The 139,705-nt window shown below is 37.9% G+C and overlaps 18 protein-coding genes across 27 annotated transcripts in view; 10 read left to right on the top strand and 8 right to left on the bottom strand.

Moving 5' to 3' along the window:
* Positions 1-6,088, top strand: part of LOC134815617 (CCR4-NOT transcription complex subunit 6-like) — a 21,648-nt gene extending 15,560 nt beyond the window's left edge. Inside the window, exons 8-10 of the mRNA XM_063824531.1 lie at positions 4,359-4,504; positions 4,627-4,727; positions 4,908-6,088. Coding sequence (XP_063680601.1) covers positions 4,359-4,504; positions 4,627-4,727; positions 4,908-5,387 — 727 coding nt within the window. The 3' untranslated portion in view covers positions 5,388-6,088. The remainder of the gene's footprint in view (positions 1-4,358; positions 4,505-4,626; positions 4,728-4,907) is intronic.
* An 8,619-nt stretch (positions 6,089-14,707) lies between these two features.
* On the top strand, positions 14,708-20,291 carry LOC134825837 (stress-activated protein kinase JNK-like). Its single transcript, XM_063838034.1, has 10 exons — positions 14,708-14,811; positions 15,113-15,242; positions 15,408-15,506; positions 16,092-16,193; positions 16,843-16,890; positions 17,006-17,278; positions 17,855-17,963; positions 18,144-18,350; positions 18,480-18,584; positions 18,748-20,291. The coding sequence occupies exons 1-10, from the start codon at positions 14,708-14,710 to the stop codon at positions 18,924-18,926; spliced, it is 1,356 nt and encodes a 451-aa protein (XP_063694104.1). The 3' UTR covers positions 18,927-20,291.
* On the top strand, positions 20,210-32,353 carry LOC134825811 (probable histidine ammonia-lyase). Of its 2 annotated transcripts, XM_063838014.1 has the most exons (10): positions 20,210-20,291; positions 24,864-25,095; positions 28,215-28,345; positions 28,498-28,700; positions 28,908-29,094; positions 29,499-29,662; positions 29,801-30,003; positions 30,126-30,669; positions 30,816-31,078; positions 31,354-32,353. In XM_063838014.1, exons 2-10 carry the CDS (start codon positions 24,874-24,876, stop codon positions 31,507-31,509), a joined length of 2,073 nt encoding a protein of 690 aa, XP_063694084.1. In that variant the 5' UTR covers positions 20,210-20,291; positions 24,864-24,873; the 3' UTR covers positions 31,510-32,353. The 2 variants fall into 2 exon arrangements, with proteins under 2 accessions (XP_063694084.1, XP_063694089.1); XM_063838019.1 differs by lacking the exons at positions 20,210-20,291; positions 24,864-25,095 and adding an exon at positions 27,669-27,758.
* A 146-nt stretch (positions 32,354-32,499) lies between these two features.
* Positions 32,500-54,276, bottom strand: LOC134825828 (receptor-type tyrosine-protein phosphatase N2-like). Its single transcript, XM_063838026.1, has 18 exons — positions 54,181-54,276; positions 53,191-53,244; positions 52,798-52,860; positions 50,650-50,754; positions 49,999-50,035; positions 41,974-42,066; positions 40,438-40,505; positions 39,503-39,567; positions 38,212-38,360; positions 37,681-37,753; positions 36,584-36,802; positions 36,357-36,450; positions 34,789-34,853; positions 34,533-34,670; positions 34,258-34,389; positions 33,888-34,041; positions 33,588-33,724; positions 32,500-33,472 (listed from the first exon to the last, which is right to left on the bottom strand). The coding sequence occupies exons 1-18, from the start codon at positions 54,254-54,256 to the stop codon at positions 33,368-33,370; spliced, it is 1,827 nt and encodes a 608-aa protein (XP_063694096.1). The 5' UTR covers positions 54,257-54,276; the 3' UTR covers positions 32,500-33,367.
* A 4,244-nt stretch (positions 54,277-58,520) lies between these two features.
* LOC134815561 (carbohydrate sulfotransferase 5-like) lies at positions 58,521-61,581 on the bottom strand. The gene is made up of 7 exons (XM_063824104.1): positions 61,107-61,581; positions 60,832-60,949; positions 60,307-60,496; positions 59,917-60,146; positions 59,615-59,755; positions 59,344-59,474; positions 58,521-59,065 (listed from the first exon to the last, which is right to left on the bottom strand). The coding sequence occupies exons 1-7, from the start codon at positions 61,115-61,117 to the stop codon at positions 58,780-58,782; spliced, it is 1,107 nt and encodes a 368-aa protein (XP_063680174.1). The 5' UTR covers positions 61,118-61,581; the 3' UTR covers positions 58,521-58,779.
* Positions 61,493-69,973, bottom strand: LOC134815549 (uncharacterized). The gene is made up of 11 exons (XM_063824093.1): positions 68,876-69,973; positions 66,538-66,744; positions 66,237-66,390; positions 65,869-66,032; positions 63,876-64,048; positions 63,521-63,688; positions 63,217-63,417; positions 62,849-63,082; positions 62,450-62,676; positions 62,079-62,311; positions 61,493-61,912 (listed from the first exon to the last, which is right to left on the bottom strand). The coding sequence occupies exons 1-11, from the start codon at positions 69,221-69,223 to the stop codon at positions 61,799-61,801; spliced, it is 2,223 nt and encodes a 740-aa protein (XP_063680163.1). The 5' UTR covers positions 69,224-69,973; the 3' UTR covers positions 61,493-61,798.
* LOC134815595 (uncharacterized) lies at positions 69,969-79,702 on the bottom strand. Its single transcript, XM_063824150.1, has 4 exons — positions 79,453-79,702; positions 75,973-76,067; positions 75,320-75,429; positions 69,969-70,164 (listed from the first exon to the last, which is right to left on the bottom strand). The coding sequence occupies exons 2-4, from the start codon at positions 76,045-76,047 to the stop codon at positions 69,969-69,971; spliced, it is 381 nt and encodes a 126-aa protein (XP_063680220.1). The 5' UTR covers positions 76,048-76,067; positions 79,453-79,702.
* Positions 70,427-75,446, top strand: LOC134814949 (cell fusion protein aff-1-like). Its single transcript, XM_063823361.1, has 2 exons — positions 70,427-71,761; positions 75,327-75,446. The coding sequence occupies exons 1-2, from the start codon at positions 70,427-70,429 to the stop codon at positions 75,444-75,446; spliced, it is 1,455 nt and encodes a 484-aa protein (XP_063679431.1).
* Positions 78,268-79,509, top strand: LOC134815569 (hydroxysteroid 11-beta-dehydrogenase 1-like protein). Its single transcript, XM_063824111.1, has one exon. The coding sequence runs from the start codon at positions 78,286-78,288 to the stop codon at positions 79,228-79,230; it is 945 nt and encodes a 314-aa protein (XP_063680181.1). The 5' UTR covers positions 78,268-78,285; the 3' UTR covers positions 79,231-79,509.
* Positions 79,703-82,109: 2,407 nt separating the features above from the next.
* LOC134815577 (transmembrane reductase CYB561D2-like) lies at positions 82,110-93,279 on the bottom strand. Of its 3 annotated transcripts, none has more exons than XM_063824121.1 (8): positions 93,102-93,279; positions 91,355-91,523; positions 90,903-91,064; positions 85,907-88,201; positions 85,643-85,741; positions 83,830-83,994; positions 83,402-83,501; positions 82,110-82,473 (listed from the first exon to the last, which is right to left on the bottom strand). In XM_063824121.1, exons 4-8 carry the CDS (start codon positions 86,018-86,020, stop codon positions 82,328-82,330), a joined length of 624 nt encoding a protein of 207 aa, XP_063680191.1. In that variant the 5' UTR covers positions 86,021-88,201; positions 90,903-91,064; positions 91,355-91,523; positions 93,102-93,279; the 3' UTR covers positions 82,110-82,327. The 3 variants fall into 3 exon arrangements, with proteins under 3 accessions (XP_063680191.1, XP_063680210.1, XP_063680201.1); XM_063824140.1 differs by lacking the exon at positions 93,102-93,279 and adding an exon at positions 92,020-92,228; XM_063824131.1 differs by lacking the exons at positions 91,355-91,523; positions 93,102-93,279 and adding an exon at positions 92,020-92,228.
* On the bottom strand, positions 88,034-93,266 carry LOC134814883 (neo-calmodulin-like). Its single transcript, XM_063823233.1, has 3 exons — positions 93,102-93,266; positions 90,903-91,064; positions 88,034-88,201 (listed from the first exon to the last, which is right to left on the bottom strand). The coding sequence occupies exons 1-3, from the start codon at positions 93,264-93,266 to the stop codon at positions 88,034-88,036; spliced, it is 495 nt and encodes a 164-aa protein (XP_063679303.1).
* A 2,177-nt stretch (positions 93,280-95,456) lies between the features above and the next one.
* On the top strand, positions 95,457-97,892 carry LOC134813192 (procathepsin L-like). The gene is made up of 7 exons (XM_063820883.1): positions 95,457-95,574; positions 95,802-95,927; positions 96,064-96,264; positions 96,369-96,453; positions 96,782-96,888; positions 97,035-97,194; positions 97,381-97,892. Exons 1-7 carry the CDS (start codon positions 95,482-95,484, stop codon positions 97,587-97,589), a joined length of 981 nt encoding a protein of 326 aa, XP_063676953.1. The 5' UTR covers positions 95,457-95,481; the 3' UTR covers positions 97,590-97,892.
* A 704-nt stretch (positions 97,893-98,596) lies between these two features.
* On the top strand, positions 98,597-101,440 carry LOC134813183 (procathepsin L-like). Its single transcript, XM_063820872.1, has 7 exons — positions 98,597-98,719; positions 98,949-99,074; positions 99,221-99,421; positions 99,534-99,618; positions 100,517-100,623; positions 100,789-100,948; positions 101,064-101,440. The coding sequence occupies exons 1-7, from the start codon at positions 98,627-98,629 to the stop codon at positions 101,270-101,272; spliced, it is 981 nt and encodes a 326-aa protein (XP_063676942.1). The 5' UTR covers positions 98,597-98,626; the 3' UTR covers positions 101,273-101,440.
* Positions 101,441-106,820: 5,380 nt separating this feature from the next.
* LOC134820170 (solute carrier family 25 member 35-like) lies at positions 106,821-108,456 on the top strand. Its single transcript, XM_063830395.1, has one exon. The coding sequence runs from the start codon at positions 106,910-106,912 to the stop codon at positions 107,831-107,833; it is 924 nt and encodes a 307-aa protein (XP_063686465.1). The 5' UTR covers positions 106,821-106,909; the 3' UTR covers positions 107,834-108,456.
* A 193-nt stretch (positions 108,457-108,649) lies between these two features.
* Positions 108,650-123,133, top strand: LOC134826323 (uncharacterized). 6 transcript variants are annotated; one of them, XM_063838660.1, is made up of 14 exons: positions 108,650-108,774; positions 109,040-109,181; positions 109,787-109,914; positions 110,034-110,072; positions 115,415-115,572; positions 116,815-116,916; positions 117,023-117,124; positions 117,822-117,973; positions 118,200-118,344; positions 118,565-118,731; positions 119,754-119,863; positions 120,043-120,199; positions 120,318-120,509; positions 122,515-123,133. In XM_063838660.1, exons 1-14 carry the CDS (start codon positions 108,681-108,683, stop codon positions 122,627-122,629), a joined length of 1,803 nt encoding a protein of 600 aa, XP_063694730.1. In that variant the 5' UTR covers positions 108,650-108,680; the 3' UTR covers positions 122,630-123,133. The 6 variants fall into 6 exon arrangements, with proteins under 6 accessions (XP_063694730.1, XP_063694736.1, XP_063694745.1 ...); XM_063838666.1 differs by lacking the exon at positions 110,034-110,072; XM_063838675.1 differs by lacking the exon at positions 117,023-117,124.
* LOC134826369 (programmed cell death protein 5-like) lies at positions 123,121-124,135 on the bottom strand. Its single transcript, XM_063838718.1, has 3 exons — positions 124,004-124,135; positions 123,810-123,871; positions 123,121-123,443 (listed from the first exon to the last, which is right to left on the bottom strand). The coding sequence occupies exons 1-3, from the start codon at positions 124,117-124,119 to the stop codon at positions 123,238-123,240; spliced, it is 384 nt and encodes a 127-aa protein (XP_063694788.1). The 5' UTR covers positions 124,120-124,135; the 3' UTR covers positions 123,121-123,237.
* Positions 124,136-124,331: 196 nt separating this feature from the next.
* Positions 124,332-131,635, bottom strand: LOC134815160 (protein-L-isoaspartate(D-aspartate) O-methyltransferase-like). 2 transcript variants are annotated; one of them, XM_063823674.1, is made up of 5 exons: positions 131,555-131,635; positions 131,095-131,339; positions 130,675-130,881; positions 128,175-128,277; positions 124,332-127,926 (listed from the first exon to the last, which is right to left on the bottom strand). In XM_063823674.1, the coding sequence occupies exons 1-4, from the start codon at positions 131,607-131,609 to the stop codon at positions 128,188-128,190; spliced, it is 597 nt and encodes a 198-aa protein (XP_063679744.1). In that variant the 5' UTR covers positions 131,610-131,635; the 3' UTR covers positions 124,332-127,926; positions 128,175-128,187. The 2 variants fall into 2 exon arrangements, with proteins under 2 accessions (XP_063679744.1, XP_063679737.1); XM_063823667.1 differs by lacking the exons at positions 124,332-127,926; positions 128,175-128,277 and adding an exon at positions 128,548-129,112.
* A 620-nt stretch (positions 131,636-132,255) lies between these two features.
* Positions 132,256-136,063, top strand: LOC134815148 (uncharacterized). Its single transcript, XM_063823656.1, has 5 exons — positions 132,256-132,436; positions 132,579-132,708; positions 132,927-133,117; positions 133,710-133,865; positions 135,605-136,063. Exons 1-5 carry the CDS (start codon positions 132,377-132,379, stop codon positions 135,779-135,781), a joined length of 714 nt encoding a protein of 237 aa, XP_063679726.1. The 5' UTR covers positions 132,256-132,376; the 3' UTR covers positions 135,782-136,063.
* The last annotated feature ends 3,642 nt before the right edge of the window (positions 136,064-139,705 follow it).

Here is a 139,705-nt window from a genome sequence, read left to right as displayed (position 1 = left end):
AAATTATTATGTGCACAGATCCGTGTCAGATTCTGATAGGCAATAACTATAAGCATAGGGTTGCAATTTGCATAGAAATAAAAATGGTATTCATAATTAAATCAATATATTATGGAATATGATATGAGACGCCATCATAAATCGGGAAATTGAGCGGCTGTACACATACGGCTGCATTTCTTGTTTCACTCAACATTCATCGTTTTCTTCTGGCACGCCAAAAAACATCAAATTACGGCTTCTTTCTTCTTCTGCAACGACATTTTTTCCCGATCCATGACTCAAGTGACGAAGACACAAATGCAAAAGAGTCAAGGACAAGGGTTAACGAACGAGGTTTTTTTCATATATGGTAGGTAGCGACCGTCGTACAAACAAACGTACGTACGTGCCCGTGCGCACAGATGTCGCCCACGTGCCTAACTGTGCAAAGTTATTTTGCGCGATATGCTGAATTAAATTATTTTTGGCGCACAGCGCTTAACTGATCAAGTAAATCGTTAATTTCACCATGTACGTATCCCACTATACTAGGCACTAATTGATAGCATATTATTTCGAGTTAGTATTACTATTATGCACAGATCCGTGTCATATCAGGTTGCATAAACAATAAACATATGGTTACATAGAAATTTACACGATTTTCAAATTCAATTATATATGGAATTATATTAACTGGGCGACGCTCGGCCTGTCACTCCGCCATATATCTGCATGCTTATAAACAGTAAAGCCTGGAGTCCCCAGGTTGTATGGAATAAGATAAAATACGCCTTCACGGATCGGGAAATTGAGCGGCCATCCACAAAAGAAAAGCGGCCGCATTTCTTGTTACACATTACCTTACTATTTCTTGTTACACACTACCTTACTATTTCTTGTTACACACTACCTTACTATTTCTTGTTACACATTACCTTACTATTTCTTGTTACACACTACCTTACTATTTCTTGTTACACACTACCTTACTATTTCTTGTTACACACTACCTTGCTATTTCTTGTTACACACTACGTTACTATTTCTTGTTACACACTACCTTACTATTTCTTGTTACACACTACCTTACTATTTCTTGTTACACACTACCTTACTATTTCTTGTTACACACTACCTTACTATTTCTTGTTACACACTACCTTACTATTTCTTGTTACACACTACCTTACTATTTCTTGTTACACACTACCTTGCTATTTCTTGTTACACACTACGTTACTATTTCTTGTTACACACTACCTTACTATTTCTTGTTACACACTACCTTACTATTTCTTGTTACACACTACCTTACTATTTCTTGTTACACACTACCTTACTATTTCTTGTTACACACTACCTTACTATTTCTTGTTACACACTACCTTTAAACTATTTCTTGTTACACACTACCTTACTATTTCTTGTTACACACTACCTTACTATTTCTTGTTACACACTACCTTACTATTTCTTGTTACACACTACCTTACTATTTCTTGTTACACACTACCTTACTATTTCTTGTTACACACTACCTTACTATTTCTTGTTACACACTACCTTACTATTTCTTGTTACACACTACCTTACTATTTCTTGTTACACACTACCTTACTATTTCTTGTTACACACTACCTTACTGAGACTCTCACAGCGTCGTAATATCTACACTGCACAGTGCACGTGTACATGTCTCGAGATATTTGCCCGTAACTTTAAGTCTTAAGATTTTACCACTTGACGCAGAATCAACTGTTTATTGGGTTCCAGGTTACTACAGTGATATTTCACATCATCGACTGAATACATTCGCCCTACTGAGAATTCTGTTCAGCCAAGTCTCTCCATCCAAATTGTTGATAAGTTCCGTTTCTAGACCATTTCTTGCTTGAAAATGTGCACAACTTTATTGAACATTTTTTTCTGCAGAACGATTCCCAGCCATAATGTACTCGATAATATGCACTATGTCCAATATGTACACAAACCGCCACAGTGTACTGCAGTATCGAGCTTATAAGTAGCTAGTAGCTGATAAGCTATTAGAGATAACGTATTAAACTTCTTCAAAGTGTACTGAAATTAATTTTAGGTTTCAGAAATTCTTTACGATCTGTAAGTGACGATACTCTGTCTTACTGTGATAATGACATCATGCTCCGAAAGAGACCTCCCCTTATTGGTGTCCTGTAATTTAAAACCCTGTAAGATCCTGCCCCTTATTTGATATTTCGGCCAGACTTACAATTGAATTAACACGGTATTCCTCTTGGTTACATCATTTCAATTACACTCCTTTCAGACGAGTGTTTTCGGTCGCAGTGGGCCAAAAGAGTCTTCAAAAAGTGCCATATCTTCACCTCACGCGCGTATTTTAAGACGCAGCGTGGATATCATTACGCCTCGTAACCTATCGCTGAATGACTGTTAAACAATTTGTCCCGGAAATACACTCAAATTGATATGGGGTCACAATGAGTATTTAGTATGAGACCGTCTCATACTAAATACTTCTCTACTAACTCATCATTTAATTCCGGTTCTATCGAATTTTCGTCCAACATCTCACCTATAATATTTCCGAGTTCTTTGGATTACTTTGTGCCTTGACTTGTCGTAAATGAGGCGTGATAAATAATTAATCACAATATTTTGTAGGTTAATCACAAAAAACCAGTTACTGGTTACACTATTCTTTCACAATCCTAACTAGCCAATTAGACACAGTTCAATATAACTAAGTGTCAGCAAACTAAGTTTTTACAAGGCCCGCCGTTTTTAATAGCACTCTGACTTAATCTAATCGTCTATCTTTAGACACAATATAGCACAATATAGTACAAAATATCAAGTGAGTCTTGGAAATATGCCATTTCTGAGGTCGGTGCCCGGACAGAAACGCGATAAGAGTTTAATCATTACCCAAGTTGGATGCAGCTGTATGAGACGCTATAACATGGATTTAACCATTTTCAAATACGCAGCGCTAAGCTGGCTGAAAGTTTGCGTTGTGACAATGATTGATTCTCAATATTTTGTTTGAAATGGATTTACGGGCGCAATTCCTGTTTCCATTGACCTTTTGAAAAGTGAAAGGTTACGAATTGAGGGCAGCAGGAGGGGGGTGTGGGTCCTAGATTGATTTAGACGAGTTTTAGCACAACCAATTCGCATCTCATGATGCTAAAGTATTTCGGAGGTCTACATTAGTTCACATGACTAGCTGAAAACAGTAAATACAGAGTGGCCCAAAAGTAACTACCCACAAGCAACCTTTTAATAACTCACGTTATTTGTGTCCGAATTTCACAACAATTTCAGAGAATATAGATATTGGTCGAAACTTTCTGAAAGTTTCGCAAAATTTCATTGATTACAGAGGGTGTGGCACGCCACTCCCTCTTTTTCACTGTTGTCATTTGTCACCATAAAGTGATAACTCTTTGATCTAGGAACATTATAAACACATTTGGGTTCGTAATTCAAGTGATTTCCCAAAATTTCAAGTTGATTGTTTACAATTAAGCAGAGTTATGATCATTTTAAGATCTGGTGGATACTTGATCACGACGCTTAATCAGTGATTTTCTCACTCAATCAACCGTCTGATTACCCTTCGAGATTGTTGTGAACGGTGGTTTGCATAAATACATCGTCATTCTGGATACTGTTCCTGGAAAGGAGATACTAATTATAAATAGTTAATAATCATACCAACAAGATGGGTAACATAACTTGTATTTGTGAATTTATTTACACATTATTTATTTAATAAATATGCCGATTAATGTTTATGAAACACTTATGTTAATGTTCTTTATTCTATGGCAATGGATCACAAGCGGTTTCCTGGATCTTAAGCATGTATTTTGAAGTGAACTGGCAGTGGAACCTAGCATGTGATCCTCTCAATCTCAACTCAAAACTCGATTAAAAGATCTGCCAAAAAATGCGTTACTCAATAAGTTGCGTTACTCAATAAGTTGTTTGGAGTATTCTCTAAAAACCGGTTTAACACGTGCCCACAAGTATGCATCCAATGAAATAGAGGAAATCTTTCACGTGACACGCAAGAGTGATCATGCTGTAGGCAACGTGGATCGTCTCTGATTGGTCAGCGTTACGGAAGAAAATAGAAAAACGTGTTTTTTAAATTGTTAATTAAGTCCAAATTTTTTTTGTTGGTCGCAAATTGTGGCCTTGTTTATCTTGATGTGCTGTACCATAAGTAAGTTATTGGAACTTTGCCTTCGGCACTCGTTGCTCCAGCAGTTCCATAACCTACCTAATGTAGTCCTCACTCTCCTCTGATCCTAAGATACCGTCTCTTGTCGCATATTTTAGATTTTTTAACAATTTTCATTCCGCAGATTTGGACTGCACAAGGAGAAATTTATTGACTACTCTCAACTAGCTATCGCAAACGCAGAGGGAGCAGATGATATGATCAACAGAGTCCAGACTAAAGATAATATAGGCATTGTCTGTTGCTTAGATATCAAGGAACCTAGTCATGGTTAGTGCCATGGTTATAGCCATTATATTTAGTTAATTAATTAACTTATACACACATTGCTCATACATAATACAATATAGTATATTGCTTTTGATATGTTGAACTATTTTGTAACTGCTCAGGAACGAGACATAATAAGCTGGTGGTCCTCAACACCCACATTAACTGGGACCCCGAGTACTCAGACGTGAAACTCATCCAGAACATCATGTTCATGAACGAGGTTATTAGTTGGATAAATAATTAAATAGCTTATCTCATCTGGCCAGGTCAAATTACTGCGTAACTTAAGCAAATCAGGGTGAACCCCCCCCCCCTCCCCCAATCCTTGTGTGAAACTTATTTTAACTAGATTGTATAGGATACGGTTAAAGATTACTTTTTGCAAATAATATCTTCTCAGGTGGAAACGTTTGTGAAGGAGATAAAAGGTTCGTACAATATTCCTATGGTGGTAGCAGGTGATTTCAACTCGACCCCCGACTCTGCAGTCATAGAGTTTCTGATCAAGAGCCAAATCAGTACCGAACATCACGAGTTTCACGGCCTCAAGTACCACGGCTTTCTGAAGAAAGCTAATGGGGAGTGTCTGGGCAACAAGAACGGCTCCAAACACTTCAAACACGGCTTCAAGCTCAAGTCCTGTTACTCTGAGGATCTTATGGATAAGCTGAAGTACACCAACTACACCTACGATTTTAAGGGGATCCTGGATCACATCATGCACTCCAAGGACTCACTCCGTACCGTGGGCGTGCTTGGAGGTATAGACGTAGAGTGGTTAAAAGAAAACAAAATCATAGGCTGTCCCAACGTTCACTACCCTTCCGATCATTTCCCTTTAATTTCAGAGTTGGAACTCATTAACCCTAACTCGAGGTGACTTTCTTGTTCAACTTAATGTAAACTTATTTTCTTGCCTAACCAGTTTTCTTTCCTGAAACCTGGTTTCTTTTACACGATAGCTCCTGTGTGTGAGCTGTCAAGTGTGGTTTAGCCGGTTTAGGCACCATTCCGGCACCATTCCGGCACTATAGCCGGCACCATTCCGGCTATTCGATATTTATTCTGCTTTCGAGACGATCTATATTTATACAGCCTTGTGTTTGAGTAGCTGTTTTCAAGAGTTTAATCATTTTTTTCGCGCTTCAAAGGAAAACCATCCTCTTTTTAAGATTAACTTCTAGTACTAGGCATACTATTATACATTTGTACCTACTCCATTGTTCTTCTATGGGAGTAAGATGTTTTGTACAACTTTTGTAAGTAGCCTGTTTCCACGTAACACTTTTGTACGAAGTTGTGAGCTCTCTTAATTAAGTTTGCTTTATTAGTTTAAATGCTTCTCATTTTAATTTCAAAATATATTGTTCTGATCATAAAGAATCCCAAATGCGGATAAGAATTAATGTATTTGATCTATTTGTGGGGCAAGTGGCGACACCTAAATCCTTTACATTGAGCCACGTTTTATTATTTGTCACTTGAGATCATGACACCCTGACCAGATGTGTAGTAATACTATAGGAGGGGGGGGGGGGGCTCCTACACTTCGTCCTACAGGGGGGGGGGGGGCTCCTGCACTTCATCCTACAGGGGGGGGGGGGGGCTCCTGCACTTCATCCTGCAGGGGGGGGGGGGGGGGGGGGGGCTCCTACACTTCGTCCTACAGGGGAGGGGGGCTTCTACACTTCGTCCTACAGGGTGGGGGCTCCTGCACTTCATCCTGCAGGGGGGGGGGGACTTCTACACTTCGTCCTACAGGGGGGGGGGGGGGACTTCTACACTTCGTCCTACAGGGGGGGGGGGGGGGGCTCCTGCACTTCATCCTGCAGGGGGGGGGGGACTTCTACACTTCGTCCTACAGGGGGGGGGGGGCTTCTACACTTCGTCCTACAGGGGGGGGGGACTTCTACACTTCATCCTACAGGGGGGGGGGCTCCTACACTTCGTCCTACAGGGGGGGGGGGGGGGGGGGGGGGGGGGGGGCTCCTACACTACTAGAAATAGTTTGTGTACCATAAAGTCCACTTAATTGATAACGAGCTGGACAATTGCAACATGTTGAAGAGTTTCTTATATTGACTTCTTATTATTACCTGGAGGAGATCTTAGTATTTATTTATTTAGAACGATTAATAATTAGTAATATTCTACCTTTGCAGTTGCTAATCTCATTAATGTTTTCTGTAAAACGCTAATTTGGAAATAAAATTCGTTAAATGATAACAAAAATTCTAAAAATGCTTGCGATTTCAACTGCTAAAAATGTAATGTATTTAAATATTGATTATTGAACCTCGAAACACTGTGGTAAACTAATTTTAGGAAATTCAAAGTGTTCTTTGACTAATAAAAGTTATCAATTGATTTTACTACTATCGCTGCCTGATGTTCTGTAAAATAACGAACTAATATTTTCATTAAGAACAGTTCAGTATGGTCAATTTATTAACGCTCATTACGATAAAAATTTTTAGACAAAAACGTATGCGCGGTGTCCTAAAAGCGATGAAAAATGAGACAATTGACGATACTGAACTATGAACCTATAACATTTTCAAACTCTGATAGTCTCTATTGTATTACAGGCCGTCAAGCAATTGTCTTAAAAAATGCCCCAAAATATTTTATGTTACATGAAACAATATCTATTGTGTTTTTCTGCCTCAAATATTTCTCGATCAAACGCATAAATTGTGTGATCGTGTTAGAGAGTTGTCGCATAAACGAAGGAAGCTGGTAACTGTAGAGAGAAGGCTCAGTGGATTTGCTGAAGTACTGCGGAGGGGCTGGCGTCTTCATCTAAGGTTCATAGTTTTCAGAAATAATTTTAAGAGAAAATACAAAAGTTGTGATTTAGTATTCTCTGGTGTTGGGCCATCCTTTGGGTTGTGAAGCTCAGTTCTGCTTCCTACAGGTCTATATTGTGCATTAGGCTGGTTTAAAAGTTGAAACTCGAAAAGTTGCACACGTGGGGACACGCCCGAATTGATATAAAATTGCCACAATCATTGAAAATTGCTATTTTCACCATTCTCTGTCAACTTTGGAGTCCCGTTGTGATCCAAGTTCTTTTCTGTAATCGTTTGAAACTTTGCATGCTTATCAAACAATATATAAAACACTAACATGCACAAATTTACGGTGATTCAATATTGTATGCGCACGCAACGTCCGCTCAAAGTTTGCACGTGCGAAAGGTTGATAATTTTGCTCATTCGTGATTACGGACAAATTTTGATTCCCCACGACAGTTAAATGGCATTATATATGAATTTAATGCCAACTTGAATGAGTATAAAGTGACATACTCAGTCAGTGATCGACAGATATGCTTACCTAAACACAAGGAAATGTTTTCATAGGTAAAATTTCGAAATCATTGAAATTACCTCCTTATTAATGAAGTTATCAGTTTATATTTCGACTTTGTAAAGTAACCTGACATTACAAAAAAAGAGATGATATTTGACCAAAACCCATAGTTGGATAGAGTGGACTGCTGTCAGTATCTCTCTTTCCTAAGCAAAAGGAAATGATATTAATTTGAATGACCGTCCGCAAATGCAAAATTATACCCAAAATTAAATTGGTCGCTCGCTTTTCCTATTTATTTACAATTGTAATAGATTAAGAAGAACTACTCGAAGGCAGCTGTATTCGGCAATAACGATTCAATAAACACCAGCTAATCGGACACTAATTACTGCCCTTGTCCCGCAATACTAAGTATCGACCCGAAAGCAACCCAAAGAGATTTTTACAGCATGTGATTGATGCAGTTAATCGGAACTTATTACAATTGACAATTCGTAAGCCTTGTACGGTTTTTCATTTCATATTCTCGGTATCATTTTGCATTTGCGGACGGTTATTCAAATTAATGTCATTTCCTTTTGTTCTGGTTAGAGCAAAATTTTTGACAATATTTCCCCCCCCCCCCCCCCCCCCCCCCCCCTTTGTAATCAGTTTTACAAATAGCTAGCTATTGTGTCGAAATTACACTAGCATAATCATTTGGAAACCCCCGGCCCCCACGACTGATTACGTAATATGTGAACGACCCCATATTAGTATTACATGTAAAACTGACTATGGAGGGGGGGGGGGGGGTAAAATTGTCCAAAAAGTGATTACATAATATGTGAAGGACCCCTTAAAAATAAACAAAACAAAAAGAATTGTGTGTTTTTAAAAGTACAAACTTTAAAAATTAACAGGATAATCTTTGATTTTACAATTTACTAACCTTGTCAATGTGAAAGTGAGATAATTTGCTGTTGTAAGCAAATGCTCTCTTTCCATCCATATCCTTATTATTTTCTTTCTTGGTAGCTTGTACCAATGTCGCGTCGAACGTTGCACGTTGGATCTTAGGCAAATTTAGTTGTTATACTTGGTGTGGATAAATTAGTTTTGGTAAGTTGGATATTCAATATCTAAAAAAAGAAAAAAGTCTTTTCAAAAGGTTTGGGGTACGGTTGTAGCTTACCTGAGGACCCCAGGCTATTATGTTATAAAGATTCGGCGGAATGACAGGCTGAGCGCCGCCCAGTAAGGTTGTAGCGCGATATTCTCGCAACCACAGATCCGTAGATCGGCGAGATGCACCACTGGGCCTCGCCGAGCTAGGAAGGAATGACATCGTGAATCAAGTGTCAAGGGGTACGGTTAGCATCGTAAACTTTGGTTACAGGTTATATTTATGGTTAGCGTTGGAGTTTCTATAGCACCAAATCGTTAATAAGCTTTTACTGATTCACTTGCCAGCGCGTGATATTACACATTATTTGATTTTGGGTTAACTTGCTAATTTATTGCTTGTTCTCATTTTCCTCTTGACTATTGTTAATAGTCTGGCCCGGCGCGCGAGCTACTTCGTAGCACTTGCCGTCGAGAAGAAAGCGGCGCGCGCTACTTCGAAAAAATTTAGACGAGTAACATCCGTAAAATTTACCTCCCTATCACCTATGCAAGAAGCTCGAAAAGAGGGCCGCCCTGCATAAAGAAAAGCTAGCCTGCATACTTGACGGATGTTACTCGTCTAAATTTCTTCGAAGTAGCGCGCGCCGCTTTCTTCTCGGCAAGAGCTACGAAGTAGCGCGCGCCGGGCCAGATCATTAACAATGGTCAACTGCATACTGAAGCCGAAGGAAACGGTTTACCGAAACTTTGTCCATTGTTGATGGACCATATAGCCCGGCGCGCGCTACTTCGTAGCACTTGCCTCGGGCGATAACAAATTTTGAGAAAAAAGACGCGCGCCGCTACTTCGAAGAAATTTAAAAGAGTAACATCCGTCAAACAAAACTTTAACCCAAAACCTTTCCATACCTCCAAAGCTTACCACAATCCTAAACCGAAACCCAAAGAATCGAATTAGTGTTTTACTATAAAACTTCGCATGAAAACTCGCCGTTTGGTGATTTATAAGTTAAAACTTACTTGTAGCGCGATGCGTTACTGTGCCGCGCCGCGCACTTAATAAGGCTTCTCACAGCGACTGGCTAGATCAGCGAGATGCGCTACTGTGCCGCGCCGAGCTGCCATGAATTGACATCGTCAATTAAAAACTTACAGTTGGTATCAGGAAAATGTGCACCATCACTATCAACAGATGTGCAACCGTATACCGGACATATCTCCTGTACGAATAACGGTGGGGAATCGTTAAATAATATCGATTAACCGTTTATTGATTTATTATGTATTAGTTTTATATTAATATAAATATATAAACACTTGTTGTAACAGGTATCTAAATTGTAGCGCGATGCACTACTGGGTCGCGCGCGCATCAAATAATGCTTCTCGCAACCACAATCTTCGGTAGATCGGCGAGATGCACCACTGTGCCTCACCGAGCTGCGAAGGATTGACATCTTGAATCAAGTATCTAAACGGCTTTTAGTTTTAATAATTCGCTCGCCCAAAGATTATCATGAGACTTTGATTTTTATGGTTTTGCATAAACCCTAATCCCAACCCTAACCATAAACCCAAAGCTATCCATAACCTTGGAGGACTTCGCCGCTTCGACGCGCCGCACGAACTAGCATTCTTGCTTCGTCGTCGATCGTTGCTTTGCTTCGCAGAGCAACGATCTCGACGGATTGACATTGTCAATCAATTCATAACCTCAACCACAACCCTAACCCGAGCCCTAAACAATCAATGTCGTGTTTTACTAGCGTGTCCCGTGACCAAAACAGTTTTTTGCCCATAACTTTCCAGGGAAGCATTTTTACCCTACGTCATGGTGGGTGATTCGGAATCAGCGTCCAAAATACACCGAACAAGATTACATTCATACCTTTAGGGCCTTTTCACAAGAATTTTCTTAAAATTTGGGCGAGCGATTTATATTAGTAGGAGCGTATCTTAACAGTAACTATCTAAACAGTAACTAAACAGTAACTAAACAGTAACTAAACAGACTGCACAAATGTTATTTTCCAAACATTATAACTGGCTGGTCACACACATCTCAATTAAATTCCCCTAGGCTACTGTTTTCCAAGTCTTGTCCTGTGGGCTGTGAGTAAAGTATGTGTGAGAAAGTTTTAATAAAATAAATGTATATTTTTAAATTTTTAAAATTTAATCTGAGAATGAAGTATAAAGACATTTTTAATTAGCACTGTATAGTTTAAGATATTTATAGCTTATTATAACCATTGATACAAAGGCCATAATCTTTCGCCAGCTCTCTAATATCCACCTTAAAGCTGCATTTTATATCCTTGAACTACACAATATAAACTAAAGCATGTTTTAGTGTAGACTTTTTGTCATAAGAAGACTGCAACCTATAGTAACAACTATAAACAGAACCCCTAATGTCTACTAACAAATTTCTTCTAGTCCTAATATGAGCCTTGTCTCTAAAAACCTAACTGAACTAGCGTTTTGGTGTGTGCAAAAGCTTCCAGGCACGCGCATTCCTTGCCCCGTTAGTTACCTGTCCTTCCAAAACGAAACTAGCAGTCAAGGACAAAAAGTCATACACCAAATGGGCATCATATTTTATGAATTGTTTCACATCTTTTTATTCTGTAAAATGTGCTGAAATTAAATTTCTTGTTTCATTGAAAAAAAATTTCTTGTCTCATTGAGTATGATAGCACTAGCAGTCGATAGTTCAAATTGCAAGGTGTCCTGGACAACCTGATCAACCCACCTCCAAGTCGAGTACTCTCGACCCACTTAGTCCACATACCTTGCAAACTTACAGCAGGGTATTTGTAATGGTCTAAGTCCCTAATACACGCCAAAGATGGTTCCTCTATACTCAACCGTAGGAGAAGGGAATTAGGTGACTGTATTTTGTTCTAATGTTGATATTAATATAAGTATGTTCTAGTTGTTACTCCTTTTGTTTTAACGTTTTTATGGTACTCTCCTTAAATTATTTCAATGCAGTCACTCAGATGATTTTAAATCAGGACACTTAAATAAAGACACATACTCTGCCCACAATAAGGGGCCATAATTTTTAAATTATGTAACAGTACAGAATTATTATTATTAACCTGATCATATAGATTAACAGTACGTTGATGCAATGATGTGCTTTGTACCCGTTTGCAATTGACTGTGTGTTAAAACTACGTGGCTGAGTTGTCCAAAAGAGGATTGGACACCCAACAACACGATTTCACAATGATCATGCATGCGCTTATATTCAAACGTTTGAGTAGAATATAGAGCTTTATATCGAGATTAGATATTTCCAAATACCATTACTAATGACTATTTCTATTTTCAAGCAAGGGCCACCAGATAATAATTTTAGGGCGTCCACGGACGCCTTGATGCCCTCAATAGCCGCCTCTGAGATCATCTTAGTCTATCTAGTTGATTACAATGAAATTCTGAGAAAAAAATACTGGTCCTGGCATTTATGACTTGTTTCACATACAACCTATGAAAGTTCTAAACAGATGGTTCCTTCATGTTATTTATATTTCTGCAAAATAGGGGTTGTAAGATGTACAATTCCATTCACAATATGTAGGCCAGGTAGCGCAGTTGGTTAGAACGCCTGTCTTACAATCGTTAGGTTGCGAGTTCGAAACCCACTGACTGCCTGGTCGTGGGGTGAGCGTCGTCGACGTTCAGCTAAGGATCATGAGTGGTCTATGCAGCCCCCGGTCTACTCAGCCGAATACTCGAGAAATCGGGTGTGAGGGTTAAATGAGGAGCTGCACATTGCAGCAAAGTCTCGGACGAAGAAAGTATGGTACACACTACCTTAACCGTCACTGGCCAAAAAGATCCTTCGGCTTCCTGTAATTGGCTGGTTGCACTTGTGTAACATTGTGGCTGTTGGAATACACCGAAGTAAAATAAGTGTCTAGATTAAAAAAATAGCAAGCACACAAAGGAACAGGATACCACGTCTTAGCGCAAGTCACAATGAGTGGTTGTGCAATGTAAGCTACAGTGACTACACACATATTATACAGGCAGGCATTTGATTTGTCATAGGGAAAACACAAGAAACATTTGAGTGACTAAATAAAGGGAATAAATGAACATAAAGTTGCATATTCATCATCTGTTCAAAATACAATCATCTTTATTACATTTTAATGGTTGCAACTTGCAGCATCACTTCACTTATAGGTGCACATGGGGCAGATGTAATTGCTATGACCAGTTTACTGGTCAACCGGTGTTTTGGTGTCCTTAATTTTGTTTACACTGGGTCACTTGTCAAGACATGCACAGGTCATTCTGTGAATTTTCTCTGAAATAAAATGATGTATTTGAGTAACAATTTGAAAGTTTATTGATTTAAAAAAATGTAAGCAGTCATTGTAACATTCCAAGTTATTTGTTGATAATTCAAAGAGCTTATAAATACTAACACAATGCTTTCAAACGGATTGTAATTATTTATAACCAAAGTTATGAATATTTCAAGTTTGGGCTGCAATTAAAGCTGAACATGTCATAATAAGACAAAGGCATTTCGCCCAATTAATCTTTTAATTGCATGTTTGTGTTCCAGTTACTTTACAACATTGATTTTTACTTATATAATACTGTAGTCAGTGCATGCGCACTTAATACAACTCAAATGCAATTATTTTTGTGTCGATCAGAACCAATTGTGTTTGTGATGGTTGTAATTACAACCTCCATATAAGCCAGAATCTGGATGATGATTAATCACTCTACACTCGACTGTCACGTGACTTTTTCAACCCGTTCTAGCTGGTCCTGAACGACTATTCGAAACCCTAACCCTTTAATCTGATCCCAACCCTAACCCTAACCCAATCCTTAACAGAAGCATATGCTGAAACCCTAACCTTAATGAGAAATTAAACTAACTTCCTTATACGGTCATATCACGTGATCGAGGCAGTTTTTCGCCAGTATCTCGTCAGGGGAGCATTTTAACCCTATGTCATAAGGGTGATTCGGAATCAGCGTCCGAAAATACATCGATTGAAGTTGGTTTCAACTGTCGGGGGCCCTTTTAGAACAATCTCGAAGTTCGACTGTAGAGTGATTTAGCACGCTCGCCAGAATCTGGCATCGACATTTGATAGTTCAAGAAACTATTTACAGAAATGATTTATTTTGTTTTGTTTTGGAATGATCCAAAAATATTATCATGGTGGACTTTTGGATCACCCTGTTTATTGATATTTTAGGAGACATACGTTATCGTCCACATCTATAACGGATTATATACTTTATTACACTCTCAGTTGTTACTGTTATGCATTTAACCTTCATCATAAACTATAATAATGACCACGATGCATGCATGTTAAATGGAAATTGTTTTCCCAATACTATAATTTATTTTCCTCTCTTTGTGAAGTTAACAATAATAAGCCCAGTATTCCTGTTTAAATGTGCGTGACTCACATATTATTATAATGATATATTATTTACAGTATTTTTTATTAAATACTTTTAAAATTTTACAGAGTACAGCAATAAATTAATATAAAATAGAATCGTTCAAAATATTGCCCCCATCTGTAAAATATATATTACAGTATATATTAAAATATATATTACAGTATATATTACAGCATAATGAATGAGAATATACCATGCTGACCCATCGTATGAATTATTACAGTATATATTACAGTATATATTACAGTATATATTGACCAATATAATAATTATCTTGTGCGTTATTAAACATTGACTCACACTACCAATAAGGAGATGAAGTTCCGAGATCACACTTTGGGTAACGACTGTGTGTTTACTGTGCCGGAGAGATACACAAACCTACGCCCTGTGGGAAGTGGGGCTCATGGCACTGTTTGGTGAGTATAATATATATTATTATATATATAATTCTTATCTTTTTAACTTCGCGAACTGCTGTCATGAGATGAATTATGAATTATTCATAGGATTTATTTTTGGCATAAACACGTGTTATTGATCAGTATTGAAACATTAGGTGGACCCAACAACAGGGAGAAGTTAAATTCAACCTAACATTAAAGATAACGAACACGAGGGTACACACTACACATCTTCCATTGTTCTTGTAAAAATACGATACAGACAGATTAGTAACATTTGCCTGGTGTCGGTACTAACTAGTTGTTATATCTACAGTTCAGCAGATGACAATATAACGCGACAGAAAGTGGCTATAAAGAAGCTGCTATCCCCGTTTGAGTCCAACAGTTCAGCTCACAGGGTTTACAGAGAACTCTCTCTCATGAAACACTGTCATCATCCTAATGTGAGACGAGACATATTACCGCTCTTTACTTTGTCAAATTGATCTCATTTGTTCGGAATAGTGATAATCGGTATCGTTTTCTGTACTAATAGCTTACTAAATACTAATAGCGATGAACAATGAAAACTGATGATAAACGAACTATTATTACCTCTAAATTTTCAGATTATTCGCATTTTCGACGTGTTTATACCAGACGGAAATCAGGAGACTATGACCAACATATACATTGTAATGGAGTACATGGAACATTCCTTACGTGACGTGAGTACAGTGCATTCTTTAGTCCTTTACTTTCGAACATTCTTCTGTTTTATACATTATCTTACTCGGTGAAGTCCATACCAAGTTAATTTTACTGATTTCAAATTACGGATAATTTAGTGTTAATTAGTTTTAAACTAATAACCTGAATATCATGTTAAGTTTCATCTTATTTCTTGATATAGAGCAACAGTTGCTGATTAACGCTTCTCATTAAGCCCAGTCCCCAGATATAGGGTGGTATTTACTGATATCACCAGCTATTTTACATTGAGTACAAACATAATTGTACATATATATTTAGTGTGAACGATCGATCATAATATTTATTGATATATTGTTGAATATATGATAATCATAATATACGTTTATGTAATATACTATTGAGGCTCATGTCACCCCATCTCAAGTTTACTACTAAATTTACACTTGAGATATTGAGACAAATCTGAGATCACGCAAAACTACTGTCTGTGATGATCGCAATTTGGAAGGAATGCAGAGAATGCAGTGATGTATCATGTTGACAATGTTAGTAACCAACCCTGGTATGATGTTTGTAACTAAGGTACACTGTAATTACAGGTTATAACACAGTACGAATTAACGTGCGAACAGATATCCTCACTAACATATCAACTTGCGTGTGGACTCAAATTCCTTCAGTCTCTTGGAATAATGCACAGGGTAAGCGACACTTTAACTTGTTAATGATACAACTAAATGTAATTAAAATATTTGGTTACATCTTGGCAAATACGTGATGCTTTTGTTTAAAAGTGTAAAGATGATGAAATTTGAAAATGAAGGGAAACAAGAGATTGATTAATTTATTGATAAAAGTTGAACTGTCATGGGATAGGCTCTGACAACTAATAACAAGATAAGGTTATCAATAACTTGATCTACTTATCTACTGATCAGGAGGGTAATATTCTAGTTTTGTGTAGGGCAACCTCGCTACAATCAATATTTATTACTTCTAATAACTCTGACAGTATCCCGTTCCTATCTATCTGTTTGAAAACTTTTAAATAGAATTTCACCAACTTACACCATAAATTTAGTATAATTTCTTATATTTTTGTAAAAGGCCTTCAAGATTTCAGCATTTGTCTATTTAATTTGTATCTATATCGCTCACTTATCTCCTGTACAATTCTTGTAGCTCATTGTCCAAAAGAACTGGGTCGTTTCTTTCATCAACAGTACATGACGTCATCAACCGTACATGACGTAACCAGTACATGAAGTAACAGATGGACTTGTGATGATCTAGGTAGCCAGATTCCCGTAAAATTCTAAATTTTCTCTCGTATTAGTTGCTTTTCTTCAGGACCTGAAACCAGCGAATGTCGGTGTTAATAAAGATCTCACCGTCAAGGTTTGAATTTAATTTAGATTCTCCTGAATCAAACAAGAATGTTTTGGCCATTAGCCAGAAGCTATTTGACACGTGGATACTGGAGAACTGACGAAATGAACTTTGTCAATTTCAGATTCTAGATTTTGGACTGGCCCGTGCAGATTCTGTTACCTCAACCCCCCGACTAACTTACTACATAGTAACACGGTATTACCGAGCACCAGAGGTTATTCTAGGATTACAATATGACGAAAAAGTGGATATTTGGTCCCTGGGATGTATACTCGGGGAAATGTTGTTCAAAGAAGTCCTGTTCATGGGCGACGACGAGATTGACCAGTGGCACAAGATAACGAAGAAGTTGGGAACGCCACCCCCTGCGATGCTACAACGATGTTCTAGAAGGGTACGGACCTATTGTAATTTTTGTGTCACGAGTGGCAATTTTACATATTTTCTGTAAGGCGTGGAAACATAATTATGGTAAAAACTCTGTACAGTCCTTACTTCTGAACGCGCAAGTAGCGCGCGCACTTTGTTTGTATCTTGGCTTCTCGAATCCATACAAATGCTCCGAGACTTTGTTTTGACTCGTGTGACAGTTCGTTTCCAAAGAGTCTCAAATTACAGCGTCAGTAAATTGCCGACATTAGGTCAGCTATATGGTGTGACTGGACCGTGAGATCACGAGTATTTTATCTGAAAGTCCACATTTATGTGACAAGCCCAAGCGTGCCCTGCGCACACCTTCTCTGAGCATAATAAAATTACGATGAGATCATCAATCAGCGGACTAGATCTAATGTTATTACTAGTGAGTGAAAGCATGAGAAGTGACTCACATTACATTTTAACAGTAGTGGTTCAGTGCTTCATTCGTTTCTAAGAGCCACTCTTTTAAACCTACATTTTCTGACAAAGAAAATAGTTGATCCGCATTAGTCAACTTAATGTGGTTAATAATTAACTATTTATATCCCAGGTAAGAGATTTTATCGAGCAGAAAGCACAGCGACCCTCCTCAGGAATGATAGATCTGTTTCAGAAGGTCAGGGATCTGGGTCCATCAGACCCTAGCGCTCAATGCAACTGTGAGTTATCGAGATATTACTTTTGTGATCGCATTCTAGAACACGTAATCAGTAATACTCAACAGGGAAGGAAATGTCAATATTAACTACTCCTCCACTATATTTATTAGCAACCATGGCATGATTTCACTCGTTGGAATGAAGTCACGACCTCTCTTGCCTAATTTATAAATTCTGCAGTTGAAAAAGCGGCGGACTGCCTGGCTCAGATGCTGACTATAGATCCCACCTCGAGAACGGACGTTGCCAAAATATTGGAGCACCCTTTTCTTCAATTGTTCAGGTGGCCAGAATGGGAGCAAATGCCTGAACAGGCCAGCTTGGATGCAGCTAGATTTAACTTGAGGTTATATGACACTACGACCATGGGTGTCAGAGAATGGAAGGGTAAGGACTTGTTTCCGCAATTGTACTGCCAGAAATACGACTAACTTTGAGACACGCCTATTAAAAGCAGTGGTTTAGTCTGTTATCAGCTCAGTTATAAGCAGTAGATAACAAATACCCGCCCTTCAGAGAAAGTGTTTCACCTGATAACGAGCACGTGGCAGAGTTCACTTGGTTGGGAGACCCAGACGGACGGTGCAGTCTCACCGAGGCAAGCCCCCCAACCATTAAACTGTACGTGATTCCCTGATTGCGTGTCCCAATCAATCCAATCATTTAATTTAAGCTGTTTTTGTGAAAGTTTCGCTGATTAATGATTTATAGTGTGCTGTATGGTAACGCAAGAAACTGTTAATAGAATTAGATGTTTCTTAGCCTGACACTACTCTATTTACAGCGACTGATCTGTACAAAGTTACATTCGCCTCCAACCTCACACTCTTCTCACCCTTGTTGGGATACGCAGGGTACAAGGTGGTAGAGAGGTACTTCCCAGACCACACCTCCAGACAGCATGCTCTCTGTGGAGGCATCATCTTCCTCAGCTCTCTTATAGTCTCCCGCATCCTCAAGTAGAGACACTTCACAGTTTACAACTTCAGAACTTTCTACATACAATTACATCAAAACGCTTATATTATTCTGCAGCTAGGGTTAAATAAAATGTACGAAATACATTGAAAAGTTGGTACAAAAATGGAATATTTCGATGGCAACGATTGAACGATTTGTGCGAACACACAAACAATCGAATTCGATACGACTCATCAAAGCTTCTTTTTTGTAAATACAAAAGAAGTTCTAAGAAACGTTTCCATTCCTTATAGAAAATTGAACCGTTTAATCAAAACGTTACCTATGTTAAGGAAAATGATGAGGGTTTAGTGAGCAGTTTTTATTCTTTAGCTTACTCCTGATTATTTAATCTATGATCGTTGGGTTTAAAGCCAAGGACTTCCACATCTATGTATAAAATATTAAGATCTTTACAGTATTTATAGTTTAATCCGCCCGACGCTGTTGATCGACTGTCTAAGTAATTTTCATGGAATGTTTTTAAAGTTTTTAATCATGTCAATAATCATTACAGTTTGTACAAGATCTATAAGCGTGTTGATCTGCTCATTTGAATAATTCAAATTGTTGGTTTCTATATTACATTTTAAATGAATTTTGATTCAAATCTTGTAGTTCATTTTATCAATTAAGTATCATCTACGGAGATTTAAATACTCTAGATCGTTCGCCCGAAATCATCCCGTTGAACTTCGGTGTGTGTCGAACTAGAGTCCAGATAGCGTAATCTTGTTCAGCAATTAATGTTTCCCCAACATTTTCTGCTTGTGATCCAACGACTCACGTCGAATTCTTCAGTACGTGTCGAACTAGAGTATGTGCCGAGCTAGGGTACCTTGTACGCACGGTGGCCGCCAGAAACTAGTACTGAACATTTTTGTACGTGACCAAGTCCTGGGTTTAATTATGTTATGGGGCTGGGACGCAGACATAGGTCTCGCGACTGTCTAAATTATTGTGCGTTTGATAAACAGCCAATATATTCTATCACTAGCTCCACATTCCACTTATAATCGTAATTCTTGTATTTGTAAACCCAGATTGTTAATAAACAACCAACACAGTAAAGATATCAGTATCACACATAAGTGGTAAGCCTAGTCTAGGATACAGATTGAAGATGGGAAATATGTATGATTCACCTAGGAACGTGGGTGATTATAATAACACAATATCTCAATTTTTCTAACGCCGGTGAGTATAGTTACGTGGCAATGCCCGATCAGAAAGAAGACTAAGCACTAAGGAAAGGAAATTACTCAACGAACTATTTTGTGGAATGAGTTTTGCGTATGTGAAGATCTGAAATGTTGTGTTGCAACCACCTAACGAACATCTTTTCTGGATACTGGATCTTGGATTCAGGTAGGGTTTATTATATACTTATAGTAGACTTGGAGGTAGGAAATATTTATTTGTTTAAGGTTGACCACTGACCAGTGAAGTGCCAGAGTGCTGATTGTATTTCGGAAGTTTGGCTATGTAAACATGCTTTGTGTTGTCTGGCGCTAGAATTAGGTTCATGTTAATGTACTTAAGTGGCAGGCGACGAAGCCACTAACTAGTTTAAAGTATGCCCCGTCACGAAGTGGAGCAAAGCATTTTATATTCTCAAGCCTTCTGACGCTGAAGCCTACTGTTCATAATGATGACCGTTCAAAATTTAGTAGCTGATCATTGTGTCCAGTTGCAAGCGTCTGCAATTTTATCTTCTCTACTCATTTTGGCCGTCCACAATTTGAATTGAGCTGCTCATAGTTTGTCCCGTCCAAATTAGGGCCCATAACTATAAGGCAGTTTTGTAATTGGCAGGGTTCAAAAATTGTTTGATTATAAAGTGTGTGAACAGAATATCAATTCACTCGGCGGTGTAGTACTATAATTTAATTTATAGTTTTTACTGTAAATTGTTTAGTTGGCGTTATTCCAAAAATATAGCCCTCCCGTTTGGAATAGTTGTTATAATTGAGCCATGAGATTTATCATTCCCGACCAATCACAGCCGATATGGAGGTTAAATTCGTGGTAAATTGGGGAACAGAACCGACATTCCATGGGGTAGCTGGTAGATGCCACGTACCTCACTGTTTAAACGCGCTAGTTTTACTGAGTTTATTGTCCCCCTTCACCCCTGTGGTTTTTCTTTCACATTCAATGGTAATTGTTTATTCAGGTTCGTCATGTTCCTCCATCAATTTGGATGAGTTCGGACTTCGGACCATATTAAGATATTAGACAGCAATAAAAAATTGAGAGTTTCAACTATTATGGCAAATACGAGAAAATCACACATTTAATTCTATTGGTCATTACAGACATTGCAGAATATGCAATCTCATTCTCTTACTAAATCGTGCTATTGCCCTGAAACGTGCAACTCGACCTCGTGTTGATAATTGATACTGCCTGCACGTGAGTTGAATGGAATAGGATAATAAAATGTTAGTTTATAGTTCCTAGTTCCATGTATAAGATTTCATAACTAGTGCTTCTGTTCGCGGTCATGTCTAAGAGTCTTGTCATAAGTTCCTGTTCATTGTGGCATTGATCTCTTTCATTGTTCTTGGTACATTGTTATTTTAGGTCTTAAATATGATTGTAGGTCACTGTTACATGATTATTCTTCTGACATTTTCAGATCTGGATTGTCACCGTGTACTGGGGGCCGAATGTTTGTCCTCCGTAGTTGATAGGACCTTTTTGATCTGGGGTTTCTGTATCTAATTTAGATTTCTTATCCATCGCGGCGGGATTGCATTCTCCAAATCATCTAACTGTTACTTTAATAGCGGCACTCTGAGATTCAGAGATTGCTTTTAGTCTTTTACGATAGTGTCGTTTTTCGGTCGATATGCCTGTAAGCCTTTCACTATACAGTTCTAGACAATCTTTTAGGGATAAGGGTGTTTTCTTTTATATTTGTGAGTGAAGAAATAGAGTATTTTTATCCATCCCATCATTATATATAATTTCTCTCAGGAAGGTTGTAAAATTATTTCAGTGTTGTTAATTGGTTCAGAAACAGACATTGAAACCTTGACAATATTAAATCACTGGCTAGTGTCCAAATTTGTTTAACCTACCCTCATACTTGCGAACACAAAATATCTCTTGAGCACCAGACTGATTTGGTGTATAAAATTACTTTTTTTCCCAAAACCTGTATCAATTGAAACTGCAGGATGGGCCAAAATGAATGCCCACACTCACATCCTGACAGTTAAACATTGACTCCAACTCTCAAGTCTGAACACTGAACAGTAGTGCCTCCAAATCTGAGGGAGACCTCATCTAGACCTGAAGTGTAACGAAGCCGTGTTTTACACTATCTTAATTGGGCCAATTAAGATAGTTCACCTCAATAGTTCAATTAATTATTTGATAGGTCATTAAGACCTCATTGTGCAGCTTAAATCACGTGATTCAGTTAACAGGTCAGTAGTTCACCACACGAATTTGTCGGATACCAGTACGTGTCTTCAGTTCTCGGTATTCATTTTATCGCATCTCTATTGTCTACTAGAAACAAAGCTTCTATTTCCGGTTTCAATTTCAAAACCTTATGCAATGATCAACAATGAGAGGTAGGTCCATCAGGTAGGAGGATATATATAATATATATATATATATATATATATATATCTGTAACAAGTTAACTAACTTAATATTGTCGTGGGGTGGCATTCATCGCAGCCCGCTAGTTTCACTGCTTCTTAATATATTATAATAGTTGTTTTCAGGGAGCAAACTTGTAGCATAGGTTCACTATTAGAAGCTATACAGAGTAGGGTGGCCAGAAGTAGCTAGGATATGGGATAAACTCAATACAACCCTATCTTGAAGTAAGCTAGAAAGTCCAAAAATCTCCCTAAAGAGAGTTCAACAAAGCGTGAACCACTGCCTGACTGACCTATGGATAGAGTTCTATAAATATGGCAGACAGTATCTTCTATGTTGTTGTTATCCTGCATATCCATTCTCCAAGGTGCAAGTCACCAACTTCGGTTAAGATGATTTAGAATGTGGTAGAAGGTGGTAGAAGGATCATTAAATGCGTTACGAGAATAATGTAATATATAATTATTATAAATATTGGGGGGGGGGGGGGGGGGGGGGGGGGGGGGCCAACCATATTAAAGTATATTAAAGTATATCCCCGGGTCAAAATCGGAAAAAAATCCTACATTTTAATATACTTTAATATACCTACAATTAGAAGATTTATATTCTTCGTTAAGATTTACATGATGAACTATATTTTTCACTCAGATTCGCAAGATAAGCCTGTTTTAGGACTAGTACATGAATTTCCATCCAGATTGATCAAAAATTGGCTGAGCTATGAGCTTTAAAATACACTTTTGCCCAAATTCGCTTTTCCCCAAATTCGATAAAATTTCAATATTTTTTAATGAGACTAACTCTATGTGAAAGATATAACTCAGTGTTTGTTGAATATAGTGGATACTAAGTAAAAAGACCTCCATGAACAAAATTGGGAAAATTGCACATAATATCTCGGTTCGGAATACTAGCCAAAATGACTTCATTAAAATTTAAATAACTCCATCAGTTTTCAATATTTTTTCAAGAACTTTTTGGAATCGATTAAGAATTGCATTTCAAGCTTATTTTGGGCAACAATTTTTGATGTAGGCCTCCAAGGAGATAGGGATATATTAAAGTATATTAAAGTATATTAAAGTATATTAAAGTATATTAAAGTATATCCCCGGGTCAAAATCGGGAAAAATCCTACATTTTAATATACTTTAATATGGTTCCCCCCCCCCCCCCCCCCCCCCCCCCCCAATATTATAATAGTTACCCTACCGCAGTTACAGATTTGTTAATAATATTGGCCTATTATTATATATATAGCCGTATTCGTTACGTAAGCGTATGATTTATGAACTAAAACTTGTTTTGCACGATTTAATGAATTCAAGTTTAACTGGTTTTCTTGTATTGACTGAATATTTATATTTTAAAATTTACCGATCAGCCTTCAAATCTGACTTCATAGTTCATGGCACTCGTCCTATTAATAATGGTATATTATAATTATAATGTACCGACGCTCTGCCGGACAAGTATCTGCACATTTAATTTCTTTCTTTTCCTGATGTAGGACATCACTGTATGTGGTAAAACTATTGGTCATCTAGTGACATGTACAGTTTTGTGGTAGAGTAGTTCACTTTTTGCTTTCATTATGATCCACCGAAGTATTTCACCGAAGTAATCAGTCCCTTACCGGAGGATTATAATATTCTTTTGAAAAATCCGAGTAAAGTAGTTGGATATCATTTTAATATGACAAACGGCTATTGAGTAAATTCATCTTGTGACAAAAAGACCGGTTTTTAATAACCATAACCGGTTTTATGCTCCATCAGTACAAAATAAATGTGAGAGCTTGCAGTTATACATTTCCATCTCTATAATTTGTTAGTTGTGATGCAAACTCCAAATCTGTCAGAGTTTATGCAGTTTCATGTTTACAAATTACATGTCACGCGTCAGTTTCACAAGAGTAAATTTCCCCCTTTTAATAACGAAGGATTTATATTTAATCAGTTTACTTCAAACCATTTATTGTCCGCATTATTTACGTCCTCTAATTTCCTGCAGTCGGGTCCTCGAAGTGTTATTTTGGTTACTCCTTGTAATAGTGTTTAAAGTTAAAGTATATTAAATTAAGTAAATATTAATAGTAGTTATTTCCTTTTAATTTTCGATTTCTTTTAAATTCAGCATCACCAGACGACTAGTACGTTTTGAATATAAATTTAAACAACCAATCCACATGTTTATTATTTGTTTGATGTGGTTTTGTTTTTCCAGTTTATGTTTATTCGGTTAAGTAATTGATGTTGCGAGTGGGGGATAAAGTGAGATAATCAAATAGCTTAATGAGAATTGTCCATCGCCCAGATTGTTCGATATGGTACTGAAAGCTTTAGAGCAATTGGTCGAAGAAGCTGCAATGCAAGCGTTTGATTCAACTATTGGATCAACTAATGGATCAAATGAAAAAAAGTATTCCTCGCTACGAAAAGTGCAGGCGGCTGTCAAGAATGTAATCTGTGTTCACGTTAAGTTGGATGGACACAACATAGCTGTACCGGTCATCAAGCAGAACCAGTCTCTATCTCATCTTGCTAAGGTACGTAGATGGAGTTAGCTTTGTGACTTTTTAAACCAATAGTGAAAATCGGTCGGTGGAATCCAAATAAGTCTCGTAATGAGCAACAAAAATATCATCCAGGGGTACCTATAAGTATAAGTAATGACTCCTGTTACAAATTTTCATTTTGAAGATAATTCTTCTTCTTTTTTTTGATTGGTCGGCGTCGACTGTAAGCCTTCCTTGCGGTGGCTTTCACAACGCGTCCCCATTCTCCAACTCCTGCTGCTAGAGAGAGAGACTCCCAAGTTATATACCATAATTATATTATACATAGATATCGACAACAGACTCCGAGAGTCTTGAAGTTCTGTTACCACCGCCCCTGGTGCAACCCCTTACGGGTTAACGATGAGGAGACAGGGACTTCCAGGGACGGTCATGGCCTGCTACATGCAACTCGTAGGAGTATGCAATGTTCCTGTAACGTCATTGTAGACCACTCCTCTATCGTTGTTTTGAGTGTCCGATCCAAAAACCAAATCCTAGGGTACACGAGACGTGGAAGCCTGTGAGCGTGTTAGAGTCTGTTAAGTGTTAGAGTCCTAGGGCTACACGAGACGTCGTAGCCTGTGAGCCAGTGAGCGTGTTAAATCCTAGGGTTACACGAGACATGGTAGCCTGTGAGCGTGATGTCCGCTCCTCTATCGTTGTTTTGAGTGTCCGATCCAAAACCAAATCCTAGGGTACACGAGAAGTGGAAGCCTGTGAGCGTGTTAGAGTCTGTTAAGTGTTAGAGTCCTAGGGCTACACGAGACGTCGTAGCCTGTGAGTGTGTTAAATCCTAGGGTTACACGAGACATGGTAGCCTGTGAGCGTGTAGACCACTCCTCTATCGTTGTTTTGAGTGTCCGATCCAAAACCAAATCCTAAGTACACGAGGCGTGGTAGCCTTTGGACGTGTAAAATCCTGGGGTTACACGAGACATGGTAGCCTGTGAGCGTGATGTCCGCTCCTCTATCGTTGTTTTGAGTGTCCGATCCAAAACCAAATCCTAGGGTACACAAGAAGTGGAAGCCTGTGAGCGTGTTAGAGTCTGTTAAGTGTTAGAGTCCTAGGGTTACACGAGACGTGGTAGCCTGTGAGCGTGTTAAATCCTAAGGTTACACGAGACTTGGTAGCCTGTGAACGTGTAAAATCCTGGGGTTACACGAGACATGGTAGCCTGTGAGCGTGTAGACCGCTCCTCTATCGTTGTTTTCAGTGTCCGATCCAAAACCAAATCCTGGGGTACACGAGGCGTGGAAGCCTGTGAGCGTGTTAGAGTCTGTTAAGTGTTAGAGTCCTAGGGTTACACGAGACGTGGTAGCCTGTGAGCGTGTTAAATCCTAAGGTTACACGAGACTTGGTAGCCTGTGAGCGTGTTAAATCCTGGGGTTACACGAGACGTGGTAGTCTTTGAGCGTGTAGACCGCTCCTCTATCGTTGTTTTGAGTGTCCGATCCAAAACCAAATACTGGGGTTACACGAGACATGGTAGCCTGTGAACGTGTAAAATCCTGGGGTTACACGAGACATGGTAGCCTGTGAGCGTGTAGACCGCTCCTCTATCGTTGTTTTCAGTGTCCGATCCAAAACCAAATCCTGGGGTACACGAGGCGTGGAAGCCTGTGAGCGTGTTAGAGTCTGTTAAGTGTTAGAGTCCTAGGGTTACACGAGACGTGGTAGCCTGTGAGCGTGTTTAAATCCTAAGGTTACACGAGACATGGTAGCCTGTGAACGTGTCGAATCCTGGGGTTACACGAGACATGGTAGCCTGTGAGCGTGTAGACCGCTCCTCTATCGTTGTTTTCAGTGTCTGATCCAAAACCAAATCCTGGGGTTACACGTCATGTGGGGGCCTGTGAGTGTGTTAGTTTCCTGCGGAAGTTGTTATTTGCCTGTGGGAAAAGCGGTTATGCTGCGGTTCTAAGGTTAGTAGAGGCTATTAGAGCCTTTCCTTGTTGTAGAGATGGCTAGTCCCTTCCTTTGCATAGGTTAGAAACACCCATGCACCTCCCGTTCGAGCCACCCACCCCACACCGCGTGGAGGTTCGGTTAGGTTTTTCGTGGGGCTTTGAAGATAATTATATCCGGCCATAAACTATTACGAAGTCTCTCAGAATTTGGAAAGTGCGACTTTAAGTTAAAACAACGGTCCTCCAACTGTTGAAAAAAATACAGTGCAGAGTGCTATTGTAAATTACTACCCTGAATTGAATCCTCACAGAAAGAGACATTTTTAGGGCACGGATGTCGGACAATGGTGCATTGTATGTACCGTCACAAAATAGTTTTAAGGTACAGACAATAGTATCTCTGTTCAAAATTCTGCATGTACAATGTACATTTATTCAACACACTTTTATCTTGATAAATAATAATGACACGAATATTACATTTCCTTTCAGTCAATCATGATACTGATAGTCGTTTATTGACTATATTAAGATTTGTGAAGGAGCAATTTGGAAATTCAAAATTGGATGAAACGGCCATCATTTTCGTGATTTTAATTACTCAATCCGTCGAAGGAATTATTCTTGCTGCCAATTCTTTTGTTCGTACATTGGAAAAAACGAATTTACTACTTTAAAGTTATATATTCTGTTCGAACAATAGTCCGTGGGTTCAACCGGTATTGTTACCAGTAGTGGTTGTGGTAAGTTGAAAGATTAGTTTACTATTTTTGATCACTGATACCATAGTGTTTAAATGGGTAGCAATCTGTGTGTAGCAGTTGAATATTGAATATGATCTGTTGCTTTGAGTTGACCACAGACCATCTCGAAATCAAATATTTTATCATACGCATCCTCAACAATTCATGTCAAAAATCTCCATATGCAGAAAACTAGGTTGCCTACGTTGGCATAAAAATCTCGCTTTGAAATCGTAATATTCCGTCGAAAATGTCTGTTAATCAACCAGTAAGAGACTGCTTGCTGCTTGTAATTCCCTTGAGGCTTTCTTGGCATATTTTAAATATCTTGCTTCTGTATGAAAAGTCAGACAAAAATAGTGAATACTGATAGCTGTTAGCCAGGGAAGAATTTGTAATTGTTGGTATCACTTTTAAGTTTTACAACCCCTCTTAAACTTCTTCCCTTAATTCCAGGAAGCAATTACGAGATTGGAAGACACTGGAATCGAGTGTGACATGGAATATAACCAATGCTACTTCAAGAAGTTCCATCGTGATGAATTTTATATCATGAAGTCGTCTGACATTATCAAAGATGTTTTGAGGTAAGTATCCAACGAGTTATTTTGGCGGAAAGTCAAGGTTTGCTACCTTGCAGAGTTGGTCGAATGAAAACTCAGTCACGCTCGTTTTACCATGAAGTCCTCATTATTCTAATTTGTTCAATGAATCTTATGGGTTCGATTTATTTTTCCAGTGATGGTGACATGGTAGAAATAGTGGTTCGTAAAACAGCGTCAAAAAGGAAAGAAACGAGAAGCAGCAGTGAGTCTAACGAAACTGAATGTGTGATCGCGGAAGATGAAGAGCTTCCAGAACCTGCCAGTTTTGTTGATAATGATACCTCAATTATCGATGTTAATGGATACGATCTTACCTTGGACTCCCTCATTAGACTTGGTTAGTGTGTTAAATTATAATGATAAGATTAAGATATCTGTGATCTCAGATCTGTCCAAGAGCGATTGTGCGAAATCCATCCATTTTCATTATGTACTTCAAGAGGAAGATTTCCAAAAGGGATGAAATCCGTCCACTTTGCATTTCAAAATGGCGATTTTGGGCGAAAAGCTGTCAATGTTTTGGTGACGGTACAATCTTTTTAAGGTAAGGGCGAAGCACAACTTTCTCTGAGTGAAGAAACAGTCCGTAAGCTACATGAAACACGCAGCATCGTGGAGAATATTGTCGAGAAGGGATACGTTCGGTACGGAATAAACACTGGTTTTGGACTTCTGTCAAAAGTTGTTGTAGAAAGCGAGAAGCTTGTTGAATTGCAGTACAACATTGTCAGGTTCGTGGATGTATGTTATATTACTGGCTCATCAGTTTTCTCTCTATGTGCTTGAATATCCAAAATTTGTTAGCTTGAGGGGCGGAATATCGACAGTTATTGTACCTAATACACGATGGTATCGATTCACTAATCTATGAATTAGATCGACTCCCATAGTTGGGTTCGGTAATGTTTTAGTATCAATCATATGTACATAGTACATAGTACAAGCATGGTTGATGTATAGACTTAATTTTCACATGTAAATAATTGGGAAATTCATGAGCCAGTCTATTAAATGAGTTAGATGTTGTTTTATAATGAAATATCGAGTATAAAAAGTCGTATTCTGCACTGGTCAATCATACCATTTATATTTTATTTCAAATTCCCTATTTGAAAATCATCTCTAATAACTTCAGATCCCATTGTGCTGGTATTGGAGAACCACTCGCAGTAGATACTACGAGAAGAATACTGGCACTTAGAATCAATGTGCTCGCAAAGGCTTTCTCGGGCTGCAATCCTGGACTTGTGGAATATATGGTGGAAATGTTCAACAAGAGTTGTTTACCACTAATACCAGGTGGGCTGCTGGTTAATTATAGGTGTAATTAGGTGTTATTAGAAGTAATTGATGCTTTCAATTGTCACTATAATACATTTTGAAGGAGAATGGAGATCATCATATCGAATAAAAATTGTATATACTGTATTTGTACAGCACAAGGAACGGTGGGAGCAAGCGGAGACCTCGCACCGTTAGCTCACCTTGCTCAAGGAATGATAGGAGAAGGAAAAATGTGGAGTCCTAAAACCGGGCTGGGCGATGCTTTGGAGGTCCTGGCTGCAAACGATATGGTTCCTTACCAACTAACACCAAAAGACGGTTTAAGCTTGATCAACGGGACTCAATTTATCTGCGGGGTTAGTTTCAGTAGCTAAACCGGTTTTGATATTTTTTTCTTAGACAGAAAATAATTGGCTTCAGCCATCGACCCCACAATTTTTACGAATATAAGGCCACAGTTAAACTTTTATTTTGCTAGGTTGGAGCTGAAGCATTACAGCGAGCGAAGCAGTGCCTCAGAACAACCATCGTCATCAACGCAATAGTACTTGACATCTTGGAGGGACACACAAGTGCCTACGACGAGAGAGTACATGCCATCAGGCCACACGCGGGACAACAACGAGTAGCAGCCGCCCTCCGAGCTCTCTGTAACAACACTAAATACCCCTCAGAGATATATCAGCAGGAAAAACACGATGTTCAAGACCCCTACACCATCAGATGTGTTCCCCAAGTGGTGGGAATCACTCTGGATACACTAAACTTTGTGGAGGGTATCTTCACCACCGAGATGAACAGTGCCACAGATAATCCTTTAGTATTTGGTGCTGGGGAAGGACAGGACATTGAACATGCTGACATCATTTCTGCAGGAAACTTCCATGGGGAGTACCCGGCCAAGGCTCTTGATTTTCTCACCATAGCAGTGCACGAGATTGGGAATATGAGCGAGAGAAGGCTAGAAAGGCTGTGTAACCCTACCTGTAGCAACCTGCCTGCTTTCCTCGTCGACTCCCCAGGTACAATAGTAGTGTTATTTATATCGGCTTCTTATTCCAATTTATAGTAGCCAGCTGATTCGAGTTTATTTTTATACCTTAGGAAAATCTGGCTGATATTTTTGAAAGTTTGATGAACAATGAACATACTTTCAAATGAAATTCAGGTCTTAACTCGGGATTCATGATCCCTCACTGCACCTCGGCTGCCCTGGTCAGTGAAAATAAAACCTTGTGTTTCCCTTCATCTGCGGACACACAGAGCACATCTGCTGGCAAAGAGGATCACGTGTCGATGGGAGGATGGTCCGCTAGGAAAGCCCTGACGGTTGTGAAGAACTTGGAGAATGTGTTAGCGATAGAGCTGATAGCCGCTTGTCAGGCTTTGGAGTTCAAACGTCCTCTCCGCACTACTGAGCCTTTAGAAGCGGTAACTACTACTTAGCAACATTAACAACATTAACAACATTAACAACATTAACAACATTAACAACATTAACAACATTAACAACATTAACAACATTAACAACATTAACAACATTAACAACATTAACAACATTAACAACATTGACAACATTAACAACATTAACAACATTAACAACATTAACAACATTAACAACATTAACAACATTAACAACATTAACAACATTAACAACAAGTTGATGATATACGATGTGAATTTCACCAGAATATTTTCTTTTTCAGGTCTATTGTCTGGTCCGGTCGAAAGTTGAGCCGTACGTCAAAGATAGAGCGTTCACTCCTGACATTGAAGTCGTCCAGGAAATGATCGAGAAGAATCTTATCTGGGATACGGTGGCTCAGTACCTTGAATCTGACCCTCTTTGGGATGAGTTTTAAAGATTAGAACTCTGATCGAAATATGGAATATTTAGATGGAATAACAGAGTTTGTTCATGCCCAGAACGTTTAGATTTAAAAACCTAGTTAATTAACAATTATTAGGTATTCTGTTTTTAATTTGTAGGATAGATATATTTAGAAACCTGACTCGACTATTTACGTGGTATCACGTGGGTTATATTGCTAGGTTCGAGAGACTTTATTGCGATATTAGATGCATGATCGGACTATTATCGATACAAGTTTCGATTTGAAAGTCGATTTGAAAGTTTAATGATTTATATCATGGTCAGTAGGATAAGTTTAATACTAGGGAACTGGATCTAGTGCCCTTTAAATAAGCATATAAATTGCGAGAGTTAAACACTGTGACATCAAGGGTAAATTGTTTGCATATTTACCAAACAACCTAAAGTCCAGCTGAATTAAAATTATCAAATATTTAGGTTATTTTATTGCTGTTAGGTTTAATTTAAGAGCGGTGACGCTAAATTATAGACTATCCACGCAAAATTGCATGATTAATGCTATCCAGTACCGTATCCTGTAAGAAATATCTGCGGTCTCCTCAAGTCGATCTAAATGAGTCTATAATAATCAAGCACGTAAATGTTTTGCTTATAGTTATTGGATACGTTAGGGTATGAGAGTTTGTTTTTCCCAGTGGAATTTAAATTATTAGCATGTGTTTAGCTAGTAACTACTTAAATTATGGACTTATATAATTATAATATGTATAATAGTGGTAACGCTATATTATCGTATGTTTACAGTAATCTGAATAGCTTATTTTAGGAAATTATTTTACCCGAAATCATGTGAAGTATTATTGACCAGTGCAGATTGCGTTTAATTTCAAAATTAATCAATAATCCCTAATATGACATGTGGCTGCTCAACTCACTTAACTTTTAGTTTAAAACTCACTAATTTACCACATCTTGACTCTGTTAGAATGAGCGTATATGAAATATATACTCGAAAACTAATATAGCAGAGTAGGGGTACGGCGATTGAATGTCTTTGTTTTAAAACATGCGTACATGATAACAAACAGATTATTTTTTGAGAAATAAAATACGGTTTTCTGGCGACAACGAAGAAGAAAGCGAAAGAAATTCCAACATATTTTGAGTTAAAAGACAAGCAAGCTAAAGCAAATAAATAAGCTGGCACAGCGACGCAAATTTAAGGGTTATTGAGTACTCAATCTTCTAGATACATTTTGTTCCAGCGGGATCATTAAATTTTCCAAAATCTTAAACTAGCATACACTTTAAAACTATGTTAAGCATGCAATCTCTAGTCGTGGAAATGGTAATATTTAAGCTGTGAAAATTTTAAAATTTCCAGACCAGCTAGAAAATAAAAACCTACAGAATGTGTTAGCTGATAATTTATAGCTTGAAAGCTGAAGACAAACACTCAAATATTATCACGTTAAATTAAATTGAAATTTGAAGCATAAACTTTAAAACTGTTATCCAAAATGACACTTATGTTATGAAATTTAAATGTTAAAACAAATTTTAGATTTTAAATTTTGATTCGTGATTGTGAGATAAAGGCAGTGCAACGGCATCACTGCAACAGTGCAAAGATGCTGTTGCAAAGCAATAAAGCCACAATGCACAGCACAAAATACATTTAAACACATACGTCCGACCAGTCTCTTAAACCATCTCTGATTATTTTTAAAACCACGTCAGTAACAATGGTAAACTGGTCTAACATATGTGCGGGAGCTTGGTGGTAGAAGCTCTTATAAAATTGCAGCATTGTTGGTTCTTGCTGCAATTTGAGTCCATGGAAGGGAATAGCCAGCGCCCATGTTGTGGCTAGTTCTCCATCTTTATTAATCCATGGTGGGAGTAACCTGGCCGGTCCTAGGACTGGGCAGTTCTCCGAGAATGTTGTGAATCTCCTCTACAACAGCTGATAGAGCAAACGCGTACTGTTCCTGAGATATAACGGAAATTGAGTGAACCAATCAAAGAAAATGAGGAAATGCTCAGCACATTTATCTAGTGAAATATTTGTAAGATACTGGTCGGGGGGTTGTGAGTAAAACAAACCTTGGTTACAACCATTCCAGCTCTCTGATCTCGGAGGTGCTCCACTGCAGCTTCCATATCTATCTCCTTTACTCCTTTACATATACGATTCAGAGTCATATCTAGGAGGGTGAAGGTTCCTGTTCGACCCAACCCATCTGAGAGAGACGGTATTATAGCACTAGTGTATAAGTTTACCTGCTAGAGGTGAAGCAATCTTCATCATTGTACCTGATAATCTTAAATCTGTCACAATTATACCATCTTATCGACAATTGTTTAATCTATAGCACACAATACAGTAGAAATATTCCAACTCACCGTTACAGTGGACAAGGAGAGGAGCGCTGGGACCCCGGTAACCTTTGTGAACCTTTCTACGGAAGTCGAGTATACTCTGAGTAGAGCGAGGTATACTGGAGGCCATGGGCCAGGCTACGTAGTGGAACTGAGTTACTGTCCTAGTCTCGTAGGTCTGGGAGAGGTTAGGAGGGTTGTTAAAACAGTTTATTATTTAAAGGTTTACTAAGTGAGTTTCAGGAGACAATATATCTGGATACTGGTGGGATGGTGAACCACATGTTTTCACACAGTGATTTTGTCTGAGTTTTGATTGATTGATGATATAAGTGATAAGCTGTTTAGCTGATGGGTACCCCGTACCACAGAGATAATCAAAACTTCAGTTCACCTGCAGGTTCTTGAGATAGAAGCTGCGGACAATGTAGTCAGGATAGTCAGGATGGTTGGCATGTTCACTGACTAGATGTAACTGGTAGTGATAATATACTCCATTTCCATCCGTCCCCCAGTACTGGTAACACTGAAATAGATTTACATGTAAGTTAGAAACACATTACAATTTACATACATATACACATTACAGGTACATATAGTCATGTGGTTCAGGTTTAAAATAGGAAACATGTTGCGATTGTCTATGATAAAAACATGCACTTGACTTACATCAATTCCATCGTTAAGAGAGAGCATGATAATCTCCGAGACACCTTGCTCCCAAACCATTTGCCAGAAGTCGCCCGCGCAATTTTGAAGCGGTCCTTGACTTGCTATGTAGGCGGGGTTCTTTGGGCTCTCTGTGTACTACGAGTGTATTTCAGTCAATTAAAGTTGAGATATCAGATAAGTATCATACTCTAATCAAGTTAATTATTTAAACTTATCAGCAAGTGAAATGTACTATTTAGAATCAAAAACTTACAATATAGCTGGCATTAATGTAGTCTGAAGCGTGCTGGTTCGACAACTTCACTCGGTTGTGGTCATCTGAAAAAGTTTATTTTAGAGATCATAATTCTTGTGTAGACAGAGCTCAAATCTCAGTGGGGGGGGGGGGGGGACAGACTTTTTATCGGGCATGCCCCGGTACGTTGTACACAACCGAACAATTTTTGATGACAACGTGAAAATAAAATTCTAGTTTTTCTTCATATAAATGTCAGCGCGCGTTCCATACAAAAGACCAAAATAATAGGTCTCTCACAGATGTTGCAACATGACTTACATTCAAACACACCATCGGTGATTCAAAATATGGCTTGAGTGTGGATCTCATTGTACTGCCGACAATGCATAAGCAATTTTTCTTTTCTAAATGAATTATTTCAATCATCGGCCATTGTGAAAATAAAAAATAAAACGTATTCAGTATTGCAGACTGCAGAAAATAAGGCTTAACCTTTTGAAAAATGTTGGCGTGCCAAATTATACGATTTATTTGTACCTTCTCAAACAATTGTGTACAACGAATTTTTTAATAGAGCAAATGTATTCTATTAAGTTGTTCTTTGTACTATAATATTATGTCATCAAAATATTGCACCTTCGCGATGCAGGATACTGCAGGTAAGGACCAAACCAAACAAGAAAGAATTCTTTTAAATACAAGATAACATTAATATTCATATACAGGGGGGGGGGACAAAGTCAGTGCACATAACAGGGTGTTATAACAGAGCCATGCTTTATAGTTTAACAACTGTAACAACTAACAGTGTACCTACTCATTCGAAGATTCCGTCGCTTAAATTCAAATATTTTATTTTTGAGAACCACACCCGGGCTAACAACAACACCCAATCAAAGTTGAATCGTTTATAGTTTCTACTCGTTTTTGTGAAGTATAGTGTGTAGAAACTTCATTTTAACATATTGGTAAAGTTCATTAGTTGTGGAATATGAAAAGATTACTCAAAACGGATTCAAAATGACGAAGTTATCAAGCAATTTGTTTTTCTCGTTACAAAAATTGATTGGGTAATCATTTCATTACGACATCGTAATTGGGCTCTCTGTACGATTCCCAAAGTGCAGATCTAATGTCAACCCAATCACTTGATACCGCGTAATGACTAACCTCTTTATGCTCGATATCTCGGTCATCTGTGTAGCCAGAGCTCAATTTTTCAGGACAAGTGTATCTTAGAAGGCCAAACACATTACAATTTGACTCGATCCAATAATTCTAAAAACCGCGAAAATGAACGATCATTCGGAGGAAATGAACATCGTTATAATTTGATTTGATATATTCCTCGAATGAGTGACAATAACAAGTCATACCAGAAAGAATTATTTCAATAGGGCACTCAGTGAGAAATAAGCCACAAGTATGTGAAGTGACTTTTGGCCCCCATTTCATAATAACATAAACAAATGTACATTTTGAGTACATCATGACGTGCGCTTTGACGTGCGTTCATTGTTTTCAGTACATTTGCTATAAAAACGCAAATTTCGTATTTTTCAAGAGATTAAATAACTACTCACAAGGCATAACAGTCGAGAAGCGATTTTTAGCAACGTTCTCCGCTCTTATACCAACATCACTGAGCTGAAGTTCAGGCTCATACACACACAGCCTCTGAAATAGGTTTGATTTAACTATTGATGTGTGAAATATTATGACGTGAGACAACACTGGGGGCGGGGAAAAAAGCAGTTGACAAGGTTAAAACACTTTTGAGTAACCCCGATACATTCTAAACAAAACAAACCTCCCACTCGGTACCAATCTTGTCGGTGTCTGACAAGTATTGCTCCATGTAACTAAGAGCTAGGTGGGCGCTCTGTATATCCATCTTTTGTCCAATATACTCGGGAGAACCCTTCTCCTCGGTGCTCCATTGTTTACTGGAGGACACTTGGTGCTGGGTCAGGTTGGGAGGGCGGTGGTGGGTACTTGTTTGTTCTTGTATCCGGGAACGTACCAGGTTCTGAGAAGTAGTTAGGTGTTAAGTTATAATGGTATTTCTATTCTTATACATTCTTATACTATTGTTATAGGGCACAATGACTGAATTACTCGATCCCAGCTCCCGACTTTTGCACCCGCTCCAGAATTCTCGGTATATTAGTAGCTCCGTATACGGTATAAGGTATAATCACATCGCAATTCCGACACATTCCCCCATTTCACTCTGAAGGGACCTAATTTCCGAGATCTACGTCACACAGAGCGAGATATGATATTATGAATGCTCACTTATTCGGGACTCATCACTAGATTGAGTAGCACAGTATAAAATTAATGAGAGGCTATCTCTCTCTCTCTCTCTCTCTCTCTCTCTCTCTCTCTCTCTCTCTCTCTCTCTCTCTCTCTCTCTCTCTCTCTCTCTCTCTCTCTCTCTCTCTCTCAACAATAGGGTCAACTGTTTACTGACACTACACGTTATGACATTCATAATTACATTCATAATTACGCATTCTGAAATGACTTCGCTAAAATATAACTACGATTTAAGTAAGATCTCACCCTTATTATTTACTAACAGCAAGTTTGTGAGTAATCAGAATTCATACAAAATTCATGTATAAAATTTGTTTATTTAGGAACTGGAAAATACCTTTGATCGTATTGTATCTTTAGGAAAACAATGTTAACCATATTCATATGGTGAAGATGTCATAAATTTTAATTATTCAGTAAAGTAATTCAATTTCTGCAACCAAATAAGTTAGGATAGCCATTATATGGCAACCAATCACTGAATACGTGAGTACAAATCGGAGAATACGAACGGCTATTAGTTGAATATACAATATTTTATTTATTGCTTAACAAACAAAATATCATAATCTCCAAATTACAAACCTCGTAGTCATAATACAATTCGGAGTTAGATCCATTGTCACTTTCATTATTAAGCTTCGAGTGTCCAGTTTGTCTGTAAGTGGGGGTAAAGATTAAGCTGACTAAATTACTGTACATTTAAGCAAACGTGAAATATCACGACGCAAATTATGAGAGTAATTCACTTATTTAGTGTTTTGTAAAACAGAGCAATATTTGTCAAATATTCCTCTGTTCTACAAAATGCTAAAATATTACATTTGAAGCGTGTTCTTCTAATGCAAGATCATAATTTAAAGTGTCACCTGCCACAGCTGGGTGTGGCGTATTGAAATACAACAATAGAATAGGGGGGGGGGGGGGGGGGGGGTGGGGGCCGGGGGGGGGGGGGGAGGGGCACAGACTAAATAAAGCAATATATGCAGGTAGGGCGGGTAGGCATAACATTTTATCTCAAGATATTAAAAATCTTACCCACAAAGATACTGAATGGGAATTTGATTGTATTTTGTTGTATTTTATTGCGGTATGACACTTAAAAACTTGACATACCTTTTCTGAACCAGATAAACAAGAAATAGAGATACAAGGAGGAGGAGCAGAATGGCCCCAAACACCCAGATCATAACGTCAGACAGAGTCATCTTCTCTGGTACAAGTGTGGTAGTAACTGTATCTTCCGCTGCTAACAGGCTCGCATTCTGTGGAAAGAAACAGTTTTAGTTTCTTATTCTTTCTAAAGTTAGTAGTGGGAAAGTGTCTTAATTAGGTCATGTTGCTGAACATCTGGTGCCAAAGACAAACCCGAGTGAAACTAGCAACAATTTAAAATCCATCCAATCTATGATGTGGCGATATTGAATAATCTGATAGAATTCGAGCCAAATTTAGGATAAATGTCTTCTGACAGTGAACAGTTACACTTTTGAGAACAAATGTGGGCATCGTGTGCAATTTTCTTCAACTTTGTACATATTTGGACTGACTATTTCAATTCCTGTTATACAATATACATGTTATAATCATGATAAATATAATATTAATAATGAACTGAAATAATTTACCTGAACGATTAGAGAACACAATATGCACTGTCTGATTAGAATCATTTGGAAATTCAAAGATGAACGGTATGCACAAACTAAGCAGTAAATCTTGGGACGAGATTGAGATGATGCGCTTTCCAACTGGGCCCACGGCCCGGATATAACTTGTGCCCCACTTCACATCAATTTCATCGTAAATTCTCTAAATAATGGGGCGCAAATGACTAATTTGTCAGGAGCGTTTATACCATATTTTAGATAATCACTTTTAGAAGAATTACACTCCGAGGAATGGCGGAGCTCAACAAGGTTACATTAAGCATTTCCGGATCAGAAGATCTGTACCTTAGAAGTAGTATAATAACTTTATAAGAAAACGGTGCGTCGATCTAAACGCAGGTATGAAGCCTCTTATCTACTTATGGTTGGACAATATGCATCTCGTTAGTTCGAGCAGTTCGGTCTTAGCTATGAAATATTAACAAGGTGTATGCACTAGAGTACAACTATAATTTTACAATTTGACACTTCAGATAAGAATGGGAACGGATATTTAAAGGAACGTAGTCCTGCATATTATAATATTATGTATTATGCAGAGTGCTGAGTGATGTTGACATACTTTCCATTCGATCCGAGGCCGATTAGACGAGTAGGGCCAGGGTACCAATGACTGGTTTTGGCTTTTTATATTATGCCCAAATTTGTACAATGGTTAATTATTCATAATTAAATAATGATTTAAAATAAATGATGAATAGACGATTACAGAATGATTACTAGAAAGAAATACCAACCTTGTTTGATGTTCCAACAGAGTCAACTTTTATCGGGGTTATCTTATCAATGTTACTCTCTAATGCTGCGAAATTAAAGGATTGAAAGAGTCACAGGGGATGGGATGGGATGGGATGGAATGGGATGGGATGGGATGGGATGGGATGGGATGGGATGGGATGGGATGGGATGGGATGGGATGGGATGGGATGGGATGGGATGGTACGAGTTTTGATCATTCCGTTATCTCAATTATTCTATATTATGAGGTTGTATTGTTGTTTCCTGTAGTAGTTTTTAGAGTGGATTTAACTGTCAGCATGGCGCCCACAATCGGAGTTAAATATCCTGTAATTGTTACACGATAGGTAGAGTAAATAACCAAGCGTTAAGATCTTCGTACGAAGTTGGCAGGAAATTACAGGTCGTTGTGTAAATAGAAGTCTGTGGTCGATTACATACATCTAACCTCTATAGTCTCAACAAAGTTAAATTATCTATTTGTCGTTAGAGCGGTTTAACTCCTCAGTAGGTAGAGCGAGGATCTGTTAATTGAGCTTAAAACAATGAATACTCAAAGTTGATAGATTCCTACAAATATAGGTGATTATGTCATACGCTCAATCTTAATTTTATGCGCATGAAAATTAGACGATAGTTAAATTATAGACAGTGGTTAACTAGACATTGCCTGGAGTGTGTAAAGTTGGATACGTCGGGCGATTGGCGATCCGTAAAATCAGTTGGAGTAAATTATTGGCTACTTATGTCTCCTGCAGTTGCAAAGTGAATACTTTGCTGTTATTTCCAGAATATCTGACCACTATTCACTGAATAGTGGTCAGATATTCTGCGAACATTACGAAATAACAGCGATAGAGGCGGAAGTTGTTGAAGATTTTATTGTTGGGAAAGAAAAAGGAAAAGTAAATGATATGCTTTAAATGATGATTACCTAGATTAGTAGAAACGAGAACAGGATTTAGTCCAACTACAGCACAGGTAAGGTGTTCGAGTGTTTCCCTGAAAATAATTACGTAGATCAAAGCTTCAATAAACATTTCAACTCGTATCTAGTTAGGAGAAGTAGCATCCAGTGACAGAAAACCTCCAAATTAAATAAACGGAGACTGACATTCTCACATGAACGAGCTTTATATGGAGCACATTTTCTTTCGGACATCTTCATAAAGATGTCTAAGTAAGGTAAATCTTCAATTAGATTTGTGCAAGTGTTGTTACGCTGAAGTGGAACGGTTCCAAATATTTTTAAAAAGCTTGCTGCCGGACTTGGGCGAATGATTTGAACGGTAAGAATTATTTCGTGCTAATCAGGATTGAGAATCATCTATGTTCGATTATTTTATAAAACTTCACCAGCCTTAGTTTTCGTGTTATTTTTCGAGTTTGACTACAGTCTTTACCTTTCCTAAAAATTGACATTTAACCAATTTGTTCTTTTTCGCAGCTCTCGTATTTTATCACATTTTTTGACAATTTTCAAACATCCATTTGACAACTGGTGTTCAATTATGTTTGTTTTTTGAATTTTTTGGACGTTTAGAATTTAGTTTGACTATGAGGTTGGAACTTGAATGTCTCGATTCTAATCAGAAAGAATCAGATAATTCATAACATGAAATGTAATAACACTAAAAGGCTGCACTCGCCATACGAACTGATCTACAAACAAATATATAATTTAATATACATGGTATATAGCGTGTCTTGATTTATATTGGGTGGAATGGGCAGCCTCTATCATGACGGTAGCACTGCGTCAAAGGTCAATTTGTCACCATCTCACCAGCTTAGAAACGTTGCAAGATATTATTAGTGCAGATTATTAACGGTGCATACTGCATAGTGAATAGTGACGCACTCAGTGCCTTATTGTCCTCACAGACCTGACCTATCTTAATAGCTTTGGTATATTTCTCCTAGATTAATAACACAGCTTGCAGAATGTAGATGTTATGGTACATCAATAAACCATATTGCTTTACGTTTCACAAGCTGCGAGAAAACATTATTCTTTCCTATGAGACTAGTAGATAATTGGCCAATGATTTGACCTATCCGAGTCATGTGACAATGAGTCGTTCTACTGTTCCCTTATGTCTGGGATATCAATGTGCAGATTGATATTTGGTATTACAACTATTACATACCATGAGGACCGGAACACGTCCTCTAGTTCGACAAACCCTAAGGTTGGACTCTGTCGAATTAGAGTACGCTACCAGTACCTGAACTCTAGTTCGACTACTACTAGAGTCGAGTGGTCTTCTAGATTAGCCAACCAGTATTTAAACTACGTCACTAATTAATTAGCGAACATTATAATAACACTGAATTAACTTTAGAATTAGACACAGTTGAAATCTTCGAATAAAATATCATCTTTTCATAACCTCCTCAGATTATTTGTTATATAGTAGTGTTGAAATTATTAAAACAATTAATTAAATTATAATAACGAGTAACTTACTGGCAGTTCTTGATAGAGTTTTCAGGCCAGCTGAAGAACTTAGTAATGTTCACAGCAAGATGGTGCAACTGTTCCTTGTCTAGTCTGGACTGCCTGCGGAGGTCAGGGTTTGTTGATTGGGCCACAATTTAAGTGTTACATTGTAACAGTAATTACAACATCTCATGAGATGGTGTGAGCGGAGTAACGGAATATGTGGGATAAACATACGTTTTAAGACGCCCCTCCCACTTTTACCATTGCTACAAAACGGTTGGTGTGGCTCTCAAGGTGGTCATTTGAGGGGGAAATTAATTGGAAGTGGACAATACCAGGCCAAGTGCAAGGTGAAATTGTTGTGATTATTCATCAGATAGATTACATGAATGTGCTCTCAAAGGAGTATAAGTGAAAGGAAATCGATTTCGTATGCGATTTGTGACAGAAAGAAGTTATCAGACATAGTAATTGGTTACTATTAATTTCGTGGGAGATGTGTGGCAAAGTGATTAGTGGAAATAAACTTGTAATTGCTTGCTTTTAATCTGGAAGGACACTTCTGTAGCCAGACGAGACCTGTCTCTGAGATTATGACATGGGAGTTGGATTAATGCCAATATGTGTGTTTTTATTGAGAGAATGTGCCTGCACACGAGGAGTAATGATCCATTCTAATAAAAGGATAATTTTCTGCTTCATTTAAATAAGTTTTCTTAAGATTATTCCAGTGTTTTGTATTGGATCACATTAGAGTTGAGTATTGGGTTCTTAACTATTGGGTTCTAATTTGTATTTATTGTTATCCCCGGTTTTCCAGCTGCAATGCGCTGGATGCATCATACCTCTACCATCTTTAGCAAAATAACCCTTTGACCTTGCAGCTCTGTAAATACAGCAGAGTGTATAAGAGGAGGGGCAGACTGCTCTTCTAGATTAGTGTGGTACAATCCCTGTTATATTACTGTTACCTACAATACTATCCGTCAAAAGGGATGGGGCGTGGTCCTTAATACATCCATACCATTATAAACTGTCTCATTAAGTTATTATAACTCCAGTTACCACAATCATAGAGAAGTGATCCAGGAGGGATCTGTACACTATAATATACACACGCACCTGTTACCATGACAACCATCACATTCAATACACACATATCTGTGAGAGGACCGCACCTAATGAGTAGGAGTGTGTAGTACTCGGTACACTGTACACAGACACTGTATTCAGTTTACACAGACACTGTATTCAGTTTACACAGACTCTGTATTCAGTTTACACAGACTCTGTACTCAGTGTGCACAGACTCTGTACTCAGTGTACACAGACACTGTATTCAGTGTGCACAGACTCTGTACTCAGTGTGCACAGACTCTGTACTCAGTGTGCACAGACTCTGTACTCAGTGTGCACAGACTCTGTACTCAGTGTGCACATACTCTGTACTCAGTGTGCACATACTCTGTACTCAGTGTGCACAGACTCTGTACTCAGTGTGCACAGACTCTGTACTCAGTGTACACATACTCTGTACACAGTGTACACATACTCTGTACTCAGTGTACACAGACTCTGTACTCAGTGTGCACATACTCTGTACTCAGTGTGCACAGACTCTGTACTCAGTGTGCACAGACTCTGTACTCAGTGTACACAGACTCTGTACTCAGTGTGCACAGACTCTGTACTCAGTGTACACAGACTCTGTACTCAGTGCAGAATGTGTACTATAAATGAAAATAATGAATATACATGTGTTAAAGATGCATTACAAATTGTTGCGACTAAATTGCTCTCAATCAAATGAAAATGTGGCTGAACTTTTCTTGATAGAGAGATACCACAAAAAAGAGGAAAGAATTATAAATTTCTACCTTACAACCACCATCTTATTTTAAAGAACCCAGATGATATCAGTACGTTATTTATATATGTATAAGCTTGTCATATAATATCTATTTAACTTTCAGAGCTCATCCTTTCTGACAATACTCTGAGATTATTAATCTTAAATTAACTATGATAACACTAGTCCTAATATGAGTAAAGAGTATTGTACTAAGTATAGAATGTGTACTGTGTAGTGAGTGTACTAAACTTTAGACGAGACAATGTTCTGAGATGACAACATAAGAACAGGTGTTCATTCTGTGTAGTTTACAGCGGGGACAGTTGAAGGAACAAATACATCTTGTGAGAGGGTCAATACTGGGATCTTGACATAGTTTATACGGGAAATATCTTCTATCACATGTTATAGTTAAATAAAGTGTCACATTCTAGAGGGTTGAGAGTGTAGAAGCAGACTATTCACGGATAGTTGTGATTGTTCTTCTTGATGATGTTTCTATCACATAAAGGTTCGATATTCTATGAGACCATTGCCATTACAAGAATGCAATATTTCAGATTGCTGTGAGTATCATGTAATAAACATGTAGGGTGTAATCAGTATTGCCCTTGTTAGTAAACAAGCGATTAGCATCTAATTATCATCTAATTAGCATCTCATTAGTATCTCATTAGTATCTCATTAGTATCTAATAACCAGATCTGGTACTCGGTCCCAGAATAGCCGCACCCTCACCAAGTCACCAGGAAAAAGAGAGCGGAACAGCATTTCCAGCTACTCGCAATAACACGGGGGATTGGGGGATCACATAGACCAATGTACACAGAGATTGTTTAACACAACACTGTGTACTCATGTGGTATCAGCTGTGTATTTTAGAAACAGCTTGGATCAACTTAGATGTGAACATAAGATTGTGAAATACAGTTAATTATAATAATTTGTTTATAATCGCTTTTATAGCGATTATAATTGATTCAAATAAAAGCGCTCATAACCGATTATAATTGCTGTAAATATTTTTAAAAGCGATTACCTTATTTTTTTAGCGCTTATAATCGCATTTTGGTCGTTTCTAATCGATTAAATCGTTTCGAAAGCGATTTTTCCAAGAATAAAGCGATTATAAGCGCTGGAAAAGCGGCCGCTCAGAAAAGCGCTTATAAGCGCCGTTTATAAGCGATAAATAAGCGATTATACGTTGACTGCAATTTAGCCTTTTTGAAAGCGCCTACAGATCGACTACGGAGCGCTTTTTTAAAAACCACTTATAAGCGATTTTTTATCGCCAATTGTCGCTCCTTGTCGCTTATTGTCGCTTTTTATTTTACCGCTTTTTCTATCTTTTCCACCGCTTTTTACCGTTTTTCCTATCAACATGGTTCTAAACGTGGTTGTACAAAAAAGCGCTTATAAGCGCTTTTTTTAATACCGGTTGGAACGGAATTGAAAAGCGCTTATAAGCGATTATAATCGCTTTTTTTATTCACCGTTTTTTACCGCTTACCCCATCAACATGATTCGGACCTTTACTGATAGTTGAAATTCGACATATGACGTCATCTAGTGTCATCTAGCGTCATCTAGCGTGAAATATCGCCAGATGATGATAGATGACGCTAGATGACGCTAGATGACGCTAGATGACGCCAATTAGCGATATTGTCGCTAATTGTACGGCACCTTTCGAATGTCTGACGCTTTCTGGCGCTATCTAGCGCTACATGACACTATATGACGCTGTATGACGCTGTATGACGCTAGCGTGATATGTTGCCGCGACATCTGACGCTATCTGACGCCATCTAGCGACATCTGACGACATCTGACGACATCTGACGCGACGACATCTGACGCAGGCGACATCAAGCGCTAGATAGCGGGATAAGTCAGTTTACGACAGTTCACGCTATCTAGCGCTATATAGCGCCAGATTACAGATAGCGCTATATAGCGTCAGATGTCGTTGCGACATATAGCGCTAGATAGCGCTAGATAGCGTTAGATAGCGCTGAATAGCGTTAGATAGCGCTAAATAGCGAAGAATTTCGGGTCGTGACAGTCCAGGCTATTTAGCGCTAGATGTCGCTATCTAGCGCTATATGTCGCTGCACGTCAGATGTCGTTGCGTCATATAGCGCTAGATAGCGTTAGATAGCGCTGTGTCAGATGTCGTTGCGTCATATAGCGCTAGATACCGTTAGATAGCGCTGTGTCAGATGTCGTCGCTACATATAGCACAAGATATCATATCCTATCACAGTAACAGTAACCCTAACCCTGTGTGTGTGTGTGTGTGTGTGTGTGTGTGTGTGTGTGTGTGTGTGTGTGTGTGTGTGTGTGTGTGTGTGTGTGTGTGTGTGTGTGTGTGTGTGTGTGTGTGTGTGTGTGTGTGTGTGTGTGTTTTACTGGGACCGTAAGCCCAGCCTGTTTTTTTCCTCCCAATCTTTTTTGTTATTTTTATGCGTCGAAGTCACCCAACTATTACACTCGATTTATTAAATATTCGGCTGAGTGGAACAAAATATTAAATATCACTTATAATTAAGGGGTCGTTTACATATTATATTTATAATTATATAAGGGGCCTGATGCCGCCGGCCGGGGTTTTCCAAATTATTACGCTTACTAGTGTGATTGTGACATAATACTAATAGCTTAATAGCTATGTATGGAATTGGAGGACTTCGCCGCTTCGACGCGCCGCGCGAATTGTCATTCTTGCTTCGCATCGAATCGAGCACCGAACTTGATGGGTTGACATCGTCAATCAATTATTATATCAACTCCAATATCCACTAAATTTTTGGACAGTTGTGAAAGCCCTATTAGTATTGGAAGGTTTTTACAAATTTTCAGAATGATCTCATTCAAGGAACCAAAAATATATCCGAATAATACGTCCAAAATCCTCGAATTTCGATAAATTACGCGAGTTTTAAACTAACTTTTGCTCCCAAAGCCACGCATCACCAATTTTGGCACCTATGCGAAACTCACTGATGATTCCAAAAACGTATAACAAAATTTATATTGTGAAAAGGCTTAAACTCTCCAAAAAAATGTAAACAAAAATTTTGAAAATCCGAGCAACTTTATTTTTATCGTGCACCTCCAACTGGAAAGACGAAAAGTATGATCACATCGTCAACATTTGCTAAACCATCAAATCATTAATTTTTTATCACGCGCCGCTTTTTCTCAAAATATTAGTCCAAGCCAAGAAGTACGAAGTAGCGCGCGTCGGGCTAGTCCATTAACAATGATCAAATCATTTACTTGTTCATAAAAAATTTAGCACATATTATATGTTACTAAATTGCAAATTATTCTGCTTGCCAAAAAATGGAAACACGATGTAGTCGTATTTATATTATACTTTTCATTTTCACATAGCCACGAGTCTACAGTTTACTGCTCGCTATTGCTCGAAGCTTTAAGCGTTAATGTGCCGCGCCGCGCATCCAATTACGCTTCTCGCTAGATCTGCGAAACGCGCTTCTGTGCTTCGCCGAGCTGCGATGAATTGACATCGTCAATTAAGGCTCAGGTTAAATAACTTTGATAGCTTTGGTGTGAGGGTTTGGATTCACATATGACATGATAGCCATGTGTCTACGTGTACTGCGTTGACTGTCGCAAACCGACATCCTTCATTAGCTAGCGCTAGTTTATCTAGCGCGGCGATATCTAGTGCTAGCTGTCGCCGCGATATCTAGGGCTAGATAGCGCTATCTAGCGTAAACTGTCACAAACTGACATTCTCCGCTAGATAGCGCTAGATAGCACTAGATAGCACTAGATAGCGCTGCGTCAGATATTGTTGCGACATATAGCGTTAGATAGCGCTAGACACCGCTAGATGTTGCAAAAAAAAGCGGACATTTTATGAAAATAGCGCTATCTGTCGCCTGGTGCAAGTGCAAGTGCCTAGCGTCATTTACTTTTAGCGTCATTTAACGTCATTTAGCGTCATTGAGCGTCATCTAGCGTCATACAGCGTCATATAGCGTCATGTAGCGCTAGATAGCGCCAGAAAGCGTCAGATAGCGACATTCGAAAGGTGCCGTGCAATTAGCGACAATGTCGCTAATTGGCGTCATCTTGCGTCATCTAGCGTTATCTATCATCATCTGGCGATATTTCACACTAGATGACGCTAGATGACGTCATATGTCGAATTTTAACTATCAGTAAAGGTCCGAATCATGTTGATGGGGTAAGCGGTAAAAACGGTGAATAAAAAAAGCGATTGTAATCGCTTATAAGCGCTTTTTAATTCCGTTCCAACTAGTATTAAAAAAACACAAACACACACACACACACACACACACACACACACACACACACACACACACACACACACACACACACACACACACACACACACACACACACACACACACACACACACACACATACACATAGGGTTACTGTTACTGTGATAGGATATGATATCTTGTGCTATATAATCAAGAGGCTTACATATGAACATATTGACATGGGTGTAGAGTTGAGCCTGTACGGAACCTAGTAGTTTCAGTTCCTTGTTTAACTTGCCGGACAGCAAGGACATTCACTACTTTAGCCCAGCGAGGCACATAGCTCACTCCACATAGCTCACTCCACATAGCTCACTCCACATAGCTCACTCCACATAGCTCACTCCACATAGCTCACTCCACATAGCTCACTCCACATAGCGACGACATATTCTGACGCAGCGCTATCTAACGCTATCTAGCGCTATATGACGCAACGACATCTGACGTGCAGCGACATATAACGCTAGATAGCGACATCTAGCGCTAAATAGTCTGGACTGTCATGACCCGAAATTCTTCGCTATTTAGCGCTATCTAACGCTATATAGCGCTATCTAACGCTATATGTCGCAACGACATCTGACGCTATATAGCGCTATCTGTAATCTGGCGCTATATAGCGCTAGATAGCGTGAACTGTCGTAAACTGACTTATCCCGCTATCTAGCGCTTGATGTCGCCTGCGTCAGATGTCGTCGCGTCAGATGTCGTCAGATATCGTCAGATGTCGCTAGATGGCGTCAGATAGCGTCAGATGTCGCGGCAACATATCACGCTAGATGACGCTAGATGTCGTCCCTAGAATTTTTATGAAAATAGTGCTATCTGTCGCCTGGCGTCAGTGCTGCGTGCCTAGCGTCATCTAGCGTCATCTAGCGTCATCTAGCGTCATCTAGCGTCATCTAGCGTCATCTAGCGTCATCTAGCGTCATCTAGCGTCATCTAGTGTCATACAGCGTCATGTAGCGCTAGATAGCGCCAGAAAGCGTCAGACATTCGAAAGATGCCGTGCAATTAGCGACAATGTCGCTAATTTGCGTCATCTAGCGTCATCTAGCGTCATCTATCATCATCTGGCGATATTTCTCGCTAGATGACGCTAGATGACACTAGATGACGTCATATGTCGAATTTCAACTATCAGTAAAGGTCCGAATCATGTTGATGGGGTAAGCGGTAAAAAACGGTGAATAAAAAAAGCGATTATAATCGCTTATAAGCGCTTTTCAATTCCGTTCCAACCGGTATTAAAAAAAGCGCTTATAAGCGCTTTTTTGTACAACCACGTTTAGAACCATGTTGATAGGAAAAACGGTAAAAAGCGGTGGAAAAGATAGAAAAAACGGTAAAAAGCGGTAAAATAAAAAGCGACAATAAGCGACAAGGAGCGACAATTGGCGATTAAAAATCGCTTATAAGTGGTTTTTTAAAAAAGCGCTCTGTAGTCGCTCTGTAGGCGCTTTCAAAAAGGCTAAATTGCAGTCAACGTATAATCGCTTATTTATCGCTTATAAACGGCGCTTACAAGCGCTTTTCTGAGCGGCCGCTTTTCCAGCGCTTATAATCGCTTTATTCTTGGAAAAATCGCTTTCGAAGCGATTTAATCGATTAGAAACGACCAAAAAGCGATTATAAGCGCTAAAAAATAAGGTAATCGCTTTTAAAAATATTTACAGCAATAATAATCGGTTATGAGCGCTTTTATTTGAAACAATTATAATCGCTATAAAAGCGATTATAAACAGCCTAAACCGATTATAATCGCTAAATAAGCGCTCAGTAGGCGACAATGAGCGCTCATAGTAAAATTTTATTTATGGAAACTTGCCATAAGTTAACAGTCGCCAGCATGTGAAGACTGCTACTTACTCTGAGTTAAGATGTAGATGTAGGTAGGTATCAGACACTGAAAATACACATGGTTAGTGACAAATACTCACTATATACACAATAATCAACCTGTAAATACACTCCAATAATTATATAATGATGGATTAGCTGTGACGTCACCACAGATTAGTGTCAGGACACTAGATACGACAGATAGAGATGGAGGGAAGAGAGAAGGAATCTGGAGACCATGACTAGCTACAGGACGATAGGAGGGTGTGTCTCCATTGCCTCCATTACTATTGCACAACACCATGCCCCAACCTTTACCGTATACGGTATAATTACCCTCTGGTCACTCTGCCACCAAATATCATGGCAATTTGCAGGAGGCTGTTGTATGTAGAGCAGTGCGGCATATCTGCACTGTGTTTGATCCATGGTCCCTGGGCTCTTCCACACTACCTTGTTTACAATGTTTAGGGCACATGTTGAGTGTTTCTTCTTGGATTATGTACTACAAGGAATGAAAGGAATGAAAGGAGTGTGGCCAGGATAGAAAAGTGAAGTGTAGAAGTGGGAACGCCCTGACATTCCTAACAGAACTCTGAACAATAAAAGCAGTATAACACTAACAGTGTTTACCAGAAGTGTAACACCAGTTAAAAAGAGCTAACAAAAAGAGCTAACCTTGTTCTTCGGCCTCTTTGGTGACCTCTTGAGGGTGTTGTTTACCCTTGCCGCCCTGGTGGTGAGATTTTGGGGCTCGTCTTACACGTTGCAGCAAATCAATTCCTGTTTTAAGAAATTATATTATCAAAACTCAGACAGAATTATAAAATGTTTTGTAAAATAAATCACATTTAGTTTATAAATTTTGCATCAATTGCGAATAGGGCTAAACTTAAGGATTGGATTTTACCCCTCTGCACCTAGGTACTTGCAAAAATGAGCTAAATCTACGAATTACTAAGCCTGAAATTTAACATCTCAAGCTATTTGACCTAAAGAGTAGCTAATTTCAGTAGCTATTTAGTGACACACAGATAAGTTCATTTTAGTAACTATTTAGTGACACACAGAGAAGTCCATTTCATTAGCTATTTAGTGACACACGGATGTCGGATAAGTTCATTTCATTAGCTATTTAGTGACACACGGATGTCGGATAAGTTCATTTCAGTAGATATTTAGTGACACACAAAGAAGTCCATTTTAGTAGCTATTTAGTGACACACAGAGAAGTTCATTTCATTAGCTATTTAGTGACACACAGAGAAGTTCATTTCATTAGCTATTTAGTGACACACGGATGTCGGATAAGTTCATTTCATTAGCTATTTAGTGACACACGGATGTCGGATAAGTTCATTTCAGTAGATATTTAGTGACACACAGAGAAGTCCATTTTAGTAGCTATTTAGTGACACACAGAGAAGTTCATTTCATTAGCTATTTAGTGACACACAGAGAAGTTCATTTCATTAGCTATTTAGTGACACACAGAGAAGTTCATTTCATTAGCTATTTATTGACACACGGATGTCGGATAAGTTCATTTCATTAGCTATTTAGTGACACACAGAGAAGTTCATTTCATTAGCTATTTAGTGACACACTGATGTCGGATAAGTTCATTTCAGTAGCTATTTAGTGACACACGGATGTCGGATAAGTTCATTTCAGTAGCTATTAAGATAGATTTCACTACATATCCTCTTAATCCCCACATATAACCTCAGGTTCCCTCATTATGTATGCTAATATATGGTAATAAACGCTAATTATATACGCTAATATACCCTACCACCGCTTCTAATCCTCTTACTACTGTACACATAAAACCATTACAGGACAGGAAGCTAGTAATTATCCTGGGCGTGGGCCAAATTACCAGTGCTAATAGTCTTACTATGTGAGCTGCTGTCAGTAGGAGGTGGTCCTCGTTATAAGTAGTGGCTTTACAGAGGCCATCAAACAAATCACGCGTATTAAGTGAGGTGAATAAGTGAGGTGACTGTTGTGAGGTTGTGTAGTTAGAGAGGTGGTATTAGTAGTGGGACTGTAAAGGTGGTACACGTGGCCGTGTCGCACTTACTTATTATCATAATTTATAATAACAAATATTTAATAACCTAACATTATGATTATTCAATAGACCAAAATTTGAATAAGCGGATTCCCTAAGATTTGTTTTAAGATAACTTCACCTATATATGTTGCTTGGTAATGAGAATACTAAGTAGTAATGAACAATTATGAGGCGTTTGACAACATTACAAGTGCTTACAGATACCTTACTAAGTGAGGGTACTGTGAATACTGTTAACTACTATATATTCAATTGTTCTTATACAGAAACATTGGGTATTAGATAATACAATAAAGCACAATGGCATTCCTATCTTTAAGGAGGTGGAAGAGTAATAACACAGTCCTTTGTATAGACAAACAGATTGTACACAATACAAACAGATAGTACACAATACACCTGTTATACACATTACACATGTATTGTGTACATTCTGTTCCTTTAACTACTGTGGAAGTGTGTAACTAAGGAAGTAACTAAGGAAGTACAACTCATCAGGCTCCTAATGCGTAATCTGTGGTTGAGCAGGTACCCGTTATACAAAAATAGGTTTTGAATTCGGCTTTTCGGGTAGTGGCCTTTTCTACCAATTTATCGGATGTGAATTTCTACGAGTTTGCAACAAAAAGAGCATAGTCAAATGCGGTTGCAGACCAATTTTTATTCTGAGCATGACTTGGATCTGAGTCTCGAAAATAATTAATAATAAACATTGTATGTTCAAAAAGCTTTTCGTGAGATCTTACCATTTTTATAGAGACAGATGCCCTGGGGGCAGGGAGATCCACATGACTTAGTCGAAAAGCTATCTGAAAAGGTAGCTCCGATTAGTCTTTTAAAGTGGGAGCTAACATAAAATCATAGCATCAAAACTCAGTATTGTTATTATATATAATAAATACAAATTATTAAAAGTTCCATCGTTGACAGTAAAACAACAAGACAAACAACTGCAACCAAACAATTAGGAAATAAACTACATTTTGAATCATGCTGAGCTTTCACTTTATATCAAATCGTCTTGGACGATATGCATTATGCAAGCAGATAATATGATTAAGAAATACATGCCATAGAACATCATTATAATCATTAATAATGATACATATTTTTTGTTGAAAAGGACAAGAAGTACTTACTTTCGAAAATGCATATCTCGTTTCCTGCACAGAGATAACTTAGTTCCAAACAATCTGAAAAGTGTAAGAATGAAATATCTTCAGAAAATGTTCAATATAATTTATCATCGGAAGTCAGAGTATTTTTATTAAAAATAATGAGATGTTTTTGTAAACCGTTTTCTCATAATTTCTCCCAAAAAATGGAGAACAACTACCTTACTCGGGATTATTATGACCGGGATAAAGTGGCGGGTTTAGGGTAATTTCGCCATATTTTTCCCGAACCACATTTTCACCGGTCGTTAATAAACCCGCCGACTCAGCTTTTAGGCTTCCCAAGGGGTATGGGTGCTCATATTTTAATCGTTGTCGTATATTCACTAAAGAAGACTATTGGGACACTTGTTGTAGGTTTTTCGACTTCATTTGGCTAAAATTGCAAAAAATTCACCTTTTTACCCAATTCTTGTTATATAATCCTTATTGTCAAAGTTGATTTAAATAGGCCAATTTTTAATTTCTTAGGTATTGACTATCTCTACATAATGAAATAGGACTCAAAGTAAAAGTAACAGTTAAATTAAAACTTGAATTAATTAAAACTGTCAATTACATGAATCAGTTTCATCAGTCATTTATTCATAATTCTAAACAATGTGAACGATGCATTCTTTCGAAGATTTTCTACAAATTGAGTCATAATGGTTATTTGATACACGTAAACATTTAATTATTGATAATTCGACTTGTTTCTCAAGTTTTAGCAATGCGAAAATTTCTAAACTTGCTTAGCTCTAATAAGAAAATTTACATCTGAGACAAAATTTTAGAATCTAAAATTGAAAGGTTGGACACCGGTAAAATGGCGACCGGGAAAATGTGGTGGGTTTTGAGCAATTTCACCATATTTTTCCCGAACCATATTTTTACCGGTCGTTAATAAACCCGTCGTAATAATCCCGAGTAAGGTAGTATAAATGGAATCCTAGCGAATTTAAAAGAACTTACTTTTAGGCAAAGAATGACTAAAACATATATTAACAACACATAGAGGAATCAATACACGTAGAATCATCCTAACCATGGACCATCCGCCATGGTTCCTACAAAGGATTATTGATGAATTTATATAAAAAATAATCTTATGTCAGTAAAAAACTGATTAAAATCGCACAAATAAACCGCAACTACCACCCAAATTTTGATCGAAAATTGATTATTCTGAATGTTGTTGCATAATAATGTGACCTAAAAAGTGATAATATGTTGCCTTCATAATTATCAGCCAGTTGTACTGTTGTAAAGAGGTGGGAATTGCTCAGACAGACTTATATGCTACCAGCAGATCCATAGCCCCGGGGGATGTCGACATATGAAACTAGTCTGTCTATACTATTCTGTAGTAATGTACTGTAATATCTGTTGGAATAGATCACATAGACAAGCAAGTTTCAGGTGACAAAGCAATCTATTTATAGACTCATTGCTGCTACTCATAAAACAATCAAAACTCTATTTTACCATGATATTTTCCTTTGCAAAAAAACAGGGTATATATCACATGTTAAGATGCACTGAAGATGTCCCAAAAAAGGAACCAAGTTGTCAGTGTTAGTAACTTAAGAATGGTTTAAAAACGTCATTTATTGTTTAGGGTATGACCTTCGGAGTCTGAGAAATTTTTTCAGATCTCAAGTATATTCGAGTAGACCCCGCTGTGCAGGGGGGCGCCGTCTTAGGGGGGCGCCAAATCGTTGTTTGAATGTGGGACAATTTCGAAAACTTAACTAAAGTACTAGCAAAACTGCGCGTTTTGCTCTAGATACACACTTTTTTAGAGATTTTACCGGCGTATTCTTTAAAATCACCTAATTTGTTCAATTTTAGGGAGGGGCACCAAAAGGGGAGGGGGCGCCAACAGGGGGGCGCTTTTTTCGGCAGGGGGGCGCCAACAGGCAACGTTACGCCACTGGTAGGGACTAGAGTGTGGCAACCTCATGATGCTTTCTAAACAAATTGTCTGATATCTTGATCATTTTTTATGCTATCGGCTTGTTCTTGGTACCAAAGTGAAGATCATGTGATGCTGAGCTTGGACCTCATATGCTTGAGAACCTCAAATGATTTGTGTAATGAGCAATTTATTTTGCGGTTATCATGTGCTGATAGAGTACTTGATTGGCTCTAACAGAGCTGGAGACTCATTGGTATGCAGCTGAATACCGGCATCAGCTAATGAGGTGATCCCACAAGCTGGGTGGATCACATGATTGTCAGGGTGCTCCTGGATAAGTTAGAGTCTTAAGATTGTGGGAGTCGATTCAGCTTCAGATTCCTAACACAATGCACTAATTTTAAACAACAAAATGTGCTCAGCAGCAGCAGCTCCATAAGCTCATTGAGCTATCCAAACAGTACCTATCTGGCAGAAAAATGAATGGGTCAAATGAACAAGTTCCTGTTTGCTATGGTATACATAGCTAACATCATAATATAAGCGAGAGGATTGTGTCAGAGATCAGCAGGCTAGGTAATGGTCGGTAATTTTCTTTTATTAAGTGGCCTTGATGTTATCAGATTCAGATTAGATCCTTCATCAGATATTAAGCAATATTCTCAAGGAATATTTTGTGCAAATGCGCAGGAAAAGGGGAATACAATGTGTATCAACTCATGTCCCCAGGTAAGGAATAAAAGCCTGTCTGAAATGTAACTGAGGGATCATAAATCATAATTGTAATCATATCATGATCATCGCCACTCCCTCTTTTTCACTATTGTCACCATAAAGTGAGAACGCTTTCAGCTAGAAACTTCAAAGTTTCTAGACACATTTGGTTTAATAATTGAAGTGCTTTCCCAAAATTTCAAGTTGGTTGTTCACAATTTAACCGAGTTTTTAATATCTTGCAGATACGTGATCCAGCACTTAATCAGTGGTATCTTCACTCAATCAATGCCCTGATTGTTTGGAGACTGCTTATAGCACAGAAAATGAAGCGCTATAACGCGTATTTCTTCGGTTTTAAGGAACGTCACTATCAGTATTCACTCAAAGTGATCAGATCGTCATCCACCATCGCGTTCGTTACCGCCTAATGTGGCACATTGTTGCTTGCTAGCGTCTAGCGAATAGTTCCCAATGAGATTACTGATTGGGTGACGAAATCACTGATTAAGTGCCGAGATCACGTATCTGCAATATCTTAAAAGGGTCATAACTAGGTTAATGGTTCAATTGTGAACAACCAACTTGAAATTTTGGGAAAGCACTTCAATTATCAAACCAAATATGTCTAGAAACTTTGAAGTTCCTAGTATACAGTATAGCTGAAAGCATTCTCACTATATGGTGACAATAGCAAAAACAGGATTAGTACAGTAACATCGATATAATAATACATAATAATAGCAGCATAAACTTTTCAAATAAAAATAAAATCCCTTGATATAGGACTGACGCAATAAATCAAACAGAAATGTCCATAAAACTATATAATGTCAACAATGGACAGTCTAGTATAAAATGTAAAAACTAAATTGAATAAAAATTGTGGAAAATATTCAAACAATATACACATAATATAGGAATGACCCTATATAAAAATTCTTTAAAAATGGTACAAATTTTAAAAACTGAGGTAAAAATAAAAACCCTTTGCAATAATATATAACAATAATATAACAATTTATTCACATCACAACAAAAATCAGTTTAGACCCCCATCCAACAAGCTCTCCATGACCTTTTAGGGTTTAGGAGTGTTGATCAGGTTAAGGTCCAAATCACGTATTACCGTGGGTGGAAGAATTCTGGTACCTCTGTATCCCCTGATAGAGATTATACAGGTTCTAAGTAGATCAAAGCGCAGTCTGCGTCTGAGAAATGACATCACCTCATAATACCGTTAGCCTTTCTTAAGGCTGATCTTTTCAGCGAAATGTTTTAGGAACTGAGAAGCCTCAATTGAATAAAATTTTGTAATTAACCAGTTGACAAAATATTTTATGTACGGATTTTTGGTCGCGCTACTGCATACTGCAAGCGAGAGGGCTCTGATTAGAGCCAATACATATTTAAGTATTTTTCCGCTTGATCGACGCGCGCAAATTTTCATACTTGCTTCGTATCGTGGCAAGATCTTAATAGAGCCACAAACTGGAAAGGGTTAGCATCTTCTTAACCGGTGATATTCGTAAAATATTTGTTCCGATCCAAGTCTTGTATGTTGTAGCGCGATGCGTCACTGTGCCGCGCCGCGCACTCAATGAGGATTCTCACAGCTGGATGCGCGGCGTTCTTTTAGAGCTTCTCGCACATACGTGAGATCAGAGTAGCGAGTTGACGGATGTTACTCGTCTAAATTTCTTCGAAGTAGCGCCCCGCTTTCTTTAACGGGTGGCACTCGTAAAATATCTGTTCCATATATTGGAACCGTCGCGCGGACGAGTCCAACTCGGCGCGCGTCCTGGTAGGTTGTAAACCTACAACGTTTTTTTCTCGAAATGTGGCCCGATGGCAAGTGCTAGCTACGAACTTGCGCACGCCGGGCCAGACCATTAACAATGGTCAAAGTAACGAGCAGTAGGCTATCAGTATCAAGCTAGATAAAGTAGTGCCGGCCTTGCGAGAATAGCAAGCTAGCCCAGCAAACCCTACCAGCTGGGGTATCCGTATATCTCCAAAAGTAAAATATATAGAACCTTCCGGTTTTCAACAAAATTTCCATCTCGTAAATTTAAAGTTAGCTCCCCAGGAGCCAAATTTGGGACAACTTAAATTCTGAATTAAACCGAAAAGTTTGATTTTGGGCTAAATAAAAGATCGTAGCTTTTAAACTTTGCAAAGTAATGTCGTTGTTTGGTTGACGATGTCAACCCATCGAGATCGTTGCTCTGCGAAGCGAAGCAGAGCAACGATCGACGATGGGTTCATCAAGAATGCTAGTTCGCGCGGCGCGTCGAAGCGGCAAAGTCCTCCAATGTCAAGTTGTCATATCATGACTACTAGGCTAAATGCAGCGTGCGAAAGCTGGTGAACTTGTTATACCTGAGGACCCCAGGCTATTATGTTCATTAACATAATAAAGATTTGGCGGAATGACAGGCTGAGCGCGGCCCAGTAAGTGAACTTGATGTGACGCGCGAGGACAAACGTCCTGTTGAAAATCGATCACCTCTAGCGAGCCCGGCAGGTGGTAAGGTTTTCTGGGAGGTTGTAGGTAGGAGGAGAAATTGTGTTCACCTAATTGTGTTTGTAACCCAGATGTATTATTTCAAAGTAAGCTACGAGTACGACATATTGTGTGATCGATTTATTTTTCATTCTCACAAGTAAAACGCTTATTAAAAACAATGATAATGATATGTTAATCCCCTGACGCGGGTAGAAATAAATATTTGGAAATAGCTTACACAGTAGCAGGTAGGCAGACAACAAACAAAACAAATTTTAAACATTTTGAACTTTAATTTCATCGCTAGACTAGAAGTAAAATTACCGGGCCACACTACTACACTATATTAATATAAATGAAGTCTGCTTTGTCTATGAAAGTATGACAACCCAACGGCCAACACTTTATAAATATAACAGCATTGAAGATCTCAATAATAACTCTGAGAGTACTGGATGTCCAACTCCTGGAACTTAAGTCCCATCTTGATAATGAGCGGTTTACACTCGTACTCCACCGCTGCTGTCATTGTTCCGTTCCACCGGTCAGCCGGGTACTCCATCGCCGGCTCCAACATGTCCAGCTTATTTCCGCCGTGATGCTTCAGCCAGGTCTGGACAGTTTCGGGTATTGTTTCGTAGCCTATAAAGTCGTACAGTTCTCTAGCGATAGCTTTAGGATTACTGACTAGTTCTTCAAACCTTATCATCCGATAACTGAGGAGTTGTAGGTGAGATTAAGAGGTTAAGTTTCCTGATAGAAACTTGTGAATTTTCTAAACTTTAAACTCGTGAAAACTGAACATTAATTTATTAATTTAATCTCACAGAAAATAGCAGTACTCTGTACTAGTGAAATCACTGAAATTTAAAGCTGATCAAATCAACAAACTATCCTACTATATCCTACTATAAACTATCCTACAGACCGACCTACAGTCATGTAATCATTGGGACCTAGATTCAGATCGAAAAGCTAAGTTGATCAAACTTACTTGTTTTGAAGCCAGGATGGAGGTGAGCGCTCAGCAAACATCAGAGTATCTAACTCTCTGAGACACCATTCCTCGGCTGCCAGGCTTACTTTGTGCTCCATATTCACAGTGTGTGTGATTGGAAACCGATCCTTGAAATGATTGTTTGTTGAAACAAGACTGCGAATCTGCTAATTTTCGGTAATAAAACAGAATATAAAGATAATAGAGATAGGATTGAGCAAGCAGCCATTATCCTTGTTTATATGTGGACAAGGTACAAGGTACATACCTTGTAGTAATAGTGTTTAAATCTGAATCGTGAAGCTATTACGTCACGTGGGTCTCTCAGAAGGTGGATTATTTTGAAGTCGTGCCCAACGAAATCATCTTTGATATAATTAAACCAGTTCAGCTGAAGCAGCCGACTTATCTGCAAAGGAATATTAAATGTGAAAATCAATCCATAATCAAGAACTGTATTGGTATTGACAAAAAGTTGTCTATTAGCTCAAAATATATTCGCGTTTTTATTGATCAACAAAAATCAAAACATTTCAATGTTCATCAAAATTTGCTCTCATTTCCCCTCACCTTCATGACAACAGTGTTCCTCATGACACAGAGTTCTGATCTGGCGTTCTCATTAAAGGTCTCATTACAGTGCTTGTGTCCGAACCTCAACAAGTTCTCACCCTCCAGTCCGCACTTCCCAAACCTCTCCAGCTCAGGATGCATAGGCATGTCTCCTGTGTCGCACCTGTCTAGCACTTGTCGTAACCAGAATATCTGGAGCTCGTCTAGAGTGGACCTCTCGTCCGCCTCTGGAATGTAGGGTTACTGCTGATTGTGAGTGATTTACCCAGAAATAAAAATATAACGCCTGAGATGGTCTGGAATTAAGTTAAAGAGTAATTTCTCTCTGATAATGATATTTTAAAGAGCGAGTGATAGTCTCAAATACAGCCTGCTAGTAGACCTTACCTGGTATCCTCTCATACTCTCGGAGGTCAAGGAGATGTCTGACGGAGAAAGGCTCGTTAATGTAAAGGAAGTTGGGGTTCTGATTAAAGAGCTGGGCCAGGAAGTTGGAACCAGTTCTGGAGCCTGCCAAGAGGATTACGAACTGTTTCCTGCCGGAAGTGGAGGTCACGTGACTGTCGTACACGTCTTGCTGGGAAGATGATGAAGTTAGGGTTCCTGTTTTATTTTATTGGAGCGATCTGGCCACTTCTGTCTAATGAATGGTGATTTAGTTTAATTCCTATTTCGTGTCAAAATTTCTGTTAAAATATAGTGTTCATCAGCTCTCCGGTCATCTTTCGGTTCTCGTTTAATAACCGTGCAAAATAAATGTATCACTGTAAAGATAATCAGGCGCACACTCGCGTATTATATGATGCTACATAAGGAAATAGCAAAACTTGTTGCTGATCTTAACTCAATTCTATGGTTACCGTGTCGACACCACGGAGTAAAAAGAAAGCAAGAAAAGGTTGGACTACTCACTACAGTGGTTTTAGCATGATGAAGGAAGTTGGTATGGGAGAGAATGACGTACGAGAGGATAAGAGCCAGTCCAGTCTGCAGGCATTCTTTAGCCCACTTGTTGGCTTGTCTCCGACCACTGATCGGTTATAAGCTGTTATATAGTGGTCTGATTTTCTGGGATTTTGATGAATAACAAGACGTTTTTAAGGAAAACAAGAAAAAGTCATCATTGTCAAATCTGACACAATGAAATAAGAGCTATGCAAGGATTCTAAATTTTAATCTAAACTTACCCCAGAAACATTTTGAGATTTCAAACAAATTAAAACGTTACTAATTAACAACACCAGCTGATGTCACGTTAAACTTAAAATTAATTTGACAACTACAAATAACAAATGATAACAATTAGTGAAACTGAACGTAATGGTACGATGTAGAAGATACAGAACGTTTGTTTAGATCTAAAGCGCTTATGAGTGCTTTAAATGTATAAATTAAAATACACATAAACTTGTTAACACGTGCACATAATAGAAAGGTGTAACAAAAGAAAAGGGAATTGAAGTTAAAGAATCATGTAAGGTGCGAGATGTACAAATTGCATCACTCTAAAAACATGAACAGCAACAAATAAGCATTTTAAAAGAAGGCTAATTAGGAATCTGCTTCCAGGTTATAAAGATCGAACTGTTAATTAAATACTAAAGGTGTTTAGCGTCCCGGTGTATCGACCTACCGCATTGGAAAACGTGTACGTTCTACAATAAGCGTGTACATACTGGATTGATGTGTGCCAGCTCAAGTGTGTAACTCTACACTTTGGGGTACTCAGTATTCTTGTGGTTTGTGGTAAACACGGATTTAAACTCGGGCTTATGAAAACAATCTGTTTGATAAATCAGTGATTATCAAAACTTGGATCTCTTCAGAACTTTCTTCAGAAACCTTCAGAGTAGAACGGCCTTAATGTGTCGGATTAAGCTCAGATTTTTACAGATTTAGAAGGGTGAGCAGTTTCTTTACTCTTAGATCGTTTGGAAGGCGGTGTGCCAATCCTGGACTTTACTCGGGGAAGTGGTGAAATAAGGTACTCGATCTGAAGTGGTTTAGTTTGTAGAAAATTATAGCACATTTTGGTTAGGAAAGGTAACGTTTAAAGCAAGCTGAAGCACAACTTACAAGGTGCTGTACAAGCAACACATTTTAACTTTAACAACTATTTTGGTTGAGAAGCAGTGTGTCCATTAGAGAGTTAGAGGTACCTTGTCATGCCAGGGGTTGAGCAAGGTCTCGCAAGGGTGCGGTACCTCCAACCCACTCTCATGCTTCACGTGACATATCCCATCCATCAGACTAAACTGACACACAATCCTACCAGTTCCTGCCACTGTGTTCTCTGCGGAGCTTGCATGCTGCAACACTGCGTCACGTCTCTTGAACGCTGTTCCGAGCCGCTTCCTCATTCCTTTTATATCCTCTCTGGGACCTCTTTTTACTGAAACTTGAAACATGAAATTCAAAACGAATTTTTCAAAGTCAGTATGGAAATTGGAACTAAGTGTATAAATAGACAACAATTTCTTTTATCAATACAAGATACCGAAACACCAGGAAGTATAATATGCGGTCTTACTTTTATCAATATGTTTGGTCAGGCTGTCGTATTCCTTTTCAGATAGAGTGGAGCTCTGAGGCTTGACAATACTGGCTTGACTGATGGCCTGACCAGACACAGTTTGGATGAGGGTCTGGTCTTTAGAGGAACCCCTCGCACTAAGGATAAAGCAGAACTTCTTCCAGAACGGGAGGAGTATGGTAATCATGTGGAGCACTGCATGGTAGAACAGACATCTGTTAAACCTGGAAAAGCGGTGGAATTGCTTTAGTTTGGAATACATAACTAAACTGGATTCAATGTAAATCTAATAATATGTACTGCTTATTAATTTATTTACTATTAAATGACAAAAAGCTACTGTGACAATTTCGGTTAAACAAAGCAAACAGAAATTTTCAAACACATTTGGCTCACTTTCTTGGGTCATCGAGTCGTTTCTCAATATCATCAATGATACGCTGTGGCAGGTTGACACAAACTTTAGGGGGGACACACGATCTTAGATAACAAGAAACTATAGCATCAGCTTTCTTGGTAAGCAGGAGTTCAGATTCCCTCAGCAACTTCCCTCTCTTACCATGACTCATACCACACTTGATGGAGATCCACCTGTTTATCTCCGTGAAGAACTCAACGTCACTTGACAGCCTGCGACACGTTTTATTTTGTCAGTTCAAACTAACTAGATTAATATTAATTATTTAATTATACAACGCTTCAGTTGCCCAACATGATCTATCACCACATGTCTTCGTTTTCATGACTGTTGCCTAGATACGAACCTTTCAACAAACACGGTAATGCCGTTAATGTTGGTCGCTACTCCGTGTTCCTTACTCCGTCGACCTTTCATCTCCTTCAATTTAGTGGCGGTCTTCTTCAAGAAAGACTTGAACTGGAGGAAAACAGATTGGTTTTCTAGGCCCCGCTGGAAGTTCATGAGATCGAAGGTGAAGTTTCCCCACAGGTAGCGTATATGAGCCCTGTAACAGAACCATGGTTAAACCCTGTTCCAACTTGCTCTAATGCAATCTATCCTACTAAAGATGAGAAAACCAAAAAACAAACAAATAGCTATCCAGAAACCTGTAATGTTTGCCGTAGCTAATGTTGGCATTTGGTGCCTCAGTGGTAGTTGCAGACAGAATAATTCTGGCGGACTTCTCATCGTTACAAGCGGTCTTATACCCGCTCCACCAGCGATCCTCCAGTAACTTACACACGAATGTTTGAGCGTTTGCCATCATGTTAGGACTGGGGGTGGTGTAGGGTGAACAAACCAGATAACTGATAGCATAAATATCAGCTGTTATCAAATAACTGATACCTACATCGTGACCAAAACATGTATCAGTACCGATAAGTGACAGTGAATGTTTACGAACGTGATTATCTATCAATAATTAATTAATTAATTATCTATCAATAATTTCTTACTCACGAAACATTCTTCTTCTCTGAAATCTCCGTAAGTTGAGGACAGATATCCGCATTAGCCTTCAGATAGTTCTTCATCACGCAGTTGCTGTTCCCCGAGTAGATATATTTGCGGTGGATTGAGTGCGCTTTCTCTTTCCTGGCTTTGAAGTTTGTGTACGACTTCATTATCTCAATCTGCCGAGTTAAACACTTAAAGCTGAGTTGTTAGCTACTATTATAACCATCTTCACCTGATTTTAGAGCATACCTCAACCCTGAAGTTCTCACAAAGATATTGATGACAAAGGACCGATACTAAATACTTGTCAGGTATTTAGCATAAATATGACAAGATATGACAGGCTTTATACTATAGGAAGGATGCTTAATGGCTATTATAGGCCCTATTATTCTTTGGGGTGCAAATGACGCTTTAAATGGTCAATGAGTATGGACATTTTGTCGTTCCTGCCTCCTGCATGGCAATGCTACTGAGATTGCTACAAACCCCTGCCTATTTAGAAATTAACTGTACCCGACTCCCCTCTAAATTCACTGTTTTGATTGCCTGAGACCGCTGCAGTCTGCACGCGTCGGATTATTTGTGAAATAACACATAATACAGAGTAAAAACAGGTGTACTATTAGAGCTCGTGGGCACAATTACCCTAACTAAAATGGTAGTTTTTAACGTAAAGGAATAACCAACAATTCCTCATGAAATCATTTGTACAGCTCTAATTTCAGTTCACTGGATCAACATTTTGTGTCACTACTTGATAGTGTTTCATTACTACATAATATATAGTATCAGTAATAGAACGATAAGTCCTGAATTCTTCTCGAAATTAACACTCATATATTTTCCCAGAAGCTAGGAGTATGTCACAGATCAAGGTTACAATGTTTGGAATTGCAAGCATTTTTTCTACTGTCGTCGGGATTCCAGGTAATCTGGTAGCATTTATCCACTTTGTTAAGGAAAAAGAAAAGATCAGCAGTTTTCTCTACCGCTGTATCAGTGCCAGTGACTTAGTGGTTTGCTTGTTGATAATACCAAAGATCGCTACCTCATTCAACCCCAGCAACCCGTGGGTTTTTGAAAATCAGTACTTTTGTGAAGCCTGGAACATTCTATGGAAGACCTCTTACAAGTTCTCTCTGTTTGCTGTTCTGATGTTATCAGCCGTAAGATCCTACTGTCTCATCTTCCCCTTCAACCCTATCAGAAGTAATCTTATAAAGATCCTGACAGTATCATACCTACTGATCCTGATCCTGGAGGAGATCCTCTTGAAAGTGTTCCTGAAGTTCGTGTCTCACTACGACATCAAGTTCGGCCACTGTCTCTGGCTCCTCCAGCTCCCAGACCTAGCTGACATGACCACCTTGATCCACCCTTATTCGGACCAGTTCAAAGTGCTGGTGTCTCTGTACTGGTATGTCCAGGTGACTGTGCCCATGTTAATGGTGATTATCACCTGCCTGATCACCTTGGTACACATGGTGGTAACAAGCAGGTCACAAGAAACATCTCGCATCAGAAACGGAGCCACGGGAACAGTCCTCATTATCACAGCTAGCTGCATCCTTTTCAACCTTCCTCACTGTCTTGTTAGAAGTCTGGACACCATCTCCATTCTCACTGAGTACCACTTCAAGTGGCATACTCGCCTCTCTCCGGCTACAACAGGGTTCCTCTACGCCTTCCTGGATGCTCCTGTGTTCGCTCTCAACGCTGCAGGGAACCCCCTCATATATATTTGGAGGATGAAGGAGCTGAGGACCTGGTTGGGTGGAGCACTGACCAGTTTTACTAAACCTAAACACCCAGTCTCTGGTAATGACAAACAGTACTGGAAAATGGGGCAACGCAAGAGAGGAACGTCTACAAAAACCAAGTCTTCAAAGGTCTGATTAGACTACTTAGTCTTTACTCCTGGAAAAGATCTCAAACATGTTCCATCAGCAACCCTCTCTGAATTTGGGAAATATAAACTTGTTAATTAACTGACCTGATGCCAAAAGTTGATAAGAGGAGCCTCGTTTTCATCCGCTAAATTCATCTCCAGAAACTTCATGAACATAGCAAAAGACTTGGGATCTGAGAGAACTTGCTTGAAGCTGCTAGGATAAGGGCGGTTCAGATGACTCCCTTTACGGTCTTTATCATTGATACCTGGTAAAAGTGCAACTTTGTAGGACCAGTAAGTCATTGTAGAAACAGTGCAAACTGCAAACACCAGAACACTACCAAATACAGGACTTCAAATCAAAACCCCCATAGCCATAGTTCAGAATTCAGCTATAAAACATTGATGAGCATTATGGTTTAGAACCTACAAGTTAGTCTTGTAATTTAATTTGAAATTAATTAACTTACAAGTAACGCTCGTGTTGCTTTCTTTCCCTGAAAGCATACTCATTTGGGACATGCCCCCGAATATGCTACTATTCCTACTGTCACTCCTATTTAAAAGGTTGGGCTTTATCAACCTCGTTCTCTTTTTTACTGGAGACGCCCTACAATCTTGCAGCTAGAATACAATTTATTTTATAATATGTTAATAATGGATAGCGTTTTCGATATGTATTAAGAAGTGAATTGTATTATTTTTAGCTTGAAGAACTCTAATATTTTATCTCAAGTCCCCTTTATCTCCCCTTATCTTCCCTTATCTCACCGTGGGTAGATTAGCTTGAGACTCTGTCATAAGAGTACTCCTTGGGCGGATACCCCCCCTCCGATCTTTCATATCGAACTTATCGTAAGAGAGAGATTCTTCATCGCAACAACACCCTATTGACTTGGTCGTGGTCTGCATAGGTGGGAAGTACACCTCAGCAGGTCTGTAACCAGAAACTTCTAGAGCAAACAGAGACAACCACACCTGCAAATAGAAATCAATTAATGGGGTGGATCAATTTAGCAATCCAGCTTAGCATAAAATGGATCACAGATTAGAAAATAATTACTCTAGATAAAACGAATATGAAACTGATTAAGATTTTTCCTTGCTTTGAGCATGTCCACAGCATAGCGAAAGTGTTTTCCACTTTCACAGAATATATTGGTCGACATTTATTACTCGTTTGTTCCACAGGATAATAGCTTGCTAAAGTAATTTTCTTTGAAGAAGAGCAACATGTTTTACTTCCGGGAACATCTAGGAACCAGTTCCTCATATCTAACAGTTATCCCGGGTGTCCTTATTAGTTGGATGAACCATTTCTGTAAGTCCAATGAGACCAACAGTTCCCCCTAGAAAGATGTACTGCAGTGTATGATTCAAAAGGGTGTAATCCATCCGGTTTTCCTTCCTCCGACCACGTAATCTGCGTACTATCCTCTTACAACATGCCAACAGCCAGTTATTACTCTTCACTCTGGTCCTGTAGTGCTACTGTCTCTTCTCTTCCTATCCATACTCTCAACCGTTTCCTCTCTCTTCGATCATACCGCCTGTTTTTCAAAACAGTAGACAGTATCCTTCTTCCTAAGACAGAACGCAGCTAGGCCTCAAACACTGTGAGTATCAACTGTTCGTTTCTGAGACAGTAATGAATCAGTGTTCAAAATCAGCAGACAGTGGTAATCCTATCTCTCCTTGATCTCACATGAACGAAGTCTCTTCACAGTGCGTGGTTCCTTATTATGAGACAGTAACGTCACTCTATGTTTCTTTACAACTTCTCCGCGATTTTTCCTCGAGCACATACATCGCCAACTATTCTTTACAAAAGTAGATACACCGATGTAACTTGGTCACTAGAGATGTAACGATAGTTCTTTAAAACGGTTGACGACAGTGTTTTACCTTCTCTCTGAGAACACTACGGACAGTCTATTAAGAAAGTAGACGTGGTTTCCTGCCATTCACTGAGAAAACACTAAGCCGAGTTAGTCCGAAACAGTAGGACCGTGGCTCCCTTCTCCCCCTTGAAAATAACATAGTTATCTTTAAAAACGTAACTCCAAAATGGTTTGTTATTGAAATATAACACTTGTTCTTTCAAAACAGTAGACAATCAGCTTTTTTTCGAGAAAGTCCCTAATTCTACTTCAAACGCTAGCCAGTGGTATCCTTCACTAGAACAGTAAGCATAGTCTTCAAAACAGTAGCCAGGGTTTCTTATCCTTGCAGATGTCTAACGCACTTTTCTAAAACAGTAGACCAGTGGTTTCCTTCTCCTGAGAACAGTAACGCACTAGTTCTCTTCAAAACAGTAGACCAGTGGTTTCCTTCTCCTGAGAACAGTAACGCACTAGTTCTCTTCAAAACAGTAGACCAGTGGTTTCCTTCTCCTGAGAACAGTAAAAGCACTAGTTCTCTTCAAAACAGTAGACCACCGGTTTCCTTCTCCTGAGAACAGTAGTGCAACAAATACCAATTCTCCCCGAAACAGTAAAGCATTTAAAGTGATTCAGTGAACCGTTTCCTTATCCTGTGGATAACTTGGAGCAACAGATTCCTTCTCCTGAAGACAATGTTTCACGCCTAGAACACTTACGGAATTTAATTGAGTTAAGTGCCCTCCCGGTAATTTTGACTCTTCTTAACAGTATCATGCTCGTTCCTGTCTCCAGAATGGTTGTAAGGTAGAACGCGAGCACCCTAGCCTCAAGATAACAATGTCAATAACTTTCTCTAGACTTCTACAGTTCTACAGTTCTACAGTTCCATAGGTATACAAATGTAAATAAACCTCTTTAGCTTACATTTAAGTAAACCACCTCTTCTATCATACGTTTGGGACTGTTTCTTGGATTACTTGGGAAGGCAAAAACATTAATATTTCTTTAAAATTTTACGGTATTGTGGCAGTTTTTTCGGTAATTTCTAGTGAATTTTTATACCGATAAAAATATGTTTTATCTAGATAAACAGATAAAATTTTTTAACGAATTATCGGAGATAATTATCGGTAAAGATTATCGGAGTGGATAGCCTAATCCAGCTTATAATAAAAGGGAAAGTTGCAAATAAAATACGGATCACTAGATTTGCAGCAAATACATACCCCCTCTGACTTAGGAGCGAAGATGAACTGATTGGTAAGATCTCTTTCCACTTCCTCGCTTAGAGCATCTTCGTCCACAGCAGTAGCAGATAAGGCTGTTTTACGGACCCTGTGTCTGCAAGTAGTATGTTTGGAGGGAGCACAGTTTAACAGCATCCGTTTGTCGTCCCACAGGATATACTTCAAGACATGTTCCCTCAAAACTGTGAAGTTGTGCTCTTGAAGAAGAGCAAACCAACTGTCATTTACATTCCGACTCTTGAACATCTCTCTAAGGACAACCATTACCTCAATATCTATATCCAGTTTATCTGGGGTGTCCAAGTAGTTTTTAGCGATGAACCTCATTTCTATGTAAGGTTCCAGATGAGCCTCCAACAGATCCCCACTAAGAGATGCGAGGTAGTAATGGAAGTTGGGCAGAAGATGGGGGCTGTCTAAGCCTCCCCAGCCTCCAGCGTTGGTGATCTCCTCTGCTCTCCGACCAGCGTGGGAGGTTCCTGCTGTGGACCTGATCCTCTCTATACGCTGCCAACAGTCCAAGTTATTGAGAGCTACTTCACTCTGGTCCTGGTGAGCACTGGCTCTCTCCTCTTCCTCATCCTCATCCTCTTCCTCATCCTCATCCTCTCTCTTTTCGCTCTCCGCCTTGTGGGTATAACAATAACTAGACAGAAAATCCTTCAGAGGGTTTCCTATTAGACAGGACGCAGCTAAGGCACCGAGAATCCACTTCCGAGTATTCAACTGTTCGTTAGTAGGACGAGTAATGAGATCAGGGTTAACAAGTTCCAGCAGCAGATAAGGGTCCCAAATACCAGTATCATCTCCATTTATTGATCTCACATTGGAACGGAATGTGCTGCTTGACGATCCTGGCGAGGTCCGTTTAGTTAAGGTAGGTAGGACCAGTAACAGCGGGTCACTTTTCTTACTTTTTTCTTTATCAACTTCCTCCGCAATTTTTGGCAGCTCGAGCACAACATCGTCCTCGTCTGAGATCTCATTCTCAGCAATAGAAGGTGATGAGGATATTACACCGACTGGGGGTAACTTTAGGTCAGGACTAGAGCATGCTAACGGAGAGCTACGTTTAATGGACGGGTGTTTTTGACGGTACGAGTGTTCTTGACCTTGACATTCTTCTGAGAACACTCGGGACAGCTATTGAAGAAATACTGGTGTTGTCCTGCCAGTTCATCTTGAAATCCACACCTAAAGGCTCGAGTGTAGGGTAACCAGAACCACATTGGGTGACGGTCGTGGACCTCCGCTGATCCATCCCTCCTCTGAAATAACATCAGTTAGTTCATGAGTAGATAACTGTAACTCTCGGCAAGATGACGTGGTTGAGTGTAATTATACCTTTGTTCTTTACTTACACAACAATAGGACGGAAATCAAGCAATTTTAAGTTCGGCAAATCCCTTCAATTATACCAAACTGTATCACTATAGGCAGAGCAGGATGAAAGTGATACAACAATCAACAATATATAGGCAGAGCAACAATGAGAGTCACGCCCAGATAAAACTCAAACACTTTTGCGTAATGATTTTTGTTGTGTTGCTGAATCTGAGCCTTTTTGGCAGTGTGCGGACGGATAATGTAGAAACCTGCACCCATCCGGCAACTTTGCAACCACAGAAAACAGCCACTAACCACAGCTCTGCTGAGGCCGACAGGAGGATATTTAAATCCAGTGGGGGTCGTGACGCTTTCCAGAAATACACGTCTGCCGGACAAAAATCAAGTCTGGGCCTCCACGAAGCAGTATGCTACAACTACACAGAATCCAGTAAAGGTTGGACCAAGTTTCTGATAGAGTTGGTCAAGATGGAGGAGGTTTATCCTATCGTGGAGAGTTACGACTTCTCCATTCCCAAAGTAGAAACACGTTGCTGGTGCGACTGTCCGGGAGGGAGGGACTACTGCAACTCGGGAAAACACCAATGTCAGGAACCTTGTGTGTCCTGGTTTAAAGATGATCAGACTGTGGATGGCTGCTCAATAACACTGGGGCGGAGTCAGCTGTGCTGTACAGCTGAGTTGTATGGGATGGCAGGACCGGAAATACCACAACTTCTCCCAAATCAGACTCACTTCACTGCAGTCAAACTGGGGATACCTAGTCTTGTGGCGACTATATCTCAAAAGGGTTACAACTACACGGATGGTACTTCCGTGGAACTGTTCAGTGATATCCGGCAAGTGAAACTGGAGAAACACCATCTGCTGGAAGAGAAGTTAAGGATTGTGCTGCACCTTGATATGGGCAGTGTCTCGCACAAGATCCTGGAGAACGCGTGGTATTTTATGGTTCCTGGACATCCCATTCCTAAGTTATACACAGGATGTGATATAAATGGTAAAGACGAATGGGATGTTGAGAAATTAGGGTGGTTCCGACCAAACGGGACTGGATATGAATTTGACAAGTCGAGGTTAGCATCAGCAATATCAGGGGAAGTTAAGAGTTGCGGGGACCAGAGGTTGGATAACTTCCAGCTTGACGCTCTCTACACTAATGAGTTCCCAGGAGATGCCTATGATCTTAAGGAGGACTGGGAAAGGGAGGGAAAGTACGAGATAAAAGATAACTCAGTTGTGATAGAAAGAACGGTCTCTGAAAGGATAGAGGTCACCATGACGCTCAAGGATAACCAGGACATCATTCTCCCTGCTGGCAATTCTAGTGTGCAAAACTTTGATGCGGAAATCACAGTAAGTCAAGATGGTTTAGTGTACCTAACGATCACCTTGTACGAGGCAGAGGGAACTCTGGAAGGAAGATACTACTCCGATAACTCCTCCACCAGCGATGGAGAGAGCAGAGGTTTCACCATCTTCATCCCTGACGGACCGCAGAATGGTCTAAAGAAACAGGTTCGATTGGTAAGGCGATGTGCCGGGTTTTCCGCCCAGGTTTGCCTCAGACCGTGGTCTCTTGACATTGGAAAATACAAGTTTATATGCAGGACGGCGTATTGCGAAACAGAGCCAGAGACATACCGACCAAACCCTAGCACCATTAAATCGTTCCTTCCTGTAAAACTAGAAAGCTGGTATAAGCTATTCAGCCCGGGAGAGTGGTTCAACGGAATAAACTCAACACTTGAACTGGTTTTAATGTTGGCTGTTTTGTTTGGTATATTCCTTTTTATTTTTACAGTTTTAAAATTGGGACTAAAGTTGATGGGAGGGCGATGAAGGAGTTAGAATTATCTAAATAAAGTATTGAATGTGATTGCAATAAAATGATTTCTATATCTACCTTCTGCCATATATTATATTCGTTTAACTGTAGAATATCTTAAATCATTACTAAAACATCCGCCAAATGCTTCGCCCATCATTGTTCCATGACGTATGAATGGGTTTGGAAGGACATAATGTGTGATCAAAGGACTACAATGAGCTAACAATTGACGAGTTGCCACGTGAGGGGGAATATTCGCCCATTATACCAAAAAGTAAAATTCAAGAGCATGCGGAATGTCAACACCTTCCCTGGTCCATTCGTCCGTAATGATTTACATATTGTTTGTCCTCCTGCTTTTCGCACGGAAATCGTACACAAACAATGCGTCTAGTTGTCATCATGTGGCCCGTAATTCCACAGACATTGTGCTTCAGCAGGGCCTGTCTGAACCTCTTAGGGAAGCATATAGATCAAATAATAGGAACCATTTTAACGGGACATTAAACAGTCTGGACACATTCATCACCAAACGGATCAGTCTTAAGCTTGGAGAATGTATTTCTTACTTTAATAGAGTGGTGGCAAGTGAATTTAAAATCAGACTGCTCGATATGAAAGAGGTTTATCCCATCATTGAGTCGTACAACTTCTCCATTCCCAAAGTAGAAACACGTTGCTGGTGCGACTGTCCGGGAGGGAGGGACTACTGCAACTCGGGAAAACACCAATGTCAGGAACCTTGTGTGTCCTTTTACGCTTATGGCCAATCAAATGCGGGATGCTCAATTCAGAACTACGGGAGGAGTCAAATGTGCTGCACTTCCGAACTAGAATCTGGAGTTCAGATGACAGCAGTGAAACTGGGAAAACCGTATTTCCAGGCGACTTTTCAAAATGAATTCTTCCAAAATGAAACGTTTAAAGTTATTTCTGATGAACGGACTTTATCTCGAGCACTTGTAAAACCGACTTGGTATTTCAAGTATAATTCCACGCTCTTAAGCGCTAATATAAATTCATTAGAGGAATGGAACGTTAATGAGGTAGGTTGGTACAGAAACAACAACTTCAACACTGCTCTCCTTACTTCTAAACTGCAGGGCAGTGTTCACAATTGTGGTAATCAGAATATGTCTTTCTATATGGACGCTGTGCACACAACCCTGCTTCCATCAGATGCCCTTAATATGACACAAGTACTAGAATCCGATGGAGGGTACAAGTTACTGGAGGGGCGAGTGGAGCTAACAAGATATAATCTGCCAGACCTGGTGGTTTATCTCGACCAGGAGGGAGTTCTCAGAGTTAAGGGATTCAGTCAGTTTGGTCATCAGGCTCAATCACAATCTGTCGGTAAACGAATTTTTCTCACAAAGATTTCCGAGACAAATTTCAGTACAGTAGATCTGCCAAACTGGACGGAATATTTTAGTCCTCTGGAATGGGCGAACGGGATCACATCCAGCCTGGAGGTAATTATTATGTTGATTGGAGTCAACTCGGGCATCGTAGCCATCTGGCTTTTAAATAAGTTTCTTTCGCGTTTAATTTTGTTTATAAAAGTTGTACTGCTAGGTTTTAACGTAACAGAAAACGCTTTTCACAATTCTGGCATTCCATAGTGTATTCAACTGGTTGTGGAGACAGTAAATGCTTTATAAATTATCAAATTAGTGTGCACAATTTATACATAGGTTATTTCCCAAATAGTATTCCGGCAGAGTTTATTAAGGGTTAGAGGTTGTACGGTGTCTCTATTTCGTACTGTGCTTTGTGCTTATGCTTTATGCTTTATGCTTTATGCTTTATGCTACATGCTACATGCTACATGCTACATGCTAGATGCTATATGCTATATGCTATATGCTATATGCTATATGCTATATGCTATATGCTATATGCTATATGCTATATGCTATATGCTATATGCTATATGCTATATGCTATATGCTATATGCTATATGCTATATGCTATATGCTATATGCTACATAATTGATAATAATTGCAAGCTAGACTTTATTCTTTTATGAACAATTGCGAATATTTGATTACTTTCTGCAGCAAGCATTATAAGGCCTACGCCACTTATTATCGAATATTTTACAAATCTTGTGTCTCAATTACTTGACTTGTTAACTATTATCAAATGAACGTCACAAATTGGCATGATCACCTAAAAGAGACTGTTGAGAAACATGTTTATAACAAACTGACCTGCCAGCTAAAAGAAACTGCTGAGAAAACATGTTTATAACAAACTGACCTGCCAGCTAAAAGAGACTGCTGAGAAAACATGTTTATAACAAACTGACCTGCCAGCTAAAAGAGACTGCTGAGAAAACATGTTTATAACAAACTGACCTGCCAGCTAAAAGAGACTGCTGAGAAAACATGTTTATAACATACCAACCTGCCAGCTAAAAGAGACTGCTGAGAAAACATGTTTATAACAAACTGACCTGCCAGCTAAAAGAGACTGCTGAGAAAACATGTTTATAACAAACTGACCTGCCAGCTAAAAGAGACTGCTGAGAAAACATGTTTATAACAAACTGACCTGCCAGCTAAAAGAGACTGCAGAGAAAACATGTTTATAACAAACTGACCTGCCAGCTAAAAGAGACTGCAGAGAAACATGTTTATAACAAACTGACCTGCCAGCTAAAAGAGACTGCTGAGAAAACATGTTTATAACAAACTGACCTGCCAGCTAAAAGAGACTGCTGAGAAAACATGTTTATAACAAACTGACCTGCCAGCTAAAAGAGACTGCTGAGAAAACATGTTTACAACATACCAACCTGCCAGCTAAAAGAGACTGCTGAGAAAACATGTTTATAACATACCAACCTGCCAGCTAAAAGAGACTGCTGAGAAAACATGTTTATAACAAACTGACCTGCCAGCTAAAAGAGACTGCTGAGAAAACATGTTTATAACAAACTGACCTGCCAGCTAAAAGAGACTGCTGAGAAAACATGTTTATAACAAACTGACCTGCCAGCTAAAAGAGACTGCAGAGAAAACATGTTTATAACAAACTGACCTGCCAGCTAAAAGAGACTGCAGAGAAACATGTTTATAACAAACTGACCTGCCAGCTAAAAGAGACTGCTGAGAAAACATGTTTATAACAAACTGACCTGCCAGCTAAAAGAGACTGCTGAGAAAACATGTTTATAACAAACTGACCTGCCAGCTAAAAGAGACTGCTGAGAAAACATGTTTACAACATACCAACCTGCCAGCTAAAAGAGACTGCTGAGAAAACATGTTTCCCATCCCCTCCCCGAGGGTACTGGGACGTGGCATCATGCTCTTCTTCCGAGCTTGTTCGAATAGTGTGTACTTCTGAAAAGGGAGTTTGATGGTTTACCGTCATGATATTATCGGATTAAATTTTAAAGAATTTAATGTTTCTTTCGTTTGATGGATAGTAGGGACATATCGTTATTCTCGTCACAAGAATTGTCCGTAAACCATGTTTACAAAAAACATGTTAAACATTCGTCTTTCTCGCCATCGATACACCATTTTACACTTTGAGTAACGTTAACTGGTTTTGAAGGCGATATAAAATTACTGGAGTAAGTCAAAATATTATTTCTGTTACAAGATTCTCAGCACCTAATAACTCGGGTATATTATGTTCTTTCTTTCTCGCTCTGTTAGTAATTTGCTTAAAAAAAACCCAATAAAGCTGTTTTCACACTTTTCAAACACCCCTGTGTCCAGCGTTAGCGAGCATCATGTACTGTACAGGACGCAGGTATCAAAGCTTTAATGATCACGTTAGAACACGCAAATTGAAAAATGGTATTGAACAGAATTAATTGGTTCATGATCGCTTGCGTTTATAAGATCTTACTATTTGCTTTGCAAGATAACTCTTACCTTGAGTGCTTTCTTTTCTTTACGTTTTGCATTGACGCCTTTCTTTGACAGGTCCAAATTCCAGATTGAAGACATGTCTGAATTAGGCAAGTTTCCTGTGAGGTAGAGGATGATTACAGCTTTTAAAGGTTTTTTAATGACTACATTTTAGTATGTAACTGGATAAGAAAAGTACCACTTTTAACTATTTAGATAATTGATTGATTCTGATTTTGATACCTTCTTAACTCTACAAATGAGGCGTGATTGATTAGGATAATAGTATCTACATCTGTATGACGAAGACTGTGATGGAAGCTGTAACATTAATTTCGACCGAGGAAGGCCCAATGTGACAGTGTACTACATTCAACTATCAGATTATCTGGTTCTCCATTTTGACTATTTAAGGGATGATCTCTACCGTAAACTAGCTCATTACTGGCTCCGGACCTCAATACGTGTTTTTGTTAAAGCAAACCGATTATGCATTTGCCATATCGTCAATCAATACATGTGCCATATTGTCAATCAATACATGTGTCATATTGTCAATCAACCACGACAGAAGGAATCGATAACGATTAACGATTATTCTGTATTTTATTTATTTGAAAAACTCCAGAATGGCACACAGGCTTATATTAGATCTTACAGTGCTTAATCAAATTAAGGGAATTATGTGGTTGGGTGTCTCTCTTAGTTACTGTTAGCGGAAATTAATCGTATTTTGCCTTGGTCACATTCATTTTCCTCTGTGTTCTGGTGATCTCGTGAAACTCTGCTGTGTGGTTAGTAATATTCCCGGGAGAGAAGTTGTTTTCTGGTTGATTTAAAAGTTCAACATAGCTTTGCAGTATGTCAAGTCATCAGAGCTGCAATAAGTGGCTGGTTTAGCACAAACCAGTCAACTGGCAAACGGGCTTCGATTTATTGAATTTCTACAGATGAGAATTACGTAAACGTGCGTCACCTTCATGCTATCTTATTTGCAGACGAAAATAATGCGAGAGATCATGCCCAGATGTAAGAATATTACTTAGTATTTCTGTGGCTACCCACTTATAGCGCAGTGCTTCTTGTACTGGGCCAACAAAAATGTTCTTTGTCGAAAATTTGTTATCTTATGATACATTTCGGTTTTATCTCTCAAACGAATAGCTACGGCCCGGCCCGCCCCCCAATAAAATTAGAGCATGCAGAACGGATGTAGCAATAATATTCACATAACAGATGTAACAATATTATTCACATAATCCATTTAGAGCGCCTGTGGATATTGCATATTATCTCTGTAGTCATATTTACATACAATTTACTTATACATTTGACTTGTACATTTGACTTGTACATTTGACTTGTACATTTGACTTGTACATTTGACTCACATAGTCGAGTTTAACATTTTACCTGTATACCAGTGTACAAGTTTACCGTTGTATTACGTTTTGCAGTATTTAAGGCGTATTATAGTAGTACTACTACTAGTAGCGGTGCCGGTATAGTAGTGGCTGTTTCATGTTTAATGTTTGTCGTGTTGTGAGACCCTAAGAATGCTAGCCGTTTTCTCCGTATGATAATAATAATATAGGTAGGTACAACTGCCAATGAGTTCTTGTACCAAGTACCTACGTATAATATTTGGCGGGCAGTCTTACCTTGTAGTCTTAAACACCCTAATTCTAATAATCTGTCTCGCGGTGTGATGGAACTATGTCATGTAGCCCCTTTGAACGGTGTCTCTTATCACATTTGCGGCTTCTTTTTATATTTTAGTATTCTGTTGATTTGAATATTGCAGCCAACTAGTTACGGTTAGCCACATTGATGTTTCGCTAGTGAGAGCTTGTGTATTGTGCAATGTATAGTGCATAACGTTAGTAAACAATGTATATTGTATACTGTACCCAGTATCTAGTAATTAGTTCTGGTGCGTTGCTGGCGATGTATATCCCGGTATTGTAGCAAATGTAGTTGTCTTTTAACTTAACAACAACATGATTGACTCCAGCTCGCCACTATATATTATCAAGAAAGGTTTAGTCTATTTAAAGCATTAAGTTACATGGCTCCGTAGAAATTGCGGGTAATATTACACTTACTTAACATTTAAGCCTTGTAAAGAACGTGGTAAAAAGTGGCAATATGAGCTGACGTGAGTTCCCACATGATGTTATGTGTTGTCCTGGATGATAGTGCTATTGTATTTGTACTTTGCGCTCTCTGTAGCATTTCTGTTAGAGTCGTGGAGATTATTTATTTTCATTCTATATTTATTGTTCAAGTTTCTAATTTATCTTGTGAACGTTGTTCAGGTTGTGATGATTAATTAGAATGAGATGGTTAAGACTGGTGGGTGCAGTAGCAGTATGTCTGCTGACTGTGTACCTCACCCCCCTCCTCTCACCCCTCCTCTCACCCCTCCCTCCCCTCCCTCCTGGTACTGTAGTCCTCATATGTGGAGCTAGTAGTGGTATCGGTGAGGAGCTGGCCTACCAACTAGCTGGACAGCAAGCTAACTTAGTCCTTGTAGCCAGGACCAGAGACAAGTTACTCAGGGTTCAGGAAGGGGCCCTGGCAAGGGGGGCAGCTAACGTTGAGATTATTCAGTTTGATTTATCTAATGCAGCTGATAGTGCTGTTGTAGTTGAGAGAACTATCGAGAGGTTCGGTAAACTAGACTACCTGGTGTTGAACCACGCAGCCATGTTTTACGGCGCATTTCTGGCCTTCCCCTACCAACAAGAACAAGAGTTCATAGAGAAAGTGTTCAGAGTGAATGTGTTGAGTCAGATACAGATAACAGTAAGTGCACTGCCGTACTTGGAAGCAAGCTCTGGTCACGTGTTTGTCACATCCTCTATAGCTGGGGAGCTACCTTTTACCTACGGTATCCACCTCTATTCCTCCTCAAAACACGCTCTTAACGGCTTCTTCTACAGTCTACAACAAGAACTGTTAGCAAGAGAGTCTCCAGTGTCACTGACTATAGGAGCTCTGGGTCCTATCTGGACTGGAGACATGGAGTTGCTGATGAAGGACGATGTGTTGCCAGTAAAGAGTGTGAGTGGTAGTGTGGAGGACTGTGCGGGGGGTATTGTTCAGGCTTACTTCACAAGACCTTCCACCTGGACCTTCCCTAAACCTGCTAACTATCTCATGAGGGCTATGTGGTATTTCATCCCCACCTCGCTCTTTCATAAACTCATGATTTATCAGGGGAGATACCTGGCTCGCAGGGTTATGGGTATGTGGAGAAGGTGGCAGATTGGAACTTGAAGGCGGGGATTGCCAAACAAAACCGTTTTCAGGAGGGGTATTATAAAAAGTCTACAGATGAAAGTTGATAGCCAAGTAACGTTACTTAACCGGCTTTCCTATCGATAATTTTTGTCTATCTTGTGAAAGGAATCGGAACCAGATATCCCTGAGCCAAAAATTGTGATTCAAGAACTAAGAGAAGGGACTATAATATAAGTTATGAAATTAAACCACACCTACCTTGTGCTATTTGAGATTGCTGTGCTTGTATCCGCTCCCCAATAGACTCGAAGTCGTTAGGAGCTTGTCCAGAGAAGCCAATCAATTTGACTGGTTCTGGAGCCGGAGCCTTGTGGTCAATCCCCCAGATCAGATGTGACTGAAAAAGAAACAACAGCAATGAAAACCATAATTTAATTTTCAGTATTCGTTCAGTGTTTGCTGGTGAAAAATTATTACTTTATAGATCTTTTGAAATTGATTTATGTCCAATGTTTTTATATGATAATTTGATTGATTTGATAAACATACCTTGCATTGTCTCTGTGAACATGGTCTGCTATCAGTGTAGGGCGACCCATTTCGAGTAAAGTACCGAGGAATCCAGTAGTTCCTTAGAAATGTCATTACCTGAAATTGAACGCAATCAAGTATTTTACCCCTGACATGGCCTTCACAACGTGCACACTCAACTATGCCCTGCTACTAGAATAGTTTGGGTGTTAAAAGATTAATGGCTGTCCAGAAATCGCTCCTTTTAAAAAAGAGATGCGTCAGAAATTCGGTAGTATTTCATTGAATTTAAGATACAATCATTGCAGGTTTTCTGGAAAAACCGTTCAGAAATCATTAATTGTAAATACGTTTACGTATTTGCATATTGTTTAGAAACTCTACGTATCACTGAAGTGTGTACCTCTTCCTGCGCTGTTTTGAGGAGAAATCCCACTATTTCGAAATTCTTTATTTTATCGACCTCCTTCTTCTTGATCCGTTCCAGCAGGGGCACTCCATGTACCATCACCTCTACAATACTAGAAACCGGTTCCTTCTCTATCTTACCCATGATTCCTTCTCTGATCGTTTCCGGTAATTCGAATCTTGAACCGTACTGGAGAAGTTGGTATAGTATTATAGAACTGCAGTAATGGGTAACAACAGATGGCATTAGCCATTATCTGAAGAGCACGAATATTCCATATGGAATTACACGTGTGTTAGCTTCAGGATATTCTCAGTAGAGATATGAAATTGCACGGACTTGTCTGACTTAATAATTCTAACCTTAAGATAAAGTATCTCTATGGCGTTAAAACATTCTTTTCTAGATTTATCATCGCTCAGAAGTTGAAATCTCTCACAATCCATCCAGAAAGAAACAAGTTTGGCAAGGTCCCGACTGGCAAGGAATATTCTGAAACGGTTGACCCCAATCGGTCCCTTCAACTCCAGCACTAGATGAAGAGATCTCCCGTCAAATGACAAATCTGAAATAAATAAACATTTATCTATTTCTTAGCCAATAATGATGAGTTAGGCGTGAAAACTATACTTCCCGCATTTTTTTGTGCATAAAAAGACTTTTCTGAAAAGACAAAAGGTGCTGAATAGAAGCAGAGAGATAAAACAGACCGTGTAATAGCTCGTAACTAAACCGATACTCCAAGTACAGGGAGCTCTTCAGAAAATAAGGGAGGCGATTCACAACAATCCACGAGGTCACCATCCCGTGATCAATTCTGAATTTTCTTCTCTTCAGGGGCGGATCGAGGGAGAATTGTCGCAGACCTGTTTGATAGGTCATCCGCCTGACAAAAATTGGGCCAGGTTCATATTTTATATTATTTTAAGCTTACTCTCACCAGAGCTCTTCATTTTGTGCTTACAAAATTGACGATTTAGTCAAAGATATAAACGATCATAGTTCATACCCAAAGTAAAAGGGAGCTTTTTATATACATATCAGCTATACATATATATATGTGATAAATGGATACCAGTTCGTCGATTTAATGGATTGATCAGGTTTCTATGGACTTTATAATAATAGATCGCTGTGTTAATCATGTGACACGCACTGAATCACCATGTGTATAAAGAATGGGTCATTGCAACAACAATTTGACAAGCTTAGAATTATTGTAATCATAAAGGTCCTACCTTCCAAAGATGGGTAAGTTAAGGAAGAGGTTCATGTAGTTAAAGAAAATTTCACATTCCATCATCCCATAGAAATCGTTGAGATCTTTTAGACTCACAGAACCAGGAAACAGTGGTACAGGATCTAAATGATTCTCCAACTCAGGGTCTAATGTTAGGATCTCGTGGAGATTGTCGTCTAGGACCTGCAGGAGAGTCCCTGGGTCTGACTTTAATAAAGTCCCGAGTGACAGTTCGGAGACGTTTGAGAAAGCTTTGGTTGGGGAAAACAGATAGCTGTCTCTATCATCAGGACTAGGCATTTTAGTGGGGCTTAACATATTGTGAGGACTGGCAGACTTTTTAGATCTGTTGTTTACAGCTGTAACAAAGTTTGAAGGGTGTTAGATTAGCTGTCTGCAGCTGCATAGCACCTATATCTGCTCAGTGGGTGAATCAGAGAGTGCATCTGCAAACCGGGAACAGATGCAAAGACATTAAAATAATAATGTCAAAACATTAAAATAATATCAAACAAATAGGATTATATATTTACCTCCGTCAGCCATAGCGGTTTCAGATTGCGTAGCACCAAGAAACTGTCGGTACACACTGCACTAAATACTGAAATTTGACGAATCTCACTGCACGTGCTATTTTATAGTAGGCGCTTGGAAACCACAACGTTATTCCATAGCAACTATCAGTTTGAAGAAAGAAGCCTTAAGCTTTCATTGGAAGCAGTGATAAATGCATAGTTAAGAAAACATTAATTATAAGATCGAATTCAAAACAATGATCATATGACAGAATCCCCATAACAAGATCTGACATAACAAACTTCTTTTATAAATGAATGTAAAAGGTAAATATCGAGCCTATAACAATATAAATTATAAAACTCTGTCTCCGTGAAAAATTGCCGAAGAAAATACTGTCATTGTGTATAACTTAACATCACTCCTATCATATAAACTCAGTTTTGATTTTCGACTGACAGTCGGCCGTGATAAACTTGAGCGAAAAGGACTCCGATGATTGTTGTAACAGCTCCAAATGCCACATTCTGGTAGATTCGGTGAAACTCTTTCTTAATGAACCAGTTGCTGTAGAACGCCAAACCTGTTAAATAGAAAGTTGATATTTAACTAACAGTGACTGAATTCAGTTGAGTTAAATCTGTAAAGCGAATCACAATCGAAGGAAAATTTAACCGCGAATCGATGAATCAAATATAAGAGCATGCAATTGCGCGCCTGACTGCGCGCTAAAATGCCACGTGGTTTGAGCGCCATTAAATCATTAAACATAACTCCGCGTAATCCATAAAAATTTTCAGTAGACCGTTTTGATATTTACCCGGAAGACGTGTTCACAATTTTCGTGGCACAGCCCCTATCTTGTAATTCGCTAATTATCGACCTATGGTAACTATGATTGAACAACTATGATTGAAATTGACTATCGAGAATTGAGCAAGTAATTAGCTCAGATAAAGATGGGGGCAAGCTGCGTCACCATTTCAGTAAAAACCCCTAATTTTCTTAAGATGGTTTACTTTACGATCTATCATCTAATATTATTGGTTTACCTTCATAGCAACTACCAGTGGCGTAACGAAAGGCCCTGCTGACCCCGCTGTGCAGGGGGGCGCCGTCTTAGGGGGGCGCCAAATCGTCGTTTGAATGTGGGACAATTTCGAAAACTTAACTAAAGTACTAGCAAAACTGCGCGTTTTGCTCTAGATACACACTTTTTTAGAGATTTTACCGGCGTATTCTTTAAAATCACCTAATTTGTTCAATTTTAGGTAGGGGCACCAAAAGGGGAGGGGGCGCTTTTTTTGGCAGGGGGGCGCCAACAGGCAACGTTACGCCACTGGCAACTACTGTAATCATAATACCAAACACATACACTGAACCACTCTAAAACGATCAGATATAGATAAGGGCGAGCGTGCCAGAAGCCATTAATGGTGGCGTGTCACAAATGTGTCACAAATATAAAGAAAACATCGCCTAGAGGTTTGGAGTACTCAATCTGTACTAACCAACAGTAGTGAGACCACATATCACAGTTATCAGTCCCATCTGAGCGTGTTTCCGCTTCAGTTCACCCAAGGACTTGCTCATCGGTAATATCTTTCTTATCTGAAAGATAATATGAATGTGACCGTGGAACACGCTAAAATCTCGTTGGCCAGGTTACAACAGGTTACAACAGGTTACAACAGGTTACAACAGGTTACAACTCTGTACTTAGTTTGGGGGTATTCTATTACCTTCCTATCGTGCTTGGTCATTGACATTATGTCAGAAGTATACCGGTAGTTAGTATTGAAATGAAGGTATTATAACTTTATAATATGTGGTCAACGCCCTTCATCAGATATAATGATCTACTATAGAAATAATATTTAGAATGATAGGAGCTTAAAGAGCCAAATGTAAATTAAATCCTTATTTCGATATTCTTTACCTGCGAGTAAATTAAAGGAAGTCCACCGACAAGTTGGATAAGGGTCAGTATCATAGCACTAAGTCCGAATAGAGCATGCCAACTAGAAATGTGAGGCTTCCCAGCGTTCTCCTTTAAAATGTAGATAATCACCATTCCAATCGAACCAAGCACAAAACCAACTATCTGAAAGTTTCCGTGTTAAAAATAGGACTGCAATCTTCCTATTTTAACAATCTGATTCGGACGATAGCATTCTGTTTGATTAGTTAAAGTAATTTCTCGTTAAGGGTCGTTCACATATTACGTAATCAGCTGAAGGGGGGAGGGTGGTTTCCGAATGATTACGCTAGTGTAATTTTGACACAATTGCTATGAGTAAAACTGATTACGGAGGGGGGGGGGGGGGGGGTGAAAATGTTCCAAAAAATGATTATATAAATTTATGTGAACGTCGAACGACCCCTTACTTAGTTTTGTAGTCAGCAATATATTGGAATCCTTTAGTGCACGTCATACTCCTCTATAATGCTCGTAATACGCATTTATACCTACTTTTAGCGTTGCCGTTAGTCTAATTAGGTACAGAATGACGACAATGAATGGGGTTAATAGTCAGCTATCAGACAGTGGGACCGGTTTGATTACAAGAGTAGTAAATTAGAGTGCTCAGTATTACAATTCCGGGAAACATGAACTCTGCTGGTAGTCCGGTTAGTTCCTAGATTTAAGGAGAGCACCATATATACCGTGAACCGCGCTGCTAATTTACAGAACAGCCATAGAACTATAGAATTGCAGGTCTTTAGGGGAATTCACAGTATACAGTACTGAGTCAGCAGGACTCATTGTAGATAATTAGCTGATTAAGTAATTGGTTGATTTACGTAGTTATTATGTATCTCAGGGCAGTTGGTAAAGATAAACCGTCCTGTGAAGCCATATCAAGACCATATGGGAGCCTGAATTGGAGATTTTAGAATTGTAATATTTGCAGGAACGAGTATCTTCATGCTCAAAAATAAGCTGTATAGTGTATAGTAGTAGGGTGGAGAACAGTAGCATGGATCCACCTCAGTTCTACCAACGTTTTCAAATATGTAATAATTCAACTAACTGAGCATTACTAACTGGACCAACTGAGGATCCAGTCATTGCCAGTCTGCCACACCCACCGTCATCACATCTTACCGATATTGCTATCCTTTGACATAGTTTTACCAGACGACAGTTTACGTCACAAACGTACTGGTAACTGCCTTAAAATACTTTACTATCAAAGAAAATGCTTATTCTAGACACCAGTCCACAAATCTAGAATGGTGGTAACAGCTGTAAAATCCCATATTTGTCGGTCTACAAGGGATTTTGAACAAGCAAGAGTAGGTACAGAGTTTACTAAACACGTTTAAGGTCGCCTAAACACAACCGAAAACGTTGGGAACCAACTCTTTGTTAAGGAACCGTTTGTGAGTGGTTGCAGACATGATAAGAGGCCTTGTTGTGATCCCATACAAAAATAGTTGCACAGCAGCAAAAGCTAACCGATGTTCTTACAAGACCATTTATTGATTATCTATTTACTAGTGGAAGGTGGGTCAAATTTCCTCCTTCCCTCCGTGCAACTTTTCTAAATTTGCATTTACTGAGGACTTTTGCAGGGTTCTAAGTGATGAAATTATCATTTTACAGGAACATTTTAGAAGGTTAGTGAATAAAATTAGAGGGATAATTTTCAAAATACCGACCAAAATAAAATAAATGATTAGTCATTAAAGCATTAAATCTCAATAGGGGAGGAGTTTTAAAAAGTTAGAAAGATGAATAACAATACCTGGAAAATCTGATGTAGTTTCACTCTAAGAGCATGGTTAGTCACAGGACTAAATCTGGGATGGAACAGCAATATCGACTCGCACTGCAGGCCTAGGAACTATTGATCATATTATTTTATTGTTTTACAAAATTCTGTGTTTGAGACTAGTGTAAGATACATTGCTTTAAAGCTTTAAACTTCTAGAACGTTACTACTGACAAAAAGCCTATAGATATTATCTATACAAGTATCAATAGGAATGTAAGCTGAGGAATGTCTTACAGCGACAGACATGAGTGTAGGATGCCAGGAGAAGAGACTAGAAGTAGGACTCCAGCTGATTGTCACTATAAATCCAACCAGTCCCAATATAATGACATGTGGCAACAGTTCCATTCTGCTGTCTGACTGGGATTATCTTTAAATTTAAATTTTTGACAGAAATAAATTCTTTACTGACTCTGTAGAGTAGTCATAGGATTATTTATTGATGAAAATTGTGCTCAAATATAATCTTAACCTTTTCTCTATCTTATAACCTTCCTGAATGAAAACTGAAACTTTAAGAATCTCAATTTGAGACGTGAAGTTGTGTAGTATTATACAAAATGTAAGGCTCAAGCTTTAGTTCAAGGTTGCAAACGATTTCGTGAAGAAAACAAAAGAAAATTGTATTTTCAATATTCATAAGTTATCAACAATCTATACATTATATTCTGACAAAAACTCAATCTGCTATTCAAATTAAACATCAAAGATTTTCTAACTTTCATACTGCGACTTTAACAAATAGCTACTTTAAATGTGTACATATTTTCTATTAACCCGTTAAACTTATTCGGTGTCAATAGAAAATGAGAAATCCAAAAGTAAATTTGTACGATCCTAGCCGCTAGGTAGGTGCTTCTTGATATATTGTCACGAATTAAACCATACTTCAAAATACACATACTTTACATTTTAGGTTTTTAACCTAACATTGTAAGTTAACTGAAGTTAACAAAATTGAACATGCTATTGCTGTTTTCGTTTACAAAAAATAATTTCAACAGGTGGAAATAAAAAAGGTTTGTTGCAGTCAAACCCCGAGATACAGGAGGGTGACACTAATTCTTTTTTAATTGCACTTGTAAATTCAGTAATTAAGAGAATATTTAGTTGTTAAGATCCTGATCAATCGGGGTTCGATTGTAGTCGCCAAGTTGACTGATCAAAATTTATCAGATAGTTCATAGTATTTACATAATTAGACCGGGATCTAATTTGGAATTAATTTGCGTCAGAATCACCCAGACCATTTGCGCCAGGGTCTCCCGAAATGGTCTTAGGTCGTTATTGTTAAAACTTAAAACACATATCATTATATTAAAACACGTATAATCATTATATACTTGAAATTTAAGTATTAAAGTTAGGGTCATTGATTCACCTCGAAATCTTTGACCTACATTGCTGTCGATACATTTGGGGCATCCCGGACTTTGCCGATTGACATAAGAATAATTGTCAAGCGACGGAGCTGGGGCAACAAGATCCGGTGTAAGAATTGAGGCGCATCATGACGTCAAGGTGCCCCACTTCAACATAAACATAAGTGGTGTATGGGTGATATGACGTTTGTAATAAACATAATCACCACTAATAACTAGGAATGTGTAGGTCCCACTTTAACGAGACAGCCCAGTAATTACTCACTTACTTTACGACCACACCTCATCAATTTGAACATTTTTCCGAATCATCCACATGTTTCCTACATTCCTTCATTCCTACAATCTTAATTACGAGTTTTGAATAATTCAAATGTTTTGTACAATCTTAATTACGAGTTTTGAATAATTCAAATGTTTTGTACAGTCGTTTAATATGATAATGAACAGTCTGAGTATCTGAGAACAGGTAGATGAGATTTGAAAGGTAAATAGAGGGTTGTTAAGATAGACAAGGCTTATCTTCCTTGCAGTAACATAAACAATATCATTACAAAATTAGAGTTTAAATGAGTTGATTTCCCTTGCGCAATCGAAGTTGAATCAGAATTTGAATAGTAGTAACAATTTTCAAATAATCAAGGTATATCATACTGAACTGTATGAATAACAAGTATTTCAAACAAACTTAAATAGCACAATAATTTTGGATGAGTTTCACGAACGTTCAAATATGATATGAAACGCTACGATAATCTTTAATTTCAGTAGAGTTTATTTACATTAATTGTACTTTACATATTTTGCACTTTTCACTTGTATTTTACACTTTTCAAGATTGTTTTTCAGCTCATTCTTCGATCATTCAAGTTCCAGTCTACGCTGAAAGCCGTCAAAACATTTCATCATGTTAAACATACAGCAAAGAAAACATTATATCGTAATATGTAGTACATCTCCTTCAAGTGTGTAAGAGAGGTTACATGAAGGAAGTAAGAAGTTTCGAGAACTCTTCAAAGTCGATCACCCCATCTCCATTAGTGTCGATGTTGACGAGCATGGCTTTAAACTCTGTGTCATTGCACTTTACTCCCAGAGTTTGCATCACCTGGCGTAATTCTGTCTGACTTATTGTCCCACTCTTATCCTGACAGTTGTTTATTGAGTTATTGAGTTATTAGGCTTCTAACTCCTATTTATTGAGTTATTGAGTTATTAGGCTCCTAACTTCTACTTTAACCTATTCCCTAAATTTAAATGTATGTTTTTTTTTTATTGAAACCAAACAGCGTTTAAAAAATCAACTTTTTTAATGATGGGTACGATAACTGGTGAAGCGGTAACATAGTGTATAAATTAGACCGTAAATATTGTTGTTTTTCTACTTTAAAATAAATAAAGTGTACGCTTTTTTTCAGACGAACACCACCCACCAAGCAAATTTGCCAGATGGTAGAGTCAGTTCTAAAGTGTATGGTTTTAATGAAATTTTGACTGTAGTACCGGTATAACAAAGTAAAAGGAATCTAATTTGTTATCTTGGCAGATAAGCAAAGTTTTAGTTCTACAGATTTGAACAATACGTTCCGCTTTACTTAAATTACACTATCTCCAGACATTTGGCCACTTTTACATGTCATGTGTTAGGAGGTGGGAAAGTTTTTATCTGCCTATTTATTTTTGACGGACAATAATTTTATAATTTAATATCTTCCAACAAAAATACGGGAGTCGGTTCATTACAGTAAAACCCCGATTTACCGCAGACTTTGGGTTAATATTATGTTACTGATACAGTTGCAGTACCAAAACAATATTTTATAATCGCGATCTCAGATTTCTAAAATTTTGATAGTTCCGTCGGAAAGTAAGACTGGCCCTGAGATTAATCTATTTCTCTCAATAATTTAGAATAAATGCAACTTTAGCACTTAATGATATCTCATATCAAATCAATGACTTAAAATTTGTTGAAAATTATCAAGATGCTCAATGATCTATCCGATTTGAATCCATGTAGCAGACGTGGACTAATTATACAGACGTGAACTAATACCTTAGTATTTTGAATACATTGAATCATATGCTGTATCAGACAAATAAATACCATGTCTGGCAGATAATTACAGATAATTGCATAATTACATGACAGTTGGCTAATTACTAGATTATGATAACGTTAACTACCCAAAACCGTCGCAACAGAACCACTAATAGAGGCTGTGTTATGTGGTTGAGGTAGACAGTATGTCTGTTATAACTTAGCACACGCCCTTTTGGTCACGTGACATCTGGTAATAACATAGTGCATATTGAGTATACAGTAGTGGTTTGTAGGCCTGCTCTTCGGAGAATGTTGAAAATTCCTGGAATGCAGTATTCAGAGGTGGTCAATGTGGTTAAACTGGTAATTTCACTTTCACTTCATCGCTGGTGAATTTCACTTTCACTTACGCTGGTGAATTTCACTTTCACTTCATAAGAGAAGAGAGCGGCCTGGTGAGGTGAGGAGGTACAAATTAGCTGGATAGCTTTTTAATCGGCGTTTAGAGAGGTTGGCAAATGGCATGTTGTGGTATTTGTGCAGAATGCTAGGCTTCATACATATTTAGCATACCAAAGCAAACCGCATACAGATTACCCGCCAACATCAGATAACATGAGCCAGATAATGTGCATATGATGCTATGGAAACCTGGACTTTTACTTACTTACTTTTACCTGGTATTGCTCAAAGAGTTGCATCAAAGGAAATGAGTGGTGGGAAAGCCCGACCTTTGTTACTCATTAATGTTAGAACATTGGCTAGTAAAATCAGATATACAATTATCGAACTATCTATAATTGAGTTGTTGCGTCAGTTCAAGGCCTATACCTGGTCACAACTTTCAAATCAGGATTTTAGGAGTCGAACATCCAAAAGTCAAAAGTTAAACCAGCATTGAAAGTGATCTGGAGTACATAATGTACGTTTTTATCAAACTGTAATTGTAGGGTAGGACGTTAAGATTTAGACTTGAAAATGTTTTTAGGCTACACTGGAAGCTTCTGAATAGCGTACACTGCAGGCACAGGGACAAAAGGAAATCGCGGCATGTACGGAATCGCGATTTTTCCCATTATTTGCGACAAATTTTATGTGTAGTTTAATATACTATTATATTTTTGGCCAAAATCGCCGCGAAATCCTTTTGTCCCTGTGCAGGCAGTACTGAACTGTAGCTGGACCCAATACGAGATTCAGTGAGATACATCCCTTATCTTAAGCTTTGATACCCAACTACACCATGTTACATAATAATATAATCAACACAAGTTTCTCAGTTACAGTAGGTACTGCCCATTTCTCAGTAAAGTTGTAAAAACATCTTATAAGTTGAGATTGTCGCCTCATATTGCAGCTTTTACTGTAAATACAAATACAGCAGGAAAAAAAACCTTGTGATCACGAGTGAACTGTGCACATCAGGTGCAGCTCACTCGTCACGTGACACGAGGTAGTCACGTGACACGAGGTAGTCACGTGACACGAGGTAGTCACGTGACCCGAGGTAGTCAAGTGACTTGAGACAGCACCTATGATTGGCTCTGAAGCCTCTTATTGTTAGGGGGCGTACTGTTAGGGAGTAAAATCACAATCTACTCAGTAGAAGAGTTGGGGCCGAAATATAAAGAATGTTGATAGCTTAACCATGATATGGCTTTATAAGATGGCACTCTCCAACCTACGAACATCATCAAGACAGATCATGGCAAATCTATCAGTTAATTTCACTAAAAAGGTTATGTTTGTGCACAGGACTAACACATCTAGACCTCTCGCACTAATTATTAGATAATTAATGTACCTTGTCAAAGTAATTGAAAGCGTCTCTGAGCTGCTTGGAAGTGAGGGCAGGCTTATTTGCGGACTGCTGCTGTTGGGCGCGCTGTCTGCTTGCTGCCACGTGTCGCGCCATACACAGACAGAACTCTTCAAGGTCTATCATACCGTTACCGTCTATGTCCATCTGAAAGGGTGAAACGCCGGTTATTAGGGTGATTCTTTTAATTCTTGCTTAGTAACTTAAGAACCGACATTTGTCCGAATTTTGTAGAGGTTTGTGTACTTGGAGGAGTGTAAGAAATAGCTTAGAGCAACCAGGATGTAAATTTGGCTAAAGATTGGATAATTCCACGGCTAATGGGATCAATTATTGTAAATTGTGACGAAATGTCGGCACTTCAACTCTGGTTTAATAATATAAATCTCTGGAAACTAGGCAAATTATAAATTTCATTGTCAGTGTGTACACTGTACCTGAGTAACAAGTTAAGAATTGTAGCCAGAAGTAGCAAAGGAGTTAACTAGCACTTTGTAAGCACTTTGTCCAGCACTTTTTTAGCACTTTGTTAGCACTTTTCCAGCACATACAATACAGTTAACAACATAGTCAGCTAGCGGCAAAGTTCAGAGATCTTCTCTTATCCTGAGTAATTTGTAAGCAATTGAGAATATTAGCGATAAATCAATAGTTAAATACTAAATAGTACTAGAAGAGTTAGTTAAATTAAAGAAATTGTTATTATTCAGCAGAGAAAGTACAACGTCATCAGAAAAGTTTATTAATTATTGATCAACTAGGACTTAAGGACTAGGGCTTATAAACCACCTTAATGCTCATCGGATAATAATCATCTACCTTTAATCTCACGATATCATATCCTTCAGATAAAACTTGGCATAGGACATTTAAAAAGTCGTTTTAAAAGTAATTTAACACAGACTAGATATAGAAGGTACCAGATATAATGATGATATAAAACACCTTCACAATGTCAGTTTATTAGAGGTCTTGCGTAAAAGTGAAAAGGGAATAAAGAGAAAATAAAGCAGTCTGATATGGTATACTGCACTGTGAATCAGAGAGACATAAGAACTGCAATAGAAGAGAAAGTGAGGAATCAGTTAAATGGGCGTCTTACTTCCACCACTAAGTTCCGCACTTCATGGTCACTAATGTTGGGGTTAACTTGCGAACACGCGATCTTAAACTCCCGGACCGTCAGAGTTCCGTCTCCGTTGCGGTCTAATCGCCGGAACGCCTGCTCCAACCGAGCGCGGTCTTGCGACGGCAGGTAGGAACACATAGTGCGCCTTGGCATGGGGTCAGTTTAATATCAGGTCTGCTACGAAATACAAACGGATCCCAAATGGTAGAGCAAAATGTACCAGAACGGCCTAATTTTCATTAACTATCCTAAGTCATTTGTCGGCCAATCAAACGTTACTTTAAATACGAGATCATTGTAAACAAATTATGAGGACCAAGACTAACTAGTAACTGCAATACAAACTGTCGTACTTAAGATGTATCCCCACAATATCAACATTATGACATTACCGACTTGGAATCTAAATGTCATCTCCAGTTTACAGGAGAGCGAGATCGTGCAAACTCAAGGTCTTCAAAGAGACTTACGGGTCGAGAACTCAACATAATCATGAACTAGACATAAGGGACATAATCATGAACTAGACATAATCATGATAATAGTCAGTACTCTGTACACGCATTGTATAGTTACCCTACTTAAATTACGAGAGAGCTCAGAGTCCATAGGTGCTTTTTAACAATGTCTTAATGTTTCAGCTAGACTAATTTCTAACTTGTGCTCGTAATTCCGTGCTCTCTTGTGCTTTATGAGTACTTCATTAGTGCTTCAATAGTGCTTCATTGACATAAGAGTTTCATTAGTGCTTCCTTCACAACTCATTGTTTTAATTCAGTTGACTAAATACTGAATAAGTAGAACTATACTGTTAGGTTCGAGTCGAACCGTTCGACTCCCTAGTTTGGTACTTTGCAACATCTTTTCTCAACAAAAGGGGAGCGGTCATAATTAAAATAATTAAACAATAATTATTAACTTCTTGCCGCTTACGTAATCTAATTAATTGACAACGCATTTCTGATAATTATGAACCACACCAGGAAGTCGAACCCTCACGTGACACGAGGTAGTCACGTGACCCACAGCGGTACAAGATGCTGTGTTAGAACTACCTGTCCTGCCAGCATCTCCACCTCAGAGGCGGACATGTTAGGGTTAAACCTCCTGCACGCTATCTTGAACTCCCTTAAAGAGATGGTGCCGTCACCGTTAGAGTCAAACTGTTTGAACACTTTCGAGAGTTTCTCTCGCTGGAAAGGGGTCAGTGCGTCGTTCATTTTGTTACCTACTGTAAGAGAGACCGGTTAGTATGGTTAATGGTGTGATATTTAGTAGTGACTTCTGGTAGATTTACCAGGAAAAACGAAATATTTACCAGATAAATCTCTGTAGTTATTATATTATATGTTATATTATATATACTATCAGTCTAATTCTATCACTGACAATTTTTCAGGAAAAGTAAAATATTCATTTCGTATCTAAAGAGAACTTCAATAACAAAATCTCTCAACAGTATCCACACCCAAAATAAAAGAAAATAGTTTTTTGTACAAATTACCAGTATCGCGTAGCAGCAATAGTCACAAAATTATGAAGAGTGAACCATTTTGATGCAGCGCCACGAACACTTTCATCTCAGATTTCATCACAAAATATAATAAAAATTGGCACACTAATAAACTAATCGATATATTGCCTCACAGTTGCTATGGTTATTAAACGTTAATATTTCCCGGCAGTACCCAGTGAGTTTCCATGGAATTTATTCAAAAATTATGCCGATGATAGCAGAATTCATGGAGCATTCGACACATTCATTGTTTTAAGAAGACATCAAAGCAGTGTTTTACCGATATCTACATAATAAAGACAGACTATAAAAGTAGCGAAAACTTTAATTTGAAAATTCCGTCACTTTTATTACAGGTTTCGAAGTGTAAATAATGGCTATGCATGACCTCAATTTATTTTGAAATTAGAAATAACAATGATTCGTTTGTCACAAGATCAATTAATGATGAATCTTTTTGGACTTCTCGAATCAGCGAATTAAAAGTATAGTATTCGAACCAAAAGTAAATTGTTGGATCATCTTCAAAGACATTGCGACTATAATAGCACGTGAACAACAATTTACCGGAAATTACAAATTAGGCAAACTTTCGTCTTGCTGCAGACTGCAGTGCTGAGTCCATTGTACATACGAAGTAAGTTATTATACACAGAAACTAGACGACCGTAATAAATTGGAACTATCGTAAGGTATTAATTTTAAAATATCTTGGACGAGTATAATTTATAATTATGTGTAAGTGGATACGATATTTGGTAATTTAAAGAGAAAATAACTTCGTACAACCATTATTTCTATCTCCGGAGATCGGGAGATGTGTTCAACACAAATCTGTCTCCTAAGGTATTCGAGATCATATCATGCATCTGTTGACCCAATAACCTTTACTTTGATATCTAAATAAATTAGATTACAGAACTAGACTACAGAAACGTAGTCTCTAGCTTGAAAGGACCGATATACTAACCTCAAACAATTTTGTTTACGGACACGTCACAACGGCTTATCGCGCTCATTGTTAACAACGTCACAACGGCTTATTACGCTCATTGTTAACAACGTCACCACGATTTACTGATCAGCTTTCAGCATTTAATTATGAAAACCCAGAATGACTGGAACGTATCAAAACAAATTTGGTCACCTCCTTGTCATTATATAGATCTATAGCGGCAATAATTATAGTCTTTCCTAATCTATTTTTAAAGATAAATCCCATCACAGATTAATTAAGATCACTGCAGTTGACTGAAGTAATTTATAATTAGCATAACCCTATTAATCCTTTGTCACGCAACCTTTCCATTAAATGTTCTCACCCAATATTCCTCAGGAGCTGTAGATCAGGTGAACATTTCCATAGAAATGGGTAGGGAAGGTGATGAGGTATGACACAATGGTACGCCCCTTCTTCCCCTGCAGTGATCATTCTCTAGAAATAGTGCTGATGACTAACGAATACAGTGAATACCTTCGGGGAGTGATCTATTATAGTACTCAAGGTAAGGTTTGCTAGGTACTCGAAATGCCTTTAGATCACTATTTCTATTAAAGACGATACATTAAGTAAAAACCAAGAGACCTCACACCTCATTTTATTCCTTCCTTCCTGATCTAAGCGGGTAGGAAGAGTAAACTTAGGGGTTATTTTGTGGTGCTGTGAGGCGTATCTGTTTGACTTTTCTTCTAAGGGTAGAGTTTCAATAGAATTGGGGCACACCCAGAAAATTTTAGATTGGATAATCTGATGACTATTATCATAATATGTAAATTGTATTTCAACGGTGCATTGCAACTTTCCTATTTTAATAGTGTAATTGTATTACAACCTACTGTTTTGCTGGGGTAATGTTGTAATAATGTCCTACTTTTATACTTTACTACAGTAATTTCACAATCCACTCTCTCCTCTAGAAATGCTGTTTGCGGTCGTATTTGGTTTATTTGCAGTGGCTCATTCCCTGCCAGCTATTTACCAGTTCAACTCCTGGAAGCAGGCTCATGGCAAGGTTAGTAAACCGACACAAATTGTGATATCAGTAGCTGAATTATCGCTCAGGGGATTTATCACTGACGCAATTAAAAAATAATCAATTTAAAAGCCAGTTGAAGAGTTATTATGGGCGTTTTTTAATACGGATATACAGGGTGATTGAAAAAGATTTTGAATGGCCACAATTTATGAAAAAATTTAAAAATCACTCCATTTTTGCATCACAAAGTAAACAATTTGCAGATTTATCAACCTGAGGAGGAAGTGAAAAGGATGGAAATCTTCATGAACAACTTGAAGTACATTGAGGAGTTCAACGCTCGCAAGGACAGGACCATGACCCTTGGACTCAACAAATTCGCTGACCTGGTTTGGACCATAGATATACCATTTAAAATGAAAAGTACCGAGAATTTCTGTATATATTTAATAAGATGAGCAAAACTATGAATCAATGGTATTGTTAATTAATGTTAGTAAGTTTCTAATTATCTCACCATGACAGACCAACGAAGAGTTCAGAACTTTGATGACAGGATCAGTTAATGCAACAAAAGAACTCCAAGCTTGGTTCGACAAGGAAGCCTCTACCTTCATGCCCCCAGCTAACTTTGAAGCACCCGCCTCTGTTGACTGGCGGAACAAAGGTTATGTGACCGATGTCAAAGACCAAGGGCAATGTGGGTCCTGTTGGGCCTTCTCTAGCGTAAGTTTGAAACTTCAATGTCACATAGATCTACCTTGTGCTTAAATCAAACTACTACTTTCACTGTTGTAACTCATACTCAGATAAGAACTTCTTAATTCTAGACAGGGAGCATTGAAGGACAATGGTTCAGAAAGTCCGGAGCATTAGTAAGCTTGAGCGAGCAGCAGCTTCTAGACTGCTCTACAGGTATATTATTTGTTTTATTTAAGTCTCATTAGATGTTAGTATTTTATCAAATATTGATGTTGGGTGTTCACAAACTGAGCTATCATTATTATGTTGCCAACATTATGTTGGCAGGGCACCTTATCAACAATTAGAGGCCAGATTTAGATAGTAGTATAATTAGTATACTGCAATCTGCAAATATAAACTAATGTGATCGCAACCTGGAAATGTATCCTTGCTAAAAGCCTGATCTTCACTTCGGGATAATCTTCACTACTAGGATAATAATATTGTTGAGATGTTTTCCATGTGTATCAACAACTGTCTAAAATATATAACTCTTCAGCTTATGGAAACCAAGGTTGTAATGGTGGTCTGATGGTAAACAGTTTTGCTTACGTAATACACAATGGAGGTATCGATACTGAATACCGATACCCCTATGAGGCTATGGTAAACTCCACATGAAAACCTTTAACATGTTGTTTAATTTGTACAGATTTACAGAAAACTAGAAAAAAATAGAATTAACAATGAATGTTGCGTCATCTATATTTCTTCTCAATCATGAACATCATAAACTACTCCACATTTTTCAGTTGAATAATTGCCGATACCAGACTAGTTACGTTGGAGCAAAAGTAACCGGTTACGTCAACGTTGTGGCCTATGAGAGAGACCTCAAACAGGCAGTTGCTTCAATCGGTCCTATTTCTATTGCAATTGATGCAAGCCAACAGTCCTTCCAATTTTACACAGGTAAACAAATCTTGCAATACTGTTTTATTCACGAACTGTACCAGTAATGAGCATTTAATGGCCAGTGGAGTACAATGTTATGATATTAATAACTCCTTATATGGGCATCACGTGCACATTCTTATATTAAATATAATTATTAGTTAACGATATCTTGCAAAGCAATTCTAGACTCATATTTTTCAGATGGAATCTACTCAGAGCCTTACTGCAGTTCAGTATACCTTGACCACGCCGTTCTTGCAGTGGGCTATGGGAGCGACAATGGAGAAGACTACTGGATCGTCAAAAACTCTTGGGGAGATATGTGGGGAGAAAGTGGGTACATCAGGATGGCAAGAAACTCCGGCAACATGTGTGGAGTTGCCTCCATGGCGAGCTATCCTCTTGTTTAGAAGAACTGTCAAATGTTTCTTTTGCTGATAAATGATGACTATTATTAGCACCATATCACCAATGTGATAGTTTGATTTTAGACTTTAAACAAGCTCCGTTAGCATAGTAGTGATTTGAGAATGATTGTTTTAAATCATTGAACTAGTCGAATGCACTAAGGAAGATGCATTATGGTATATAATTCTCCTAGAATGAAGGGTAAACTGTAACATACCTGGTTTTTAATTACAACGGAATTAATGTGTATGTGATAATGAATTTAAACACTTTCAATTTAAGTTAGCCTGAGCTCTTTTTCATTATTCATTGTCTTCTAATTGCCCCAATATTAATTAATCGAAGTTCAGAAGAATAATAATCAGCAATAGTACAGTAGGTTAATTACAGAAAATCCTCCAAATCTCTACAGAACTTCAATTGATTTCATAACATATCTTTCTTTAGAGTACAGTTTAATGTAAATTAAAGATTACTCGCTGTATGACATTTAATGCCACAAATTATCTTGCTTTTGAAGCAATGAAATTACAACCCTAACATCATGTCCTACCGTCTCAAATTACGATAGTATGATGACCTTACATTGCTAAATAGCGAAGAGACGTCCACATGACGGTACTGCAGAAGATAAGCCTTATCAACAAGCACGTGGATGAAAACTAGGATAATTTTGTTACCTTATAACGAACGAGCAGAAAATGTTGTTAAGTTTCCGTTTTGCTGTTTAACAATTGGATGTGGTGCACAATACAGTTTGAGCAAGTTAGAAAGCAACAACTTTTCTGTGATCAGTTTACTAGTATGCTATGCTATGTAATCTTTCCGAGACCTCTAAACCTTAATTTAACCACAATTTATTGCCCAATCTATAACAATATTTGTTAAACTCACACTGTGATGCCACATCGTAGAAAGGAAGATCATAAATTATGGGCCCTATAATATTCTGAATTGCTACAATTAGTTCATTTGATAAGTTAATTGTATGTAGTAATTAGTTTGATCAGTAATTTTCTTTAAATTGTCATCCCTGAAGATGCTGACTGTTGTCCTACTCTCACTGTTTGCTGTAACAAGCTCTCTACCCACAATTTACCAGTTTAATGCTTGGAAACAGACTCATGGCAAGGTTAGTTGAGTGCAAAAGTTGTCTTTGTAGTCTGCTGCAAACATCAAACATTGAGCGATACGAATATTATATATATCTTTAAAAATCAAAATAGAAGTAACTCAACAAAGTAAGAAGTAGAAATGTATTAAAAACATAAAATAATATGATAAAAGCTGTTGATAAGGATTAAAAAACAGTTTGTCCGTCTGCTAATAGTGAACAAATAATACTCGTTTTCATGTTGTAGGTCTACCATCCTGATGAGGAAACTAGCAGGAGGGAGATTTTCGTAGACAACATGAAGTTCATTGCAGAGTACAATGCTCGTGAAGACACCACAATGGAACTCGGAAACAACGAATATTCTGATCTGGTGAGAAATATCTTAGAAACATGCTTTCATACTATTTGAAAATGTCCAATAGGTGTTCTTATTTGTTTTTGAAGATATGCATTAATACACAAATATTCACATATTAGATAGTTAATCATGTTTACATGCAATATTGTCTATTTCAGACCCATGAAGAGTTTAGAACGATGTTGACTGGATCAGTTAATGACACAAACGAAATCAGAGCCTGGATGGAAAAGGAGGCTGTTACTTTCCTTGCTCCAGAAAACTTTGAAGCTCCATCATCTGTTGATTGGAGATCGAAAGGTGCTGTCACTCCAATAAAAAATCAAGGACAGTGTGGATCTTGCTATTCGTTTTCATCCGTGAGTTTTCGTGACATTAGCAATTAGCTTTACATTTTAGCAATCTGCTCAAGCTAAATTTGTCTTTGTTGTTAAATAATTTTGCATTTATCTACACAGTAAATAATTCCAGACAGGAGCCATTGAAGGACAGTGGTTCAGAAAGAACAATGTTTTGATCAGCCTTAGTGAACAACAAATCATGGACTGTTCTACTAGTGAGTAACACTTAGGTTAACAATAAGTTTTATTTTACATTCCTTTAATCATAAATAAAATAAGAGCTTAAACCACGAATTAGTTAACTAGAAGTAAACTTGAGGAAATATTCTTGAGTGGTTGTATATAATTATTTTAAAAACTTTATTCGTTAGTATTTTTTCCATTTCACCCTTTTGTAAAAAGGCAATAGTGAAAGGTTACGAATGGAGGTTTTTGCAGAAAAACGTGGATTTTGGAGATTGCGGTAGGTGGGTCAAATATATGTCGTGTTCCTTGCTTACTTCCGTTCGTTACCAAGCAACGAAAAACTTGCGCGCGCGAGGATTGCTTGCGGAGATGTGATGTATAGATAGCATGTGATCTATGAATGCGCGGCGCGACTGTGTTTTAATGTATATGATGCATGTAATGTATAATATTAATATTAGGTAATACGCCCAATTTGTACGTGGCACGCGTAGTGTATTGATGTGTACACGAGTATAGTTTACCTTTGCTGATAATTTCTTGAATTACAGATACAAGTTAAGTTGAACTGAATTTCAAGTGTTTCCCGTATTTGATGCATAATTTATGAATATTATTATCATGAAGATTGAAGTGAGCTGATTGGAGCTTATATTTAAATTTATAGTAAATGTGGAATGGAAATCTAGCGTCCGCCAAAACGAAAGAACGGGCGCAATTCTTGTTATTATGGAAAGTGGTTGAATTTAGTGAGACAAGGTCAGTTTCTCTATTGTCTCAGAAAAGTTTCTACTTTACAGTAGAAATTCACCCAAAACTTTATGAACTAGAGCTGAAGTTATTTTGACTTTCCAGTTTTTTTATTAACATAGGGCAAACTCAAAACAGGAACAACAAATTCTTGATCCGTGGTATTCTATTTTTCAGGTTATGGAAACAACGGTTGCAATGGGGGACTGATGACAAACAGTTTCCTATATGTTAAACAAGCGGGAGGTATTGAGACCGAACAATCTTATCCTTATGAGGCACAGGTTTGTCTGCACATTAAAGTACATCAGCAACAAGATATCCTTCACTTCTAATTTGTAATGACTGAAAACAATTAGCCAGGGTTTCATGTACTGTAGGTAAATTTGACATAATATCATAATTCATTATAATGTTATTGCTCTCTACTAACCTCTGATTTTTTGCAGGCAGGACATTGCAGATTCAATACTGCATACGTAGGAGCCAAAGTGAAAGGATATTCTAACGTTCCGACTTCAGAAAGCGCTCTCAAGACAGCAGTTGCTTCAACTGGCCCAATTTCTGTAGCAATTGATGCTAGTCACAGATCTCTTCAGTTTTACACAGGTTAGTTTCATATAATAGACCATTTCACATTTGTAAAATGGGGGTGCACGTGGTCATTAATAATAACAAATCAGTATCATCAAAAACAAGGAGCATCTTGATTAAATCATTTCAGGTGGAATATACTATGAACCAGCTTGCAGCTCACAAAATCTTGATCATGCAGTTATGGCTGTTGGATACTCCTCAAATTCAAAGGGTGACTATTGGATTATAAAGAATTCTTGGGGAACTGGCTGGGGATTATCTGGTTACTTCTGGCTGAAACGAAACTTTTACAATCACTGCGGAGTTGCTTCGATGGCCAGTTTTCCTCTGGTTTAAACAAATAGTTTTAGCTTTAAGAGTGAAACAAGTTATGTAACAATTACTGACAATGCGGTAGTATAATTTATTTAGTATTTACCTTTTTAGTACACTATTTTCAAATGGGTCTATCAATTGAGTTCTTTATATGTTTTTATTGCTTGATTAAATCTTCAGTACTTAAAATCTTTGTTTTACTTTACAGAAAAAAGTTTGTTTTACTTTACAGAGAAAAGAATGTTAAATGGAAAAAGATATGAACAAACACTAACCTTGTTCAGATGATGATGAAAATTTTATTGTTGTAGGATACAAAAAGCATTTAAGTAACAAATAGCATGATAGATCTGAAGTAGGAAAATAAAATCCCAAAGAATGTTTGCACCTAAAGCTAGAAACACAAATACTTTTAAAACACAATGAAATAAAGTGGTCGACCAGTCACTTGAGTTATCACAACGTGGTTGTTATTTAAAGTACAAATTTCCCCATAATAATTTAAAGGCGATGCACTCGTGCACAATCAAGAGCGATTCAGTGGTTAATAAACATAAAAGTTTAGACATCTACATGAATGTTAATGGACATAAAATTATTTAGACTGAAAGTAAATGGTAAAGCTCAAAATCAAAGTAACACACCAAACAAGTTGAGATATAATACTTACAAGCACCCTTAAAGTTGGCACTAAGTCCACATAAAAATTGTATGTTTATGTTAACTCAAGCAAGGATCAAGGTACAGTATAGCTTTTATATACTAGGCTTCTCGAGGGAAACGAAAAGTCCAAGATTTAAGAGGAAACCGGTGTAAAAAGGTTCACATGATCCCAATCCCCAATATTTAGTGTATCCTCTTAAATAACCTGTCAAGCATCTGATCAACTTTACCGCACTAAGGTCTTATATACATACATATTGATATATGTGTCGACTGTAATGACATGATGGAATTATATTGCCCAATTCATGAACTGATATCACCATAAAATACGATATGAGCCAGTAGCGTAACATTGCCTGTTGGTGCCTCCCAACCCCCCGCTGAAAAAGTGTCCCCCTGTCGACGACTGCGGGAAAAAAATTTTCTTTCCTAACTGCTAATGCGCCACGCAGACTAGCTTTACTAGTCTGACGAGATCGTTGTATTGCTTCTCCACGTAAAGCTCAACGATCTGGAAGGGTTGACAACGTCAATCAAGGTGCGCGGCGGACTTGATTGACAATGTCAACCCTTCACATAACAGCTCGGTGAGGCCCAGTGGTGCCATGCATCTCGCATTCACCTAACTTGTTATGTATCACGTTCAACGTTGCAATCCCCACGGTCGTTTCACTATGGACGATACAGGGTGAGCCGCGCACTCGTGCGCGGCGTGTCATACAACGTATGACCAGGGACGTAGCCAGGAGTTTTCTTTGAGGGGGGCTGTCGGCGAGCCGACGCGTCCAATCCAGCTGCGCAGCGAGCGAAGCGAGCAAGCTGTGGCAGGGGTCTGGGGGCGCAGCCCCCAGCGGGATCCAGGGGCGGAGCCCCTTGGCGGGGTTTAGGGGGGCGCAGCCCCCCGGAAATTTTTTGCGAAACAGGGTGTTTTAGACGTCATTTGGCACTAAAGAAATTTTTAGGACAGCAATAAACTGGGATTGAAAAGAATCAAGTACTCACGTAAATTCACAGCAATCTGCATTCTCCAATCAAAATTTACGACTTACTCAGGCCTCATCGTCTTAAGATTTTTACATTTCCTACGGTCTAGGGGACACTATTGACTATTTATAAAAGTCTTCTAGAATGTTTGCTTGGATTTTATGACAGATATTTACTAATCCACAGTTCAAATCTTTGACTGACTGCAGTCATAAACACAGCCCAGTTACCTTCTTCTCTTGCTCTGCATGCCCTGATTATTGTATAAACATGACGTTTGTTTAAATATTGTATATTCTTGTATTGATTGTGGTATTTTGTGGGTAAGATTCAGCAATACCCAATGGGTACTTGCTGAATCACTGTTTTATACACTCTGTAGCCAGTCCCTGTGTTCCGTCCCTTGCCCTGCAAGCCCTGTTTCTTGATTATATAGCATTTATTTATCGTGTATTACATTGTAGAATGTAATAAACATTTGTAGTAGTGTAGGATTGTTTGAATTTCTTTTTGCTAGGTTTTATAATATTTATTTGTATAATTTGTGATTGTTTCTCCCGGTTTTCTTCCCTTGCGTAGCAAGCCCTGTCTCTTGTAAAAACAACCTCGAAAGATTTGTAGATACACATAGTCTCTACACCTTTACCCTCTGGTCCCTAGGGTCAGCTGATCCCGGGCCAGAGGGAAACTACCGACTGCCAAGGTTTGACGCCTAGGCAGTCGAGACCTCTTATTGAGACCCTTTATAATAATAAATTAATGTTATTTTTATACAGCACCAAAAGGCTAAATAATTTAAATTTAACCCTTATGCTCAGCTGTAAATGACAATTAAATTAACGAGAGTGTGCATCTTTGCCTTAGACGGAGGTGGAACAAGAAACTGTTCAGAAAACAGGCGATAATAAATGTAAAATATAACATGACTAAATAAGGCAGATGCACCTAACAAGCAGATATCCAAAAATTGTTAGCAGGTTTTCTAACAGAAGTCATCAAATCTATTATATATATTATATCTCAAAACACCACTTGTAAAGGCACCAATTCTAAGTAGAATTAATAATGTTTGTATATATGCTACCGACTTTTGGTCATCAATTTGACTTCATTTAAATTTTCTGAAATCCAAGTCGATAAAACAAAAAGATATCATATTCATATTTGTAATTAATGTTTTGACATCAATAAATGAAATTGTCGAATTAATTCAATAATTGTTTCAATTATGTAACTGTATAGAAATATGCAGACTGTATAAATACCGCATTTGAAACAAACACCACCATAACATCTATTGGAAAAGGCAACATTACTCCACTCCAAAAGCCTAAGAAACCACTTGGTCCAGCAGCAAACATCAGACCTCTCACCCTCTCAAACTGCTCCAGAAAATTACTGTCAATGATTACCCTAAAACGTATCCAAGGCAAGCTAGATCAGTACACCGGTCCTACACAAAGTGCTTACAAGAGAGGTAGAAGTTGTGGCGATATAATTTGGTCTCAACGTATGCTAACCTCAGTGGTACTTAGAAAGCATTGGAGCTACCACAGAATGAGTATAGACATGTCAAGTGCCTTTGACACCATCAGCAGAGAAACAGTACTCAATGTTCTTGAAGATGCTGGCTGTACTAGTGATGAAATTAGGATGGTACGGCTCCTACTATCAAACACAGTGTTGAAAGTAAAAGTCAATAATACTGTATCAATTGAGTTCCAAAGCACAACTGGAGCATTTCAAGGAGATGCACTATCAGGTAATCTATTTACTGTTGTTGAAGCCGCTGCACTTATTCACCTCAGATCTGTACTCTCCCAAGTATCATCAACACCTTACCCAGTGAATCATCCAATCCCTAATCCTCCTATCTCAGAAGAATTCATGCCACTCGAAACAGGATACTCTGATGATATTGACTTTAATAACACTGAACTTGCTCCACTCAAAGAAATGCTTCCTATCGCTAAAGATATATTCCAGCAGTGGGACCTTCATATCAATTCTTCCAAGACTGAATTTGTCCATTTTTATTTAGCAGATCCTAAACCCACTGTTAAACGCAAGGTGATTGTTGGAAAAGTGTATAGAGGTGATGAAGAGTGGCGCTCTAACAAAACTTTAGGATCGTTGATGTGCACTGTTAAGGATATCAAGAATCGAATATTCCTTGGTAATGTTGCCTTTAGTAAATTTCAGAAAGTTTGGATGAAGAGCAAGATTTCAGTCCAAAGGAAGATCAAAATCTACGAGGCACAAGTAGTCTCTATTCTACTCTACAACTGCAACTCCTGGGCTGCACCACTAGCTTCGTTGAATGAACTTGATATTGCTCATCACAAACACCTCCGAAGAATCCTCATCATCAGATGGCCTACTGGGGTTATTTCTAATGAGGCACTCTATGCTCGTTGTTATGTCACTCCCTTGTCTGTGAGAGTCTCTAAGTTTCGATGGAGAATGTTAGGACATATCTTAAGAGGACAGGAAGACTCACCAGCATACACCTCTATGTTATTTGCTATAAATTCTGATATTTTTATGGAAGGGAGACGGGGTAGACCATGTTTAAACTTATTAGATGTCATTAGAAAAGACTTGACTAGTAGAAATCTTGATATTAGACTTAAGAATTTGACTGATTTCGAAGACCTTAGATTTTTAGCTTTAGATAGGGAGGAGTGGAAGAAGTTAGAAGATGGTTGATGTTTTTGTTTTCTTTTTTATGCGTTTTGATATCTATAAGGTGCCTAGGATGCTCTTTTAAAGAGATATTTCGTACTTTGAAAGATTTACTACTACTACTAGGTGATAATCAATAATTATTTTGTTTCTCGGATTTACAAATTTTTGGTATCATGGTATAGTTCTAACGATGATGAGATCAGAACACACGGCCATAATTCTGGGAAAACTTGCATTGTTGGAATATCGTGATTTTAAAACGGCATTGAATCAAAAAAAGTGTTACGAAAAAACGGCGTTATTTTGCTGAAATTTGGGCTCAGCGTCGGACTGTTTTCAAAAGCTCATGATAAATTGTAATAAAATGATGCAATCATGAAAATTTCTGGAATCTATGTACAAATAACTTTTCCAAACGATAGCATAAAGTATGATAAATTTACAAATATCCGTGTATTTGATAAACGCAATAATGTAAGTCAAGTCAGAAACACGCCTACTCGCACACATTTTGAAATATAACTCCAGCTAGCAACGGCGCAAAACAACCAAAGTTTCACTGAAATGGTGCCCACATGTCTGTGGAACGCGCAGTAGAGCTATCGCACGTGAGAAATGTTTCAGCCAGTCTACCTTGTTTGGCGCGCTGTTTTGTTTCCGTTACAAATTTTGACCTTGTACGCCATTTTGTCGCCATTTTGTCAATTTATACGTAATTTCGTTAATTTCGTCAATACCACGTTTAGCCAAATTCCACAGAGAGCTTATAATTTACTTCCAACACGAAATAAACATTGCTAAGGCTATGAAGTTACCTAATGGCTACTTTTAACGGAAAATCAAGTCATTCTGTGACATGTAGCGTCCTTTTGTCACTTAAATGGATGACGTTGACTCTAGAACATCGTGAAACTTTCCATCAGTAAAGCTAAAAGTATTTCCATTCTAAAAAACTTTACTTCAAGATAATTGCACGAAAGATGAATAAGTGTCTAAAGAACCATTTGATTGAACTTGTCTTCAACTTTTAAGCTGTATTACGTCTCGCAATAAGCGATCGACCGCGCAGGATTACCACCTACTACTACTACTATAGAATTATTATTATTATTTTGTCACTGTCAGATTGTGGGAACATTCAATTGTTTTCTATATCAGCAGTGACAAAACGTACCCATGTGGGTAGTGGGTGGCAGCAGGGGCGGTCGTTCCGCCACTGTATATTAGTAGATCAATTCAAGATACCCAGTTTGTATAACCTCTGATCTCATGAAATAGCTGATTTAGTCTTGTCATATTTCCAAAGGTACCAAGGAAACAATGACTGGTGACAAGTTACCTAATAATTTAGATTTATTTAAAATCATTGGCTACTCAAAGGAATATCTATTTGGTGGTTGTGCAACAGCTACAGCAGGTCTCTTCACAAACCCATTGGATCTTGTGAAAACACGATTTCAACTTCAAGGAGAGTTGAAGACACGCGGTGCTTATGAAGTGAAGTATAAAAATATTATCGATGCCTTCATCAAAATTAGCCAACGCGAAGGAATCACTGGTCTTCAGAAGGGTTTGTCTTCAGCCCTTGCTTATCAATTGGCTATGAACAGTACACGGCTTGGTACTTACCAAACCATAACTAATTCTGGTATTACCACAAATAATTCAGGTGAACAAACATTTTGTAAGCTTGCTTTAGCAGGAGCATTTTCGGGGTGCTGTGGATCTATACTTGCCAATCCATTTTACTTGGCTAAGGTACAAATGCAATCTGCAGCAAATCCTTCCATAGCTGTTGGATATCAACACAGCCACTCTGGTCTTATGCAAGCTCTATCTACAGCATACCGTTCTTCTGGAGGTCTAACTCAAGGCTTGACTAGTGCAATGGCAAGGGTCAGTGTTGGATCAGCAACTCAACTGGCTACATTCACCAGGATTAAGCAGATTTTGATTGCTGCGAATGTTACGGAGTCTGAGTTTGGCATTGTTTGTATGGCAAGTGTATGTAGCAGCTTGGCTTTGACTCTCACCATGACTCCATTTGATGTTGTTGCAACGAGGATGTTCAACCAGAAGCATGGACTGTACTATGATGGCTTTTTGGACTGTATCACAAAAATGTACAAGCATGAGGGAGTGGCAGGGTTCTACAAGGGAACATTTGCTCACTTTTTTAGGATTGGTCCCCACTCCATACTCACTTTGACAATATGGGACAGGTATAGAACGTGGTTCTTGTAAATAATTGTCTTAAAACTAAATTACAATTTCATAGTAATTTTCATATAATGGTATACATATTTTTATAATTATAAATTCGGTTTTTATATTTCAGTTAGTTATATTTATATTATGATTATCAACATTGTTAAGACAAGTTAAATTGAGCGATATATTTTCAATTTCTGTCAACTCAAACATGATTGAAAGGGATTAGTTAATTGATGGTGATTCGTGCATTGAAAACATGGTTTCAAAAATATTTTTATGAAACAGAAACGCAAATTTTGTATAGCTGGGTAGGAAGGGAAAGATATGAATATTTTGGTTTTTGAAAACCTTTGTTTCGTTCAAAATCTTAAACGGCTTGATAGGATCTTATTCAAATTGAAAACATAATAATACCAATCAATTGGCACTGCTTTACCAATGATTACAGTTGATAGAAATTTATTTACCACGATTATTGCTCATGAAAGAATTTGCTTGCTTTTTGTGTTTTATTTTTACTTTTTATATGTAGCTATCAAGGAATGTCTTTGACTTAGAATAGAGTTAGAATAGAATTAGAAAAGGAAGTTGTATGTTTATGTTATTTTGTATTTTTTATTTTATACTTTATATTATTTATTTTACAGTTTTGATATCAAATTGGTGTTTTATTGTGTCCAACTAATATTGTGATTGTCATATTTGTTATCACAGTATACCGTGTACCGACATATTATGTAGCAGTTAAAACAGGATCGCATCACATCTCTCGAAATTAGTCAACATGATCTAATTGTACCGTCAGATATTGATTTTCAGTTTGTAACTAATACTAACAACTAAACCAGATGGTATAGGAAACTAAAATGGCAGCTAGATGGTTTGCTGTTCGTTCAGAACACTCTACTTGCTTTATGAGCTAGGTTACTACACTGTATCCGTCCTCCTCAGTGTTGCTGATCCAGTTCTAGGTAAGATTACTGTTACATTATTACTATCTCACTTTCATATTCTTTAACTAAGCAAATTGTTAATATCTATTTGGTTTACAATTTGATACATCATGCTTTTGTTCGTCAATTCTTAATCAATTAAACTATAGCATGATCGTCTTATAAAGTTGCTGTACATAAATTATGGTTTCTCTGGGAATCTATAAATATAAAATCACGTACAGTTGTAAATATTTTAATGTTTATTGTATTAAAGATAGAAATTAAATCCTCTCTTTCTCAGATCTAATAGTAGGTTTCAACTACCTATCAGACGATGACACAGTGTTTGGGATTGCTACACTATGTCTCTGTTTTCTCCCCGGTCTCCTAATGTCCGCCCTTAGCTTCCAGTGGATAGTGTACGACTCCACCCTCGAATCTATGTAAGTAACACTAGCTCATAGCTGTGTGTACTAGAAGTGTATAGAACTTTACACCGCTAGTATACTTCTAGTATACTTCTAGTACACACTTACTGTAAGGGCTACTGTTAGTGTATCCTTAATCTCGCTGTTATGTGAAATTTGAGTAGATGAGACATTGGAAACGCTCCAAGATTTAGTAAGTATTCATGTTTAAGCGTGAAGCGAGGTGGCTAATTGCATACTGGTATTTATAGCATAGAGGCTGGTGTAGCGTTCCTGAGTCAAAAACTATAAAAGGAATTTAGACCCTTCCAGTTACGTAATAACGGGAATGAAAAGTCTTTAGGGATTATAATTTGCCAAGTTTCCTTACAAATTTCCGAATTCCCTTGAGTATTATTATTGCGTCATTCTGAGGAAATATCACACACAATGGTGTACTGTGTAAATTGTGACAAAGTATTGTGCTCTAGTTATCCTAGTTACGCTAAAGATAAGAAGCTAGACCAGCAAAGACAATGAAACATGATATTTTATTTTATCTTGATCATAAGACGGCTGGGAAAAGGTTTACTAACACCGTATATTCTAAATATAAATTGTAAATTATGACTAATATGCAGGATAAAGAGTCTGATGACACAAGAGAGATATCATGCACCACGTGACTACACCCATTACTTCAAGAAGAAAGGAGCCCCTCTCCCTCAGCATGATGTGGACACTGAACACAACACTATTAATTTATCAGGTACTTTCTTTTTCAACACTTCATCTTCTCTTTTCAATCTTGTGAAGCAATCTACTTTAAATCTTGCTTTTTCTACTCTGTTGTGTGAGAATTTGTTAATAAAAACCAATCTGAATTAGGTGGAAACCCAACTTATCAGCTATTAAACTTTATCACATGTGAGTCTAAGCAGTGGTGGTTTGATTTGGAAGATTGTGTGAATTTATAGTTTCCTGACATTTTAGATTCGGTTTATTTACAAGCATCGCTGATATTAGCCTTATTAAGATTTTAATCATTATATTTCAAAGCCTCTTTGTTGAATTAAGGGGACATACACCAAAAGCTTTTATGCCCTGGCCCTGCTGTTAACTTCATATTAAGAAAGTATACATCAAAACAATAAGATTTGATACATTAAAAATTATTTTTGAGGACCCGCACTTTCGAAAAAATAAATATTTTCTTTTCCGAAAATTTTGGAAATTTTGAGAAGTCTGTCACTGTAATACCGATATTTCGGTCATTTTAAAAGTCTTTTGGCTGATTTTTTTACTTAAGATTACTTACAATCGGTACAAGAAACCTCTGAAAGGATTATATAATTGAACCATAAATGACGAAGTTATAAACCAAACAAGGTCGAGAGAAGCAAAATTGAAATTTTTGTAAAAATCAAAGTTGTATATTTTACCATTCACCCAGGTCATAAGATATCGCTTCAAAAATTCTTGTGAGTGTAGCTGATAATCATATCCAACTTTTTGGAACAGGATTTCTCTCAATTTTGAGTTTTAAGGTATGATTTGTGGCCTCAAACGACTAAGTAAAATTCATCGTAAAAAGGGCCAAACATGGCAGATTTAAGGCTTAAAATGCCTATAACTGACAAAGTATCAGTTTTTTTTGAAATAATTTTTACAGAATCGTAATCAGCTTGAGAAGACGAATCTTTTAGTACCAAATAGGTGATTTTAGAAGACAAATTGTCTTAAATAATTTTCTAGCTCGAACACAAGGGTCCCCCCCTTGTATAAATTTTGTACAAATTGTACACATTTTTTTACAAATTTTGTGTCTTTAACTATTATAAATTTGGTACCAAAAGATTCGTTTTCTCAAGCTAATTACGATTCTGTAAAAATTATTTCAAAAAAATTGATAATTTGTCAGTTATAGGCATTTTAAGCCTTATATCTGCCATGTTTGGCCCTTTTTACGATGAATTTTACTTAGTCGTTTGAGGCCACAAATCATACCTTAAAACTCAAAATTGAGAGAAATCCTGTTCCAAAAAGTTGGATATGATTATCAGCTACACTCACAAGAATTTTTGAAGCGATATCTTATGACCTGGGTGAATGGTAAAATATACAACTTTGATTTTTACAAAAATTTCAATTTTGCTTCTCTCGACCTTGTTTGGTTTATAACTTCGTCATTTATGGTTCAATTATATAATCCTTTCAGAGGTTTCTTGTACCGATTGTAAGTAATCTTAAGTAAAAAAATCAGCCAAAAGACTTTTAAAATGACCGAAATATCGGTATTACAGTGACAGACTTCTCAAAATTTCCAAAATTTTCGGAAAAGAAAATATTTATTTTTTCGAAAGTGCGGGTCCTCAAAAATAATTTTTAATGTATCAAATCTTATTGTTTTGATGTATACTTTCTTAATATGAAGTTAACAGCAGGGCCAGGGCATAAAAGCTTTTGGTGTATGTCCCCTTAAACCTCTTTCAATAATTCCATGCTTCAAGTGAGATGTGTTCAAGCTAATCACACTCTAATCACACTCTAATCACACTCTAATCACACTCTAATCACACTCTAATCACACTCTAATCACACTCTAATCACACTCTAATCACACTCTAATCACACTCTAATCACACTCTAATCACACTCTAATCACACTCTAATCACACTCTAATCACACAATCACACTCTTATATTCATCACGAGCTGCAAGGTTGCTTTCTTTCAAGTGCTGATCATTAATGTGCAGTGTGAGCATTAATGTCTAGACTGTGTCACTATACTATACCAGCTTCCAGTCTGAAAGCTTTATAATCATTAACTAATTAACTAATGATTAGCTAATGATATTATTATTGTTTAGTATATTACTAATGTTATCGTGTGGTGAGTGGTCTGTTCTTGCTCTGTTGGCCATAAATTTGCAAATTATATTCTTTACGGATTCTGTACTATTTAGGCTAATACTATTTAGTGTATTACGTTTTAGGTGGTATTGTTATCAGGCGATATTTTCCTATCACCTTAGCAATTTTAAAATTGCAATAGTTACACAAACGATGATTAGTGCTAATATATAAGGGAAATTCCTGATTGAAGGATAAATATAATAAATAGATACTCAAAAAAGAAATCTGTTAAGATAATTTGAACTGTGATTCTAACAAATTATTTAATTCGAATTAATATTATTATTAAGAGGTACACATTAGGTATAACACTGTTATAACACTAGGTATAACACTGTTTGACAGTATTGTCAAATATAGTCCCTGGAGTAATATAATAAGGAATTATCATACATTTTTAACTCTAAACATCACAACAATGCGACTCATAAATAATATTCCTATCCGGATATAACATAGTCCCTAGAATAAGAAGAAGCGAGGAGTCGCCGTCGTGCAGTCTCCACCATGCCCGTAGCCACCAAGCCGCTGTATTCCCACATAAACCTGACAGTCTGCTTCATCGTGTTCTGTAAGAACAATATAACACAGATACACGTCCCGTAGAGAACGCCTAGACAGTGGTAGGAATACACGAAGTTAGTGGCAGTTCCAAGGTAGTTCCTAATGAGTACAAACACAGCTGGGTAACAGCCAGGAGTGTAGTGAATCTTGAGAACAGTGATTGTTAGCAGAGTCAGGTAGATAGCTGATATCAGATCAGTCAGGTAGAACAGCATTAGAGATGCCAGAGCTGACTTTACTGAACTGCAGATCCTGTGATTGTCCTGGTTCTCTATCAGGAGGGACTCTGTATCTGCTCCATTATATCTGTACTTGTACACCAGCCTCATCAAGTACAGGATGGTAACTAATGGTACTGTCATCCAGAGCACAAATGCAGCTAGATTCACCAGTAGCAGGCAAAAAGATATTTCCTGCATGGCCTCCATCGTCTTGTCTGGGTGAATATCTGTCCCCGCGTTTATCTTGGTCCTAGCGTAGGTTCTAACAGCACCAATACCAGCTCCTAAAGTCCAGATAACACAGCAGTATATTCTGCCTCTCCTCATATACCTTCCTGGGTCCCCGCCCATGACCCTGGCTGGTGAGGCTACATAGAGCAGTCTTATGATATACAGTGGTAACATGAACCCTATTCTGACGAAGTGACTGTGTCCTGCACACCAGACGCCACTACAAGATAAGTGCTGATCTGTGCATCATGTTCACCACTCTCGTAGATCAGCCAGCTGTTAGCACACTCCATCACGTTAGCAACACACATGTTCATGTAGAATGTTAGGGTCCAGGAGACGTCGCCTGATATCTTGCAATGAACGTGGATTGTGAGAATGAGGAGAATGTTAATGATTGTTCCTATAGAGGAGAGAGTTTGGTCTGCTACTGGCAGAACTATGTTGGGGAGGCTGTGGTCGGTATTGTAGTGTATTGCTGAGAGGTTCAGACAATGCCATAGGTCCTCAATAGGTAACATTGTTCTAGATAGGTGGTTGAGTTAAGCTTTATAATGGTTTGGAAGATGAAGATTTATTTTGGAAAAGAAATTCATCATTTGAGCACTTTAAAAGTTGTATTTAGCATCTTTGCCGCTATGAATCAAAATTACAGATAATTAACTATCGGTACGGCACATAGGATTATTCCGTAAACCGTACACTTCGCAAAAACATACAAAATGTGCAATGTGCATTAACAAAATGTCTAACAGAAGCGAGTAACGTAGGAAGGAAACACAATTTGGCAAATACCACAATGTGCAATGTGTTACTCGCTTCTAATATTAGATTGGAAGTTCGTATTAATGAACAGATTTCATGGCTGATAGATGTAATACTTTTAATGAGATAATTTCGAGTTTCGTTTTTAACGGAATGTTTATTACGCGATGTGACGAATGACGGCATGGCTCCAAGTTAACTCCGAATTGCTACGTACAGGATATGACTACTCATACTTAGTTTCAATTTTCTTTTTTTCTTTTTATCTCTTACTTATTAACTTATTATTCATTTTAAGACCAATGATATTGACTAGTTAGTAACTAGTGACCCGCGAATTTGAGAAAAAGTATGAGTCTTGAAAATTGTCAATTCACGGACAAAAAACACAGATTATTAGGGTTTAAGAAATTGAAAATAGGAACTAAAAATAATATCTAGCACACGAATCCGAAGGCTGTCCACATAACACTGAGTTTCCATTCTTTGTCTAGCATTTTGCCTCCCACACCCCCGAGCACCACTATACCACCATGACTAGTAACATTATGAGCAGTCCAAATCTCCATGACAGTTCCCTCCGGAACTATGGACATGTTGGGTGTACCCACAAACCCACAAGGTTTCATGTCGAAGTGAGTGTACCAATAACCGTTCTCAGATAGAATGAAGGGGTTGTTAGCCACCCCCGAACAGATGTGCGCACAGGGTTCCGGGTGATCGTGTCCGTCCTTGGTTTGAAGTATCTGTAGGCTGGCTGGCTGTGCGTACTGGACGGTCATCGATAGGAGGAGGAGGAGGAGAATCATTACTGGCAGTTCAATAGTTTCATCTTATCTTGTAGCTCTTATATAATGAGTTTAACCAGGTGGCAGCAAGTATTCATTAGAACTGTAAATTTCAACATGTGAAACTAACACTTCTAAAATTCACAATCTTCCGTTTATCATATTCAGTCTCCAGTACGATGACAATTTTATCTGATGACTGTGAATTGAACTATTAAATATATCAGTGCGATAAAATGAAACATGGCATTAATCTGTGGAATTAGCTAGCAAATTGTAAATTAATAATTCAAAGAAGGTTAAGTTGCTCTTAGTCTTATATTGAGTTATTTCTCAATATTATCATCAGAAAAACAGGAACATAATTATTAACACTCAACAGACTAAAAACGTGAAAAATGCATTATATTTCATTAGTCATTACACAACAAACAAAACGAACTCTAAAAGTAATACTCAAGGTTGAGATGGATTGTTATTATTTCACTAAGTCAGCACAAAGCCCTGACTTTCAGAGATCGCTAAGACGGGAAATGATCGAATAGCTATAGCCCGTAATCTTGTTACTCTCCATAATACCGTCATACCGTGGATAATAAATAATACTGTAATAGAGCCGGGACGTAATAGTAATGTATCGGTCACATGTGTAAAGTGTATAAGTCTCACGTGATCTTTGTAACTTATTTGAAGAGTAAAGGTAAGTCTTCCGACGTCTGCTAAAATAATATTGCTTTATAATGCTGGAGTTGACCAGCGACCTTCCTAAATTCCTCTCTCAGATGAAAGATATGAGGATGTGGAGATCCATCCTCCGGAGAAGATGGAAGAAATAGAGTTGGACGGTGAGAAGAAGGTAGCAGGGGAGGGGACAGCAAATGAGAACAAGACAGCAGAGAATGGAGCTGCAGCGACATTCGACAGAAACATACCCTCACGCGTTAGTTGAAACTACGATGTGTTTATGTTAATGTTTACAGCCTTTTTCTAACTATTTTGTCTCAATATTTATATTCTTCCCCCTCCACTACATATTGTCGGGAACAATTAATTCAACTACTTTAACTTACCTTCTAATTATTATGTTATTCAAATTGCGGGCAAGATTCGGCCGGAGTAGCAGTCAATAGTCAGTAGTCAGTAGTCAGTAGTCAGTAGTATGTAGCTGTTACCATGGCAGTGTAACACTCGTGTGTATCAAATTACACGCTAGCAAGTCATGAGTTTCACACACTAACATGCTCTGCAATTAGTTCTACTCTAGTTCTACTCTAGTTCTACTCTAGTTCTACTCTAGTTCTACTCTAGTTCTACTCTAGTTCTACTCTAGTTCTACTCTAGTTCTACTCTAGTTCTACTCTAGTTCTACTCTAGTTCTACTCTAGTTCTACTCTAGTTCTATTCTAGTTCTACTCTAGTTCTACTCTAGTTCTACTCTAGTTCTACTCTAGAGCCACTTTTGTGTGGTTCAATAATCGGTTTCACTCCGATAATAATAAAACACCAGTCCTGCAAGAATAAAGTTTTCGAATTTAACTATGACAAGTTTATTATTATTTGGAAAATTGCCACCAGTAAGAATAGGCACTGCCCCGTGTTTTGAAAAACAGGTACCGAAGCTTAGCAAGTTTCTGGATCATGTTTTACTGAATAGTAGCTTGTAATAAGCAGGGTAATGTTTACTAAATATAGGGATTGTTGCCAGGCTAGCAGGTGGAGAGCAGGGTAATGTTTACTAAATATAGGGATTGTTGCCAGGCTAGCAGGTGGAGAGCAGGGTAATGTTTACTAAATATAGGGATTGTTGCCAGGCTAGCAGGTGGAGAGCAGGGTAATGTTTACTAAATATAGGAATTGTTGCCAGGCTAGCAGGTGGAGAGCAGGGTATTGTTTACTAAATATAGGGATTGTTGCCAGGCTAGCAGGTGGAGAGCAGGGTAATGTTTACTAAATATAGGGATTGTTGCCAGGCTAGCAGGTGGAGAGCAGGGTAATGTTTACTAAATATAGGGATTGTTGCCAGGCTAGCAGGTGGAGAGCAGGGTAATGTTTACTAAATATAGGGATTGTTGCCAGGCTAGCAGGTGGAGAGCAGGGTAATGTTTACTAAATATAGGGATTGTTGCCAGGCTAGTAGGTGGAGAGCAGGGTAATGTTTACTAAATATAGGAATTGTTGCCAGGCTAGCAGGTGGAGAGCACGAGCTAAAAGAGAACAGAGTCAGATTAGTGTTGATGCTGGTCTCAGCAGATACCCTCTTATCATCACCGGCCCTACCATAGATGTGAGTTTTATTATTTCAGCAATCAACGAATCTGATTATTGCTCATGATCTTATTTTAAGTTTTAGATATTATATATTTTAGTTCTATTTTAGTAACTTTTTCAAGGGTGAAATTAAAGGGAACGTGATCATATTAACTGAAGATGAGCAGCGTAGGATTAGAGAAGTTGAATCCGTGGAAGGAAATGATAGAAATTGTTTTAATAAGGTGATAATAGCTGTATCTTATGAAGTATCATGGCTGCACCCTGTCTTACTTGCTCGTATCTTCGTACTTTGGAGAATGGCATATTATTATATTGTTTATTTTGATGTTTCTGTCCAATGTGACATATTTAGTAGCCAGTAATATGTGAATGAGAAGTAATGATATGTGAATGAGTAGCATTCTGACTTTCAATGAGTAGCTTTCACCTGTTTTCACTTGTGTATGGTACATGTACATTTTATATTGAACCTATCTGAACTGCGTTATATTAATCACCAATACACAGAAGATGTCGCAGCATGATTGGGTATATGTTGCATATTCTTAACAATACCTTACAAGTTTGAACCTAAAGAGTATTGTGTGTAGTATTGTCATGTAGAGTTATACACGTTGTTTACACTGCACCTTTATCATATATGTTTATAATCAGTAAACCGCTATAAAGGTATAAAGTATACATCATTCCACATTCGTATCTGAGAATCCACTTTTATACATACGATATACATTTAAACAGACATCTTATCTACCATGTAAATGATATAATGTATAAAATGTATTACACACATATTTACTTTTCATAGCCAATAAAATTTTAGCTGTTCTTCTCATGTATTATTTTGTATCACAATTCTCTGTATAATGATTAAAACAAATCTACGAATCACCCTCACAAATGTAACATTATCACCAGAGAAAGCGAGTGTTTTTCAAGACGCTGGAAGAACTAAAAATAGAACCCGTGAAACCCTCTCTGGATAAAGTAAGATTTATTGAGATTATCTTTCACGTGTTGGGTCTTCCAGGGATCACCAGATACGGGGCTCTCTTCTTACAGGCTCTCAGGTAACGTGTACCTCAAGAAAACATTATTTAAGTTATAGACTACTCAGTGAAATATCTACATTAAATTTTAATTTTAATCAACATAATCAATGATAAAATTGGAGAGAACATTGCGACAACTTGCCTTTCTAGTTTGATATAAGAATATTCCAATTGATAATAATGTGCCCGCTTGGCATTAAAAATTCGAACAGTTTTTGAGATAATTCACTAACTTACATCTCAGAAATTACCGTAAGAGAGAAGAGCTGACAGATAAATACGACTTGTTTGTGAAGGAGGCGACTGAGCGGGGTATTAAAGAGGTTTACTTTAACAAGGATCTATCAGAGAAGTACCATGGTAGACGAGATGCAGCTCTTCTCAGATTGGTGAGAGATTCTATATGTGTTCTGATCTGTTAGTTTTAGTCTCGTGTTGTAAATACCGTGCTCTGATTGGTAAATGGGCGGTCACAGGATGTACTTGGAGGTGTCGTCTATCTGTTGGATACCTGGCTGTATTGACATCTTGTGTGGAATAAAGATGTACCCAAACTATGGACTGTGTACTAAATATTGTCAATTATTGGAAATTATCCCATATTTTCAGATAGAAGGTTCACTAGAGTCCACCCCCCAACTCCTACTACAACTCTATATAATAGTGGTTTACACACAGTGGACAACTAGCTGGTTCACCTACCTCTCGGTAGCAGTCAGTTTTACTAGTGTTGTGTGGAGTATGACTAGCTACATCTACGAGCACCGAGCAGCCTCGTGAGTAAATACTGTGTTCTCGTTGGTTAGTTTGTGTCACATGTTGTAATTACTGTGCTCTGATTGGTTGATGGACGGTGGGCAGCCTTGTGAGTGTGTCTTGCTATCTTTTTTGATTGAAATGAGTTCATTAATTTGCTTGTTGGTGCTCTGAGCACCTTAGAGTTCATTTTAATTAATGAGTACATTGTATGTTTCTATTTTTATTATTTTGTTGTGCTAGAAGTAGACTAGATAATAAAAATATACACCAAATGTCTGAAATTTGATGCAAATAATGAAGTGTTAAGTCTTTAACAAAGTGGGAAAGGTATTTAATGTGAAATGAGAAACGTGGAAGCCATATATGGAATAATTGAGGTACCCTTTGGGAAGCATGTCGGTAGTGAGCATTACGTGATGCAGCCTCAATTAAACAGATAGCTATTACTAATTGTAGACGTTCCATTGTTTGCAGGGGACAAATTAATAAATAACACGCAAATTCGTTTATCAGAAATCGTTAAATCGTATCTGTCTTATCCTTACCAAAATTGTTCAAAGTTGGCCGTAACGAAAGATATTGATACCGAGAATGAAGTAGGTTTTAACTTTTCATATGTAAAAGAGAAGCAGGTAAGCAGTAGAAGGAAAAAGGTGAACCGGTTTCCTAGTTTCCATGAACTAATTAAAAATATGCCTGCCATTGTTCATAAATTGTTGTCCGAATAAAAGTTACACTGTCTCTCCGCTGTTATGTTGGTTCGTAACACATGATTTGAAATTAAGTAGAAACATATTTTATGTTCTGAACCGACTATGCTTCTCTATGGGTTAATTTATAAATTTAGATTTGTTTGCGAATCACTCACAGTTTACTGTTTAGGCTCTTGAAATCATCGAATAAAATATCATCTTTAGAGAACGTCCTTTAATTATTTATTATATAGTAGTGTTTAAAGTATTAAATTGAGTAAAGTATAAATGACATATAAAAGTGCCCCAATCAATGTCACGTGAAACTAATTGACTTTTCTTTTCAGATATGACAAAGCAAGTATGGACATGTACGCCTACTTCATCACAATACTGATAAAGCTATTCATGTGTATCAGTAGGATAACTGCTATACTCCTAGCTGCTACTTACTCTGGTAACAACAACTTTTATGTTGGGTTTTATTGTGTACTTAAATACATAATATAACTAAGCGGTTATTTACACTAATTGAACTAGGAATTAGTTAGATTCACATTTCTCATGAAAATAACAGTTACTCTGATAAATCTAGAAATTTATGGATCTAATTATTGACTTATAATTCATTATCAGGGTATTTAGTATTAGCTGTGTGTATTGGGCATTGGTTATCTTGTCTGCTGTATGTGTGTTACGCTAAAACACACTTCTATGGTGGTCTTATATACAACGAGTGGTTCTTTAAGCTGATAACCAGTATTACACTAGTCCTTACTTTCATGAACATTGTGTGAGTTTTTATGATATTATTAACCATTCTAAAGAATTATTTACCTTTCTGAGATTTGATCACCTGCTTATTCGATGACAAGAATTATGGTGATTATCATTGGGATAATTATTTTCAGAGAAGGAAACTCTTTCGTCCGATGGTGTGGTTATCATGGCTTCACTTTGATTCAGAACTTAATAATGCTACTATTGTGGTATTTTGACCACTATTCTGAGCCCTCAAAACCTGATTTCTATGGAATAATGCTAATATGCATGGTTGTTGGGGGAACGATAATTGGGTCTATTCTAACACTCTTCTACTACCAGTAAGTACGAGCTAACAAGTGACTCACTTGCTCAATCGTGTGCTCGTTTGTTGATAAGTCACCTCATGAAGCTGCATGTTAAGGGGGGGGGCCAATGGATATTTTTTTGTGAAACTTGATTTCGAGATAGTAGTTGACCAACAAACTAAGACCAGTGACCGAACTTTTGAGGGGGTCCCGGACCCCAACCGCCAAACGGTGCGCGCAGGGCAGCCACGCCCATATTTGGTCCAAATTAGGCCCAATTTAGCCAAATACCCTGAACATGCCCAAAACCAAGGTTTATGGTGCTCTACTTGTAGCTAGTGGTCTCCTGAACTCGTATATGAAATTTCATCAAGATTGGACAAAAAATGACTGAGTTATGAGCCAAAAACCATATGCCCATATAGGGGCATACGCACCAAATTTGGTAGATTTCGGCCCATAAATTGGTCAAATATCAATATGTTTGAATGAAACTTACTTTATATGAAAGGTAAGCCTAAACTACATATTATCTGTAAGTTATAGCTTTATATCTGTTTAAATGTGGATACTAAGGCGAAAAAGCCACAAAAAATGAACTAAATTGCCCATATCTCGGTTCGCGATATTTGCGGAATTGATCTCATTAAAATTGTAACAACTCAATCAGTTTTCAAAATTTTTGCATGAAATTTTCGGAATCGACTCGAAATTGCATTTCCACCTTATTTTAAATACGGATTTTTGATTTAGGCCTCCAAAAAAATTTGGCGGCCAAATTCCAAAATTATCTCACAAAAATTCAGAATTTGGCCGCCAAATTTTTTTGGAGGCCTAAATCAAAAATCCGTATTTAAAATAAGGTGGAAATGCGATTTCGAGTCGATTCCGAAAATTTCATGCAAAAATTTTGAAAACTGATTGAGTTGTTACAATTTTAATGAGATCAATTCCGCAAATATCGCGAACCGAGATATGGGCAATTTAGTTCATTTTTTGTGGGTTTTTCGCCTTAGTATCCACATTTAAACAGATATAAAGCTATAACTTACAGATAATATGTAGTTTAGGCTTACCTTTCATATAAAGTAAGTTTCATTCAAAAATATTGACATTTGACTAATTTATGGGACGAAATCTACCAAATTTGGTGCGTATGCCCAAATATGGGCATATGGTTTTTGGCTCATAACTCAGTCATTTTTTGTCCAATCTTGATGAAATTTCATATACGAGTTCAGGAGACCACTAGCTACAAGTAGAGCACCATAAACCTTGGTTTTGGGCATGTTCAGGGTATTTGGCTAAATTGGGCCTAATTTGGACCAATTATGGGCGTGGCTGCCATGCGCGCTCCGTTTGGCGGTTGGGGTCCGGGACCCCCTCAAAAGTTCGGTCACTGGTCTTAGTTTGTTGGTCAATTGCTATCTCGAAATCAAGTTTCACAAAAAAATACCCATTGGCCCCCCCCCTTAAATGTTAATCAGTTGTTATTCGATAAATCACGTCATTTTTAAACGATCTAACATTAGTCGGTGTAGCCCTGCGCTTACGCCAAATCGCTAATTTGTATTACCAATCGCGCAGCACGCACTTTTTAACGCGCGCGCTGCATTGCATGTGTGACATGATTTTAGGACCGATCGGTAATACAACTGTAGATACGGCCGGACAATGTTTCAAACTCAAGGCATATTAGGGCCATCTACTTAGGACGTCCGGCAAATAGGGAGGGGGGGGGGGGGGGGGGGTTTTGAATTTCGGACAAATCCGGATAGGGAGATGGGGTGGTTTTTGGAAATTCGGAAATGTTGGCAGAATTAACGAAAAAGTCTCATTTATTTTAACTCTTTGACAATGAATTTGAATTGGTTTTATTTGTACTCTCTAAAGTAGCTGGAAATCCGGACGTCCGGGGTGGTTTTGAAGATTCGGACACAACCGGACAGGGGGTGGTCTGAAAATCTGCGATTTTGGCGGACGTCCTAAGTAGATGGCCCCCATACCGATTAATGAACAACAACTTCTTATTTCTTAGGTTGTGTCATCCATCCAAAAAGCATGTTCTGGAACTTTCTAAGGTTGGTCCGGTATTAGAAGAATTGAGGAAAAAACATACATCAAGGACGACCACATTCCAGACCAGTGTGTAGTTATTAATGTGTAATTTAGTTAATGTATTCGAAGTATTTACTGTTTAACTTAATTAATAATTAGTAACTAATTAAATTTGTGGTTTTATTGATTCGTCTGAATTTTTCAGTTTTTACCTAACTTATTGAGAAAGTTTATCCGTTTGTAGCAGTTTTTACTAGATGTAGACCTTGGCATGTTTATTCTAATCGAAACAGTGATCCATGAATAAAATGGACACAAATTACCTACCAGATAACCTTCAGTTTAGTACACATCGTTTTTAAAATTATAACGGACCTGATAATCTTTTTAGTCGTTATGGAGTCAGGATGAACTTGATTGTAAATCTCAGTGCTTTCACTTTTTAGTTTATATGTTTTAAACAGTTGTCGATACGAATTATAACCGAAACTTTATCAAATACTAATGTATGAAGTATACTAGTATAGCTTATTTACAAAGTTACAGCTTACACAGATATCCATGTATTACTTGTGAACTAATAAAATTAGTTATAAAAATGTCTAGAGAAAAAGAGTCTCCTTTATTCACGATCAAATAGATTGAAAAGATCAAATACCCCACCAAACCAACCCCAAACGTTGGGGACTAATTCCGTATAAAGTTAATCCGAGTCCGAATCTAAGGTGACCCTACGTCGGTCAAAGTTAACTTTGGAGCCTTTGGGTTCTGTCTTGCTTATCTCCTCAAGCATTTTGATAAGCTCAGCCTCGCCGACTTGTCCCATTATCTGCCTCCGCTGATGCATGTTAATCAGCATCATCTCCACCTTCTGCGCACGTTCTGGCTTCACTTGAGCTATCGTGTTTACTGAAATAACACTCTGGGTAAGCTAGGTGCGAGTTTTAAGCACACAGTTGTCAGTTATGAAGTTATGAGTTACGATAAATAATGCATGTCATTTTCTGTAAGCGTCGACAGTTTTCACATTTTCTAACAAATAATCAGGGCGGGAAGGCGCGCAAAAGAAATGTTCGTGCAGTTATAATGATCATGATTACACGTATCGCGCGTTCGTGATCAAACGTTGTGTAGACCCTTTTTTTAAACAGAAAATAACCGTTACCACAGGTTAGATATATTATACTATTATGCAATAGTAGGCCCCAGGATATGACAAAAATTACGTTTGTATTGGTGAAGTAACACCTCAACAAGCTTGATAAGAAAACTTACATCTGGCCCGAGCTTTCTGATCCAGTATTGCAGTAAGAAGGTTGTTTTTCATCTCTTGCTGCCTGCAGAAAGATCATTGTCATTGACCAAACACAGCAAATATTGATTGTTACCACAAAGATTCACGCCTCTGAACAACAGATTATGTGTTAATATTGTGTACTTAACAAATAAAAAGCATCTCAAAATTTAACCTGGCTTGTTTCTCCGCCTGTTCACCAGCACCACCACCGCCAGCACCACCGCCACCCTGAGCTTGCATCTCAGCCATGCGCTTCTGTCTGATGGCATCCAGTCCAGCGTCGTCCATGTTTTGTTTTCTTTCCTACAATCAATGTTAGGTAATATAGCTGGTAAAATGATATGTTATTTGTATGAATTGTACTATATGAAGATTGAAGGGGTGTGATTATTTTAAAATATTCTGATTAGAATTGAGGTAAAGAGAGATTATAATTTCGACCTAACTATGATACTTTCATCTTGGAATTCAAACAATCTATTATACAACTACATCCTGAATTAAATAATGATAATGATCATTTCTTAAGAAAGTGTAATTTGAGCTATATTTACATGAAACATGGAAAAATATTACAGATCATCAATCGAAAAAATCCTTAAAAAATGTAAATACACCCAAATCTTTAAAAACACTCACGTAACTTTAACCCTCAAAAACAAAGCTTACACAAGAAGGAATATCAATAAAATCAGAGTCCTTCAACTCTGAGTTACGGAGGACTATCCTCAGTGGAGTATTTCTGCTGCGTAGACCACGTGATATAGCCTCACTGTCCACCTTGATCGGTCCTAATGATTCTCCCTTAATTACCTTAACACTAACTGTCAGAGTAACAAGCCGCACATTGTCTGTCAGATAATCAAATATTAGTCTGTATATCAACGAGGCAGAGTCAGGGTGAAACTTCAATTTGGGACTTTCCACAACAATATGTAACATTTGTAAACAAGCAGAATTAACCAGACTCTCACCAAGCAAGGACATGTAACGATCATTACAAATGTAACCAAAACTAAAGTCTAGAGTCACTTCTTGAAGCCGCTTAAACTGCTCCAGACACCTGGCATTCTTAGGACATCTAGTAAGATTCAGTACTCTCAAGTTCAGTAAAACATCAGCTAAAGTGTCCAGATAATCAGCACGTGACACGTATGAGACATTCCTAAAGCCCCAATATGGGACAGTCTCAATATAGAGAACCTCCAAACTAGGCATTTTCTGTAAAACTGGTACTATTCTCATGTCAAACGTTGAGACAACTGTTCCCCGGGCATCTCTCAAGAAATCGTTGTAACATTTTTCTGATACCTTAAAAGATTTGAGAACATTCATTTTAGGCTTCGGTTCCGGTGAATTTATCAACATCTGAAATAACTTTACCAGGTTTAACGATGCATCTAACTCCTCCAAAGTTTCTTTATAATTACTGAAAATAAACTCCATTACAGCAGGATCTAAACTAGCACAAGATCTTACACTTATATTTCGCATTAAGTTGTTCTGTAAGTTATTCATTATGCTAGCCCCAGTTATTAATGCATTCTCAGACACATCAAGTTTCACTAGGGAGCTGCACAAACCACACAAAATACTATTCAGATCAGCCTCCAAGAGTTCGCAGCAACTGACAGTTAGTTCACAGATTGTTCCAGGTAAAGCACATGGTGTGAGATTGTGAAGATGGAATCTGGAGATCTCCAGAACAGTGAGATTCGGACAGAATACAGAGATAGCTGGTAAAGTGACCTTTGTAAGGTCTGGAAACTCAATCTCTCTTTTATCACAAATCTCCGGACCAGATATTATCAGATTTGAAACAACTTCCTGTGAAAAAATGAGAGCAAAATACAGTCTGTTAGGTACCATCCTGTAGAATGAACAGTTTTCCCTCGGACTCCAAGGAATTATTTTGTCACATAACTTCAACTTACAAACACAAAATATAATTTCAGTGCAGGTTATAAACCATCGTTTGCAAACAAATACTCCATTTCTGATAAGATCGATGGGGCTGAGGTACAGCAATATCTTCTTTAAGCAGTCATCATTGACCATATGTATTGACACTTTGGTTTCCTCTTCTAATCCATTTTCAATATTAGTCAACAATCTCTCATATCTAGCCTTATGTTCCAAAATATATCCATGAAGCAACGTTTCTTCGTCCATAAAAACAGTACGATAATCTTTAATTTCTTCAGTTGTTAGGACCACTTCTTTCTAGTATTACAAGTAGAAAGCTCATCTCTCATACTAATAATATTTACCAACCTGATAGATTGTTAACTGATTTAAATCTGGTTACGTGAGCAAATTTAATTTAACTTTAGGCAATTTCAGTGCGACTAGTGTTTTCACTAGCACAATAAAGATTGAACTCTCCTCTCTCTAAAAATTATAATTTTGTAAGAGAAAATTAGCTGGGAACGATAAAATCTACACTCTACAGATGGCAAACAGATAAAACAAGACGTAAATGACAAAGTTATAGATGTCAGAAAATAAATCAACAGAGAATATTTGTATATCACAGCAATAAAATAGTAAAGCATAAATTTTCACTTGAAATAACATAAATTATGTAATATCCTCAATCTACAACATAATCAAATTGTCATTAGTAACCAGGTGGCCCATTTCCAGACTATTACCAGGCATAACGAGGAACTGATGTTGCCTGTTTGCTTGTCTCGATGACTGGCTAGACTCAGGACTCTCTACAAACTGGTGAGGGGAAGGGAGAGACTCAGCAGGGAATTGTAAGGGTATCTCAACAGGTAGACTACTTGACAGTTGTTCCAGATAAGAAGGGTAACCCAAACCCAAGTTAGGAGAGTAAAGCTCCAGATCCTCAAAATAGTGGAGCTCATCAACATCCAGCTCGATCTTACCTTTAAATTCTCCAGGATTGTCCGCGCTTTTAGGTTTAGGATTGTCTCGAACGTTCATGCTTACCACTAGTAATCGATAACTTTCATAGCTGGGTTTTTTCTTTAATCGAGGATGGTTCGTCAGGAAGTCTTCATAAAGTTTTTTGACGGGACGTTTCTTAAAATCAGAGGAATTACTTGCAATATGTTTCCTCATCAATTCCACTATTTTCCCGCTCAATCTATTCTTACTCTTTCTACCGGAGCTTGCTAGCGCGACCCCTCCAGGATTTGAGAGTGCAGCTATGGTGTGCACTATTATCTTATCATTATTGTAACCCAGAGTGCAGAGAAAAAACTTCTGACAAACACAAATGTTTTTCCCGTTAGACAGAGGGAGAAAGTACTGCCGTGAACATGCTCGCTGGATGCCAGTGTTGCTTGTTCTACGCTGGATTGGTAACGATTTAATACAAGAATACAGCCAATGTTTCCGATCACTGTACGACAAGCTCCAATACTTTGTGTGAATACCTTGACGTTCATCGTTACATATTTTCACAATGCAGTGTTGCTTACACGCACAGGGAGGAAGCAATGGATGTGTTTCAGAACTATGAGGAATGTTGGGAGGTCTCAGAGTTGGTGGACCATCTGAAGTGGTATCTGATTTTATCTTCAGGCTACCAACTTTTGTAATAACACGGCCACGAGACGAGCTTTTGTCATCAGATTTAGGAACTAATTTTGAGTGATCTTTAACATCTTTGAACACTTTCAGAGTGTATGTGATTACCTTATCACTCTTGTAACCTAGTGTAGACAGGAAAAACTTCTGACAAACATTTACAATTTCCGGATTATCAATCTTGAGACTGGCCTCCATGAAATAAGCCCTGACACAGCTCCTGTTACTGCCTGATTTTGTGGGTTTCGTCAGCTTAGAAACTGGTTTGTTTGTAATGCGATTAAAGATCCAGAGACCGCGCGAAAAGTGATCCAGACTCCAAAAGAATCGATGAATGCGAGTACGGGAGAGTTCTGAGAAGAGATTATAGCAATGTTTTCTACACCTACACGGTGGAAGTAGAGGGTATTTCGTCAGATTATCTTCTAAACTGTTTTTATGTCCTGTCAAACTGGAATTTGTTCCTGTACTGTTCACCTCAGTTGAACAGCTCGGTAGATTTGATCCTGAACCTCTCATTTCCATCTTCTTTTCCTGAAACAAAGGTATGATACTCAGAGGCAATGGATGATCGACACGAATTATCAAGAATTTAATCGGAGGAATTAAATCGAGGATGAATTAAAGTATCATTTTACATCATTAACAAAACTAACAATTAAAATCATGTATCTATAGGATGAAGGGTCTAATTAATACACTTATTAGCTTAGTTTAGCTTTTAAAGCAACTGAGCACATCACATTATGTAATTATTAATTATGTTAAATAGATGATAGTACCTTTTACAAGCAGCTAGTGGATGTCTGGTCCTCTACTAGAACAGGTAATATTTTGAGATGGAAGCATAGTAGTGGGTATATCTGGTAGCAATCCCATCCCAACCTTATCAGTGAGAAATGGTGTTATAACAGCATCTTAACTTAAGATTTTATTTCGAGATGGATGTCGTTTGTCGACAATGCACGCTTCGAGAAAAGTCCAAAATGTCGCGAAATTTCGAGAATATTCCAATATGTCCGGGATAAACATAGACGTGCGGGAATATCTCCCTAGCTAAGCAGAGTGACGGCACACCTGTTCTCCCATCAGGGCCCAAGCAGTCCCTTCTCTCACATAATGTATTGATAAGGTTCGCAGTAAAACAAAAGAACGTTCGAAGTATCGAATTCAAATTTAAAACTATAAAATATTTACACAGTTTCTGAAGTTATGATTTTTTCGTGCGAAAGTAAATTATCGAATACGTACATTAAATATTTACTTGCTCTAAACCCAGAACTGATAAAAAATAAATACTCGTTATATAACTTTCATCTTATCAGCTAGAAAATTCAAATAATCATCTGAAAATGTTTTTAAGAGTAATGAAACTTTAAAAAAAGTAAAAACCGATATAGAATTTTAGAATTTTATTGGTCCACGAACAAAATTGAGTACTCCCAGTTGCAGTTACAGACCCATCTAACGCAGCCTTTACAACGTTCATATCAGCACACTGTCAGAGTTATTTTCAAGAGTTTTCAGCAAAACACACACGAGGAAATAGCATTTAAACTTGTCTGTTCTTGTCGGTGAGAGGGACGTACACTACACCCATCAGCTTCTTACTCGTCACCTTCCCGTTATCGTCCTTATCTAGCTGGATAAAGTCCTGTATAGCTCCACTTGGTCCTACTGGGCACACTAGCCGTCCTCCATTAGCTAGCTGATCTACCAACTGTAATGGTTTATGAGAGGAACATTAGTTTGACGCATAACAATTGATTAAGGGGGTTTACTTTCTTGGAACTTTTCAGAAGTTATGACCGACTGAGGTTCACACTTCACTGGTTCATGTTTCGGAACTGCTCGAAAATTTACATGGTAATTTACTACTTCCTTCGTAACCGCTAATTAAATGACATTGTCATTACGTAGTGAACTACATATAACTTAGTCATCATAGAACATATTCATCATTAATATTACGTAAGGTTGATGACGAAAAGGGATACAGCGAGTATTGTTCGAAGTAAATTTTAACAATGATACCAATTACCATGCGACGTATACAATTGTTTTAAAATTAACGAAATATACCATGCGCTACGTGAGCGAGTTAGAGGGGTCAACAACTGCAAAAAAGGGCCTTACGTAATGTGCGAACCCTAACAAAACAGTGAACTATAAATTGTAATATGATCACGTGATATCGTACCATACAACAACATTTTATTACGCGCCACATGGCAAATATTGTACATTTCAAAACAATTGTATATATTATTATGAAATATTATTATTAATATCGTGGTTTGACTAATATTCGTTGTCAACGTCTCTGGTCTTTTATTCGCTAAAAGCTTTCTTTGACATACATAGACTGGTACTAATAGGAATTCTGCTCCGAACATTTTCAACCAAATACCTTTCCCACGATACAATGCGCCAATTAAGCGGATTGACACAATCGCATATACCCTCTATTGTTTAGAAAATCACGTGTTCTCCTTTTCTTTCAGAGACAATTTCACCACAATATCAACACACTTACAGTCTTAGGATGTTTTCAAAAATAGTATTGTGTAAGGTATTGGTACTCCACTTAAGACATATAATATAATATAATATATATATTTTAAGTGGCGTACCAATACCTTACACAATACTATTTTTGAAAACATCATACTACATCACATTATATTGGTGCCCATGTTTTTAATGACCCGCCATTGTATGCCGTGCAGCGTATTGGTACGTTTTAAGTTGGCTCAAACATGCGTCACGGCAGTTGGTGCTTTTAATAATACGCTATGTAACCTATCGTAACCATCAATTAATCCTTTTTGTACTATTTATTTATCAAGATTACTTAATCGATTTTAAAATTCTTAAAAAATTAGTTTGCTTTCTAAGGCTTCATTTGAACCTGGATAAGAGCCTCCAACATTCCGAAAGATGGTCATTAATGCGTGATCACATACCATATAATAAACCATATAGAGTGATGATATTTTTGATGTTTTGTTCTTCTCAACGCCAGCCCTTACTGTTTCTACTTACAGTCCTACCGTTAATTCATCAATAAGTCTCCCACGTTTTATTTTCATAGTAAGCTAATCGTGGACTTAGAACTGAGAAAACTGAATTCCTAACTTCAATGCATTTTTTAGCCTTCAGGTAATCCAGGCTCCAGCTTTTCCAGTCCTAAATGTTTCTTCTAAAACCAAATCAGAACTGTAAGACTAGAAGAGTCAGGGCCTTATAAAGCAGAATACACTGCAATGTTAACAAACTCACAGGCTGAGGTAGGGTGGGAGCAGCAGCCCCCACGTGTATACAATCATAAGGAGCCCCATCTGAGTAACCTTTCCTGCCGTCTCCCACCACATACTTCAGTCTGTTAGTCTTCATGAGGTTGCCATGACTACGTGCTGTGTTAGACAGGGACAAGTCCACCAGATCCTTGATGTGGTCTATACCAACAACTCTCCCTGCCTCTCCTACCTGGGGTCATGGTAATTTAGATGCTAGATACAAGCCGTGCAGCAGTAATATATAATTCTCATTCAACGGCCATTGTGGCTTTTTAGTCAGCTTCGAACAATTCAAATAACAACAACTTTCCATTTTTAGGACTATGATATGAATAACTGTCAATTAGTAAATTTGAAGATATAATACACGAAATATCGTGACTTCAATCTGTAAGACTCTTACCATGATAGCCATGCAAGTGGAAAGATAGCCAGACCCCGAGCCCACATCCAGTGCCCTTGTGCCTGGTTTGAGATGTGACACAAGTGTCTCCAGAGCATGCGCGTGCATGTGAGGGGCACTGATTGTCACGTTACTTCCTATAGGCTGAGGGTTGTCTTTGTAGGCTTCATGGGTGTGACAGAAATCACTCCTATCGACAGCTGCCATGGCATTGTAAACACTTGGTGATTTGATAATTCCATGACCTGAATTGTAACAGTTTAAGTAGGTTTTAACTAATCAGGCTAACCCTCTGTTGAGAAACCTTAATTTTCTGATAAACTTTGAAATGCCTATATTATTGATAATAGCAGACTGTGTGTCAAATCAACATAATTAATATATTATAAGTAGGATATCAGTTTATAATAATATAAATTAAATGTTAGTAAAGATTTAAAACGAATGAAAGGTTGCTTACTTTTAAGTTGATCCACCAGATCTCTATGATTCTTCCCGTGAGACCTCCAGGCCATTCTGTCTTTTCACATTTCAACTTCCTATCATAAAAAATATGGGTAAAATGCTGGTCAAAGTACTGCACCCTACAAAGAAGTTTTCTAGAATGAAACGCCTTCCCAGGGTCCAGTTCGATGATGCCCTTGCTCAAGTACTTTCTTCCTCAGAACTATGACCTGAATCTAAGCTCATATAATACTCATATACAGTGGCGTAACGTTGCCTGTTGGCGCCCCCCTGCCGAAAAAAGCGCCCCCCTGTTGGCGCCCCCTCCCCTTTTGGTGCCCCTCCCTAAAATTGAACAAATTAGGTGATTTTAAAGAATACGCCGGTAAAATCTCTAAAAAAGTGTGTATCTAGAGCAAAAAGCGCAGTTTTGCTAGTACTTTAGTTAAGTTTTCGAAATTGTCCTACATTCAAACGACGATTTGGCGCCCCCCTACGACGGCGCCCCCCTGCACAGCGGGGTCAGCAGGGCCTTTCGTTACGCCACTGCTCATATAGAAAATCCATATCCTTAATCATGTGATGTGCAATTTGATACAGTAATCTTAAGAAGTCTTGAATGACTTGAGTTTGTCTGAAGGTAAAAAATGCATTTGAGTAGGTCTAAGGTTGATGGTACCACCCTTAACGTTACATTTAAAATGGCAATGGGAAAAATGCATCATTCCCATTGCTTGATTGCTTCAGTCCTCACGTATGTTTTCCTTTTGTGTACTGAACTTGTGACAAAATCTCATCATTACTCTCCAGTTGCATTTGCGTTTACCTAATCTTGAGAATGATTACAACGAACACTATAATAGTAGTGCTTCTGGTGTTTACCCTGTCAACTTTGTTGGTAAGTTCTGTTTAAATTTTGTATGTAACACTGAAAAATCAATTTGATGCATTGAACACACATAGTCATTCAATATAATGCATGTCCAAACTCCAAAATATGTAAAGATAAAATTGAGTTATTTACATTGTTTTCCTTTCAGGTTGATTGCTCGTTAACAGCAATACACAATGAAAAAGACCAAACGGAAACCTCAATCGAATTTGATACTCGTCGAGGGAAAAGTAGGGCCTCTCGAAAGAAAACTTCCCGAAAATTAGCTAAACTAATGGGTTTGTTCGTCATATATTAATTCAAATTTTTCAAAGTTTTCTAGCTAGTTCCTGATATTAAATTTATGTCTAATTTGTCTATCTATCAAGTTCTGAGGTATGCTGTTTTTTCTTCCAATTTTATCAAAATTTAAGATTACTTTAGATGAAATACATGCACATCAAAATATTGACTAAAAATAACTCATAAAAGAACCAATAAAGGTTTTTCTTCACAGACGCAGTTAGAAAAGTCGTCAAGACAAATGTTAAAGTAGTAAAGTATAAAGTAATTTTCTACACAATGGATCATGAACTATCAGAGGTTAAGGAATGGATGGAAATGGGCTTTGATGCGTGGACTAATCCTGAGATAAATGATCATTTGAGAAATCATGGCTGTCCAACATTAAAGTTTGTTCAAACTAATGTAAGTACCTTTTCGTGCTTTACAAAGTTAAATATTCAAACACCAAAGTAACTTACATCCGGACATCCTGGTTTTAACAGATTTGTTTTTAAAACAGTTTTTTGTGTCTAAACTTCTCTGTTCAAAAGTAAAATACAATTTTTAAGTAAAATACAATTTTTATTTTCCACAGAAGAATCAATACATATTGAATTATAAATATCCGATAATTCCATTAATAATCATTAAAAGTTGCTTTGTCATTTGTAAAATCAAAAACGAAAAGCAGTACGCTGAACGCGCGCGGCATTTTTTCTGCAGCTTCAAGTTATGCCTCAATAAGATCAGTGCCTATATTTGTAATAAACTCCTTATGAACATCATATCCAGCCACTATCTGAGCAGGGGAATGAGTCTTTGAAAGAGACACACTAACAATTTTAAGCTTCTAGTGAATGCAGAGTTATCTCTTTTACCACGTCTGTAACGTCTTATGGGCATCATCTAAATATAACAACACCTCAGTCTTTCCGGCATCTGTAGCTTAATCAAAATAGATACACTTTATATATAATAATCTAGGTAAGAGAATGTTATTGGATAATTATTTCAGGGTGATGATTTTGATTTTACAATCAATTTTGACATGGAGTTCTTCAACAAACTTGGCCAAGATGTGTCGGAACGATACCTGTTCTGGCCTAGTAAGCGCAATAAAAGTATCTTCATAAATGATGGAATGGACATTCAACGACCATGGATTGCTCACGTAAGTTTACCTTTCAACAAATAAAATTAATTGTCAGCAAGTAAAATCAAATAAAATTATTCAAACAATATACACATAATATAGCAATTACCCTATATAAAATCAAACCTTTAAGAATATAAAAAATTCCCTAAACACTCAACAATTACCCTTGGCCTTGTGGCTCCAAGTTAAGGCCACAGGGGGGGGTCGAGGCTTCAAAAAATGCAAAAAAACATTATGCCTTGAATCAATATATATTTTTGTGGTGGATACTTTGCCACCACTCATTTGTCTGTAGCTATTTTACTTTTTTTTATAAATGAGGTTAACCAATTCTCATTTAACCATTACAACTGAAAACTACGATAAGCTTTGTTTTTATTGTTTTTGTGTTATATCAGCAGTTAAACTTTGAAAAATATACAAATAAAGGCAAAATACTCAAAAAATCACATAACATAAAAAACAGTTCTTTGCCTCTCCTGAAAACCTCGAATTTTTTACTTCAAAATCTATCTTCTCCTAGAGTTTTTATCCATTTCACCTCAAATTTGGAACTTATGTTCCTGACATAAATTTAAAAGTTTGTTATGCAACGATTGTTGTAATTTTGCTCCTAACTCTTTTTATGAGGTTAAGATCTAGACTGTTTATATTAACAATGTTTTTTCTCGCACCTCTGTCTCCACGGAGAGAAATCACTGTTGTTCTTAGGATTTCAAAGCGAAGGCGCTTTCTGATGTAACCTACAGCATCCGAGTACCTCTGGCCAGTGTGGTACTCCATCTTACTGGCCAGCTTTTTTACCAGTCTTTCAGCTTCACTACCCATTCCACCAGAAGTCGAGAACACTAAAGGTGTGAAGCTTCCTTTCTCCACTTCAAGAACCCTTGCGTTGTAACATCGCTTTTTCTCATTTTCATGGGACTGGTACATTGCTGGGATCGATTTGCTTGCATTGGAGGGGGCTGGGGCATGAAATACCCTTACATCAAAATATGCCCTCTCTGAAGCATTCCAAATCGATCTTGCAGAAATGTCCAGCCTAGCTTGGTCTCCAAGTACTGTTCCCTTAGGCAACTTCAGACCATCAACTGGAAGAAGAACTGGCTCAGTCTGCACATCCTTGCATTTCACAGTTCTCATTAGTTCAGCAAAGGTGTCTCTCAGCGAGTTGTGCCGCAGTGATACATATCCACCGAGTTTGCAGATGAGCGCATGGTTTGCTGAGTACTTTTGGCCACACGTACATGTCTTAGGGCTGTCCTTTAAGTTCAGGTTGTACCTGAGAGCTATTGCATCTGAGAACTGTTGTTTGTTCATCAGATATCCATACTCTTTTAAAGGTAGTGCTGTTAACCAAGCACTTGCCCCTTTCTCAGCAGCTAGTTGGAACATCAACTTTGCCAGTGGTGTTGACTCGAGCTCCTGGCGTATTTCCGCTTGTTTTTGTCGATAGAAGAGATTTCGTTCAGTTGTTATCTCAGTTTTCACTCCTTTGCTTACTCTCCAGTCCTCTGTGTAGTTGTCTACCTGCTTGAGAATAGCTTCTTTACGGGGTTTTGTGGCTCTACATGAGAATTTGTACTCTCGGTCTGCCATGTCCATCATAACTGGTATACCCAATCCTCCATATCTTGGTGGTAAGTAAAACCAAATGAAATCAATGGCAAGTAAAATCAAATGAATACCACATTTCCATCTAGGTTAAAAAGTAAAGTAAAACTAAAGTATTAATGTAAAACATTTTCTACCAGGCAATTGCTTACGGAACATGCAAAATACTGGGATGCAAATGTACAAGACATTCTGATAGAGAGCTCATGTTTTGTGGCCAGACCATTGGAAGAGAATGGTTAATTTATCAACCAACAGGACATGATTACAGGACAATGGGGGCTGCACTGGGATGTCAAACTCTAGATAGATGGTAACTTTCTATACCAAGCCAAGCTCTGATAGGCCAATTTCATAGATATCGAGTTTTGTATTGCTTATTTTTATGCCAATTGTATGGGAACGATTTTTTTCCTGCCATAAGTTTTGTTTTAAAGATCATTATTACTGAGACCATGGGATTTGCGTTTTTATCCAACGGTTATATTAGGCAAAATTTAATTAACTTGGTCGCATTCAGAATAAGTAGTGAAACAAATTTAGTGAAACAAATTTAGTGAAACAAATTTAAAATTGTATTCTTTATTTTACAATCTTGATATAATAATATTTATAAGCCTCTGTTTTGAAAGTTTTAAATTTCAATCAATCCGCATTTCTATTTAAAGTTCAATTCTATGTATAAGTCAATAACTGGCCGTCAAAGCCGCGCATTCATGAAAACAGGGTTAACTTGTTTACAGTTAAATACAATTTTTATTTTCCACAGAAGAATCAGTACATATTGAATTATAAATATCCGATAATTTCATTAATAATCATTAAAAGTTGCTCTGTAAAATCAAAAACGAAAAACTGTACGCTGAACGCGCGCGGCATCTTATCAGCAGTTGCCTAACTTGTAGCCACTAACATCAAAGACGCCGCGCGCGCGCGCCAAGTGCTGGGGTGCATTCTCATTGACAGTTAAACTTGGTCAAAGATATTTATATACAATTCCTAAATTAAATCAATAATCATGTAGATATGAGTATTCAATACTATTCGACAACAAATATTTGTTGGCCCATTGACAATTCAGTCGCCAAAACATAATCAAATGTTTTCTTTTTCGTTTCGGGAATTGTTTGAACTCAATATTATATCCGACTAATCATACTTTATAATGGTTAAAAAACAAAGTAAAAAGATTTTCCTCGATGGGCCGGCATTCGCAACCGCGAAACGTTTTGAATATGACAAACGATGACATCATTACCAGCCCTTAATTTTCTTTTCTTTTCCTGATAAATGTCATAAAATTAATTAAACAATATACACATAATATAACAATTACCCTATATAAAAATTCAATATAAATTCAATAGAAAACTAAATAAAATTTATAAACACCACTTTAAGGAAAAGAATTTTATAAAATATTCAAACAATATACACATAATATAGCAATGACCCTATATAAAATCAACCCTTTAAGAATTCAAAAAATTCCCTTAACTATCAAAGAAATTTTTACCCTTGGCCTTGTGGCTCCAAGTTAAGATCTAGACTGTTTATATCAACACCACTTTAAATAGTATAAGTAGCCACCAGCCCTTAATTGATAAGTCCATGAGATAAAATAAAATTTGTAATTTCATATTGCCTATCACCTATCACCTATGTTACTTTACATATACTGCTTCTAGTTGCACGTTAGCGATCTCAGTCCCCAATAAACGTGTGACCCAACAGAAGAGATTGTGGAAGGACACGTAAATTTTTCATTAACACGTGCCCTGATTACCCCCTCTGTTTAGCTTATATATTAGACGGGGAACGTTGATCGCTAGTCTGTAGTCAGATCGTTAATAAATTTTAATTTAAAATTGATTGCCGGGCGATGGTGTCAGTGAAAGACGTTAAGTTAAGTGAACATTGGTACAAAAATATAATAATAAAGCAGTTTATCTCTAAGTTACAATCACTATTTGTTAAAGTATACAAACAGTTTCATTCAAAAGAACAAAAGTTCGAGAGCAGAGAGAAGATTTGGAGACTATAATGTAACCACGCATATGTGGGGTTTAAATTTGGTATTAGTAATTCAAGGGTTCGACCGAAAATGTTGGTAGGTTAGTTTTCTTAATAGGGAGCAGTCACTGTCATTAGAATTATCAGATTAGGAGCAACAATTACAATCTAATTTTGTGACATATTTGATAAAATCTAGTTGGGCATACTGCAGAGAAGTAATCGTCAACTAGTCAAATAGTAACTGTATGAATTGAATCTGACAATTTCATCATTTGTAAGATACTCAACTATATTCGAGTACACTGAAATTGGATGTCAATGTTTTACATATAGTTCTTTTTATTGATTGAAATAAATTTTCGTGCACATACAGAATGAATGGTTAATAATTTAATATATATGTAGACCAAGCTCTGTGCACGGGATGCTTCCTGGAAGAATCCAGTTCTTTTAGCGGGGCACCCTACCTAAAGCCAAATTGAGATATAATAATCATATTCCTAGAGAAATAATCAGAAATCGAATACCAATCAAATAATATGATATATATGAGTAGTAACCATATTTACTATGCAAAATGCCCCAACCACATAGTGTAAATTTATATAGAATTCAAATTCCATATCATCATTAAACCTCAATACCTAGTCAATATAATAGCCCAAGCAAAATTAAATAACTTCTTATATACCTTACTGTCATACTACAAATTAATTAAACATTTGAAATCTGTTGACCAGAGAAAAAATTTCTAAGCCTAATGCAAGTGAAATAATTTAGATGCAATAATGAATGCCTAATGTGAGTATCATTTGTCAATGTCCTTGTAAAAAAGTCTGTACAAGAGATATGAGTAACTAATATAGAAGAAAAAAACAGGAAGTTGTCGTCTGTTGTAAAATAAATAAAATATCTAGAATATAAATTAGAATATAAAATAACATTCAGTCAATGTGTCGTCAATAAACTGTACAATTATCAAATGTTAAAACTGGGTGATACAGTCACCAAAAAAAAATACTAAGTATGATAAGTTAATAAATTAAATGTGGTCTATTAAACTACCACTAAGTATAATAGGTCAATAAATTAAAAGTGGTTTATAAAACTACCACTGTGGGAACCCCTTCTCCAGTTAAAACATGTCAGTCATGTGCAAAATCAATCAGAATGGTAAGGTGGTAAAAAAGGGAATATCTTTTCGATACATCAATTATATATGCCTCAGATTTAAAAGAATTAGAAGTTACTTAGTTATCGGCGACTATGATTGCAGTGTAAAATTTGTCATATGAATTGTCGACGGTATAATTAGGGTCTGTTGTTATAGATGATAGTAGCTGTTTCTTATACGAATCACTAAAGCTTTTAACATCGGGCAGATTTCGTAGATCTGTTGGAACATTATTCCAATAATAAGTTGAATGATAGTGATTCAGTGCACTAATTTCTCTCCTCATTCTTTGTTTGATTGCGGGAAACATTGATCTTAATCTCCCTCCTCCTCGTTGAGTACATTTTTACCCTCTAACTTGCATTACAGGATTATATGAGCCATCCATCAAAACGTCAATGCACACGAATCGACAAAGCAATCACTGAACTGGATGCCCTTTTGACTACTCCTGGTCCTGATGGCAGAAATTATAGGAGCATTTACTCAGTTCTTCAGTTTATCTTTAAAGAATATTGTCAATCGATTGAGAGCATGAATGTGCTATCAAAAACTGACTTTAAAGATTACTTTCTTATCATCATTTCATATAAAGATATCCCAAGTGGTGTCGCTAATGTACTCCTTTCAATGCTGTACAATGCTTCTAAGGCCGATGACTTCTTTGAAGATTTGCTGTCATCCCCAATTTATGATGCTGTTATAAAGATTTTCCTTAAGAACCCTGCCAATTACTATCGGTCATTACGATTTCTCTCCGTGAGTCTTAGCAAGAATAAAGCTTTGTTCATTTTTCCTCTGCACTGTGTTGTAACAATGATGTCATATTGCAAGTATCATCCAGGGGATAATTCTGCTAAAAATAAGGATGCCATATTTAAAGAAATTGTGATATTTCTTCCTGCCTATGTCAAAAAACAGTTGGTATCAGACTGGTCTACTTTTCTAGAAGAAAATGATATTTCAACAGTAATAACCACATTTAAGGACTTATTTGAAGTTGAAAAATCCAAATTTTCTGTTGTGTTTAAGCCCCAAGAAGTTTTTGAAA

Source organism: Bolinopsis microptera, chromosome 1 (assembly GCF_026151205.1).
Source record: "Bolinopsis microptera isolate Bmic1 chromosome 1, MBARI_Bmic_1.0, whole genome shotgun sequence".
Lineage (NCBI taxonomy): Eukaryota > Metazoa > Ctenophora > Tentaculata > Lobata > Bolinopsidae > Bolinopsis > Bolinopsis microptera.
Note: the sequence above shows the minus strand (reverse complement) of the source record. Positions and strands in the feature narration are given on the sequence as shown.

What these genes read in the sequence shown, in the direction of transcription:
- LOC134825837 (XM_063838034.1), top strand. Translation starts at nt 14,708, where the DNA reads ATGAAGTTCCGAGATCACACTTTGGGTAACGACTGTGTGTTTACTGTG. An exon ending in TGGAACATTCCTTACGTGAC is followed by an intron (nt 15,507 to 16,091) that starts GTGAGTACAGTG and finishes CTGTAATTACAG; the next exon opens with GTTATAACACAGTACGAATT. An exon ending in TACAACGATGTTCTAGAAGG is followed by an intron (nt 17,279 to 17,854) that starts GTACGGACCTAT and finishes TTTATATCCCAG; the next exon opens with GTAAGAGATTTTATCGAGCA.
- LOC134825811 (XM_063838014.1), top strand. Translation starts at nt 24,874, where the DNA reads ATGGTACTGAAAGCTTTAGAGCAATTGGTCGAAGAAGCTGCAATGCAA. An exon ending in TTGCAGTACAACATTGTCAG is followed by an intron (nt 29,095 to 29,498) that starts GTTCGTGGATGT and finishes TAATAACTTCAG; the next exon opens with ATCCCATTGTGCTGGTATTG. An exon ending in CTACTGAGCCTTTAGAAGCG is followed by an intron (nt 31,079 to 31,353) that starts GTAACTACTACT and finishes TTTCTTTTTCAG; the next exon opens with GTCTATTGTCTGGTCCGGTC.
- LOC134825828 (XM_063838026.1), bottom strand. Translation starts at nt 54,256, where the DNA reads ATGGTTAGGATGATTCTACGTGTATTGATTCCTCTATGTGTTGTTAAT. An exon ending in CATCTGTCTCTATAAAAATG is followed by an intron (nt 50,755 to 52,797) that starts GTAAGATCTCAC and finishes TTCTTAAAACAG; the next exon opens with GAATTGATTTGCTGCAACGT. An exon ending in CTTCTCGACTGTTATGCCTT is followed by an intron (nt 34,854 to 36,356) that starts GTGAGTAGTTAT and finishes AAACTTTTTCAG; the next exon opens with ATGACCACAACCGAGTGAAG.
- LOC134815561 (XM_063824104.1), bottom strand. An exon ending in ATCATGCTAAAACCACTGTA is followed by an intron (nt 60,497 to 60,831) that starts GTGAGTAGTCCA and finishes TCATCTTCCCAG; the next exon opens with CAAGACGTGTACGACAGTCA. An exon ending in TTAAACACTATTACTACAAG is followed by an intron (nt 59,475 to 59,614) that starts GTATGTACCTTG and finishes AATCATTTCAAG; the next exon opens with GATCGGTTTCCAATCACACA.
- LOC134815549 (XM_063824093.1), bottom strand. Translation starts at nt 69,223, where the DNA reads ATGAGGTTCATCGCTAAAAACTACTTGGACACCCCAGATAAACTGGAT. An exon ending in AGCTACGGCAAACATTACAG is followed by an intron (nt 63,418 to 63,520) that starts GTTTCTGGATAG and finishes GTTCTGTTACAG; the next exon opens with GGCTCATATACGCTACCTGT. An exon ending in CGACTCGATGACCCAAGAAA is followed by an intron (nt 62,677 to 62,848) that starts GTGAGCCAAATG and finishes CCGCTTTTCCAG; the next exon opens with GTTTAACAGATGTCTGTTCT.
- LOC134814949 (XM_063823361.1), top strand. Translation starts at nt 70,427, where the DNA reads ATGATTTTTGTTGTGTTGCTGAATCTGAGCCTTTTTGGCAGTGTGCGG. An exon ending in AGAATGGTCTAAAGAAACAG is followed by an intron (nt 71,762 to 75,326) that starts GTTCGATTGGTA and finishes CCAACCTGCCAG; the next exon opens with CTAAAAGAGACTGCTGAGAA.
- LOC134815595 (XM_063824150.1), bottom strand. Translation starts at nt 76,047, where the DNA reads ATGTCTTCAATCTGGAATTTGGACCTGTCAAAGAAAGGCGTCAATGCA. An exon ending in AAGAAAAGAAAGCACTCAAG is followed by an intron (nt 75,430 to 75,972) that starts GTAAGAGTTATC and finishes CTCCCTTTTCAG; the next exon opens with AAGTACACACTATTCGAACA. An exon ending in CAGTCTCTTTTAGCTGGCAG is followed by an intron (nt 70,165 to 75,319) that starts GTTGGTATGTTG and finishes ATGTTATTTCAG; the next exon opens with AGGAGGGATGGATCAGCGGA.
- LOC134815569 (XM_063824111.1), top strand. Translation starts at nt 78,286, where the DNA reads ATGAGATGGTTAAGACTGGTGGGTGCAGTAGCAGTATGTCTGCTGACT.
- LOC134815577 (XM_063824121.1), bottom strand. Translation starts at nt 86,020, where the DNA reads ATGGAACTGTTGCCACATGTCATTATATTGGGACTGGTTGGATTTATA. An exon ending in CTACACTCATGTCTGTCGCT is followed by an intron (nt 85,742 to 85,906) that starts GTAAGACATTCC and finishes TATGATCAATAG; the next exon opens with TTCCTAGGCCTGCAGTGCGA. An exon ending in AACTACATCAGATTTTCCAG is followed by an intron (nt 83,995 to 85,642) that starts GTATTGTTATTC and finishes GGAAACTTTCAG; the next exon opens with ATAGTTGGTTTTGTGCTTGG.
- LOC134814883 (XM_063823233.1), bottom strand. Translation starts at nt 93,266, where the DNA reads ATGAACGACGCACTGACCCCTTTCCAGCGAGAGAAACTCTCGAAAGTG. An exon ending in TGGAGATGCTGGCAGGACAG is followed by an intron (nt 91,065 to 93,101) that starts GTAGTTCTAACA and finishes TCACCCTTTCAG; the next exon opens with ATGGACATAGACGGTAACGG. An exon ending in CTTTCAATTACTTTGACAAG is followed by an intron (nt 88,202 to 90,902) that starts GTACATTAATTA and finishes AACAACTGTCAG; the next exon opens with GATAAGAGTGGGACAATAAG.
- LOC134813192 (XM_063820883.1), top strand. Translation starts at nt 95,482, where the DNA reads ATGCTGTTTGCGGTCGTATTTGGTTTATTTGCAGTGGCTCATTCCCTG. An exon ending in CCTGTTGGGCCTTCTCTAGC is followed by an intron (nt 96,265 to 96,368) that starts GTAAGTTTGAAA and finishes TCTTAATTCTAG; the next exon opens with ACAGGGAGCATTGAAGGACA. An exon ending in GTCCTTCCAATTTTACACAG is followed by an intron (nt 97,195 to 97,380) that starts GTAAACAAATCT and finishes CATATTTTTCAG; the next exon opens with ATGGAATCTACTCAGAGCCT.
- LOC134813183 (XM_063820872.1), top strand. Translation starts at nt 98,627, where the DNA reads ATGCTGACTGTTGTCCTACTCTCACTGTTTGCTGTAACAAGCTCTCTA. An exon ending in ACAACGAATATTCTGATCTG is followed by an intron (nt 99,075 to 99,220) that starts GTGAGAAATATC and finishes TGTCTATTTCAG; the next exon opens with ACCCATGAAGAGTTTAGAAC. An exon ending in CTTATCCTTATGAGGCACAG is followed by an intron (nt 100,624 to 100,788) that starts GTTTGTCTGCAC and finishes GATTTTTTGCAG; the next exon opens with GCAGGACATTGCAGATTCAA.
- LOC134820170 (XM_063830395.1), top strand. Translation starts at nt 106,910, where the DNA reads ATGACTGGTGACAAGTTACCTAATAATTTAGATTTATTTAAAATCATT.
- LOC134826323 (XM_063838660.1), top strand. Translation starts at nt 108,681, where the DNA reads ATGGTTTGCTGTTCGTTCAGAACACTCTACTTGCTTTATGAGCTAGGT. An exon ending in ATGCAGCTCTTCTCAGATTG is followed by an intron (nt 118,345 to 118,564) that starts GTGAGAGATTCT and finishes CCATATTTTCAG; the next exon opens with ATAGAAGGTTCACTAGAGTC. An exon ending in CTAACACTCTTCTACTACCA is followed by an intron (nt 120,510 to 122,514) that starts GTAAGTACGAGC and finishes CTTATTTCTTAG; the next exon opens with GTTGTGTCATCCATCCAAAA.
- LOC134826369 (XM_063838718.1), bottom strand. Translation starts at nt 124,119, where the DNA reads ATGGACGACGCTGGACTGGATGCCATCAGACAGAAGCGCATGGCTGAG. An exon ending in CAGGCGGAGAAACAAGCCAG is followed by an intron (nt 123,872 to 124,003) that starts GTTAAATTTTGA and finishes ATCTTTCTGCAG; the next exon opens with GCAGCAAGAGATGAAAAACA. An exon ending in TCAGAAAGCTCGGGCCAGAT is followed by an intron (nt 123,444 to 123,809) that starts GTAAGTTTTCTT and finishes GTGTTATTTCAG; the next exon opens with TAAACACGATAGCTCAAGTG.
- LOC134815160 (XM_063823667.1), bottom strand. Translation starts at nt 131,609, where the DNA reads ATGGCCTGGAGGTCTCACGGGAAGAATCATAGAGATCTGGTGGATCAA. An exon ending in TCTGGTGGATCAACTTAAAA is followed by an intron (nt 131,340 to 131,554) that starts GTAAGCAACCTT and finishes GTTACAATTCAG; the next exon opens with GTCATGGAATTATCAAATCA. An exon ending in CCACTTGCATGGCTATCATG is followed by an intron (nt 130,882 to 131,094) that starts GTAAGAGTCTTA and finishes CCATGACCCCAG; the next exon opens with GTAGGAGAGGCAGGGAGAGT.
- LOC134815148 (XM_063823656.1), top strand. Translation starts at nt 132,377, where the DNA reads ATGATTACAACGAACACTATAATAGTAGTGCTTCTGGTGTTTACCCTG. An exon ending in TTACCCTGTCAACTTTGTTG is followed by an intron (nt 132,437 to 132,578) that starts GTAAGTTCTGTT and finishes TTTTCCTTTCAG; the next exon opens with GTTGATTGCTCGTTAACAGC. An exon ending in TAAAGTTTGTTCAAACTAAT is followed by an intron (nt 133,118 to 133,709) that starts GTAAGTACCTTT and finishes TAATTATTTCAG; the next exon opens with GGTGATGATTTTGATTTTAC.